Below are 144,179 nucleotides of genomic sequence, written 5' to 3'. Positions count from 1 at the left end.
TGGGTGGCGTTCCCTGTTCTGTCAACCCTCCCGGATACTCAGGTTGTCGTTCACTATGTTTACTATGTACAGATATCGCGTCTTACTTCTCTGTCACCTTGCATCCCTCTGATTCCCTGTCTTACCTGTTGTACTTTATATCTGTGTCTGTGTACATATATTTCTATGTGTGTAATGATATCTATCTCCATATCTGTGTATGCACATATGTACATATGTATACACCTTGCGCTGAACGTGGCAGCATACGGCAACGCCGTCTGCTGTAGGACCCGCGTACGGTTAAGGTGTTGGCGTTCCATGCTCCGCTGGCTGTTGGGTGTGCAGTGTTTGGGTGCTACCTATGTTGGAGTCACACATGGGACCACCAATACGGTACACATTACGGGCGGCCATGTTTGTGTGCCGTCCATTTCACTGTGTGTGCAGGTAGGGAGGTGTCAGTCCATGGGTCCTACGCTGTCAGAGTATGTGCTATACGTTCTCTCTTTGCCAGGGCATAGGCATATTGGGTATGCCTCCGTCTGCCTACTGGGGTTGGCACAGTGTGTTCATGGTGCTGAACCCTCTGTGCCTGTGCTTGCCTTGGCAGTTGTGGTGGGCTTTGTGGCCCTTCACCATTATGTCCCTGCAGCAGCTGTTTTCGCAGGATCATATTATGTAGCATGGCACATACTATGAATATGTGGGCACATGTGCCTGGAGAGTACTGCTTGGCTCCACCGGATGTATCCAAGCACCAGAACTGTGATTTCAGCATCCCAAACACACGCTCTATGATTATTCTGGTTTGTGCGTGTGCCTCATTATGGCGTTCTAGCATGTGTGTGAGTGGATTTCTGATGGGAGTCATCATCCACGGCTCCAGTGCATAGCCAGCATCCCCACAAGGTGGCCTTGTGTGATGTCCCCTGTAATACCTGATACAGCTGTGAGGCATGCCAGATATGGGAGTCGTGGGTAGCTTCCAGGGCTGCCAGCACACACATCCATGATAATGCCCTGCGCATTGCAATACAACCTGGCAATTGATGGAGGGGAATCCCTTGTGGTTTATGTAGCGCCTGCCCTCCTCCCCAGGTGGTGACTTGATTTGCATGTGCGCACAGTCTATCGCACCCAGTACCTCCGGTATTGTGCCACACGGTGGAAGTGGCGCATATTGCTAGCCAACTCCTCCTGAGATCTGGGGAAGTATATATACTCATGGGCATAAATGTAACATGGCATCCAGAAACTGGTGTAGTACCCTGGATGCTGATGCCTGTGAGATGCCCATTATATCCCCGGTTGGCCTTTGAAAGGTACCTGTAGCCAGTATTCGCATGCTTACACATACCTTTGTGTCCACTGGGATGGACTCCCCTCTGTTGTTTCTTGTTCTCAGGCATGGCCGCACAGCTCCGCTATTTGCTGTAACGCGGTCCCTGTCCACCCTGTAACGCTCTACTATCTCCAGGTCTTGTAGCCCCTGGTAGGTTACCCTTGGTCTGAACACTCTCCTTCTCCTCTGAGGCCTACGTAGTTGTCGGCACCCTCCTCCGTAACTCCGTCTGTCTCTGACACATGCTGATGTATCACGGCCACGGCGGCACCCAACATATACATTTTAAAAGTTCCCCGTGTGTTTACACCTAAAGCGCGGCGTTTGGGAATACGTGACTGTGTGTTGTGTGCATTCACACTTTATACTGTTGTGCTGTACACCGGTGATGTCATTGGGTGTGTCTGTGCGGCCGTATCTGTGGATTATCTTCCGTGTTTTACCGTTGGCACTGCAACACTGTTGCCTTTGGTGTTACATTACACCTGCCTGCATTAGTTTAGCTTTAGGCCTTACCTTACTGTTTCTGCACGTTGCGCATACTATTTCCTGGATTGCATCCTGCAGAGCCCTGTCATGTGTCGTTTCTGGGACATGGCATATCATGCATTTTGTCTGCCGCCGCCGTTATGCTACCTCTCTACTTGGCTGTGCTGTATCGGTTCTTCACTCTTTGCAATTCTGCTACATCACCTACTTTCTTTGCATTCATATGCCTCCCCTTTACCGTTTTGCAGGTTTCTGCATGCAGAGTTGTCAGCTGCCGCCAATTGCCCTTCGTGGGTTGATTGGTGTTGATTGCTCATTACGACTCCAATTACACTGCTTCGAGATTTCCTCATATTCTCCGCATCAGCTTCCTGTGTCCGTTGTTGTTGACGGGCGGCCGACATGACTGTTAGGGGAACGTAGTCATCCTCGCGCACATGCATCTCTGCGCGTTGTACTCTCAGCGCAACTATTACCCCACACGCCGTCCTGCTGCTGTGATGTGCATTGTACAGCCCATGTTTGCTGGGCTCCAATGTGCTTCCTCCTACAGTGGCACACCCCTCTGCGTTGACATGTATTCCTCTGGACCACTCGGTGTATTACAAAGCCATTTGGTGCAGCCTCACGCCAGCGGGGGTTTTGCGATTCAGTATTATCTGCCTCATTTGCATGGCATTGACTACTAATACATAGTTACGGCGCCAACACTGCCGCCTCTCCTTGGCAACCCTTGCGCTGTGGTTGTGGCTTTCCATGCATACTATGGTGTATTGTGGCTGTGAAGCTGATGTGTATTATACTGCTCTTTTATGACATTGTCATATTATTTCATTGTTTCACACCTTCCGCGGACATGTCCTGGGGTTCTGCTGTGGTTTCTGTGGACATACCATTTATGTCATTATTTACATTTTGTGCATGTTTCTTTTGACATTCTCGGTGTCTTTCGCCATTGGCATATTGCAACAGTATGATACCTGACACTGACAGCCTTCCGTTACTCCTATGTCATGTTTGGATATATGTAAACCGTTTTTTTTTGGTTTACATTGCCGTGCCCTTATGCTACGCCTGCGCCACTTCATGGATCGCTATATGCCTTCATTTGCATGGTGCAACACCGCACATGGGGTGTTTAACATACCTACGCCGGAGGCGGCGCAACTCAGGCGCACGCCGGTAGTGCACGTGGAATTGGATTGTACCTGAATCGCTCGGCGGCCATATCTGGCATTGTGGCACCTACGCTATGCGTGCGCCTGGCGCAAGGTTCATGAATCCCGGGGGGTGAATTACCCAACTTCTCCAACATGTCTGGTTCCATCATGAAGATGCTAACCTCAATTGCTTTGACTTACAAACAAAATGAGGTGACAAAACTACTTGAAATCTTTCTAGTGGCTACACCTACTGTTTGTGAACAATCATGATTTATATTAGTGGTTACTTCCAAATTCACATCCTCTTCTGATGTGACTGACCTAATAGTAAGTCTCTCCTTTTGTTTACGACTTCATTTGCTAAATCAAGGACCAATGTGTCTGGGTAACCTCTCTTTAGAAACATAACTTTAAGTGTCTCACATTCAAGGAAAGTCACTTCATCAGTCACAATCCTTGCTGCACGGACAAGTTGTCCGTTAAGCACAGATCTTTTCTGATGGCAACTTGTGTAGTGAAGCATGGTGTTAGAATATGTGGGTTTACGGTAGATCCTAGCTACATAGCGCTGTTCTTCTATGTTCTTTTTTAACTCAATGTCTAAATACGTGATGTAATTCTCATGATATGTGTGGGTGAACTTGAAAAAACTGGTGCTGCTGTTAAGATGTTGCACAAAACTCTGGGCCTCGGATACAGTACCCTTAAACAGCATAAAAATGTCATCCAAAAATCTTGTATACATCTTTATTCTGTCAGACCACTCATTATCCGAAATAATGTTTTTATGTTCCCAGCTAGCCAGCACCAAGTTAGCATACCACCCACCCCCACATGGTGAACCCATAGCCACACCAATTTGTTGTTTGTAAATTGTATTGTCGAACATTAAATAGTTGTTAGAATAACCTCCATGATTTCTTGAAATAACCTCATCTTACATCTGAGCTTGCTTCACCCTTGCTGGTGATTTGTGAAAGCATTACAGTTGAGTCGATCAACACTGGTTAAAGTTAAAATTGCAGTCTCTTATTTTATATTATTTAATTTAATTTTATTTTCAGTGCAGCATACTTTGTCCACTTGGAGCACTCTTGTAACTCATAACAATGTGTATATAAATATTTACATTTATATATATATATATATATATATATATATATATATATTTTTTTTTTTTTTTATATATTCCATAGTTTTTCACCATTTTTATCACATATTTTAAGAGTTACACTCTGCCCACCTAAATGCAGTGATTTAATGTGTCTTTATCTGTCTTTATTTGTGTACAAAAGCTGCTATACATTTTTGTCTTTACAGGTTTTCACAGCTGCTGTTTTTGTATGTGACTTGTTGCTGATGTCATGTGTCCTAGCTTAATTACTTAATTACTTATGCAATACTACTGGTTAATGTTTTCTGAAACTACCATGTGGTCTGTATTAAAGTGAGCACTTGTGCTACTGTTGTAGGTCTGAAGAAGTCTTCTAAATTAAGACGAAAAGTGCTTAACCGTTTATTTTTGTATCATACTGTTTAGTTGCAAAGTAATAAATCTGTTTTTACTTTTTTTTCCGCTTTGGAGACTTTGTGCCCTTGAGCCTTCGTTTGTTTCCTGAGTTGCAGTTTGGATTTGTTTGTTTGGATTACACAGTAAGTACACACACAGCAAAGTGCATTTTCCTTTAAGAACACACAGAGACCACAGTCAGTTAGAGGCTGGTTTATCCCTCTTTCTTCAGATCCCCAGTAAGACTCCCCACTGTCAAAACTATAGCATTGAGATCTCATCTGAGTAGCCAAGCCAAGATCTCCAGCACCTTCTCTGTCCAACCATTGCTTCCTATCCCTGCCCAAGTAGCTGACACATACACACACACACTTTGAGGTTTGATTTATACAGATATACACCTGGGAAAGGCTGGCACAGGTTCACTAGCCATGCTCAATTCTGCCCAGACAATAAGGTAGTTTGGACTTCCACCAGCCACTCAGTATCAACTTTTTAAAGGTCCTTAGCAAACGGTGTCCAATCTTTCTGTGTAATGCTACTGTTAATCCAAATGGTAGTTTAACCTAGAGCAAGGCTATTAGGAGTGGCCTGCACAGTGTCACCAAATAGATATGGAAGTAATCTAAGAGCTTAAATATCTCTAGACAGAACAGCCACAACTGAAAGATTTAAATATATTTAATAATAAATAATAAAAGAACAAGAAAATACTCAGTAAACAATCACAGTTACATCAGAGTTCAAAATCACAGGAAATATTTAAAACAACATTGCAAGACAGTCTCAAATAAATAAATAAAACATCTAAGCTATAGTTCACTGTATTCCTAATTATATCTTAGAGAAATTATTGTACTCTAGTTAACTTACTTACAGAGCAAAGCAAGACAGATGTGGTGAGTGGGTTTTCCAGTAGATGCTGTAAGGTCAAAGATGAAATACAAAATGCAAAATACACCACCTCTCTCTCAGAGAGTTCTTAAATAAATATCCCAAATATTACTGCTGGGATACTTGCAGAATGGCATCACCTCTTGTCACCTGACTATCCCAAGTGAAAACCATTGACACAGCTGTAGCATTTAGCATCTCCTGCGAAAACACGTAGACCTTATATATTTTGGCAAATGGCAGAAGTCGTAGAACAGTTTACATTCCTCCACACTTAAAGACAATACAAAAAACTTCTAGTTCTAGACATTATGTCTGCTACTGCACTGAAACTGAACATCTCTTTTGTCTATGGCCCAGCCATAAAGTAACTCAACCTCAACCATTCTTTTGAAGTTTCAGTTCCCCTGTTAAAATACATACATTTAAACAGTTACGATAGTGTATAAAAATATCTCCTAACCACACGTATATATAATATGACATACAGTTCTAATACATTTGTAACACAGGCATATGCATCATGTTGCTATTCTTAAATGACACACAACCACTTACAATATTTCAGATAGCTGGGCTGGCTGTAGCTCCTTTTGTTACACATGTAACAGTGCCTATTGTGACTGCCATAACAAATGAATTGATGCATTACAAATTAAAGACTTCCTACAGCATGTTGTGTGGATGAATTTGCATAATATTTGTGATATCCTAGACCTAATTTCCATGATCCAAAGTCCACAGTATTGCAGTATAAAAGTGTTATAAGGCTACTAACTGTAATCACTCTAAACTGCACTCCAGTTCTGAATCCTCTGCAGTATACAGATACAACTTTCAGCTTTAGTGATATTCAACACAACAAAGTCTGTAATAATTCATAAGTTCATTATTAGTTACTATGTATGTGCATGAATTTTCCAGTTGTCACAGAGCACTGCTTTGTTAAGTGATGTCTTAAAGAGTCAGTTGGTAAATGGATGTTGAAATAATCAAGCCCTGGACCATATGAAGCAGCTCAGTAATAGCTCATAGCCTGCTCAAGGCAGTTTTTGCACTGTATTATAGCTGTACAAATGTGCAGTAGTGAAGGTGATGCATTATGATAATACCTCACCAACATACTCCTCAGCTATATAGAATTTCGCAGAATGTCAAGATTTTTGCCTCATATTTGTGGTCAGTTTCTCATTAAATTGTGGTTTTCTGGTAAATCATTGGTAAATCATTGAGGGTTAAGGTCAGTAAATAATGACAGACATTTGAGTTTCAGACTCCATACCCTTCAAAAAATTCATGCTAATGAAAAACTTGTTATTCTATCAATTTTCAAATTTTGTTAGAGCAATATTTTAAAAGTGTGCCTCGCTGTGGTCCGTTGTTCTCCATTATTGACGGCTTCATCCGGAGTTCTTGCTCTAAGAGGTTGAGAGATATATTCACAAACATGTTATCCTAGTTTCATAGGTTCATAGTTATATACTAGGCTAATGACCACCAGGGTCTTTATAAGCCTAACTGTGCAATCCAACTCAGTTGTGTCCACATGTATCATGGTATTTATTGGGAGGGGGTATGTTAGTTGGGAAATTTCTAGACATTATGTGGGGAGTATGTTATTTTGGGCATTACTATCTGCATCTCTCTATCAGAGACATGGGGGTCATGACCAGGGGTAAATTTTTCATTTCCCATCCATTGGTCAAGGTTACACTTAAATAGGGTTAGGGAAAGACTGTGCTCCACATGGATGGGGAGCCTGTTGGAGTATAGGGATCCTCTGAGACACATATCTGTCACATCACCAGGTCTTATTAATGTCAGAAATAAACTTGAAATCCTTGTAGCTCATGGCTCTGATGCTGTTTGTTTTGCAGCCGTGCAGAAGGTCCATCAGAGCTGGCTCTGAGGATGCCTTGTATGCAAGGCATAAATCGCCACTCAGTAACTTGTAGGACACAAGAGTATAGAGAAAGGGCTTTACCTCATTACAACTGAGTGCAATTCCTGGCATTTCTGAGGTTACCTACCAGGTGTCAAATATTGCTTGTTTATATTTGCTTTAACAGTTCCAAAAACATGCTACATATAAGGTATCAAAACATTTTATTTTAAAGTATATATGATTGCAAACACGATTGTATTGATATTTGACCTCTGTCTAATGCAGCTAAAAATATATTGAATATTATTTTTATACTGTTTATTTGTATTGTAATAATTTTCATATTCCTCTAAATATCTCAACATTCAGGTAACACAGACATAAATGTATAGCCTCATATGAAAGCTCACAGCTGTATGAAGAAAATCCTGTTGGCAGTATGTGTCTTGCTTGAATGGTTGCCAATATATCATAAGCTGTTTATACAACATTACAAGATTAATATTCACTGTTTTTATTTTGGCTTATAAAATCCATTTTAAAGCATCAAATTGAATGAATGCCACTAATGTAAAGATTAATTTATCCTGAATAGTTTAGCATTTAGAGTTTTCTAGTAACACTTATGGTTTCAGAGATATGAATATTTGTTTGAATTGTAAGGTGAGGTTACCTATTAGAATATTGAAGTTACAGAACTTTGGATACCATATGGTCGACACTATATGATCGAAGTTCAGTAACTTTGAAATTAAAAAAAGAAAAAAAAAAAAAATCAAAGACAACGTACCCTTATGGGTTAAAGCAGAGGGGCAAGTTCCCTGAACCCCCAACACCCCCCACTACTTAAATATACCAACTACGAGATTGCATTTTAATGCACTATGGTGTGGAAAGGGAAGATTTCCCTTTCCTACACTGTAGCGCAATCTCAGAGTTGGCATATTTAAGTAGTGGGGGGTGCAGGGGGGCTTGCCCCCCTGCCTACATCCTTTACTTTTTCTTTTTTTATGTTCATCTTGAACAGTTCAAATTTTCAATTGTTCGATCATTAAAGGTTGACCTTTAGTGATTCGAACAATTGAAAATTCGATGTTGCAATAGAAACCCTTAAGGTGATTACTTCATTTTTAAAGGTTCAAGCCACACCCACTGGATGTTAACAGTACACACTCAAAATAGTTGTAGTGGAGAGAATGAGTTAAAGACGATCCTTTTAGTACAATGTTTTTTTTTTTTCAAATATATTTTTATTGAATTTTTCAAACTTTTCAAACATACAAAGGAAAAACTGTAAGTCATTGTGGGAAGCAGTAAAGTATAGGTATATATGTAACAGTTAGTGCAAAAACTATGCATTTAGAACACAGCAGTTATCTTACAGGGAAGCTTACATCTTAGAGACCAATATAAGCAGTAAAGACCCCCAATAACCTATTACAGTCAAAGTCTAGGGATACAAATGGAAAGTAGCTTGGAAGGAAGAATATATGACTGTCTTAAGAAGAAAGAAAAGCGGTAAGGAGGGTATAACCATAAAAAACAACTATTTACATCATGTACTTCTATTTATACCATATTTACAACATATTTACACCATGGATGCCAGAGGATAACAAAATGATATAACAAAATATTTTGTAAAATCAAAAGTTACCGTGTGATGGTAATAATGTCTAATGGTTATAGGGCCAGAAATTATACTGATGGATGTTTTCCTGGAATGTAGTGTTACAGACCCACATTTTGGAAGATTATTTAGTTTGGATTAGGTCAAAAAGTCTACACCAGTAATTCTGAAAATATTCTTTTTTCTTTTTGTTATTATTGCATAACTTATGTGCAGATATATATTTGATTGCCATTGATGTAAAGATTTCCCAAGCTATTGTTGAGGGATTGACCCAGTTCTTGGCTATAAAATATTTGAGAAGGGCACAGGCTGTAACACAGATGTCCCAAAACAGTTCCAAGGCAAAGGCCAGCCAAATGAAACCAGCAAAAAAGGCAGTTGCAAATCAATCAACCAGGTCTTCTTTATTATAAATGTGTACAAGACAAAATAAAATCCACTTAGTGGTTTCACCTAAGAACAGGCATCATCAGAGTGGTAAAACCCAGTACTAAGCCAGCTATTATAAATAAATTTCAAAAAATTCCCGCCCTGAAAAACTAACCTATCAGAAAAATTGTTGGATAACAAAGGTAAATTGAACAGCACAAAAAACAAAAGCAAACCCTTCGTGACATAGACATATTCTCATTAATACCTGGGGGTTTAGAGGCATCTAATCTTAGTTGCCACATAGTTTCTCTAACCTCTAACAAAATCTTGAAATCACCCCCTCTATCATTGCCAGGTATTCTGTCAATAATAAAAAATAAAAACTTCTTAAAATTGACACAGTTCAAACTATGCATGTATAAAGCGTTGGTCGTCCTTTTGTTCTTAATGTCTCTCGCGTGTTCAAGAATTCTTAATCTTAATTTTCTAATAGTCTTCCCTACGTAAAAATTTAACAACGTTTGTCTATACAATTTTACTGACCTGGTATTGACTGACAATTATCTATCTTTGTTTGGAAAAGGATTTACTTTTGTACCTAGGTTTAAGAATGAAGTTGCTAAACTTTTGGTTAACCTTAGGTTGTATACTAGGCAGTTGAATTTGCAAATGTATTTTTCTAAGAATTACAATTTGTTGAATGAACATGCAATAGGGCCAAAAAGAAAAAGTACCTTTATTCCCCCAGCTCACCCATGTATAACATATTTTTGAATCCATCTGTGAATCTCAGATTAGAAGGTTGGGTAAAGTAAGAGGTCACGAATATGATAACTTGACTACTGGTGAACGCTTCTGTTTACGTGAATTGACATATTTCAATCAATTCAGGGTTATGAAACCGGACAAAGGTGGGGGAGTCGTGATTATGCTGTCCACCGACTATTCCAACAGAATGTCCAGTTTACTAAATGACACCAACACTTACATTAGAGTATCTCGGAATGAGATGTATATGGCTTACTCTAAAATTGATTGGCTATTGTATGAATGGCTTATGGACGGTGTGATAGATAGTGATGAATACCATTTTTTACAAGTTGATGCTCCAATTACTCCCTCCATCTTTGGTATACCTAAGATTCACAAGAGCACAAATGACCCCCCTTTCCATCCTATTGTTTCGGCTAGAGGCTCTAAAACTGAAGCCACGGCTTATTTTGTGGATTTTTATTGCAAAAACATTGTCAACCATTTTCCACACATTTTATGGGACTCATGGCATTGTTTAGAAGTTATTAGACAACAACACTTCTCTGAGCCCTTTACTATGGTTACCATAGATGTTATCAACCTTTTTTCTGTGATACCACAGTCAGGTCTTGATTTATTTAGAACTTGTCTTGAGAGTAGCGGAGTTTTGCACACTGTTAAGCGAGCACTTCTTGTTGACCTTATGGAACTCACCCTATCTAACAATTTTTTGTCATTTGAAGCAGAACTTTACAAACAAGTTACAGGTGTTGCTATGGGGGCAAAATGTGCACCAATTTATGCTAATTTAATGTTGGCACAATGGAAAGTAGAGAAAGTTTTTCCTTCTGTATTTATGAAAAATGTGGTATTATACCTCAGATACCTTGATGATATGTTGATTTTTTGGACAGGGTCAACTGAAATGATACACACCTTTGTTGACTATCTTAACAACACCACTAGTTTTTTGAAATTTACTTCCAAGGTACATGGGAACATTTGTAATTACTTGGATATCCTTCTGTACATTAAAGAAGGTGGTTGTGAACTCAGGATTGAGTCAAACATTTTCCGTAAGGAGACATATTCAAATAATTTTCTGCACTTTCAGAGTTGCCATCCCCTTTTCCAAAAGAGGAATGTTGTTAAGGGCCACATGGGTAGACTGTCTAGATTAATTAGCGAGGATGCCAATTATGTTGTGGAGATAAAAGTTTAGTTGACATGTTTCTTGAAAGGGGCTACCCAGCCGCTTTTTTGAACAAGATTAGAGATGAGGTGGACCGCAAAAGATCTTTAACATCCAAACCAATATTACAAGGTGGGGTACAAAAGGAGACTTATGATCAGAAGAATAAAAGTAATACCAGTTGTTCTTTGGCCTACGATAATTTTAAAAGAGCAATGGTATTACCATTCAATGGTCAAGCTGACACTGTAGTCAATATTTTAAGAGAAACATGGTATTACACTATGGATCAAGAGACCAAACGGATTATAGGGAACTCGCCCGTAGTTACTTATAGCAGGGGGTTGAATTTAAAGGAGTTGTTGGAAAGGGATTATTCCAACAAAGGAACCTACAAGAGTTCCAGTATGAGTAAGTGTGGTTCCTGTAGTGTATGTAAATATATCAACAATGGCCCTTATGTGACAGTCCATAATTTTTACAAAACCATCAAAAGCCCTGGTCATTGTAATTGTAATACCAGGAGGGTAGTTTACATTGCTACATGCTTGAGCTGCATAAGTTTTTACATAGGAAAGACTATTAGAAAATTAAGATTAAGAATTTTTGAACACGTGAGAGACATTAAGAACAAAAGGACGACCAACGCTTTATACTTGCATAGTTTGAACTGTGTCAATTTTAAGAAGTTTTTATTTTTTTATTATTGACAGAATACCTGACAATGATAGAGGGGGTGATTTCAAGATTTTGTTAGAGGTTAGAGAAACTATGTGGCAACTAAGATTAGATGCCTCTAGACCCCCAGGTATTAATGAGAATATTTCTATGTCTAGTATTCTAAAATATAGATCTCTTTTTATTTGACCAACGATTGAACTATGTTTTAAGTATTTTAATGATTTTTAGAGTTTGAACATGTTGACAGATGTCTTTAATGTATTCTTTGGTAAAATTATTAGTTTTTTTGTTTTTTATTCATTACTTTTATTATTTTATTTATTAATTTTTGTTTTTTGTGTTTTTTGACTTTGGTTGTATGATATAGGTGGTGTGGATTTTTAAGCTGTTTTTGATACTATTCCACAATTTCAACAAAAAAGTTCACGAAGGGTTTGCTTTTGTTTTTTGTGCTGTTCAATTTACCTTTGTTATCCAACAATTTTTCTGATAGGTTAGTTTTTCAGGGCAGGAATTTTTTGAAATTTATTTATAGTAGCTGGCTTAGTACTGGGTTTTACCACTCTGATGATGCCTGTTTTTAGGTGAAAGCGCTAAGTGGATTTTATTTTGTCTTGTACACATTTATAATAAAGAAGACCTGGTTGATTGATTTGCAACTGCCTTTTTCGCTGGTTTCATTTGGCTGGCCTTTGCCTTGGAACTGTTTTGGGACACTTTACTTATTTTTTTTGAGTGCCGTATATTCTTGTAAGACAGATGTGGTGATGGATACCCTTAAAAGATTTAGGAATAATATTTAAAATCATAGTTTGCCAAGAGAATGTGTTTTTTTTGTATCCCATTTTTTCCACCTAAGTTCTGAGAGAACACCATAGTTTGCAAATATTCTTACAGCTCCAAAAGATGTGAAGTATATCTATGTGTGCGAAGGAACAGAACGGACAGGTTAGGTTTTTATTGTATTAGAATTTCAGTAAGACTGCTGGGGTATAGTAGGAATTGTTGTTTATCATAAGCTGAGTGTAAATTAGGTTTTTGAAGGTGGTTAGATTCAGGGTATTATTGATTGCTTCACACTTAGACTCCATAGAAATTTCTCCTTGTATACCGTCCCAATATTTGGAAAATAGAAGTGAATGATTATACTTAATGCTTGACACAAGTTTATAGGTGTTCAAAATCATTTTGTTCCGTAGGGAAAGTGATTTAATGATAGATTGTGATACTATAATGTCTTGCTCCTTCACTCTATAGTTAGAGAATTTTTGTTTAATAAGTGAGCTAATTTGCCTTAAGATAGGATCATATTTGTTAGGAGCACCAATTAAAGCTTTGACCTCGGCAACATTTTTAGAGTTATAGAAGTGCCAAACTATGGCTTTCTTAACAATAGGGAAGTTTGTTAGATTGATCATTTTATTACTGATTTTTAAGTTAGGGTTTAGGTGAATAGATTGGAGAATGGGAACAGTATTGTATAAATTTAAGGAGGTCATCAGAGTTTGAAAGATGCAAATTTTGTTCTTTAGTGTAGGCAAGATCTTGAACTTGTAGTCACCATCAGTTGCAAGAAAAGGGACAGCATATGGATTGAGTTTTAACGAATATATATATAGTTGCACCAGATTTTGATCCAGGTTGGGTACCAAGTTTAAGCAGAGGGGTCATAGTAGGCTATTTGAATTAGATGGCTAGCATTAATGATGTCATAATATAAATTAAAATCCAGGAGACTTAAACCGCCTTTGTTCTTTGGGGTAATTAGATTCCTGTATGATATTCTAGTTGATTTAGGGAACCATAAAAACTTTGAGATTGTGGTTTCCATTTTTCTGAAGAAAATTTTTTGAACGTTTAAGAAGATGGAGTTAAGATGAAAAAGGATTCTAGGCAAAATATTCATTTTAATGATAGCAGATTTTGATAGCAAAGAAAGATTGATGTTTTTCCATCTAGTTAGATCGTTATTTATCTGATCCCGGACTCTATATAGGTTTGCTTTTATTAGTTCTTGGTGAGGGTGTGTGAAATTTATTCCTAGGTATTTAATTGTATATTTGAGAGAATGTCAGAGAGGGGGAAGTAATATTCTAAATGGTTTGCAGGGTTTAATGGAAAAATAGATGATTTAGCAGGGTTTAATTTATAATTAGCAGCCTCAGCAAAAAGATTAATAGAATTTCGAATTTTATGAAGATCGGTGTTGGGATGCTCAAAGTAGATGTTTAGGTCATCAGGAACCTCACATGGCCTTCCTGAATAAATGTATCACCAAACACCAAAATAAAAAGACCACGACTAGTGGGTCTCCTTTAAGCAGAACTAGGCAAAAACACAGCATCCAGTCACCAAAGCCATTGATGAGGGAAAGGCAGTCCTCATCGCTTAAATGTTAACCCATACATAAGATGGGTTGCAAACTGGATTCTCATCTACTCATCAGACCAATGATTGAGTACAATGCCCCATTATCTGACCCGACACTTGCAGCAGCTGGAGAGGCCACAAAAGTTCCTCACCAAAAGGATAAAGGGTCTCAAACATCTGTCCTATGCCAGAGGTGACCTTTGCCTAACATACCAACCCAGATTTGATGAATATGCTTCACCTCAAAAAATCTAGATCCTATTAATAGGATGTGCTGGAGGATAGATTCATCACCCAAAGACTCCCTATGCTGTGGAATAAAACCCGGTATATGTGAGGCAGAGCTTGTTCAAGAGAAATCTTGACCAATGGATGATATACCCCAGGATTACCTCAGTGTCACTGCTAAATAATGGGTATAAAACTATGGGCTAGGCTTGTAAATGCCCTCGGGCAGATAGCCTAGTATGAACCTATGAACCTATGAACCTATGAATCTGCAAATGCAGAATAATTTATATCAATGTTGAAGACTTTTGGGATATGGTGATAAGTCTTTTGTTTAACCCAGAGAAAGAAAGGTTCCAGATATAAATTAAAAAGATAAGGTGAGAGTGGGCAACCCTGCCTAGTGCCATTGGTAATTTTAATAGGGCGTGATAAAGTTTTTTTATATACAGGGAAGTAGAGGCATTGTTATAAAGCATCTTAATAGTGTTGATAATCAGATCAGGAAAGTTAAAGAATTTCATGGTTAGGTAAAGGAAGTTTAGATCAACGTTATCAAAGGCTTTGTTAGCATCAAGGGTGAGTGCATAACGCGGGTGGTTATCGCTTTTTAGAAACAACATTAATGTGTTTAAGGTAAGAGTATTGTCACACAGCTGCCTCTGTTTCATAAATCCCAACTGTTCAGGAGAAATGACTGTAGCTATAACTTTCTGAATTCTATTAGCAAAAATGGCAGATAAGATTTTGATGTCAACGTTAATAAGGGCAATGGGCCTATAGCAGAGAGGGTTGGACTTGTCAGAGTTTGGTTTTGGGATGAATATTGTTTTCGAATTGTTCATATACTTATCAGTAATCCCTTTTGAGATGATATAATTATACATAGCAAGGAAAGTTTTAGAAAGGTGACGACTAAAAGTTTTATAAAATTCTCCTGTAAAGCCATCAGGACCTGGTGCCTTATTTGGTTTAAGCTTTTAAATAGCTAGCATTATTTCATTCAGTGTTATGGGGCTGTTTAGAAGGGTGTTTTGTGCAAAGAATAATTTTGGAACAGATAGCTCATTTAGGAATTTTTTGTGCATTTCATTTGGGGTCTGGTTTTGGGGATTATAGAATTCAGTGAAGATATTTACAAAAGAGTTAACAATATCTTCATTACTGTATAAGTTTTTCCCTTTGTATTTTATTTCATTAATATAGTTTGGTCCCTCTTTGATGTTTATGAGTCCAGCTAGTGTTCTGGAGGGGGTTTGGGCCCATTCTGAATATCTGTGAAGGAGTTTGAGTTCTACCAAGGATTGATTTTGTAAGTGAAATGAATAAATTTGTTTTTGTATCACATGTAATTTATTTTCCAGTTCAGGAGAAAAATCCTTTTGTAGTTGTGCATCAGTCATCTTTTGCTCATTGTTGAGGTTATTGATGTACAATTTCTCTTTTTTTTTATAATAAGATGATTTTTGTATGAGTATTCCTCTGATGACCGCTTTGGCTGTAGCCCATTGGATATCTAAGGGGATGGTGGATAAACAAGATTCTGCATCAAATTGTTTCAGATAATCATTAATTTCCTGCAGAACATCTTCTTTTTTAAGAATGTTACTGTTTAGTGACCAAGTGGGACTACTACCATTGCGATTCAGGTGGTGAGTGGGATTAATACAAAGTGAGACATTCGAGTGGTCGGATATACATCTAGCCTCAAGGGCAAAGTTTGTAATTTTGTTTGAAAAGATATCAGAGACCAAAAAATAATAAATTCTGGACCAGACTTTATGCGAAGCCGAATAAAAGTGAACTTATTTAGCTCTCTGTCATGGTCAAATATTAAAAAAGGGTCAACTAAGTTGAAGTTATTTATCAAATCCTGAATAGATGCAGTTACTTGTGAGGGCTGTTTCCTGTTTTTATTTGAACTATCAATCAAGGGGTCCATGAGTGCACTCCAGTCACCACCAATAATGAAAAGATGATTAGGAAATTGAAGTAGTAGATTATGTATTTCATAGAAGAATAAGTGCTGGTTTGTACAAGGGCTACATAGGTTTAAGAAAAAGTAAAGGGGATTTTACCTGAGGGTATGAGCAGGAAAATAAACACCATCTACCATTCGGGTCAAATTTAATATTTAGCACTTCACCAGGAAAGGATTTTTTAATTATTATTACAGTGCCCTTTGATGCAAGACTATTCCCTGCTGATATCACAAGTTTAATCCAATTTCTTTTTTTAATATTATCCCATTGAATATTTGTCATATGAGTCTCCTGTAAAAAGACGATGTTGGATTTATCCTGAAAAATCAGGTGCATAACTAGTTTCTTTTTATTGATTTTTTGAAGCCTATTTACATTCCAGGAATTCACACTAATCATCATAATTAGATTCAAAACGTAGATATATGATAGGATATACTAAGAAAAAAGCCCTACCAGGGACGATGCCATTAATAAACACATTTTTTATATATGACAGAAAGTGTAGTGTGGTAGTAAATCATATTCTGGCATCCATGCTCCTTACCATAAACCCAGTGCCTACCCATCTGTCTCCCTGAGTCATTCTTGAAAAAGTTTTAGATAGATACAGGTGATCTGTTTTTAAATATTTTCCCTTATGAAGAATAATACAAGAACAGAGCAGGGAGACATATAAACTAACATCAATAGTCCAAGCGCCAACAAACATTGAACAACTACATCATCATGCCACTCCCAAAAATGTTAAGGAATATTGAAAAACATATGTACATAGAATGGACAGTTAAAGGCAAAGTGACGTTCGAGTTAGGAGTTAAAGAAGATAGAACAATACCACCATAAGAACATAATATATACAGCATTTTTTTAGATTATTGAGCTTGAAAATTTTCATGCAAATAGGCAAGTGAGGTTGGAGTAATATAGACAATAAAAGTTACTAAGCAATTGAAATCAACACAATTTATAACCAGAGCTATTAATAACCATTACAGCAGATAGTAACACAGGTTCTATTTATAACTGGCATAGCAGTAAGTACCATCATAACCTAATACTATGTTTTGGTCTCCTGTCTGGAGAAGGGACAGTCAACTTAGATAAGCTCTAACTGAGCATACTGCTCTAAAGGGAGGTTAATGAAGGGGTAATTATAACAAGAAGAAATTACAGGTTAAATATATACGTCAACAAAGAGAATAGCTCTGAGTAATGTAAATACATTTTTTACCTATCTAGACATCTAGCTGGGTTTACTAAATATGCATTACACACAGAATTACATAACAATAGGATTAAAGAAGGAAAGACAGAAACAAGAGCATTAATTGACAACCTAAGCAGATAATTGGATTTTCACTAAATGCAGTTCACAATAAACTACATAACTCACATGTCATCACTAATCAATAAAAACACAGTTTAGCCAGCCTTTTTAGCAAGCAAGCACATTTTAGCAAGCCGGATAATTAAACCAAGCACAAGCATAGAGCATATCAAGCTCACTAGCTCTGTAGATCCACTTTCATTGAGAGAAAGAACAATCCATCCATATCCTGCACTTTCAGTATAGAATTAAAACATCATGATTCATGAATCGTGATTGAATCATGGTGAAAGTAGTCAAAATGCTAATTTGTGTTACCATGCAACAACAGATAAATTTCAAACTTGAAGACATATTTTCAGTAAAGGTAGCACAGCTGTGAAGCAGACTAATGGATTACTAAACAGGCAATTGTCTTTAGCTGTCTTTAAATAACTTTTGACAATTGCATAGGCTTTTTATTTTACTCACAGAGTCTGAGTTTGTATCACAAACACTTTCACAATGAGCACTTAAACACACACCTAAATACTAAATAGAAAACTAAATGTGAACACATAAAATATTGTTTTTGAAAAACTGAAAGGCACAGAAAAGCATGTCTGAAGTATGGCATTGTAGTTTTGCAACATGACCAGCAGATGGCAGCTACTATACAGTTTGATATGAAAGACTTCTGACAAAGTGATGTATTTGTGTTGCTAGAAAAAACCTATATTGTAATAAATTCATTACTTAAACATAAGATTAGGCTGATGAATTACCCTGACCAGAGTCCTTTATAGTCCATTTAAATTACCCCCACCCTGAAGTGTCCAGAAAGTGTTGTTTTAGATCCATTTATTCTTCCCTAAGCTCTAATTCATTATATTAGCATTCCCAGAAATGCACTGCTTCTTCTTCTTCTGTTGCAACCTCCGACCTCGTGATGTCATCGGCTGATGTTCCTGTTGCATTATGGGTAATGAAATGTTGAAACGGTCCTGGGAGCTTAGGGAACCCTTGTGGAGCTCTAAATAAAGGCCTAAACAGGCCACAGGGAGCCTTGTGCACTGATACAAATGGGCCAACATATTGCTGAAGAGCTAGAAAGGAAAATAAAAACAAAAAAAGAAAGCCAGGACATCCAGATGATGGTAAAAATAAGCTGAGAAGATGACAGGGTAAGTTAGAATCAGTTAGCAGTGTTATAAAGCCAGCAGAGATAGGTTTTTGTAGGTGTAATCATCTTGGTTATACTGTTTGTTAGTCTTAACAGTAATTCATAGCTTTTAAGCATATACGGTATTATCTTGATTATATTATTTTACTAGCTTTAACAGTGTAGCTAGTTAAGCAGGTAGTTTCTTGAAAGCTTGCATAAAAAACTTTTTTTGCTTCATCTGCAGAGTGTATTAGGAACTTCTGATCCCCATAGCTGAAGGAGAGGATGGCTGGGTATTTCATCTGGAAGCGTAATTTTTTTTTGATTAACAAATCACAAAAAGGAGCAAGAGCTTGTCTTTGAGCCTTAATGGGTTGAGGTAAATCCTGTGCTATTGTAATCCTGTGACCTCTCCATGAAGTGTTACTTTTCTTTTTTGCAGCCATGAGGAGTGTGGTAACATGTGCAGCATTTAGTAGCCTTGCATAAATCTGCCTAGGAACACCCTCATCTTGTGATCTTCGTAATGCTCTATGAGCTCTTTCAATAATGATTTATTTATCTAAGATTTTATTTTCAGTAATGTGTTCCAAAATCTCAGTTAGTATGACTAGTAGTTGTACTTGGTCAAACTTTTCTGGAATGCCACATATTAGAATGTTGTTTCTCCTACTGCGTGCTTCTAAGTCTATTATTTTTTGCTGTAAGTCACTAATAATTTTGTCATTTGTATTTACCTTGGTTTGTAAATCTTGTATTTGCTTTGAATTCTCCTCAGTTTTCTTGTCAATAAGATTAATTCTGGATGTAATTTGGTCTAGATTAGAACCAAATTAATTTAATTTGTCTGGGAATAATTTGAAATCTTCATGCAAGGGCTGTAATGCTGTTTTAAGGTCATCTAGTGAGAGAACAGACTCACCTTTAGATTTAGCAGCTCCTTTATTTGAATCCTGTGTTGATTTATTTATTATCTGCCTCTTAGCTGTTACATCCTTTTCAGGTGACATTAGAGAAGATAGTTTGGTTTTAGAAGTTATAGCATCCAATGATTCTTGTTGATTAGCCATCACTGGGTGAATTAAAGTGTAGGTTTAGGCCACAAGGGAGTGAATTAAAGAATTCTTCTTTAACTTTTCTTGTTTAGAACGCAGTCCTTCAGAGAAAATGATGCCACCATGCGGTTGCGGCCTTCAGCCAGTCACTAGAGGTAAGCCCTTGCAGAAAAATGACAAAATGTTACTTTTTAGACCAAAATGTTGCTATAGGTCTTTTCCATGAAGTGTAGTTTAGAAGAAATACTCCTTTCCTTTTCAATTCGGTGCCAGATGCAGGTGTTTTTTGAGCGGATAGATGTGGTTGATACAGGAGCAGCAGAAAGTGTGTGTTCAGTGCTCAGCGGCCATCTTGAACCCCTAGTACAATGTTTTTATACCCTGGATTCTCCTAGCAGGGAAAGTTTGATTCCGTTCCAACTGTTGCATATGTTTAGTCAGGTACATGCTGAAGGGGGCATTGCACTCGATGGGTCTGATAAGGGCCAGATAAAGTTGTACCATTTATTTATTTTATTTAGTTAGTTATTTGTTTATTTAGTTATTTGCATTTGTTTACTGGGAAGGTCCACTGGGCCTAAGTGAGCCCATTTTCAGTGGAGGACTGGGGAGAAAAGCTTCACGTATAACAACTACGTACAATAGAAGATACAACATTGTATACATAAGTTGAGGGCTAAGCAAAAGTAAGATGTTTGCAGTGATAAATTGCATTATTTACAATATCATTTGGTGAGATAAAGTTGAATACATAGGTCAGACATAAACATACGTTGAATGCAATTAATGTATGAACATTAGTAAAATGCTAGACATACACAACTAGAGTAATTAAATGAAGTACTGTATATTGAAAGAAATGCAAGATAACACAAAGGTGAGATGTCACAGTTAATGATAGTAAAATAGGATGTAAGCAACACAGCTTCTAGTTGCAAAGTAAGGATGTTAAGCTTCTAAAGGTAGGATTAGAAGGAGAGCCTGTAATTATTTTATCACAAAGTGAAAAACTAGGGTGTCTGTAATTTTTATTTATTTTATTTGTTTAACATTTATTAACCGGGAAAGTCCGACTTGGAACAAAGCCAATTTTCAGTGCAGGCTCAGGAAGAAACACTCCAGATGCATGTCTTTGTAATGTGTGAGGGAAGTGGAGAACCTGGAGGAAACCCACATGAACGCAGGGACGACATGTAGATTCCACACAGAAGGCATCCCAACCGAGAATCAAACCAGAGAACCTCTTGTGACAACACTACCTCTGCACCAATGCAGAAAGGATTTGATGTGGCTTACAGTTAGGAGGCTCTCGAAGAATTTATACTAGTAGTAGTAAACTACAGAATCAGGTTTTTTGAGATGTGTAGTTGGAACATATGCAGTGCCAACTATGACTTCCTTGGACCTGGATAACATGCCCTTACATGCCCTTACTTATTAGCTGGGTGACATAGATTTATTATCTTACTACCTTGGCCACATTTTGGTCAAAGGCCGGATTACTGTTTACATATGTTCCGAGATCCTGACTACTGGGATAATTCTGAGGATTATCTTATCAATGGAGTAATTAGTTTGGGTGTCAATTTTCCCCAAAAGCACTATAAGGTATTTCTTAGCAATGGGTTTTAGTCCATGGCTTTGGCACCAGTCATTTGTCTATTTTAGACCCTCTTATAAGATGTTTGTGCCATAGAGGGAATCTATGATACCTGCCAAGAAAAACAAAGCACCTGGAGCCACAATAATCAAATACCTCCCAATTTGCAGTCATCTGTGAACTTGGTCAGCCAAAGGCCCTTGACATTGGCATTTACCTCCATGAAACAGAAACCAAATAGGATTGGTCCCAGCATAGAACCCCAAGGTACTACATGGTGACTGGTCTCTTAGTCGAGGTGCTATCCTTAATCCTGACTTCCTGGGTACTGTCTGTGAGCCAGCTGGCACTCTAGTAAATTATGTAGGGGTTGATGCCCAGTTCGGTTAGTTTGTTAAGTGTATTTGAATGGTGTATTGAATCAAACTCCTTAGCTAGGTGCAAATAGGCAGTATGTACCATTTCCCCTCATCTATTGCATTGCTGACGTTCTAAAAAAAGTCCACCAGGTTAGTAGGCATGATCTTCCCTTAACAAAGTCAGACTGGGTTGAGTCCAGTGTCTGAAGGTTGCCTATGTCTTTGATGATCATGTCCATGATAATTCATTCCATGGATTTCCATATTAGATTAGTCAGACTAATACATTTGTAGTTTTTGGGATTGGTTGATGGTCCATCTTTTTGAAGTAGGGTAAATGTTACAGTCCTCAATTCTCATGGTACAAAGCATGTTTTAAGGCTATAGTTGAAAAGTGACTCAAGTGGTCCTGATAAGTAACATTTCCAGCTATTTAGGAGGCATCCTGGGATATTGTTGGGGCCCATTGAGGCTGGGTTTTTGGCCTTAGCAAGCACCACCAGGACCTGCCCCTTATTAGTAGTTGAGGGGATTACGCCAGTAGATTTTTATGGAGGGAGGCAGGGGAAGTGGGAGATGAACTTTGAGATGCATTTGTCAGCCACCAAATTTTCTGTGTTGCTGTTCTCAGTAAAGGTGATAGTATAGACTACCGGTTTGGTACACTGATTTGTGCTGCCTTTGAGGCTTCCAACATAGCTGTAGAATGCCTTGCAGTTGTTTTTAGCCTGTGAGAATATCTTGACTTCATGACTGGCCTTGTTGGACTTAATTAGTCCTCCTAGTTTACTGCTTAGCTTAATTTGAGAGCTCCTATCATTATTAGAGATGCTCTTCCTAATGTTAGCCTTAACATTTCTCCTTTTGTTATATAGCCTGTTAAAGTTAGGATTCCACCAGTTTGGTTTGATTTTTGAGTCTGTTCTGCACTTGCTTCTAGTAAGTCCAGCAGCCTCTATATAGCCATTTACATGGTTGAGTATGGTCTCTGTGAACAATTCTGCATAGGTTGTTGTGAAATTGGAGTTGGGAGGGGCACTGCCTTTTGATAAAGCATTGCATAATAAGATGTGGTTTGCTTTGAATAGCTCCTAATTGTTACAGGGTTTGCCGGGATTACCAATGAATTTTATTTTGAAGGAGATAGCTTTGTGGTCTAACTCCACCAGTGAGGATGGGACATGAGGGGGGCTGCAGCACTCTCCCATATTGTTGAGTACCAGGTCCAGTGTGTTTGAACCTCTTGTGGTTGTACACTTTATCTGGCAAGGGTATTTGTGTTAAGAAAGTCCAGGAATCATTGTACCTGCAAGTATGAGACAGTGTATGTTTCCCAGTCTACACAGGGGTAGTTAAAGTCTCCCATGAATATGGTACATGGCTTAATGGTAACTGTCTCCTGGATGTCTAGGTACAAGCTATGGGATTCTAGGGAGATTGAGGGTGACCTATAGCTTGTGAAGATATGGTATGAGACTTTGCGTATGGTGATTTGCACGTGGATAAATTCCAGAACATCATGTTTAACCAATGTAGAGTTACACTTGATGTTAATATAGAATGAAAGTCTCCACCATTTGTCCCTGTCTGTGCAGCTGATGGTCTAAATGTGTGGAAGGCATTGAAGCCTTGCACTGCTCGAGTACTTTCTGTGGATTTAAACCATGTCTTGATAACCACACAGATGTCTATATTCTGTAGAGTGAGTTGAGCTTGTAAGGTATACAATATCTTATTTAATCCCCTAGCAATGAGCACTAACACCTTTAGGATTCTTTAGGTTTTATTTGCTGGGTTGGTATGTTTGTCAATTTAGCATTGCCTAAAAAAGGTTCTTCGGGTCTGGATAAAGTTTTAGACAACATTCTTAAAACTAGGGAGATATGTGCAGACCATCCTTTGCAAAAAAAGCAACATGGTCTGTTAACCATGTCCCCCCATGCTGACAAAAATTGAATCTCCCTGGAAGGACACCTGAAACTAAGACATGTATTGAAGTCTGTCATCTTTTGTTCATACTGTGATTGCTCAATGCAAGACATATACTTGCCTGAGGCACATGTTCAGAGAGAGTTCAACAGTGCCTTTCTTCACATAGTCCAGGGAAGTATTTCTCAGTTCATTAGCACACACACACGGACTATGATGGAATCATACTGGTACCTGTGATGCAGTGACTTGAGTGCATGGGTAACTTGGTGGATCCTGGCTCCAGATTAGCAAGTAACCATTATCTTCTCTTTGTTAAGTCTGGTGAGTAGGGCATCCTTGTGTAGTACAATGGAATCCCTATGACAAGAGTCCTGGGTAATGTGTTCGCTTGCCTTATGGGCTTTGCTCTTGGGGCTTCGCTGGGTGTAGGAGGGTCCATGGTGTTTGGTGCTGGTTTGCTGTGTGCTTTAGAGATTGCTGAAGATAAGCATTACCATTTATAGTCTTAGGAGGTCTTTAAGGCTTGGGAAGATTACTTTTTAGTGTTTCATATTAGGACGGTGTGTGTGTGTGTGTGTGTGTGTGCGTGCGTGCGTGCGTGCATGCGTGCGTGCATGCGTGTGTGTGTGTGTGTGTGTGTGTGTGTGTGTGATGCACACTATGTATGGTGGATGCATTGTGTGTGTTCTTGACACCCTTGTTTATATGTGAGATTGTTGCCTCTAGTGAAATTATGTATGTGCATATCCTGCATATTGTAATAGTACAAAGTACCAGCTCGAGCAGATGGCATGTTCTGCAATAACCTCCTCAGAGACTTTCATGACTCTGGCCTCATATCTAATGAACAATCATGTTCTCCTAAGCCAGGGATAGTAATAACATGGCAGACTCTCCTGTTTCTCAACTGAAGTGATGTTGAGTGAAGAGACTAAGAAAAATATTAACAAATGTCCAAATAATGTTCATAACAAATAGGCTTCTAAGCACACCAATCTTTCTTTTTCCAAGAAGGATTTAATATCCTACTGGATAGGAATAATCCTTAAACTTACAGAGTTCTAATAAATTAATAATGTTGGCCTTCTTGCTCCTCATGTGCTGAATCATATTTTATTGTTTTATTTTGTTTTGTTTTATATATGTATATATATATATATATATATATATATATATATATATATATATATATATACATATATATATATAAAACTAGATTGATATTGGGTACTCACTATTAGTATGGCAAAAGATGATAGCTACTGAATCAGACCAGCTCTTGGAAAATAATTAGGTAACATAGTCAATATAGTACATATGGAAGAAAATATCATTGTGCTATTGTACTGCATGTATTTTTTGGGTATCAGTAGCTCTATCTACTACATTTAATATTAAATTGATACGATATTGAACCACTTCAAAATAATAATGTCAGTCATCAACATCATTTTTAGGTTGATATGCTCATATTTTTTGTGGCAGCCTTGAGTAAATGTATCCAGTTTTATAAATCCTGTGCTAGAAGAGAAAATACATACATCAACATCATCATCAACCCCTTTTTTCCCATTTTCTACATAGGGTCGGATCAGGGTGTTGTGTCAACTGCCTCCATCTCCTTCTTTTCAATGCCACTCTCCTACCTCCTTCAATACTCATGCCTGACTGTTGCAGGTTTTCTCACATGTAGTCCATCCACCTCTTTTCTGGATGCCCTCATTTCCTCTTGCCTTCTTCCTGTCTGTCCCAAATCTTCTTCACCAGATTGTTTTCTGTTTTTCTGCACATGTGCCCAAACCACAGTAATCTGTTCTCTTTGACTTTCTCTGCAATTGGAGCTACTTTGGCTTCTGCTCTTATGTCCTCATTTCATCATTTGTCCCACAGTGTGCATCCTACCACCTGTCTCAGGCATTTCATCTCCATGACCTCTATTTTCCTCAACTGCTCTGCCTTTACTGCCCCAGTTTCCATATCACACAGTAGTACTGGTCATACTATGGTTTGTACACCTTAATTTTCAGTTTCTTTGGAATTTGTCTTTCATATACTACCCCTGATACTCTGTGCCAGTTGGCTTCAGCCTGTCTGATTTTAGCTTTGACCTTCTCAGTCAGACTATCATTCTCTTCAACCACCTCCCATATACCTGAAACTATTAACTATTCCACCATTTTCCCTTCTATCTCAGTTCTCATCTTTTTCTGATTAGCCCCATTTGATACCATCACAATTGCCTTATCTGTACACAGTTTCATCCTATGTGCCCAAAGTTTAGCATTCCATTCCTCTATCATTTCCTGAGGTTTTTGCTCAGTCTGCCTGGATTGCCACATCATCTGCACACAGCAACTTTGTTGATCTGTCCCCTCCGACCTATTTGACCTCCTCATACCTATACCACATAATTATGTTATCACTTAAAGAATAATGGTTTTCAAGGACTAGCTTATAATATCCAGACTGAGACCTCTGTCAGATCTTTGTATGACATACAAGGACAGCATTCTGGGTATTATAGGCATTGCAAGAAAGCAAATAATTTGTTCTGAATAACAGACATTATGCTGAATGTTATTGTTGTAATGAGACAGGCTTCCATCCAGCATTTCCTTATTATACATTTCTCATCTTCTTAGGTTCATAGGTTCATAGGTTCATACTAGGCTATCTGCCCTAGGGCATTTATAAGCCTAGCCAGAATGTGTTTGGCTATCGCCACCCATTTTAAATTAATTTTGCTATGCCCTTTTTTGAGGTTAGTGTACTGTGCCTCTGTCTAACAGTGACACAGAAGTCATACCCGGGGTAAACCTACGATCTCCCATCCACTCATCAAGATTCCTCTTGAAGAGAGTCAATGAGGGACTCTGCCTAACCTGGACTGGAATTTTATTCCAGAGTGAAGGGAGCCTCTGGGTTATGAATCTGTCCCTCCAGCATGTCCTATTTATTTCGGTGCTGAGGTTCAAGTCTCGGCGTAGCTCGATGGGATTTGGATTTTCTGAGGTGCAGCATGTCAATTAATTCCGGGTTGGACATGGCTTTATACGTCAGGCACAGATCGCCTCTGAACAGGCAGTATGCCACTGAGTAGAGCTGGAGTTTCTTTAACCGGGCAGCATATGGCATCTGTTTGAGCCCTTTGATCCTCTTGGTGAGGTACTTTTGGGGTCTTTCCAGTTGCTGCAGGTGTCTGGTAAGGTACATCCCAAAAGGGGCATTGTACTCAATTATGGGCCTGATGAGGGATGAGTAAAGAGGCACAATGACCTCCCTGATCTAGATGTGAATCCCTTCATGATTAGGTGGGCTATATAAAATGTTTTTCTAACCACTTTGGCCACGTGGTTGTCAAATGAGAGATTGCTATCAACTTGGGTCCCCAGGTCCCTAATTACTTCTTCTGTACTTAATGGATTACCACCTATGTGGTAATTTGTGGGCACTTTGTTTTTGCCAAAGGGGATGACTATACACTTTTTGGCGTTTAGCTTGAGGCCATGGCTCTGGCACCAGTTGTCTGTTTCTATGAGGCCCTTTTGGAGGATGCTTGTGTCAGCTGGAGAGTCAATTATGGCGCCCAGTTTGCAGTCATCTGCTAACTTGGTCAGCCACAGTCCTTCCATGTTGGCCTGTACCTCCGAGAAATATATACCGAACAAGAGAGGTCCCACGACTGAGCCTTGTGGGATGCCACTTGTAACTGGTTTGGAGTCTGACATGGCTCCAGCAATTCTAACCATATGGGTTCTGTCCTTGAGCCAGTTTGCAACCCATCTAGTGACATAGGGGTTTATATTTAAGCTGGTGAGCTTATCTATAATGCCCGAGTGGAGTATTGTATCAAAGGCTTTTGCGAGGTCTAGGTAGGCTGTGTGGACCACCTTCCCCTCGTCAATGGCCTTGGTGACTGTTTCAAAGAAATCAACCAGGTTTAAGAGGCAGGATCTGCCCTTAACAAAGCCGAACTGGGTAGGATCCAGTGTCTGTAGGTCCCCAATATCTTTATTTATGAGGTCCATGATGATCCTTTCCATAGCTTTGCAGACCAAGCTAGTCAGGCTTATGGGGCGATAGTTTCCAGGATCCGTTGAGGCACCACCTTTGTGGAGAGGGACCACATTCTTAACATTTGCCTACCATTTATTTCACCAGAAAAAGTATTATTAATTCCTGGATCCTTGGAGAACTTCTACATCCTCTGTTCACACTAGTACCTGTCAGCATAAAGGCCCTGTATAATCACTTACATTACATTGTTAAATTGTGGTCCATTCACCCACAACCCCTTTTTCCTATTTTGGCAGATGTGATCAGGGAGTCACTTCAACAGTGATAATCATCTAGAGCCGATGTTCATACCACTGGATGGCTAGCCCTTCCACTGTTATTTTTCCATACCACATATACAAGTGTGCACTCACAGGTATCAACAATTTAGTGTCCAATCCACCTACTGTGTGTCTTTGACGTGAGAGAAACCATAGCAACCAGAGAAAACCTACATAAACACAGAGAGGACATGCAGACTACACAGAAGGGGCCAAATCCAAGAATCAAACCAGAGCACCTGTTGCTGTGAGGTAACAATGCCACCTGCTGCTCTACTGTGTTTGGAATCATGGATATCCCCCCTCAAAAAAATCACATTGGGGGATTTCTTGGATAAAATTCTTAAGAGCACTAACATAAATCAGCAAATTATATCAAACCATCAAACTAAGTGTAAAACCTTTTATGTTTCCACTCTATAAATCAGTCATTGTAGTTTGTTAAACTTCTTCTACATTGCATTTATGTAATTGTAAATATTGCCCCGGCATGAATATGTTTAACTGCCCATAAAGCATTTAGGTTCATAGGTTCATATGTGTGTTCTAGGCTAATGGCCCTGGAGCCTTTACAAGTCTAGCCCAAAAACTTGCCCAGGCACCGTGGCACCTGATGTTAGTTCACAGTGCCCCTATCCAGTAGGGCAACTGGAATGATCCCTGGAGTGAACTTTCTGTTACCCATCCACTCATCAAGATTTCTCTTGAAGAGGGCCAGTGAGGTGCTCTGCTTGACATGAATGAGAAGCTTATTCCAGAGTATGGGCAATCTTTGGGAAATGAACCTGTCCCTCCAGCATGTTCTGTTAATTGTCGTAGTGAGGTTGTGATCTTTGGAGCGTGTGGCATGGGGTGATTGGGATTTCTTTAGGTACAGCATTTCAAGTAGGGCTGGGTTGGACATGGCTTTGTAAGTCAAGCAGAGATCACCTCTAATCAGACGATAAGAGACTGAGAACAGCTAAAGTTTCTTGAGTCTATCCATGTAGGACGTGTTTAAGGCCTAGGACCTTTTTTGTGAGGTACTTTTGTGGCCTCTCCAGCTGTTGTAGGTGTCTGGTCAGGTACATGCCAAACGGGGCATTATATTTGATGATTGGTCCAATGAGGGATGAGTAGAGGGATGATGACCTTTTCTTTCTGGATGTGAAACCTTTGGTTATAAGATGTGTCATGTAGAAGGACTTTCTGACCACAGTGGCAATGTGGTGGCTGAAGGTGAGGTGGCTGTCAACCTGGGTGCCCAGGTCTCTTATGACCCCTTCAGTGTTCAGTGGGCTCCCATTAATATGGTAATTCATGGGAACTGAGTTTTTTCCAAAGGGGATGATAACGCATTTTTTGGCATTAAGCTTCAGGCCATGGTTCCGACACCAGTCATTGGTCTCAGAGAGGTCCTTTTGTAGGATGTCTGCATCACTTGGAGAGTTGATAATGACTCCTAGCTTGCAGTCATCAGTGAACTTGGTCAGCCAGAGTCCTCCTGTGTTGGCCTGGACTTCTGAGAAGTATATGCCAAACAGAAGAGGGCCCAGGACCGAGCCCTGTGGAACTCCACTCATGACTGGTCGACAGTCTGACTTAGAATCCACAACTTTCACTCTGTGGGTCCTGTCTGAGAGCCAATTTGCAACCCACCTAGTGATGTAAGGGACGATATCTAGTTTGCTGAGTTTATCAATGAGTGGGGAATGGTAACAAAGACCTTGGCCTGGTCGAGGTAGACTGTATGCACTGCCTTATCCTTATCCACAGCCTTGGTGACTGGCTCGAAGAAGTCAACCAGGTTCAGCAGACAGGATCTACCCTTGGCAAAGCCAAACTGTGTGGGGTCAAAAGTTTGAAGACTGCTTATATCTTTGTTAAGCAGGTAGATGATGATGCATGCCACAGCTTTGCATACCAGACTGGTCAGGCTAATGGGGCAATAGTTAACAGGATCTGTAGTTGCTCCCCTTTTATGGAGCGGGATGACTGTAGCAGTACACCATTCATTAGGGACATAGCCTGACATAAGGCTGTGATTGAACAGGGCACACAGATGTGGTGCCAGTTCAGTTTGTAGCTCATGTAGGATGCAGCCGGGGATATTATCAGGTCTCATGGATGCTGTATTCTTGGCTTTGAACAATGCAGCTTTTACCTGGGCTGCAGGAATGGTGTGTACCAGGCTTTCTTCTGGTATTGTGATCGAGCCCTTGGCGGGGGGGGGGTGTAGGGGTAAAGTTGACACTGAATCTGTTGGCCAGTATGTTGGCTATATCTGTTGGCTCAGTACAGGAGGTGCCATTGTGCAATAACTCAGAGCAAATCTGGGTATTACTTTGGAGGTTTTTGATATAGCTATAAAAGGCTTTGTGGTTGTTTTTGGTGTCAGGTGCAATTCTGTCTTCATAGCTGGCTTTAGAAGATTTGATAAGGGATATCAGCTTTTTGTTGAGACAGATAAGGGAGGTTTTCCAGTCTTGTGACTTTATTTTTTTCTGAAACAGTATCTTCCTCCTGTTGTAGAGTTTATTGATGGCTGGGGACCACCAGATTGGCTTCCTTTTTTTGGAGGAGAGCATCATCATTCTGTTTGGTATGTCAAGGTCCATGCATTTGTGTACGTGCTCATACAGTGCATTGGTGTATGATTCTGCAGTTGTGCAGATACTTTCCATTGGCATGGGTGCCGAGAAGTTAGCCACCTCTGTTTTTAGGAGCCCAAAGTTGGCTTTAGAGAAGTTTTTCAGGGTGATCACCTTAGCAGGGGTTGTATGTGAGATGGAAATGTCCATGGTGATCAGTTTGTGGTCAGATTTAACCAGAGAGGAATTGACTATAGGTGTGGAGCAACAGTCTCCCATGTTGGTGATAACCAGGTCGAGGATGTTGCTTCCTCTCATGGGGGTCAGAATGATCTGGTCCATGGCATTGAAACTGATAAATTCCAGAAAGCGTTGGGCGTATACATCAGTACTTGAATAGTTTTCCCAGTTGATGGAAGGGTAGTTGAAGTCACCCAGTATGAGAGTATTGGTTGGACCTTGATAGACTCCAGGGTGCTTAGGAACTTGGAGTGAGAGTCTAGGGACATCTTTGGGGTTCTGTAGCAGACTATGACTTGTATCGCCATCTTACCCAGTGTTAGTTGTACCTGAAGTATCTCAAATGTTTTATGCTGGGCTACCAGTCTAGAGGTGTGCGTATCCTTTAAGAATATGGGGACACCACCACCTTTGGAGCTTCCAGCCATATTCTGGAGTTATACATAATTACTGACAAACATATTCTCTCTCTTTTCAACAATGAAGCTCTTGCAAACTATTACTTTCTTATAATTTCCAATGGCTTGTCTTCCATTCAACATCAGCACTCAAAAATTAAGTTTAAATTGGTCATATATGTAGTAATAGTATGAGATTATTGGTCACCTTGAGTAGTGCATTCCCTACACAGCACAGACTTTATTAGGTTACCACTAAAGTTAGAGATTTATTTTCTTTTAATTTTATGGTAGAGTAAACTAGCAGTCTGTGTACCTTGTCCAGTGTTGATAGCAAGTCTTTTTTTGCCATTTGTCATCCCTTTCTTATTTCCTTAATTACAATTCATGGTAAGGCCTCCTAAAACTGGCAGCAGAATGTGTATCTAACAGGCATTCCAGAAATGCATTTCATGAGTGGTCCCATTAACGAAATGTCCACTTATATGTACAGAAAATTTTAAAATGGCTCTCTGCCATGTATATCCTTGACTACCAATTAACATTCTTGTTGAGAAGAATTCATTTTCACTTTTCTGACATTGTCTTATGTATCTTTTATCTTCTCTGTTTGTTTCCATTGTGAGAGCAATCCTGGTTCCACTGACTACTGCTTGCACTAATTTACCATTAACTTTTTTTCAACATTCTCTGTACCCTCTCAAATAATGCGACATCTGTTTCTTTGACTGTTCAACAGAACTGTAGACAATAGTTAAAACAGACTTACTCCAATGCCTGCTTCAAGGCCAGGCTTTCCCATTTCTTCAATGAAATAACATTAGAACAGTTCCTAACACCTTATTTGGTGGTAACAGCTACATTTTACATGCAATAAAAACCTCAAACCATTTAACTGTTTTTTTTTTTTTTTATTCTTTCTTTACAGCCCACATGCCCATTCATACTGGACTTACTTTAAACAAATGCAAATCCAATTGCTACCACATGGAGTATCTCTGACCTCATCCAAATGCTGTCTTAAGTGACACAACATTTAATGTATTAAATCTGAGCAACATCTGCATATGCAAAAACATTAGCATTTTGTTTATTTGCCCCTGTTGCAAGAAGAGCCTGCAAGAAGAAACAGCAGTCATTATTTTGCATGTTGTTGTTGTATGCACTACAAATGTAATAATGAGTAGAAAATAAAGACAAACACAGAAAAAAAGAAAATCCAGGTTCCATTTTTAATAGTATCATGTAATGCAACACCATGTTACAATCAATTTTGATTTGTATTGTACATACTTCCATGTTGCTGTTCAGCACTGAGATTTAAGAAGTGAAACATAATCTAGACTGTATACACTATACCCACTTTTAACTATGCTGTACGTTCCTTGATGGTTTGCCATGTGCTTTTTCTATAACCGAGCATGTAAATAGGTAGATCATAAATTCATGTCATGTGGTTAAAATCAGCCAGTCAGAATTCTGTTTAGGATATATGTGAATTGCTGAGAGACCCCTCACTCTTCCTGGCTCGTGCTACATTTGTTGCCTTGTTTCTTCTTATATCAAATGTATAAATCTGTTTTCATTTATTTTAAATTAATATACATGATACACAAAATAACATTTGCATATGAACATACACCAGCAGTAATCACTGGGTTCCTGACAGAAGATCACCACAGGAGACATTGATTGCTGCTGCAGCACACCAAAATGTATATGTAGCAGAGTACAAAGGAGTAGTCCATATAAAATCAGTTTAGCTAACAGATGTAAGAGAACCTCTCTCTGATGGCCTCACTCCAGCAGGAATAAAGATGCCTTGAAGTTTCAAGTAGTTTATTTAGTTAAGTGAATGGACAAGTGTTCTTGTTCTAATAGACACCTAGCATTAAGAAACAACTTCTGCACTGGCAGAAAATTGACCAGTAATTAAACACCCACACAAATAAATCACACTTTTTACAACTGAGCATGTGCAACATACACATTGTACAGAGCTATGGACAGTAGATGGACAATGAGTGGGCATCAGTTTAATAATGAGACAACCGATGAATGGTCAAAAGTAAGGACTAAAATGTAGTTTAATTAATAAGGCTGTATTCAGTCAACACACAATGAGTATGAAACAGTATGAGTACCAAATGTCATAGATTCCTGCAAAATACTAAACTGGGGTGTATCTAAAAAAGCAGAAAAAATATATATATAAATCTAGTTCAATGACTAAGACAAGAGTCATCATCCTCATCATCAGCCCCACTTTTTCCCATTTTTCTACATGGAGTCAGGGTATCGTGTTAACTGTCACCAACTCTCTCGATTCAGTGCCACACTCCTGCCTTCTTCAACACTCATGCCTGACTGTCACAGATCTTCTTTCACACAATCCATCCACATCTTTGCTGAACATCCTTGCTTCATCTTATCTTCTTCCTGTCTGTCCCAAATCTAATCTTCCTCACCAGATTGTCTTCTGCTTTTCTACGCATGTGCCCAAACCACCATAATCTGTTCTCTTTGATCTTTTCTGCAATTGCAGCTACTTTGGCTTCTGCTCTTTTGTCCTCATTTCTTTGTCTGTCCCACAGTGTGAATCCTGCCACCTTTTTCAGGCACTTCATTTCCATCACCTCTAGCTTCTACAAATGTTCTGCCTTTACTGCCCAGGTTTCGCTACCATACAGTAGTTCTGGTCACACCACTGTCTTGTACACATTACCTTCCAGCTTCTTTGGCATTCTTCTGTCATAGACTACACCTGATACTCTATGCCATTTGGCTGAAGCCCTTCTGATTCTACCTTTGACCTCTTCATTCAGACTACCCTTCTCCTCAACTACACCTCCCAGATACTTCAAACTGTCTACCTGTTCAACTATCTTCTCTTCTCTTCTCTCCTATCTCTGTTCTCAGCTTCTTCTGATTTCCCCAATTTTCTGCCATTACCTCTGTTTTATCTGTGATTAGTTTCATCCCATGTGCCTTCAGATTTGCATTCCATTCACCTATCCTTTGCTGAACTTCTAGCTCAGAGTCTGCCTGTACTGCCACATTGTCTGCATACAGCAGCTTTGTTGATCTGTCCCCTTCAACCTGATGTAGTCCATTATCAGTAAGAACAGCAGTGGGCTTAAAGCTGAACCCTGATGTACACCCACTCCCACTGGGAACCCCTCTGTGAGGCCAAACACTGTTCATACTTGAGTCTTTGGGTCCTTGTACACAGCCTGCACTAATTCTACCAATGTTGCTGGGACTTCAAACTACTGCAGTACTGCCCAGATCAGCTTTCTTGGGATCTTGTCATATGCTTTCTCCAAGTTGAGGAATGCCCAGTTGGATTCTCTCCTCACCTCAAGCTTCTTCTCTGTCTCAGTGCAAACATAAGGTCAATTATGCTGCATCCTGATCTGAATCCAGACTGTTCATCTCCCATCTTATATTCTACTACTCTGTGTAGCCATTTATCAATCACCCTCTCCAGAGCTTTCATGCAATGTGATACGAGTTTGTACTGCCCACAGTTGTGGATGTCCCCTTTGTTCTTGTACAGTGGCATGAGTATCAGTCATCTGGGATACACTGTTCTCTCCACACTGGTATTCGTACCCTCAGGAGCCATTTTTACCTCATTTGAGCATGCTGCTTTCCCTTATTTCTCTAGGCTGGGCTCCTCTTCTTCTCTCATCGTAGTGGGGCAGTGCAGCTGGGTTTTCTTCATTCAGAAGCTGCTGGAAATACAAAATACTCCTTCCATCTGCCTTTGATATCCTCTGGACTGGTAGTGAGCAGGTTGTTGCTGGCAGCCCTTATGAAGGGTGTCTGACTATTTTCTTTATCTTTCTGTCATTGCCTTCCAACCTGATATAGTTTCTTTTCCAGAAGTTGGTACAGTGCCTCTGATGCCCTATTTTCTGCTATTGCAACTTTCTTTCTTAGCAATTTGTTAGCCAACTTGTACTTCCTAGCCTTTGCTATCTATTTCCTCCTCTTCTTGGGGTACCCCTGAGTGGCAACTATGCTAGGGGCCACTGGGAATGACTTTGTAATCATGGATTCCTTGTATGTGATCTTGTGGCTACTATTATCAGACAGAAGTCTTGCTGAGATTATGTTACATTGGAGTCTGATGATGATATCCCTTACTGCCTCCTGAAGCCTCTCTCTCACCACAATTTCATTTCTAGCCTGCCTTCCCCCTGAGTAGAAGACTCTGAATTCCACCTACTTTCATGTTTGGCAGGTACTTTTCACTCAACTGAGCTATCCCAAGTAACCCAAGCTGGGCAGCTAGACACCTGCCATAGGGCGCCATGTAAAGTTTGCATTCATTGCTGAGTTTGAGATGGAAACACTCCACATGTTTTTTGGACATGGGAGAAACCCCACAGAGACACAGGGAGAACATACAAACTTCAAACAGGCATTGATTGGAGGTCAGGATCGAACCTTGTACCTTATGCATGGGAGGCGAAAACCTTAACCACTAAGTCATCTGGTCTCTGTCAAGAGTCTGAAGGCTAATAATTAAGGACTGATTTCAGGATCAACAACATAATCAGTCGCAGTAGTATAACTAAACTGTAGCCAGTGACACAGAGAAAAGGAAGTGAAATTGATATAATCCACAGTAAAAATGTATTGTCATCTAGGCTCTTGTGCTGGATACCGAATAACATTTACATGGAGTCATCTCAGTCTACCAAACAAATTTCACTTGGATGCCATTCTGTGGAAAAAAAAAGATGAAAATTACTTTCTACAATCACAAAAGTAATATTTTGTTGCAACTTGATTGAATGCTGTTTAATTTAAAGATGCTCTTTAAAATGACACATCCCTGATTTATACTGTTAAATGACATTGTAGATAATCCAGCAAAGTATAGTGTTGAGCAAACTTGCATTTTGAGTCTGTAAGTCACTATCCATGAGAATACAGCTAATCAAAATCAAGTGCACACTTCCATAGCAGATGGACAACCAAAATCAGGTACTCTGATCCTTCAGTGGAAACCAGGGCCAGGTATCTGGCATATGGAAGCCTTTACTCACAGCAAATGCTGGTACACTGCAGACATCCTAAAAAAGCCAATAATATCATTGTATTGTGCGCAGTCTGTTAGAGTACAGATAAAAAGGGCTTTGTGGCCTGCCTCTCTTTCTGTGTTCCCTCAAGTTGTTTCTCTGGATGTCATATTAGAGCTCTGTCAGCAGTTCAGCAATAAAAAGTTAAAAACTTAAGCAAACTTCTCATAGGTTCATAGGTTCATAAGTTGGTACTAGGCTATCAGCCCTAGGGCCTATACAAGCCTAGCCATAACGATTCCCTGGCTATTTCTTCCCACAATATTTACTTCCCTGGACCCCTGTCTAGCAGGGCGACTGACGTGATCTCCGGGGTGAATTTCCTTTCTCCCATCCAATCGTCAAGGTTCCTTTTGAAGAGGGCCAAAGAGGCACTCTGCTTGACATGCATGGGCAGTCTATTCCAGAGTCTGGGGAGTTTCTGGGTCAGGAACCTATCCCTCCAGCATGTTTTGTTTATTGTGATGACAAGGTTTAGATCCCTGGAGCATGTAGCATGTCCAACAGCTCTGGGTTTGACATGGCCTTGTATGTTAAGCAGAGATCGCCTTTGAGTAGACGATATGTGACAGAGTATAGCTGGAGTTTTTTAAGGCAGTCAGCGTAGGGCATCTGCTTTAGGCCTGTGATTCTTTTAGTGAGGTAGTTCTGCGGCCTTTCCAGTTGTTGCAGATGTCTTGAGAGGTACATACCAAAAGGTGCATTGTATTCTATAATGGGTCTAATGAGAGATGACTACAGTGGGACAATAACCTCCTTTTTTCTGTACGTAAAGCCCTTGTGATGAGGTGTGCCACATAGAAGGATTTCCTGACTGCTGTGGCGATATGGTTATCGAAGATGAGACCACTATCCACCTGTGTCCCTATGTCTCTTATCACACTTTCGGTGTTTTGTGTACTGCCACCTATGTGGTAATTCACGGGTACATGTTTTTTCCCAAAGGGGATAACTATACATTTCTTGGCATTGAGCTTGAGCCCATGGCTCTGGCACCAAGCATCTGTTTCTGTAAGGCCCTTTTGTAGAGTATCCACATCATTTGGGGATTCAATAATGGCTCCCAGTTTGCAGTCATCTGCGAACTTTGTTAGCCAGAGTCCCTTACTGTTGGCCTGTACTTCAGAGAAGTAGATGCCAAACAAGAGCGGTCCCAGGACTGAACCCTGAGGTACTCCACTTGTCACTTGTCTGGAGCTGGATTTGGAGTCGGCTACTTTTACAGTGTGGGTTCTGTCAGTAAGACAGTTGGCAACCCATTGGGGTGTCCTTAAGGCACTATCCTCACAGATATCAAAAAAACTCATTAAATGCCGAGCAATAAAAATAGGACACGCCAATCCATTAATGGGAACAAAGTTCAGGAATCTAGCATGTGGATGCCTCTATTCGAACCAGAAGGTTGTTCTGCAGACCCAGACACAAGAAGCCAATAATCATTGCAGTGCATAGAATCAGTCAGTGCATGCAACCCGGCACCTCTTGAGGAATGTCCTTCCCATGATTTACTAGCTAAAGACAGATAGTACAGTGCCATGGTAATGTCATGTTTTACTAGTTGCACACACACATACAACATGGCATCTGCCTTACTCTTACTGACATTCACCAGAGTTTGTTGTTGTTGTTAAGCTACTTTACCAGACAGTATTCCTTCCTTAGCTATGAGAAGCTCTTTACCTACAGATACATTACTGAAATTCCTCTATTTTAAGTTGTACTGTTGCCAGGAGTGTTGTATACAATAGTGCAAACTCTTTATATCACGCAAACAAAATCCATTTGGCATTATGGTTATACTAATAAATCCAGTTAGTGCCACTGTCTGTAACTTGCTACCAGACTGCACTGCATTATTCACATACGTAGACAGAAGCTTTGCATGTCACAGTGAATGTAAAGCATATACCTGTTATGTCGTTATGAAGTGCTATGCTCATGTCTTAGTGCACAGACCACAGACTAACAACAGAAGGGTGGAAGAGATATTTGTCCCAGGAGCAATTTATTAGGAGATACAACTAACAATTGCTGAGGAGGTGTGAGTGCAGTACCAGCATTCTTGCATTGATTTAAGAAGCCAGGTGATAACTGTGCTTGTTAAACAAGTGCTGATTCTACATTTTCTGTAGTTACAGTTGACAGTGGAATTTACCTTTGTTTTAGTATGCAAATTTTGAAAGGCCTTTTTTGGTCTTCATCTTTTGACTAATGGGAAGCCAGTCTGGCTAACTGCCCAGGGCATCAGATAACCTGGCCATGGATCATCCTAGTGCTGTGATGCAGTCGCTGAATGCGTGACATGTCATTCAGAAATATATATTCATGTGCAAGGGGCTAACATTTTGCTTCTTCGGTAGAGTTCACTGAGAGTCCATGGTCATCTCAGGAAGTGGGAAATACAGAGTTCCAGTTTGTTGTGTCAGGGAGAAAAGGATTACAATATCCCTTTCTTTCCTGTATAAGAACTTCAGGGAGCACCTGCTGGACAGTACAAGGGTGCATTACGGGAATTAGGTGTCTAGCACAATCTGAAATGCAAGCTGACTGAAGTCACTGGCATCTCTCATTCTGGACAACAATGTCAGCATTGCCGCAGTGACCAGAAGTAGTGCCACTCTGGTCTACTTCACCAGTGCGGGGCAGAGGTTCAGGGGTGAGAGGCTGAAATGTATTGTAAGAAATGATTATACTCTTCTCCTGTTCTGTCTTTTGTATATATGTACTTAACTGTATGGATGATGATCCTAGCCAAGGTACATTGTTATCTGAACACCCATCTTATAAACATCTAGTTGGCCAGGCTGGTTAAGCTGCATGACAATCAGGCCCTAACCATCAATCCTATGGAGGAGCAATAGGCCCATAACATCAATTCCTGGTGAGTGATGTCTAGGTTTATTGCATTCTGAGTCAGCCTGACAGCCAACTAGATCAGGACCCTACCTTACCCTCATCATGATTTGTTTCTTCCCTTATGTTTCTTTCCACATTCTCTGTTCATTGTCTAACCCTCCAAATCATTACTTGTCCACTCTTCTATGTTTGTATTCAGTCTTCCCCACCTTTTGTATGTATCGCACCCCTGTATGTCTGTGTCTGTGTTTTGTTTGTTGTTTTGCCTTGCTACCTACCATCTCCATCTATGTCTTCTATTAACATCCCTCAGTACCTTCATCACTTATCCTTCTTTTGTTAAAGCATACAAAAGGGGACCTTTCCCACACAAAATGTGCCCTTCATCCATCTGCCATACATTATGGTTACCTGTCCTTGTTTGTTTATGCTTCTCACTCCCCCCCGCTTTCTTATTTGCCCCATTTCCTCCCTATGTTTATGCTGAGCTAGTTTGCCATTCTGCTACACACAACCACAGCGATCTCCCTGTTGGAGACTTTGATCAGCTGTGATGACCTTCTTGTGGTAGATGGGTACTAGCTGCAGCTACACATTTCTATAATGTGCATGAGTGAGTACACATTGACTAGACTGTGCCAGCTTTCCTGAGTTGTGACACCTGTTATATTGGCCATGTGCACTACTGCAGATTAGCACTGTCTGTCAGATTGCCACTGTACATCACTTCTTTATGCAGATCCGTTCTTTGTATGCAGCTGCTATTGTCTAATAATTCTGATTAACTCTGAGGGGTCTCATGCAGTGACCTCTTTAAATGTCAGTAATGCAGAGGTATACATTGCATGTCTAGGAATCCTAACCAAAAGTTTCTTGCATAATCCCAGTGGTCTCAGCTTCTACTTCTTTACTGATTCTCTTCAGTACTTTAATTATAACTTTATTTACCCCTTCTTTACGTGATTAGCTTGTCTCACCCATCTAATTGCTTCCATTTTACTAATTTACTTACAATAACTTCTCTTTATAACTAATAACCAATGCTTTTAAAGTCCCATAACCAAAATATTGAAAACGGTTTCTCATCTTTACCTCTGCCATTAATAACACAGTTGCCTATTACCTGCTTGCTAATAGAGTTCTAATGATGAAGTTCCTTACACCAGCTACACTAGTTAAGCACATATCCTAATTCCTATTGTTCCTACATTAGTATTAAAACAACAGGTTAAAGTTTTGTTAATTAATACATTAGTTAAAATGCACTACTATTCACCTCTGAGTTATATAATCCTACTGTATTCTCCAGACAAATGCAGATTCCCATAAAACTTTTCTTTTCCCTTTCTTTCCTTTGCATCCAATGCTCTTATGTCTTTCTGCTAAATTCACATCTTAATTCTCAGATGATTCAGGTATTTTGTGCAGTGGGGCACTTAACCATAATCTTCATTCTTCTATCTGCATCTAAATGACAGACTACTTCAATGCTTTTAGAGTGAAAACTGACCAAGACAGTACTTTTTTCAGTTCTTTTTTCCTGCTTTACATTTATTCTTCTTGCTAATACAGATTGCTGTCTCACCCTGAGATTCATGCCCACGTCTTATCTACTGCTGCCTACCTTGAGCTGAAATGTTTGAGTGTAATGAGACTATCCTGCATTTATATAAGAGGTTGAGTCATTTATCTTGTTACTTTCCCTAACTTCTCCCCAAAGATCATGTATAAAAGGCTCGGCCTTCTCGCACTTCAAAAGTATATGTTTACTCCTCTAAAATTTGGAAAAATGAGAATTAAGAGGCTTGATTATGATAAAAGTGGAAAACTGAATGTTCTAATGATTGTGGCACTGATTTTCTTTTTCCCTGGAAAAATTTTGGTACATCCTAAATTCAGACATGGGATTGAAAAAAGACACTTTCATGAAATTTTGCATTTCAGGCCAAGCAGTCATTCACCAAAACTCGCATCTTTTTCTCAAATTTGCTGCTTATAGTACTGATAACGTGATATACTGAGCATTCTTTACCTGGAATCTGATTTAATTTTGTGTGTGTGTGTGTGTGTGTGTGTGTGTGTGTGTGTGTGCGCGTGCGTGTGTGTGTGTGCGTGTGTGTGTGTGCGTGTGTGTGTGTGTGTGTGTGTGTGTGTGTGTGTGTGTGTCTATGCGTTAGAAAATTATAATGAAATCAGGGTAGAGACTTGAAACACACAAATCCTTGTTTTAATTGCTGGATTTCATATTTTATGTAGCCAAATTTACTTTCTTTATTCAACAAAGAAATTATGATGGGAATCTTTGCATGTGAGTTACATTCAACAATAACAAATGGACAGCAGAAGTATTAAAGTAACTCTTTCTGAGTTGTTCCAAGTGGTAAAACGTGTAAAAGGTACTCATTTATTTTAAAGCTTCCTGTCTGTCTATCAGTCCAGCTAGTTAGCTAACTATATAACTATAGTTACTTACCTAGATATCTACTGTGTCTGTTTTGCTGCCTTTGGGAGAAGGAGCTGAGTGGCATTATTTTCTAGCATTCCTGAGATTCCCAATCACTGGAAAGCCTGAAATTGCTTTTCAGAAGCCACTGTGGTATTAATGTTGCTGCTTTTTACCTGGTGAGTGAAAGAGTAGAGGGACTCTGATTCCTTATGGTGTCTGATAGGACAGTGTGTATGAGACTTCACTAAGTGGTCTGGTTGCAGTTTTGGTGAAAACATCAAGTCTTTGTGCAGTTTGGCTGTCTGTTGCATCCAGTTGCTGTAGGTTCTATTCAGCATATCTACCAAGAGAAGACAATAAAGTACTGAACCCATAAACATCTGGGTTAATACTACTTCTCAGGAAGCCACTTGGGAACCAGTGCTTGTCTTTTACGTCAGGTGTGAGAAGGAGCAAAGTGTCACCGATTCCATGCTGTATGCAGCTGTATTATGACTAACACTATATACACTACCAGACAGCACCTCCATTCTTACTCCGAAACTTGTAACTACCAATAAACGTCCACAAACAAAAGAAACAAAAAACCTCAGCTCCGGAGTAGGACCTGGAACACCACGTTTAAAAATGTTGTTTAGTTGCTCTGTTCAGCAATAGAGAGTACACCAGTACCCTAAGCAAGTACACATTTAGCCCAACGAGCGAAAAAGTAAGTTAATACTGGAATCCAGAGCAGTTTAAATGCACAATGACTTTTTTAATAAAATTTCAAAGACAAACCCACGTAAATGTTAAGCGCTTTTCGTTCGGGTAATACCCGAACTTCTTCAGAATATATACTGAGGCTCTTAAAAGTAAAATAACATTGACAATAAAGCAACTTGTAAAAGGTATTTAACCCATGCACTCGCATCTTCTCTCTCTTTTTTTTTAAACTTTCTAGTCCCACATTACATATCATCTCAAGCTGTATACCCACACTAATTGTGCATTACCTCCCTATCAAGCACCAAACATCCCTTTTCTAATTGAATGGGCCTAGCTGCATGTACACTCCGTGGTAGCCCGATGGGCAATGGGATAAATGAACAACACAAAAAAACACAAAAAACACATAGCAGCAGTGATTTTCCTCCCCCAGAAAAGATTTATATGGAAAAGACTTTGTATATACATACGTATGTGCATTGTGTGTGTGTGTGTGTGTGTGTGTGTGTGTGTGTGTGTGTGTGTGTGTGTGTGTGTGTGTGTGTGTGTATATATATATATATATATATATATATATATATATATAGCACACACACACACACACACACACACACACACACACACCCAAACACAAACACACACACTTATTTATTTATTTATTGCTTCTCTGCTTAAATTTGAGGGAGGGCATCAGATTGGGGAATGGCACCAGGTGCCAGAACAGCTAGCTGCATCTCTGTCCTTGAGAGTTCAGAGATCATACTGGCATTAAATAGATTGCTGAGAAGATTGTACAAGCTAGTGGACAACAGAAATTAAGAATTAATACTATCAAGATAAATGACCATTATGAAAGAATAGCCATAGACATTATGATCAATGCTCCTAAATGACACAGAACAGTGCAGCAAAATTAAGAGAAAACTGAATGTAACCTATGAACCTATGAACCTATAAGATGATGTGACCTCTTTTATTCAATGTACCTACAGGCTGGGTATATAAAATCTAGAGGTATGAGATATATGGTAATGTGCTGTTACTATGGATGAATGTCTCCTTTCCCCATGGTAGGACTTGAGTTTAGTGATTATGGCATTATAATAGTGTAATCAGCACTATTTGTTTACTTATTTATTCTTCCAAATGCCAAAATGTCTGAAGGTAGTGACCCTACTGAAATGTCTAACACTGGAGGATATAATTTGCCATTTTTAGGAGAATTGTGTTTGGTCTATGGATACTTACAAGAAAAGAAAATAATATTTGATTAACTGGATATACTGATATGGTCTGAAATTAAGGCAATGGTTTTCAAAACCTGAGACTGGTTATTGTCACTCATGCCATATGTACAAGTCATTACATGAGAGAAATCCTGGAGAAATCAAAGGTTAGGGATTCTGTATGCATGGAAGAGAAGAACGAGAGAAGGAAGAGGTTACCATAGACAGCTTAAATGAGTATTTCTAAAAAATGGTTATTTAAGCTGGCCCCAAAATATATATTTTTTCAAATCTTTATTTTATTTTAATTTCATTAAACATATTGTGATATACAATGACAGAAGATGTTGAACTGAAAATGATCAGTATTCATAGACAGATAAACCCATTAGCCTTACAAGTAATCGGCAAGTACACTTAATATTTGTTTTCTTAATATGAAGAGAGAGAAAAAAAAGAAAAAAGATAAACATTCATAGAAGAAACATGACAATGTTAACACTATTAATACAAAATATTGTTACTTGGACAGAGTCAAAATTCTGTAGTTAACTATAATATGGAATAGAATAAAGAATAAACACCACATATATAAAAACATTTACAAATAGTACTACATTATTACATTAAGATTTTAATTACATTTATTAAAGTTTAGTATTTCTTAATTTTGTATCTGTGACACACATATAGGTAACCATCAGAGAACACAATGGATTGAATCTCTTTTGAGGAGGAATTGTTGATAATACTTATGTAGGACAATAGGTACAAAAAACATTTATGTTATTTTAGGATAAAATCTAGAGTAATACTCCAGAAGCTAAGGTATTTCAGGCTTTTGTTAACATTGTTAGTAGTTAGTTTATGAGATAAAATACACTTGGATGCCATGTTCTTAAAGTTATCCCAGTCTAATTTAGAGCAATCTCACCAGTTCTGTGTAATATAGAGTTTAATTAACATAAAAAGAGCAATCTGAATCCTTAATTCGGTAGTGGGTATGTCAGTATGGCCTACATGTAGTATAGCAAACTCCCAGGAAAGAGTGGATTTGCAGTATCCCATTTTTGTAAGTTTAATCCTTAGGGAGTTCCATAGATTTTGTACATATTTACAGTACCACAAGATGTGTAACAGGTCGGCTGTCACTGTGGGGCCAAAGGGACAGAAAGGTGAAGTGTTAGGGAAGAAACTGTTTAAATGTTCTGGGGTGTAGTATGCATTATTATTTATCATTAACTAGGTATATAAAAGTTTCTTAAAAGGGTCAGATCTGTTCATATTGTTGATCACTTGAGAGAGAGGGACATCAGTCAGATTGGGCTTTTGTCAAACGCATTCATTCTCATGCAGTCCATTCACTTAAACCCAAACGTAAAACTGGGTAATAAAATAATAAACCTGGACCAATTCCCTCAAATTAAAATCTTAACTGTATGGGATTTCTTTCAACTCAAGTATAACTCCCTTAATGATATCAAAGTAAAATTTAAACTTAGTAACAAATATACAATAATTTTGAGACAAATCAAAGAGATAATCTCTACTTTGGGGAGCTTCCCAAATAAGGTACAGGAAGAAATAAACATTGCTACATCACTTCTGAAATGTCTAAAAATTAAAAAGAAGATGCTATCAATTACTTACAACCTAATCTCTATCACTAAATGCCAGTCTTCTATTACATTTGCACAATATTGGAGAAACAAAACACCCGAACTGGCCCCAAAATATTTGTTGGTAAAGTGCTTAAGTCATTGTAAATAAGAACACTGTTGAATAATAAAAATCACTCTGGTTTATTCATAACTTGAAGATGGTCGGTAAAATTACTATGTGAATTATGATGAATTCCTAAATATCATATCAGTCTACATTGTCAAGTCTCATATCAGGATACTTACAAAAGTACAGCATAAATATCAGACAGCAAGCTCTACAAATGCATCATAATTAGTGGAACAACGAGGTGCCCAGGAGTGGAATAAATCTGAAATTCTAGACATTGCTACTGTACTTATGCTTTTTCTGTGTGTTTGTTTTGGTTTCTGTCTTATGTAGTTGAGATGTGTATATGTATGCAACCTAGAAACACATAACACTGTCATTTTAATAGTAAAAGTACATCTTGGCATAATACTGCAAGAGAAAAAAAAGATGTCAATCTGCAGAAAAATACTGATCTAGAAATATCACACCTCTGATTTGTTAAATCATAACATGCTTGACATTATACTGTGAATTTTGTTAAGTAAATTGTACATTGCAAAATATTTCACTGCTGCTTCTTGCCAGCTTTTTTTGTTCTGCTGGAATGACAGTTTTCCTTGAAACTGTTTCTTGTACAAGAGATCATTATTGTTTTATAAAAGCAAACTGCATGACCTTTGGTTTGCCTTTTCTGATTTATTTGAAAGTATTGCCAACCGTCAATAGAAGAAAGCACTGCCTGTTGCTTTTCCAGGAAGAAAATGCTATGGGGGTCACAAAGTGGCTTACAGTAGACTGGACCTGATATTACTGAGCAATTGGAGAAGAGTTGTTTTGACAACATAGAGCCAATGTGTTGACACAAGGTGCACTGGTTAGACATGAATAAAAAGCATGTTGTGACAAAATCATTGACAGCTTTTAAGGTGACACAAGCTATACTGAACAAATGTGAATAAAATAGCATTTTGTGGCAAAAAATGAGGATGTGTTTGAGTCTGAAAAAAATATGGCATGAGAAACCCAGTAATAATAGAACTTTGTTCTGTCCTTATGGACTTTGCATTCATATGCAAGTAACAGAAGAGATATGAACAATAAAAGCCAACAATCACATCACTATTTTTATTTTAGTTTTTTTATTATTTATAACCAAGTTAGTAAAAATGGTCCTCAGACAATTTCTAGCACTGACCCAGACCCAAAGGTACAAAGAATGAACTATTTTAAATTCTGTCTTGTGAGACATAAGAAACACTATAATGTATTATTATCAAATATGTTATTTGTATTGATTGACTAGAGTAGAACACTGATCCTAGTGTGTCAGTTCATGCTAGCCAAGGCAAAGCATATGCACATACATATCAAAACTTTAAAACACTTCACTACAGAAAAAATTGAAATAGGAAGCATTCAAATATCTACATCTTATACTCAATGCACTATTTCATTGTATTTTAAAGTACAAAGGCAGCTAAGGCCAGACAGAATCTCTGTAAGAGTAATACTTAAAGCAATCATTCAGACAACTTTTTAACATTTTTAAGTGGGTAAACAGATTTTTTTTAATTTCTGATATAAACAGGATGGCTATCCATCTAGCTAGAATAAACTTTCTAAATACTCCACGCCCAACCCCGATGTCAGGGCAAATGCCACTCTCTTCTGTTAAAGGATTTCATGATCAGTGGGTCTCAGGCAATAAATGATGCTGGGAATATAGTGTAGAAAATCAATTATACCATGACCCCCCATTAATATTCCAAAACGTGCATGCTAATTGGTCAACGTGCACATTGTAAATCGACTTATACTAATGGAAAAAGGTCCGGTCGCCCGGACCTTTTCCATTAGTATAAGTCTTTTTTTAAAACACTGTCTCGCTATGTTAAAGGAGTTTAACATAGCGAGACAGCTTAGAAAAAAGCAACGGAGATCTCCGTTGCTTTTTTTAAAGCTGTCTCGCTATGTTAAACTCCTTTAACAATGTAAAAAGCAACAGAGATCTTGCTTTCTCCGTTGCTTTTTTTCGTAAACCTGTCTCGCTATGTTAAATGGGTTTAACATAGCGAGACAGCTTTAAAATAAGCAACGAAGATCTCCGTTGCTTATTTTAAAGCTGTCTCGCTATGTTAAACCCATTTAATATAGCGAAACAGTTTGTAAAAAGCAACGGAGATCTTGCTTTCTCCGTTGCTTTTTTCAAAACTGTCTCACTATGTTAAACCCATTTAACATAGCGAAACAGTAAAAAGCAACAGAGATCTTGCTTTCTCTGTTGCTTTTGCCCACAGCTCTGATGTACTGCATAGGCATAGGCATGCGCAGTACATCAGAACTGTCGTGGAATACCAGACAGCTGTGGAAGGGCAGCAAGGAGGCATTATACAATGCCATTATTTAAGAAAATTAATTATTTTTTTTCTTAAATAATGTCATTGTATAATAGCAATAACCCACTTCTGGGTGTGGGTAATGCTGGATTTACCCACGGTTGGCTTTGTTTGGTCCCTCAGGTTTCGCCCTCGTGACCAAACCATGCCAACCATGGGTAAATCCAGCATTACCCACACCCAGGCGTGGGTTATTGCTATAATATTGCCTGGAACTGCAACTGTCAGATTTTATGGTTTCCTCAGACTTAATGTCACATAATAGGTTTATAGATTCATGAGTGTTTACTAATGACCACAAAAACCTTTTTAAGCCTAGCCATGCATCCCAAATCTCTGACAAGGTACATCAGAAGAGTTTATTAAAAAAAAAATGGACTTACCACTAGGTGTCTACAGTTGAGAAATACAGCAGTGCCATAATTTTAAATGCTCTTCAAATAAATAATTACTTTAGTTGAGAAGTGATAAATAATGTGCAGGAATTTGCCATCTGTGATATCACATTCTCGCGAACATGAAATAAGTCAGTTTAGTACAAGACTAATGGGCAGAGCTACCTTATAACTATATAAATGGAAGCATACACTCTGCATTTCCAGAACAAAATAAAATAAAGCTTTATGTACTTAATTGTATCCCTTAACACAATTCAAACACCATTTACTATACAAGACTTGAAAAAAAAAACACACTACTGGCAAAAGTGTAGTCAACTTAAAATATGCCTACCCATTTTCTACAAATGTGACTCAACCTCATTATCCATTAATATGCACAGCCATTCTACCTGTAACACTTATATTTTTAAAATACTTCTTTATAGTTTATTTACCTCACTGATGCTATCGAACAAAAAATAATATTACCATTATAATTAAAAATGTCAGTACTTTCAAAATAGGAAATACTTTTCTTTTTCTTTTTACACTTTGTCACATGAAGAATATATACAGATAAATAAAAAGACTGAGACAGATAAAAGGGAACAAAATGGAATGTGTTGAGGGGTCTGATGTGGAATAAATATCTTGTACTGTAGATTTAGGAAAACATGTTGAAATAAATGTGATGAAGCCATGAGTCCTGAAATCAGTTCAATTATCTTATAGTACAACAAATTTCCATAATGACAGAAATCTGATCCTCCACTCATTCCAGCAGACAAGGGTGGTGCAATTGTTGTGATGGACAGTTTATGGTATGAACAAGAAATGCTCGCATTATTGAGTGATGTCAACACTTATAAGCCTATACAAAGTTATGCGCTGGATAAACTAATAGTGGAGGTGAATCATAGTCTATATGACCTTATGATTACACACTTGATTAGTTTAGATTTATATGAATATTTCTTGGTGAAAGAACCAACAGTTCCAGTAATAAGGGGTATGCTGAAGATTCATAAACCATTGAACAACCCCCTATGTGCCCCATAGTGTCTGGGGCTGGATGGGTCATGGAGCATCTCTCCATTTATACAGAACACCGATTAAAGGGTGTACTGGCGAAAGCAACAACAGTATTAAGAAATACAGAAGATTTTTTGAGAACTTTATCAATACACTGCCAAAACAATTCTCTCCATACTGAAACATTGTTGATAACTATGGATGTAAAGAGTCTCTTTACAGTCATACCTAACAACTATGGTATTGAATCCATCAGAAGATTTTTGCAAATGACTAATGAGTATACCACAGCTGATATTATGCAATTATGCTCCTTGTTGGACATTATACTAGAGAACAATATCCTTATGTTTGGAAACCAATACTATATACAAAAATGGGGGAGGGGTGCCATGGGCACCTCATGTGCCAACTCTTACTCAAATATAGTCATGGCACTGTAGGAGTTGGACTTTGTACTCCATTCCAACAATATATGGAGAGAAAGGCTCCTATATTATAAGCAATTTGTGGATGAAATTGGGATGGTGGGGTGAGTGAATTGAATCAATTTGTGAACTTTTTAAGGACCATCACAGAATTCCTGGATTTTGAGGACAACAGCTCAAAAACCCATATTTATTTCCTGGATGTTACTATATTGAGGAATGAAGATGGCACCATAGAAACTCGATCCTTCAGGAAAGGATGCTGAAGAAATAACACACTGCACCATACCAGTATGCACCCAAGACATATATTTCCACAAGTTGTTAAAAATAAACTATTACAACATTCCAGACTGAATACTGAGAATGACATATATGAAGAAAAAGTATTGAATACCAAGGAAGAATTGTTACAGAGAGGGTATAAGGGTAAAGAAATTAATGATAATGCAGAGAATATACAACAATTAAGAATAATTAATGGTAAACCATATTTTCATAGACATAATGACAATGATAATTATATAACCAGGATAAAGACAGAATCACACACTGTAAGATGCACATTAACTTACAGTGAGGATGCAACGATCCTTCAGGAAAGGATGCTGAAGAAATAACACACTGCACCATACCAGTATGCACCCAAGACATATATTTCCACAAGTTGTTAAAAATAAACTATTACAACATTCCAGACTGAATACTGAGAATGACATATATGAAGAAAAAGTATTGAATACCAAGGAAGAATTGTTACAGAGAGGGTATAAGGGTAAAGAAATTAATGATAATGCAGAGAATATACAACAATTAAGAATAATTAATGGTAAACCATATTTTCATAGACATAATGACAATGATAATTATATAACCAGGATAAAGACAGAATCACACACTGTAAGATGCACATTAACTTACAGTGAGGATGCAAAGCAAGTTTGTGATATAATTAGAAGAAATTGGCGAATATTAACAATTGATGAATCCATAAGATGCATAGTAGGAGATACCCTAAATTTTTATTATAGAAATAGGAAGAACTTGAAACAACTGCTATGCAAAGACAAGCAGAAGAAAGTGAACCATCTATATACACAGAGACATGGCACCTTTAAATGCGGCCAATGCATGGCATGCCAGTATATAACACAAGATCAATGTTTTCAGCACCCTATTACAGGTAAAATATGTAGAACTCCTGCGTATGTGAACTGTGCAACTAAGAATATTGTATATGTTGCAATATGCACAAAATGTGCTAGTTTCTACATAGGCAAGACAAACTGTCCCTTTAGGATTAGGATACAGTCCCATATGATGGACATTAAGAAAAAAACTTCATGAATGCTCTGTATAAACATATAAATGTAAACTCTGAAGATTCCTTTTGTTTTATGACTTTGCAAGTAGTAAAACCCAGTATGAGAAGAGGGGATTTGAAAGGATTAACAGAATATGAAGAGATGAAATGGATCACTGATTTGAGGGCAGAAAAAGAACCTGGGCTCAATCAAGTTTTTCCTATGAAACCTATCCTAAGGAGGCATCATCTGAGATGATGATACTGATTGGGCACTCCCCCTTCTTTTTATGATTGGTGGACTAAAATTGAGAACCTTGTGAATGAGAACAGAATTACTGCAACTTACATTAATCACAACAGTGCAATCTAAATCTATTGGATAGTTTTAGTATTTAATTGAGCTTCTGATTGGATTATGATAGATCTGAAGAAGGCGAAAGCTGAAAGCGCCCATCTTATGTGTTTTTAATATAGTCTTACGTGTCAATTTAATAAATATATTTCGCTGAGGCAACACTTCTCATTTTCAGTACTTGTAGACAAAATATAATTAGTATCTAATAGTAAGCTACCAGGAGTCACCACTGATGAGCAAATAAAATGCGACTATCATATAAAATTAATCTGACAAAACTTTAGCTTGTAGAACTACAAAAGATTCTTTCTGAGAAAAATTTTTAGCTTTGGCCATCGCCGTTTGGCTCTTTTGATCTTTTCCTGCTTTCTATTCTCCTCTATGCCACAACAGTACTAATTAATCTATAGGCTACACAGTCCAACCACTTTGTGCAGTGTTATAATAAAACTGCAAAGAACTAGATCACTGTGTATCCTTTTTAGCTAATAACCACACACAAACTCATCTACAAAACATGACCAATGGCCAGTTCTTGAACGTTGCTCACCAAAGAGCTTTGCTCTAATAACAAACTACTTTTCTACATCCATCCAACTTAACTGGAGACTTTATGTACTCATACATTGTATTTAGTCAATGAAACTCCTTACTCCTGTTACTTACACAAAATAGCAATAACTGACTGAAAAATAAAGTTAAACAGTGCTTACCAGATAAATGTCTCTGCTCTTGCTCACACCACGCTAGCCCTAAACTGTGTTTACCTTTGTAGACAGCTTTTCCTCCCTCTTCTCTACTCTCTTGTATGATATTTTATAAAACTATCAAATTTAACCTATGGCAGACATTCCTCGATTTTATTTCTTCTTTCCCTTTTTCTACTCTTACTGATACTCTACTCTTAAAATCCTTGCTGCTTACTTTGACTCTTCATTTTCTCCTCCCCAGCTCCTCTATCTGTCTGTTCTTTCCCTAACCATTCTCACTCTTCTTCCCTCTTTTCTCTTTCTCAAACACATTTAATGTTACTCCTCTAGAGCTATAGTCTTCGAGAACTCATCTCCACTCTTCATAGGTCTGCTCTGTCTTGCATTGCAACTACTATTCCTGTTATGTTCTGATACTGCTGTGGAATTAATTAATTTATTTATTTATATTTGTTTATCGAGATAGTGCACCTGGTTCAGTAAAAGCAAACCTCTTTTCACTGGAGGCTCGGCAAGAAAAACTCCTTAAATCAATATGAAAAGAAATGAATGTTATTGAGTTTTAGACTTGATCTACTGTGTATCTGTTTTGTGTTGTGTGTGTGTAAATTTGAAAAATTAATCAATTGTAAATTTGTAAGATTTTCTCCTACCTTTATTACTTTTGGTTAATATGTTTACTCTGGATTGTGTTACCCTATTAGGAAAATTATTGTAACTTTTTCTCTCTTTGTGTTCTTTTCTTTTCTTTTCATATTGATTTATGGAGTTTTTCTTGCCGAGCCTCCAGTGAAAAGAGGTTTGCTTTTACTGAACCAGGTGCACTATCTCGATAAACAAATATAAATAAATAAATTAATTAATTGCACACAATGTATATAATATCACCCACATAACTGGAAATGAGAGAAACAATCAAAAAATCTTCTATCACACATTCTACCCCCACAATATGTATTTTAACTTGACAACTAATTTAAACGAAATCAGAATAAAGCAACATCCTGCAGATCCCTATTTTATTCCCTAATCTGTTTTCCCAACCATTAATTCAGAAATTGAAAAAAAATATCTAGCTATAAAACCTTGGTTTATAGGTTAATAGGTTCATAGGTAGGTACTAGGCTATTGTCCCTAGGGTCTATATAAGCCTAGCCAAAAGGTACCCTGGCTTTCGCCACACAAGAAAATTATTTTCCTGTGCCCCTGTCGAGTAGAGCCGCAGAAGTGATCTCCAGGGTGAATTTCTTATCTAACATCCAAACATCAAGATTTTTCTTGAAGTGTGCTAATGAGAAGCTTTGTTTGATATAGATAGGTAGTTTGTTCCAGAGTATGGGAAGTCTCTGGGACAGGAATCTATCCCTCCGACATGTTCTGTTTATTGGGGTGACAAAGTTTAGGTCCCTAGAGAGTGTAGCTCAGAGGGATTTGGATTTCTTTAAGTGGAGCATGTCCAACAGCTCTGGGTTTGACATAGCTTTGTATGTTGGGCAGGGATCACCTCTGAGTAGGCGATATGCGACAGAGTAAAGCTGGAGTTTTTTGAGACGGTCTGTGTAGGGCATCTGTTTGAGGCCGGTAATCCTCTTTGTGAGGAATTTCTGTGGTCTTTCCAGTTGTTGTAGATGTCTTGTGAGGTACACACTAAAAGGGGTATTGTGCTCTATAATGGGTCTAATGAGTGATGAGTAAAGGGGGACAATGACCTCTTTTTTCCTGGATGACAAACCTTTTGTGATGAGGTGTGCCACATAGAAGGATTTCCTGACTACTGTGGCAATGTGAATATCAAAGGAGAGACTACTGTCCACCTGTGTCCCAAGGTCTCTTATCACACTTTCAGTGTTAAGTAGACTACTGCCTATGTAGTAGTTCATGGGTACAGAGTTTTTACTAAAATGGATGACAATGCACTTTTTGGCATTGAGCTTGAGGCCATGGCTTTGACACCAGGCATCTGTCTCAGTGGGGCCCTTTTGTAGGATGTCCACATTGTTAAGAGTTTTGATTATGGCCCCTAGTTTGCAGTCATCTGCGAACTTCATTAACCAAAGACCTTCTGTGTTAGCCTGCACTTCAGAGAAGTAGATACCAAACAGGAGAGGACCCATGACTGAACCCTGTGATACTCCACTTGTCACTGGTCTGAAGTTGAATTTGGAGTCTGCTCCTTTCACAGTGTGGGTTCTGTCAGCGAGCCAGTTGGCAACCCATATTGTGACATAGGGATTTATACTTAGTTTAGTGAGTTTATCTATAATTCCAGACTGGGGGATTGTGTCAAAAGCCTTGGTGAAATCTAGATAGGCTGTGTGAACCACCTTACCCACATCTACTGCTTTGGAGACGGTTTCAAAGAAGTTTGTTAGGTTTAGGAGACATGACCTGCCTTTTGCAAACCTGAACTGGGTGGGGTCCAGAGTTTGGAGATTACCAGTGTCATTGTTTATAAGTTCCAAGATGATACATTCCATAGCCTTGCAGACCAGGCTCATCAGGCTAATGGGGCTGTAGTTCCCGGGGTCCGTGATGGCTCCCCTCTTTGTGGAGTGTGATAGCCATTGTTGTGCGCCATTCAGTGGGCACAAAGTCTGAGGTGAGACTATGATTGAACATGGTAATTAGGTGAGGTGCCAGTTTGTTCTGTAGTTCATGTAGAATGCAGCCTGGGATGTTGTCAGGTCCCATGGATGCTTTATTTTTGGCTTTGGAGAATGTGTTTTTTACCTGTGCAGCCGTGGTTACAGGAACTTTGCATACTTCCAGTATAGAGATGAGCTCTTTAGGGGATGAGAGGGGGGGAAAGTTAGCACTGAACCTATCTGCCAGGATGCTGGCAATATCAGTTGGTTCTGTACTTTTAGTGCCATTATGCTGTAACTCAGAGCAGATCTGAGTGTTACATTGAGATTCTTGACATAGCTATAGAATGCTTTGTGGTTGTCTTTAGAATCAATGGCAATTTTGTTTTCGTAACTAGCTTTGGAGGATGTTATGAGGGATCTCAGCTTCTTCCTGAGGCTGACTAGGGAGTTCCTCCAATCATGGGATTTTACTCTTTTTTGCAACAGTTTCTTTCTTCTGTTGTAGAGTTAGTTTATGGCAGAGGACCACCAGATTGGCTTCTTTTTTTTGGAGGATATTGCCCATCACCATGGGTATCATGAGGTTTGCCACTTCTGTCTTAAGAAGCGTGAATTTGGCTTTAGAGAAATTTTTTACGGTGGTTTCCCTAATGGGGGGTGGGGGCAGGATGTGGATGTCTAGGGTGATTAGCTTGTGGTTGGATCTGACCAATGAAAAATTGACCTCTGATGTGGAACACCGGTTGCCCATGTTGGCAATAACCAGGTCTAGGATATTGCTGCCACTGGTGGGAGTGTGGATAAGTTGATCCAAGGCATTGGAATTTATGAATTCCAGAAAACGTTGAGCACAAGAGTTGGTACATGAGTAGTTTTACCAGTTAATGGTGGGGTAGTTGAAATCACCCATTATTAGGGTGTTAGGTTATACCCTAATATTTTCCAGTGTATCAAGAAATGAGGAGTGGGAATCCTGAGGCATGGTGGGGGATCTGTAGCAAGCTACAATTTGGATTGCAGTCTTTCCCAGAGTTAGTTGCACTTGAATAATCTCGGATGCATTATGCTGAGCAACTAGCTTGGAGGTGTGGATATCCTTAATGAATATGGACACGTCTCCGCCTTTATTGTTTCTGTCCAGGTTAGGCGGCCGAAAGGTGTGGTATGAATTATAGCCTGGTAATGCAGGGGTGCTCTCTGGAGCCTTGAAACAGGTCTCTGTCACTGCACAGATGTTGATGTTCTCCATATTAAGGAGTGCCTCGAGTGAGTGCATTTTGAGGTTTAGACGTCTAGCATTGAGTAGCATTACCCTCAGACTTTACTTGCTTGTACCTGTTATGGTGGTGAATTTGTCATTTGAACCTTGCCTAAAAAAGGCACTATAGGGGTGGCAAGAGCCTTAGCCAGTATCTGGAACAAAAGGGTGACAGGTGCAGGCCATCTCTGGCAAAGCATCGGGGTTTGTCGATCATGTCACCCCAGGCAGACAGATACTGGATCCACTTAGAATGACACCAGAAGCTTAGCCAATTGTTGAAGTCAATCATTTTGTCCTTGTACTGTGCTATTCTGGGTAATGGCAGGATGCTACTTAGAGCTTAGGTCATACCTGCCTGGGCTACAAGATTGGGCAGCTCCTCCATATCTCTTTTCATGTAGTCCAGGGAGGTACATCTCAGGTTATTCACACCAACATGGACAATGACAGAGTCATATTTGTACTTGTGAAGTGACCTGAGTGCGTGCATTATTTGGTGGATCCTGGCACCCAACAGGCAGCTGAGAGTAACTTTCTCCTTGTTTAGCTTGGTGAGTGGAACATCAGTGTGACTATAGAATCACCTATGACTAGAGTGTTGGGTACGTTGTTATGAATTATGGGCTGTGGTTGAGTGGCACACTGAGTTTGTGGGGCATGTGTCATTTGGGTTGTGTTTGGAGGTGGAGGTTTCTTGCGTTTATGCTTTGGAAGCCCCTGTTACTTGTGCAGATCTTTATTGAGAGCCTCCATGAATGTAGGTGTGTGGTTTTGTTTTTCTATGTGTGTGCTGTGGTGGTGTAGGTTTTGAGGGACTATGTGATAAGTGTGTTGTGGGCAAGTTTTTACCTTCTCCTCTTGACTGTCTAGTCCAGTCTTGGGTGAAGAGAGCTTTGCTTCCAGTTTGGCTTTATAAGTGCATCTCTCACAGGTTGTAGTATTGGGTGGTAAGAGGAGAGGGTTGTCTGTGTACACGAGGCAATTGCTGCATTACTCCTAGATGCCCAGATTCATCAGGTAGACAGGAGAAAACACCGGGAGCTGACCCTTAGACATGCCTGGGTATGTGCTTATTTATTAAGTACTAAAAACTGTTTTCCTCTAGACAAGTGAGGAAAGTTGAGTGCTGCAGCAATTTGTAGCTTATTTAGTGCTTGCAAAGATTTCTGAACAAGTGCTGAGCTCAAAGAAACAGATTTGAGTGCTGAAACTAAAAAAATGGCTAGTTCTAAGAAACAAAATTAAGCTAAAAGGCTTCCATCCAACACAGAAAGGCTTGGGCTCAGAAGCTTACAAACAGTCCTGGATACAGTAAATTTGTATCTGGACTAGACTACTTAGAGGAAACGAGCTTAGTATTTTCTTTTTTTTGTAAAGTGGAAATGGGAAATGGGAGCAGAAACTAAGTGGGTTGGCCTTTCCCAAATGTTCTCCCTGGATTAGGCAGAATGAGGTAATGACACTAGACTGGGAGGAGTGTCCCATATCAAATTTACAGTAGAGGCGGGTAACTGCAAAGCCACCAAGTATAAGAACACGATACCAATAGGAAAGGAGGGTGGGAAACAATTTGATACACTCCTTGGCAGGAAATCAGAACAAAAAACCCAAACAGATGCTTAATAAATGTAGACAATTTCCAGTTAATACCTCACACGCAGGGAAACTAGCTAGAAAAGTATGCAGCAGACAATAAATGTGCTATAAATAACTCATAAAAATAAGCAAAAAACAGGATACTTAATGTTATGTATTACAGATCTGAGTTTGTTCAGTGCCCTTCCTCCAATCAGCTCAGTGTGAAATGGCAGAAACACTCACAAGTTAAATTCTTAGGTAACAGAAAGTTGAAACCTGAAACAAGCTGTAGTCCAGGTAACCCCAATCAGCCAATGACCATAAACAATCCCCTCTCACTACAATGCAGTATGGCTTTGGCTAAACTAAGATGACCTTGAACATGTGCTCAGACACACAGCCTCCACAAACAACTAGGCCCAAAACACAAGCTTGAATATAGACAATGCTACAAATACCCACACTACTGAGGTAGAAAGAAACTGCAGAAATGTGTATCACAGCAGAAAAGCAGCAGTGAGCCTTTAAATGAAAGTTTTAAACAGAAAGGAGCAAGAAGACTCTAGAGAAAGCTTTTAACTGCAAACAAGTTATATGATACATTCTGTATTTGACAGTGACAGAAGTCTTTAAGTCAGAATATTTTCAAATGAACTGAATCGTATTATCATAACAAATATCTCTTTGGCAATTATACTTTAACCATTTTTCTGACATTGTTATAAACACTGCCAATCTACCATCAGCAAAAACCTTACCATCACCACTTGGAGCAATGTCTACCAGAACAGTATGAGAGTCTCATCACAATTCAACTGACTTAATCCCCTCAATAAAACAGGTAAAAATGACAAAAATATACTATATAACAACACAACAAAAATATCAAAATAACCCCCAAAAATTCTGGACAAGTATAAATCAACTAGTACTGCCAGGCCAATCTGTAACCCTAGCTCCCTCTACCAGAAATAGACAGGATAGTATAGCAAATCAATTCAATAACTGCTTCACCAGCTCCATCCTAGCCCTTACCAAAACAAATAGCACTACTCCACTAAAAATCCCTACTGATCTTAATAATTCAACCAATAAAGTTTCTTTTAAATCTCAATATTAATTAATCATTCCATAAATTAAATCCTTGTACCCAAAATCTGGAACACTTCCTATATAATGCCACAACAAAGGGGGGAACTAGTACTGACCTTTCTAATTATAGACCTATCGCAATTCTATCACTCCTATCCAAAATCTTGAAAAAATGCATTCACTCAGAATTCATGACTCACCTACTCTCAAACAATCTCCTAACACCCAACATGGTTTTTTATCCAACTATAGCACCACCATAGCATTACTAAGCTTTACAGACACCACTAACATCCTTAGAAACAATGGTCAGCTAGTCTACATACTTTTTCTAGACAGGTCCAAAGTGTTTGATACAGTTTCCCACCAAAACTTTCTACAAGAACTCCTGTCTCTTAAACTAAGCTGTGATGTCCCTGCATTGACCCAATAATCAAGGAGCCGCAATCCTCACCAGTAGCAACAGTGAGGGATGTACACAATGGGAGGATGACAAGTACAAACACAGTAAAGTACAATTTCCCTTAAGAACACACATAGATCACAGTCAGTCTGGGGCTGGTTTCTCTCTCTTTCTCCAGATCCCCAGTAAGACTCCCCACTGGCACAGCTATAGTGTTAAGACCTCAGATGAGGGGACAAGCCAAGACCTCCAGCACCCTCTCTGTCCAACCAGTGCTTTGTGCTCCTGCCCAAGTAGCTGACACACACACACTTTTGAGATTTGATTTATATGCAAACACACACACACACACACACACACACACACACACACACACACACACACACACACACACACACACACACGCACACACACACACACACACAAACACGCACACACCTGACGAAGTCTGTTACAGGTCAGACTATAAGGTAGTTATCCCTGCCACCAACCCCTACTTATCAGCTACTTAAAGGCCCTTACAAAGGTAGACCAATCCTACTGTGTAAGTATGACCAAGACCAAGGCTATTTAGGAGTAGCATGTACAGTGTCACCAAATACATATGCAAGTAGTCTCAGAGCTTAAATAAATCTAAACAAACTAGCCAGAAAGATAGGTTTAAATATATTTAATAATAAATAAAAAAAAAAGAATAGGACAATACTCAATAATTCAACACAGTGACTACAGAGTTCAGAATCACAGGAAATATTTTAAAACAACATTGCAGGACAGTTTCAAATAAATACAGAAAACATCTGAACATGTTGTGCCTTTCAGCTTTTCCTGGTTAGGGGTCGCCACAGCGGAACTCCGGTCCACTAATGATTGGCAGTAGATTTTTACGTACCGAGTTGCCGGCCCTGACACACAACCTTCAATGAAGGTACGCCCATTCACGCATGTCTCCACACAGAAGACGCTCTAGCTGAGAATCGAACAGGACAACATCTTACTGTGAGGCGACAATGCTACCGCAGCACCACCATAATCTTTACAATATTCCTAGCTATATCTAAGAGAGATTATTGTACCCTAGACTTACTTACAGACAACACGCAGGCAGAAGTGCTGAATAGATGTTTCTAGGTCCAAGACAAGATACAAAATGCACAGACTTTCACTGAGAGAGTTCATAAATTACTATCAAACATTACTGCTTGGATGACATCACTCTTTGTTACCTGCCTTCAGCTTCCAGGCTAAAAGATGTTAACATCTCTGTGTCAAAAATACATATCTCTCAGATGTTTGTTCAGAACTGTAAATCGTAAAACAATTAAACACTTTTACATTTTAAACCTAGTAATTATTTCTATTTCAAGACAATAGAAAAACCTCTAGCTCTAGACATTGTGTCTGTTTCACTGAAACTGAGGGATAACACAATCGTAAAACAATTTCCACTTATTTTCTTCAGGTTTTGCAAGCTAACTCTGTATGTTCCAGTTTCTACTATTAAAACATACATTTGCACAGGTATATACTTTATATACATCTGTTCTTTTCCAGTAGGGTACACTGTGATAACATTCTTGAAACTCAATACATACCACACAGCTCTGTATAAATTATAGCAATATTCACAAATGAAATAGAATTATTTACAAAATTGCAGCTAGCTGGGCTGGCACCTTCACAATCCCAAGTCACACCCAAAGAGAGCTAGCAAGTACGGCAGGTGCAAACTGCCAATATAACACTATGAACATTCAAAAAAAGCCAGCACCACAAGAGACACTAACTTCAAATAATTTATTAATAATTTATGTATCAGACCAGTTTCAGCATATAGCCTTTATCATTGATAAACCATACTAACAAATGATATCTTTATATACAAAAAAGACACATAACTTCCTGTGATCTCATTTCCCCTTAACAACAATATAGCTACATTTTATCATTGAGACCCAGTGCAAATAATCTTCCTAGTTTTACAATCCATTTTCTTTCCTTATAATTCAAAATGGAATGCCATCCCATCTTAAAGGATCTATCCCCCACAAGTTTATCAATCACAACAAAAGAAAATCTAGCAGTAGGATGAGACTGGGTATGTCTATACAGGACATTAGTTATCTGTTTATTACGAATGTCACTAAAATGCTCAGACATCCGGTGCCGTAAAGGCCTGGACGTTTGCCTAACATAGAACACAGAGCATGTACAACTAGCCAAATATACAACCCAGTCTGACCCACAATTTGCATAGATGTGAATGTCAAAAATATTACCAGTGTTTTTGCTGGTGAACTGCTTAGTTTTATACATATATTTACAAAATGTGCAATGTGCACATGCATAAGATCCTGCCAGTTTATCCCTGTTTTGAATTTTTCCAAGTCTTTTGGGTTTCCTAATACCATGACGGGAATGGACCGCATTCCTAAGCCAAAGTATGATTAAAGTTCATGAAATTAGTATTGTTTCACTCTTTGATGTTAGCCAAAAGTGCTCTTCACAACACCCACAATGTGCCCAGTAATGACTCCGTCTGCAATTCGTATGGTGTTACACGAATTGGTAACATATCTAAATACGATTGTAAATTCTTTTTTATAAGACCAGTTGCTCCTACTACTATTGGAACTGTCTGGGTATCTTTCTTCCACACGGCTCTTGTTTCTGCCTGCAGATCAAGGTATTTTATGACTTTGTGTCTCTCTGTATGCAGGACAATGTAGTCACTGGGTGTGATGATTTCAATGATCAATGCTACTTTTGTCTTCATTTCTTGGACCACTATATCTGGTTTTCTAGCATCTATCTTTTGGACTGTTGGTACTGGGTTGGGCGATCCCATGTGATGTAAACTTCATCATTTTCTATGATTCTCTGTGGCTCATGTTTCCAGTGTTTTTCAGCCACTTCGATACCATAATGTTTGCACAATCTCCAGTGTAACAATCTTGCCACATTATTATGCCTTTCAGTATACAGTCCCTCTGCCATTAGAGAGTCACAACCAGCAATAAGGTGTGTGACTGTTTCCAATTCAGTTCCACAAAACCTACATGTCTATTTTTCCCACATGTTCAATGGACTTAGTAAACCAGCGTGTATGTAGCCCACTATCTTGGGCTACCAATATTAACCTTTCATTTCTTGATGTAAATTCACCTCTTCTTAACCATTCCTGCATTTGTTCTTGATCAACATGAGTCTCTTCCAGAAGTTTTCTATACTTGCAACTATATTTATGCTTTTTCCACATTTCTTGCCTTCTCATCTGGTCCTTCACCTTGTATACTTTCTTTTGTTTTTAGCACATTCAGTTGCTGCCTGATTTTTGTCCACTTCTGGTTTGATTTCCATTCCTGCTTGACATCGATATGCTTCTGCTAAATTAAGCAGAGATTTCATCTTAGATTCATTTTCCTCATGTTTCAAAACTTTCACCACATTTGGATCTTTGGAGGTCAGTAGATATGTGTGGAGTCCCATGATTGCAGATCTATACATGAAATCAATTTCAAGGAGGCCCATCCCTCCTTCAGAATGGGGAATATACAATCTTGGTATACACCGATTTTTATAAATCATTTGGTGAGCATGAAGCATCCTTCTTGTTTTAATATCCAATCTATACAACACTTTTTGGGGCCAGTCAGTCACTCCAAAACTATAAGTTAGGACAGGAAGAGCAAATTGAGTTATAGCTTGGATCTTGTGCCTAGGTGTCAATGCTGTTTTCAGGATTAATTTAAGTCTTATAAAGTACTCCTTACTAAGCTTTATTCGCATTTGTTCATGTTTTATTGCTGATCCTTCATCAATTCCCAAGTATTTCTACACCCCCTCTTACTCAGGTTATTTTATATCACATTCTTGCCCCAAAATGATGTTTTCCTGGTGCTGCAATTTTCGTTTTTTAAAGGTTGCTTTTGCACATTTCTCAAGACCAAATGACTTTCCAGTATCATCTGAAAAAGTTTTGACAACCTGTAGCTGTGCTATCAATTCCTCATCTGATGAGCTATACAATTTTAAATCATCAACAAAGAGAACATGAGAGGTTATTATACTTTGTTGTTTTCTAGAAGCCAAATTATAGCCATGACCTAAGCTGTTAAGTAAACAGCTTAATGGATTAATGGCAAGGCAAAATAGCAACAATGACAGGGATTCACCCTGGGATATCCCCCTTTGGATTTTTATTTCTGGGATAATAATCTGTCCTTTATCATGGCTTAATTGCAAAGTGGTCTGACACTGTTTCATGGTTACTGTAATGTAATCAATCAGTCTAGGGTGTACCTTATACATTTTTAAGCACTCTTTTATCCATGAATGTGGGTTACTACAAAATGCTTTTTTATAGTCATCCATGCCATACTTAGATTTTTCCCTTTCTTACAGTCCTCCACTATAACATTATTTAACAACAAATCATCCTTTGCTCCATATGACTTTATTTTATTTCCCTTTTGTTCTACTGCCATAACTGAGTTTTTTTCTAAATGACTATAAACTCTGTCAGTGTCAATCCCCGTGTATAGTTTATACGTTGTCGGAAGACAAGTTATTGGTCTATAATTTTTAGGGTATCTTGCAGGCTCACTCTTAAGTAAAAGCATTGTCTTTCCTGTTGTTAACCAGTGTGGTGTCTGTTCAGGGTGTGCATATAAATAGTTCTTACTCATGGCTAGATCCTCATGTAAAGAAATTAATACTTTAAGCCAAAAGTTAGGTACTGCATCTGGGCCTGGGGTTTTCCAATTAGAGGCTTTTCTCAACTTTGCTTCAATCTCTCTGGCTGTTATTTCATCCCATTTTATATCCTGTATCTTTAAATGTCTTATTCTTTCTTTTACTTCTTCTATTCATTTATCATCTTTGTTATGTTCCACAGGATCTTCATAGATAGTTTTCCAAAATGTATCTACTTCCTCTTTTTTCAGCAGCCTATCAATTCATTTTACCTTATTTCCCAATTCTCTATAAAACTTTTTTGGGTCATCAGTAAATTGCTTATTTTTTGCTTTTCCATTATATTTATCTTTGTATCTTCGGAGTCTTTCCCCCTGTTTTGAAAATTTTAGTTTGTTATCTTCGATAGTGCATAATAGATCCTGGTCTGTTCTAATACTGCACATTGCTTTTATCACCTTTCTTAATATTTTTGTTGATCTGTTCCCTCTTCTATAATCTTCTAACAATGACTTAGCTGCTTTATAGTTTTCTCTATTCGATATTTCCATGATGGTATTCACCCCCCCCTTTGTTCCTGTGGTAGAATTTTATCAATTATTAATTTAGCAGCAGAGTAATATATTCTGTTTACTTCTGTTGTATCACATGGATCTCTATGAACAGTCCTAATTACTGTGTTTGTTTGTTTTATCAAGCTTCTGACTTTTGGGGTTTTATTAACCTTCTTCAATCTATTTCTCTCATTGATCTTGATATATCTGTCTTTGTCTATTAAATCAAGCAACTCTTCTCTTAACTCCTTTTCTTCCATACTGAGGGCACATCCCTTGTTTTCCATTTCCTGCGGGGATTCTATAGAAAGTTCTATAATATCTTCTTGTGGCATATTCTCTTCAATTTCATTCTGTGTCATCTGTTGTTTTGTCATATGGAAACTCACTGGCCTATCACTCCTCAACATTGACTGCATCAGAGTTTCCACAGTTTCCTGTTCCTTTCCTTCCTGTCTAGCTTCAAGTGGACTTTTATACTGGTTTCCTGTGGAAGGCTTCAAAATATCTTGATATGGCACCTGACCTGTTGCTTCCTGGTCTACTGGTTTCCCCTTAAGTTGGATATCCATTGCTCTGTCCTGTTGTGGTGCTTTCTGCATTTGATTTTCTACACTGAATCCTTCTCTTTCCAGCTGTTCTATTACCTCAATTTCTATTTCTTTGACTTCTCCATTACTAATCTCTTTTTCTACTTTTCCTCTTAGTCTTCTTATTTTTTGTATTGTAAAGTTTTCCATAACCGGATTCCTTTGCCTATATTTTTCTTCAAATATCTTTGGTACTCTCTTTTTGTATTAGTTAGTTTTGCTTTCTCTTTTGTATAAATATTACATCATATTAAATCTCTTTTCCTTTCCCCTGTCCATATTTCTTCTTCACATGTCTCCTCATCTTCTTGCTTTTCCTTATTCTGGGGACTCACTCCATCATGCTGTGATGTAATCTGTTTTAGACCTTCTACATTAAATCCTTCACTTCACAGGCATTCCATAACTTCAATATCTATTCCTTTAACTTTTACTTTACTAATCGTCTTTTCTACATTAAATCTTTGTGCTTTTAGTCTTTTAATTGTGAAATTTTCCATATCTGGATGCCTTTGCCTGTATTTTTCTTCGAATATCTTTGAAACTGCCTTCTGTATATTAGTTAACTTGGCTTTCTACTTTGCATAAATACTGCACCATATCAAATCTCTCTTTCTTTCCCATGTCCATATTTCTTTTTTATATTTTTCAAATATCTCTAGGTTTTGTTGTTTATATTTTCTCACTTTCTCAGAGGCTTCTTTTTCCAAAGAGATCAAATGTTCTTGATCTACATACTGTTTTTCAAACATCTGTTGTATTAATGAACGCAAATTCTTATTTGAAGCTTGTGACAGTTTTTCCTGTGGAAGTATTTTTCTTTCCTCTAATTTCTATCTTAATCATTTTGTATATCTTGTGTCTAGAAATTCTGGGCTTTTTACATAATAGTAACAATACATAATTTCTTTCTTATCCTCAATAGTCCACTCTGTTGTCTTTATGGCTCTTCTTTGGCCAATCAATGTTTGCTGTTTTTGTGGACTACTACTTCCTTCTACAACAGGGGGGCCATTTTCTCCATGAGCCTGGCCTGGTCCTATTGTAGGATTATTTCCGTATTTTGAGGATTCTACACTGTCATTTTTTCCAGTCCTGGTACCAATGCACCTACCAGAATTGGGAGCTTTTTATCCTGGGTCTTCTGCACTCAGGTATCTTTTTTATTTTTGATTTACTTCTGTCCATGATATATGCTATATAAATACAGTCTATATATCAGTGTTGCCTTGGTGAGATTTTGTGATAAACAGGGTCCACCTTGTGAAGGTACTCACCAAGACGTCAATGAATTCAATTTCAGCACTGCTACGTTCCTTTGCTTGCTGAATTTTCATCTCTCCATCAGGACCACCTATCTCGTGTAAGAGTTGCCTGATGGCCAACCTGATCCTCCTTGTATACCTTTTTATAATGAAAAATATATGAACCTAATATTCTCCCCCCTACGGTAAGAAAGTTGGCATCTTTCTGACAAAAATTGATTCATTTACCATAAGAATATTCCAGTGTTTCTGAATCACTTCCCTCAATAAATTTATATTCCTGCCATAGGTAGTTACTAATCTGATGGCATCAGACATCCCTGGTTTGGTTTTCTTTTATACTGTAATAATTCTGATCTAGGTTTAGCAGATGCCCATTCACTTGCACTGTGCACGTCCCTCTGTTTATATCCCCATCCAGAAATCTACATGTGAGGTCCTGTTTAAATATGTTATAATCTTCCTCAGAAGAACAAATTCTTCTTATCCTCAAAAATTGCAATTTCTGAATATTTCTGACCATGTGGTTGGTGTGCAAAGTGGATGCATATAGTAAATTATTATATTGAGGATATTTCCTGAATACCAGAGTATGCAAAGTATGATCCTCTTGATGTAAAACTTTAACATCCAGATAATTAATTTCCTCCCTACTATAAGTGAGGGTAAATTCTATCCCCCACTTGTTCTCATTGAGATATTGTATGTGTTCTAATAAATAATCAAGCTCCTCTCTCCACACAAGCCAGATGTCATCAAGGTATCTCCTCCATATATCAATTTCTGGTAGGTAAATGTTATGGGAATCACTATAAACCATCTGTTCCTCTATATACCCCATAAATAAATTGGCATAAATGGGGGCAAAAGAAGCCCCCATTGCCGTACCTTGGGTTTGCCAATAACAATCTCCTCTAAAACAGAGGACATTCTTAGTCAAGACGTGCTCTGCCAAGCAAATGAGTAGAGTGTTGAAACCTGGAAGATAGAGATTGGCCTTATTCAACCAATATTCCAGGGCTTGTAAACCAGCCCAATGTGGTATGTTGGTATATAAAGATTTGATGTTCAAAATGCACATCAACCAATTTGGTTCAAGTTGTGATTCAGACACTATCTGCAAAAATTCAGTCGTATCCTTAATTCTTGCATGAATATATGGTAACAAGGACTGTAAATATTGGGTCAATAAACATGATAGTGGCTCTGTAAGAGACCAAATTCCAGACACAATAGGTCTTCCAGGGGGTTGGTTCAAACATTTATGTATTTTGGGCAAAAGATATAAATATTGCTTGCGAGGTTCTTTAACCGTGAGATGTTGTTTGGCATTTTCACTGATTATACCTTCCTCAACTGCTTGTGACAAAAATACATCAATATCTTTCTTAAAATTGGGGGTGGGGTCAATTGGCATACGCATATAATGCTGAGTGTTAGTCAGCTGCCTATTTCTCTCAGCACAGTAATAACTGGAATCCATAACAACGATGGACCCACCCTTATCTGCAGGTAACATTGTAATATCAGTGTTATCCTGAAGCTCTCTAAGAGCCTTCTGTTCATCTCTAGAGAAATTGTGTCCCAACACCTGAGAAGAACATAACTTGAAATGTAAGTCCTTAAGAACCGCCTGTTGAAAAATAGCCACATGTTTGTTCATGGGGGGATTAAAACTAGATTTGTGAGAATGAAATTCCATAGGTCTCTGAGAATTATCTTGAGAACCAAAAAATAACCTAAGATTAAGTCTTCTACAAGATATAACATCAGAAACAAGAACATTTTCATCCACAAAAAACTGGGTATATAATCCAAACCTTTACTGAGCAATCGTTTATGGTCAGAGGATAAAATATATCCAGATATGTTGTGCACATTGTCACATCCTTTGTCTATTTCACCATTGATTGCAGTAAGCTCTCTATTGTATTTCCCCCTATGTTTCCACCCACCCCTATGTGTTCTACCTCTAAAGGGTGGTCCTGACTTTGTATCTTTTTAGGATCTGGGGAATCCATGACATGTGTATTTTCAGTATCAATTGCCGAGGATTCCTCCCCGAAGTACTATATCCCAGGATTGATTTCTTAACAACAGACCAAGGTGTCTTTTTTCAAGGGGTAACCCCATACTTATGACCCTCAGAAAACCTGACACTCCTCTGGGACTCAAAATGCCTGCCCCTCTCATAATCTTCTATGTCCCTAGTGTATTTGCACAGCTTTTTCTCCTTTATTTGATTTTCAAAAACAAAAGTTCTCTGGAAAGCTTGCTCAGGCTGCTGACATATTGTGGCTGCCCTTCAAAACCTTTAACCTCCTCACATATCCGTTTAACATCATGAATGTTCTCTTCAATAATATGTTCATAATAAGATGTCAAAATGTTGACAAAAGACATTAAAGCTTTTTGTTGTGCCATACCCCATTCCTGAATTAGAGTGTCATCTAGTTTGCCAACCAAAGGTTGGACTTTAACTCTAAGACCTCTGGGTGTAACATTTTTGCTCTGATAAGCCTTAAACAACTTCAAATGCCATATGTTAGTTTGCAATATTCTCACATTTTTGCCCAGTTTGTTGAATAACAAGTTGCAGCCATCAACTGGATCAACATGGCCCTCCTCAACCATGCTATCAGTAGATGCTTTCAATCCAAATACCTGTATATCATTATGATCGGCATAAAGGCTCTGAAGAATATTATTTAGATCCACGACAATAAGCTGCCCACTTGATATTTCTCAAAAAACAGAAAATCCACTCCCAAAACTGATGTGGGTATGGCAAACTTCAGGCAGACCACACAGGTCAGCCTCCCACAGCCAACTCCAGAGAACTAACCCTAATACAAAGTCCAAAAAAACTGCCAAATCCAGAGGGACTCAATATTGGGCAAGACCAACCAGTTCCAGAGTGAATCAATGGCTCTGCAAACAGTTCACCCAAATTCCCAATACCAATATCATATAATAATATGTACTGGAATGTTACAAACAAGAATCTATATATCTATAATTGTGTCCCATTATGATGAATAAAGACTGTGCAAACCCAAAATAGGTGCAACTGATCAAATAAATCCTAGTCTTCACTAAGTATGGATCACATTACTTCAAATCCAAATAATATTTTGGGGGCCCAACACTAGTCAAGGTTTACCCAAAATATTGTACTAACCACAAGACTCTCAAATGTTGACTTCCTAAAATATTTGAGATTCTAATATATAATGATCCTGCCCAAAAGGGCATACATTCACCATATGAAAGAGTGGAGGCAAAAAAAACTTAATGTCCTTTTTCAATAACATTCCTGTTTACAAAAAAAACACATTAACAATAATCCTTATGGTAAAGTTGACATGCCAAAATGCAAAAGGATATGATCATACCATCCTCATTGTGTGATTGATACATATACAAAGTATTTTCTTACACAGAAATAGGGGAAATATAATGAAAAACGTTTGTATAGTCAGGAAACCCCTCATAGCAGAATAATAAAATAAATAGGGGTAACATAAACTATTCAGACCATAAGAAAGCAGAAAATACAAAGGGCTATGTGTTAAACCCTATGTGCAATACTAGCAAAGAAATGCTTTCTCTATCCAAGAATAACAATATTAATAACTTTCATTAATAAAACACATACATCCAGGGCTAATGGTATCCTGACATCAACTAAGATGTATAAAACGTAAAATGTTCCATTCCACAATGTACAACATTTAGCCACAAAAAGGTCCCAGATTCAAAACATAAATACACTGTCCTTAATTTTGAAGAGTCAAAAAACATTTGTCACTTCAACAAGCAAATTAACGGGCTAAAAGACAAACATTCCCCTCAATAAGGCAAAACATGCAGAAGAGGCTATAGCACTGAGCCATATGTGAGGTACTAACAAGAATGGCTGCTAATATCAAACAATTGCGATTACATTGCAATCATCCCCCCAAGTAAATACACCAGAAAAGTTGTCGCCTCGAGTGTAAACAATGTAGATTACAAATCCGTTTCATATAGCCTACAAAATAGTCCCCAAGTCTCAAAAAAAATACTGTTCTTTCAGACGAAAAATAGAGGAACTGTTCATCAATTTAACAGATGAAGTATCAGGCCCAAATAATCAAAATTTACCCAAAAACATTCCTTGGATAGGATACAAGTTTGGTCATCGTTGATTCCATGTCAAAGAATGATAACATCCCCCTCAAATGGCATGAATCATCACACAAGACTCAGAAATCAGACTGCTTGTGGGCTCTGTGTTAACCAGACAAAACGCTAACCTCTTCACACATCCAAGTCTATTTTTGAAAGCAAAAAAAGCAGGTCATTGTTAATTCCATAGCAAATGGTAATGCTCTTCTTCAGAAATCTCAATATGTCCCCCAGAACTCCATCAGACCATAAGTAGGTTCCAGATGTCAGAATCCAAACAAACTCCCAATCGCACAGCCTTACGTCTTGCTCCCAACCAAAAAGAACACTTATTCCACCACTCTGAGTCGACCAAGTGATCCAAAAGTTGAGGAACCTGCACCAGGAACTCCAAATGAGCAATAAAATAATAAACCTGATAAAGGCAAACTTCCACAATCCAAAATAGAAATCAACCGGAAAGTAGTATGAAACAAATCCAAGCTCAGCAACTGATACTGAAGCAGTGTGTCACACCCAAAGAGCGCTAGCAAGTACAATCCCCCCCGAAAACTCAAGCTAGTTTTTCAAGTGTCCCTTGAGAAACATTGCTTGAGAGGGTAAAGCCTATCTGAGAATACCTTACCCCATTCCCTGTCTTGACAGCCCATCTGTGTTGGTATTGCTAACCCCACTGTGGTGCTGCACTTTCATATCATATGCCTGCAACCCTAGGCTCCACCTTAACAACTTGGTATTTTGCTGGCTGGCTCGATTTAGCCATGTTAAGGGATTGTGGTCTGTAACTAGAATGAATTTACTTCCATACAGGTAAGGCTGAAGTTTCTGCAGTGCCCACACTATGGATAGGCACTTCTTTTCTACAGCTGCATAGCACTCCTCCCTGGGTTGTAGCCTACAACTGAGATATACCATTGGGTGCTCTTCTTCCTCTGAGGAAACCTATGTACATCCCCCACCCCATGGTTTGAAGCATCCATCTGCACAACAATTTCTTTGCTGTAATCTGGACTGGCTAACACAGGGGTCCTCCCAAAACTCCTTTAAGCTTCTGGCATGCCTGCTCACATGCTGGGATCCACAATACCTTATCTAGCCTGTTTTTCCATCTTAGGTCTGTGAATGGAGCAAATATGGTATTATAACTGGGGATAAACTTTCTCTAGTGCACTGCTGTCTCTAACAATGCCCTCACCTGCTTTTTTGGTAACAGGTGCAGGACATGCCTGAATGCCTTCCACTTTGGCAGGTACTGGTATGATCTTACAATTTCCCACTTTATGTCCCAGGTAGGGGACCTCTGCCATATCCACCTGACATTTGCTGGGATTAATGGTCAACCCTGCCCTGTGTAGTCTGCCCAGCACCTCTTTGACATGCTGATGGTGCTCTTGCAAGGAATGGCTATAGATGTCAATATCATGTAGGCAAGCAAGAGCAAAATCTCCTGCTCCTGCTAGGATACAGTTTACAAGCCTCTGGAAAGTCACTGGGGCATTTTTCATCCCAAAGAACATCTTCGTGAACTCATACAAGCCAAAAGAAGTCACAAAGGCTGACTTCTGTCTAGCACTGATAGTCAAGGGTACCTGCCAGTAACCCTTGGTAAGATCAGTAGTGGTAAGATACTTAGCCACACCCAGCTGCTCTAGGGTGTCGTCTGTCCTAGGCATGGGGTAAGCATCTGACTCTGTGTGACTATTTAATTTCCTGTAGTCCACACAGCACCTGGTGCTGCCATCCTTCTTTGGTAACAGCATCACTGGGGAGGCACAGGGACTGCTGAACTCCTGAATAACACCTAGTTCCAACATTTCCTGTATCTCCTCCCTCAGAGACTGTTTGACCCTCTCAGGCATCCTATAAGGGGCCTGATTAATACTCCTTTGGGGTCCTGTATCCACATGATGCTGCACCAGGTGGGTGCACCCTGGTTTCCCAGTGAACATGTCCCCAAACTCCTGTAATCCTGTAATACTGCTCGGATTTTTCAAACCTAGGTAGGGGATAGCTGCTGGGACATTGCTACCCCTTCCACTGAGGTGTCAGTCTGACAACTCACTGAGGGGATCAGTCACGAGACCCCCCTCAGACTCCTCCTGCAATCCACTGCAAAGACTCAGCAGAAGGGCCTCCCTATCATGGAAAGGTTTCATCCTGTTAACAAGGTAAAATGTGTGCCCCTGCCTCCAGCCTAGCAGTTCCCCCATGTAGTTGACATCACTGACCTTCCTTACCAACTTGCAGGGTCCCCTCCCAATCTGCCTGCAGCTTGTTGTGTCTGACAGGAATGAGAGCCATTGCCTGCTGCCCTAGAGCATACTCTCTAGCTCGAGCATTCCTGTCATACCAGACCTTTATTTGGTGTTGGGCTTCTACCAGGTTCTCCTGGGCTAAGCCCATGGGTTCCCTGAGACTTGTCCTGAGGTTTAAGATATATGCCACAATAGACTCCTTGTGGGATTCACACTCACCCTCCCACTCATCTCAAATCAAATCTAGAGGTCCCCTCACCCTATGCCCATACAACAACTCAAAAGGTGAAAACCTGTGGATTCCTGGGGCATTTCTCTGTAAGCAAACAAAAGATGGGGCAGATATTTGTCCCACTCCCTCTTAAACTGATCTGCAAATGCCTGTAGCATCATCTTGAGTGTAGAGTTTAACCTCTCAACAAGACCATTATTCTGGGGGTGGTAGGAGGTGGTATTTAGGTGCTTCACACTACAGTGCTTCCACAGACAAGCCAGTAGGTCTGACATGAAATTGGCACCTCTATCAGTCTATATTTCTTTTGGAAAACTGACCCTGCTGAAAATTTCTAACAAAGCATTTGCCACCTTTTCTGCATCAATGGAGAATAGAGCCACAGCCTCAGGGTATCTGGTAGCTTAATCTACTACCACTAGGATATACTTTTTCCCTGTGGAACGGGGTACTCAGAGGCCTCACAATATCCATAGCTACACTCTGAATTGGCTCCCCAATGACAGGCAAAGGCATCAAAGGAGCTTTCACCTTGTCTCCTGCCTAGCCTACCTTTTGGCACTGCTCACAGGTCTTGCAGTACCCTGATACATCTCTGGAAATCCCAGGACAATAGATGTTTTGCATAATACAGCTCTTTGTATGTTTTATGCCCATATGACCTACAAAGGCAATATCATGGGCTAAGGCTAGAAGTGCCAGACAGTAGGCCCTGGGCACTACCAACTGCTGTATTCTCTCATCCTCTAGCCCTTCCTCAGGGGTCCACACTCTATACAGTAACCCTTTATCCCCGTATACAGATTCCCCCTTGCCTTGAGAATCAGGATCCTCACTAGCTACCTCCCTCTGGCATTGTAATGTAGGCTCTGAGAGCTGAGCCTGTCTCAACTCTCTCTTAGTAACCATTTCCAGCTCTCCTTCCACAGGAAGTCTGGTATCCTCTGACAGTGGTGCCTCACTGTCAGCCTGCATACTACTACTCACCTCTGCCTCGTAGTCACTATGTCCAAGGGAACATCAGTACCCACAAGCAGTGAGTAGCTGCCTCCCTGAAGTAACCACCTCACCAATCCTGGCTGCAAGTATGCAGTCTGTCTGGGTCTCCCCCAGGCTACAAGACCCACATGCTTGTCTCCAAGCCTGACTGCGTGTAACTGCACAAACACATGGTACTGCATTATCATAATCTTTCCCTATCAGGACTTCTGTAGGGATATCCTCAAACACACCTACTTGCTGGTTTCCTTTTCCACCCTCCCAGTCAAGGTGAACCCTAGCCAAAGGTATTTGGAATGGGGTACCTCCTAAAACTCTGAGTGGAGTAGACTGCCCAGGCAAGTAGTGCTTCTCTGTAACCATTGCAGGCTTCACAATGGTTAGATCAGAGGCTGTCTCGCTCTTAGCCATGGCCTCTTTCCCATTCACTAAGATTGGATATAACCTCTTGTGGTAGTTTTGTACCCTTTTTGTCTCAAGACATCCCACTGTTGGCATTTTGTCATTCCCACTTACTGGCTCTCCCACCTTTTGTTCTCCATCTTGCTTCTGTGGACATCTACATGCTACATGGCCCCACTGGTTGCATTTATAACATTTAACCCTTGGTCCTGGATGTGTACCTGGACTAGTGGCTTCCCCTGCTACTGGCGGACTCTGTTGGGGCAGCCTGGGCTGCCTACCATGGGTTCCCTTAGACCCATGACCAGCACTGGGTGTGCTTTCCTGTACAGTGATGCCCTGCTTGCTAGGTATACATCTCCCTTCTTCCCCAACTCATCTGCAGTATTGCATTGTGTATCATCTAAGCAGATTTTCATGTCCTGAGGTAAAGTGCTAAAGGTTGTTCCCTCATCAAAAGGTCTGCCAGCCCTTCAAAAGTGGTGACCTGACATCCACTCACCCACCTATGAAAATAAGTGCTTAGTTCAGCAATATATTCACACACACTTTCATCTGCCATGCATCTATGCTCACAAAACTTTTCCCTATAAGCTTCTGGTGTTAATGTAAAACATTCTAGCAAACACTTTTTGACTCTATTATATTAAACAATTGGGATCAGATAGTTTAGAAATTCTAGTTACAACTTTACCATGGAGTAAGGGGGTCAGGAACCGTACCCAGAGCTCTTGGTCAACATTATACTGTTTACATACCCTCTCAGATATGTCATTGAAACTATCAAAATTATCCCCCTCTGAAAATTGTGGAAGAAATGTACTGCCCTTTGTTGCTTCTGGGGTTCAGTTACTCCCATCACCATTACTTCCATGACTATGGCATCTCCTTTTCATGTTGCTCTGCCTCTGATTCTCCTTAACCGGCAGACGTTGCAGTTTCTCATTTTCCTCAGGCTCAAGATGTCTCAGTCTCTCTGCTGCTTCTATTTCCAAATGCTTGGCCTCCAACTCAAGTATCTTTAACTCCAGGTGGATTTTTAAGTCCTCTGTGGAAAGGATGAGCTGTCCATTTTCTGAGAGTTGTACATCTCCACGGCCAGTCTGATTGTCCTCCTGGTTACTATTCTGTGATGCAGCTGTGATTACAGCTACAATCATGTCTGCTTTAGTCAGGTTGGCATGCACCAATTTTTTAGCCTGGCACATCTCAGCCAACTGGCTCCTTGTCAGCTTGCCATACTCCTCTGCTGACATGCTTGCCTGCTCTCCCTGACTAACTAAGCTAACAAAAAAATAAAACAATTGTGATATGAACTCTGAATGTTCACTGCATGGCTGATTGAGAGTACAAACACTTTCAGTGACCACTGTACACAGGCTACAGGAATTCAATGCCCACACCACTACAAATCAATTAATGTGTGATGTGGCTAACTCACCACTGCTAACCAATTAATATGTGATGACCCTGCATTGGCCCAGTAATCAAGGAGCCTCAATCCTCACCACTGGCAACAGTGAAGGATGTACACAATGGGAGGATGACAAGTACACATACAGTAAAGTACAATTTCCCTTAAGAACACACAGAGATCACAGTCAGTCTGGGGCTGGTTTCTCTAGATACCCAATAAGACTCCCCACTGACACAGCTCTAGGGTTAAGATCTCAGCTGAGGGGTCAAGCCTAGACCTCCAGTACCATCCCTTTCCAACCAGTGCTTCATGTCCATGTCCAGGTAGCTGACACACACACACTTTGAGATTTGATTTATATACAAACACGCACACACACCTGGGGAAGGCTGGCACAGGTTTACTAGCTATGCCTGTACATAACATTCAGTTTTGTATAAATCATAGCAATATTCACAAATGACATAGAATTATTTACAAAATTCCAGCTAGCTGGGCTGGCAGCATCTCATAAGCCACTCTGCCCTTCAATGGTTCCATGACTATTTATCAGGTTGACAACAAGCAGTTAAATGGCACAATAAATTCTCTCCTACATTACCTGTTACACTAGGTGTATCTTAGGCCCATTTCTATTTAACATTTTTACTAACAAACTCCATTTTGCTACTGACCGGGCTAAAATCATATAATATGCAGATGACTCTGCACTCATATATGCAGCTCCCTCCCTCTCCGAACTTCATGAAAAAAACGTCTTTCACTGCTGTAAAATCCTGGCTTTCTAGCTCACAATTAATCCTGAACCCAAATAAGACAAAGCTAAAACCTTCGGACCAACACACACCATTTCATATTGGCTAATCAAATGACACCAAGATTGAGCCAGTATCACACACCAGACTACTTGGTATCACAACTAATAACAATTTGAAAATTGATAAACATCTGGCAACTGCCATTAAAAAAGTCCACATAAAACTAGGCTCTCTCTATAGAGCCAAACCATATCTTACTGATTTCACCAGACAATCTGTTGCCAAGACTCATTTACTTTCTCCCCTCCTACTTGCCTCTGTACTATCTTCACTATCCTGAAGAAAACCAAACTAACTAAACTAGAAGTATGCTATAATAAAGTTGCCCAATTTGCTAACAACTCCACACATAGAGCACACCATTGTATTGCATTACAACAGCTTAACTGGCTGGAATTGCCCAATCTCCTGACATTTACCCAACTTACAATAGCCCACAACTTAGTATATCAACCTGAAAAATGTCTAGCTCTACAGAACCTACTTAAAATGCAATCCAATACAAGACAACTCAGATCTTCTGATAAGCTCCTGCTACAGGTATCTAAGACTAACAACTTCCATGGAGACTCTCTGTACTCCAATCAAATCTCCAGGATATGGAACTTGACCCCCCCAAGTTATACTAACCACTGCTAACCCCCCCCAAATTTAAAACACTGCTCAAGTCACACCTATCCAAATCATTGCTCTGCTCTTGTCTAAATCCCGGCTGAATAATGTCACGACTCATAATTTCTTCTAACTTCTACCTGATTAATCCCATAAACAGATACTGAACTACTAAGCTACCTTGCACCTCTTACTCCTACTTACTCCCATTATTTTTTTCTTTTATACACTAACACAGATTTATAGCTATGCTCTCTAAATAATAACAATTGTTTCTCCATAATAAAATACTATCTTTTTAACACATCCTTGGTTACTTTTAACCATATGATCCAGCCTTGATCATCTTAACATATGCGCATATAATTTTATATAATATATTGACTGAAATCAGATGCAATTCTTGGATGTATCTACATGTATTTGTATTGCTCTATACTATGTATTACGTGTGAATTTTTGTTTTTAGCAGTGCAACTTATTTTAGTATTTTACCTATGATTGCATTTTTCTATGTTTCTATCTTTTATTATTTATTATATTTGTAATTACAATTGTTTGTATTTCTTCATGTTATGTTTTCACTGTAACTTGGACCCCCCCCCCCCCCTTACAGGCCTCCACTAAAAATGGGTCAACCATCCATTTGGACTATCCCAGTAAACAAACATAAAATAAATAAATAAATTAATTATTGACCTTATGTCTTAACTCATTACTCAGATATGTAATATGACAGGAGACCTTCCCCTGTCCTGGTACATATTCTCCAAAAAAAAAAAAAAAAAAAACAGCATCTAGTTCCTCATACATCCCTCCCTCACGAGATAGCCCAAATATAAAACTTTTTCCTTATGTACTTGAAGAACAAATGTGGTTTTTAACTTCATTGTTTCTACCACTAACAAAAAAAAAAAACTTTGCTGACACAGCTAATATCTCATCCTTTGTTCATTCTAAATAAACTGTTTTCTTTCAAATAATATTCTCAGTCCCCATCACATACAGAAACATGTATGTTATTGACTGACCATTAGCCAAATTCTGCTCTTTTTACTTGCTTTTTCTTCAATAATCATATTTCCATCAAATCTTCTATTAAAACAATAACAGGCCAGCACCCTAAGTATCATACAAATTCCACAAATCCTATTCCAGTCCCCCTACCCAGATAAACTGAAGCAGACACAAATCAAATCAGCAAAAAAAAAAAAAAAAAAACACTGAGAGAACCCCAGCCCTTACTTTGTACTACTACCTGATTATGAAAAAACATAATCAGTCTTTGTAGTAAGATGCCGCATATAATTAATATCATGAATGAAGCTGAGTGACAACAACAGGACAAGTCTGATGCAGAGTACCAGATAAACTCTTGACACGACCACAGCCAATACAAGAATTATTGCCTTCCAAGTAATCAGTAAATAACCCACACAAATCACATCACTTGTAATTAGTAAATAAGACTGTACACTTTAAACATGCCAACCATGTGCTTATACTGCATAAAAGCATAAATTGGAACAAGCCTCACAAAGTACTTCTCATAAGAATAATCATGATCTAAAATCCAGCCTGAAGTAGTAATAGTAATTGCTGAAACCTGCAAACGACAAGAACAGAGTAACATAATAATAATAATAATAATAATTCCCACAGAGAACACAAAATTTCTTCCTGTCTATCTTAAGAAATGAATGCCATCTCCTGTGTCAGACAGACTTGTACCCCTGCTTGCTCAACCAATATGATACAGTATAGTATGCTCTCTAATATACTTCTTAAGACTATTCACTCTCAAGTTCAATAACGTTAATGCTAAATATATCTGTTTTTCTTAACATGTTTAGGAGAATCCAATGTCCTTCTCTTAATCCCTATATTGAGATAAGAAGTGACATCCCCAGAGTGCTGACTATCCTCTCCTGATTAGAATCTAATAAACCATATGCATTAGTAATGATAACCTCCTCTCCCAAAGCAGCTGCCTCAGGATCATCAACTGTATGAAGCTCTACTGCAGCATCCTGCTCAAGCAACACAACTTCTGGTTCACAAGACACAAGATGAGAGACAGAAAAACAAGAACAACAGCCTCACCCACTATGGAAGACCCAGCTGCAATAAAGAGCAACAAAAACAGAGGTCAGAACAGGAAATGAACCTCACAATTCAGACTGGAACTCTGGAGTAATACATCTACAAGTACCACTTATGTTGAAATTTCATACACGAGAATAATGTTTTCATAGTATTCCCCATTTTACCCATATAGTCACATCTGTGTATCAAGCAGAATTTATTAGGATGACCTACCTTTGCATAAAAATAACAGCTTTTTAGCTGATGAAAGTAAACAGTATCCCTTGCATGTTGAATCAAAATAACATTAGGAAAAAGTCACAAAATCATGTTCTATACCTAAATTAGTCACAGCAGTCCAAACCTCACTCCAAAGGCTTTCCCATTTACAAATCTTCATAACTGAAAGAAATTTCACAACATTCCAACAATTTCTCTTATAACAAAAATTCCATAACAGCAGAAGTGTGAAACTACACAATCATCTTACCTCTTAAAACACTCATATTCATATAGGACAAACAGTCCAAAGAACATAATTATACAGTTCAACAAGCCACCTGTACATGATAAATAAATTGCCTTCATTCTTCAAAGTCATTAAATGAAAATGTTCAAAGACTAACCTGATAACTTCCTGGATCTCCAAGGTCAGAATTTTCAAAGGTTATAATTAAGCAATCCAAACGAAATGTTGATCAGGAACCACCTTTTGCACAGAAAAAAATGAAACACTGTCCTCCATGAACCTAGAAACTCTTACTTCTGCTTAGGTTAATCTTAAACAGCCGACCATAACAAATGCCTTCCTGGACTCCTCTCTGCACCTTAAGAGCTATCCCAACAGTCAAAGGTAATAGCAGCACCTCAGTGACATTGTGAAAAATTGAAACCATGAGGACACCTCAGGTCATCAAGCTTCTGTACATCTGCACTGTGTTCCATAATGAAACCCATGATGTGTCAACACACTCCTCATCTGTCATCTTGTTCATCACTGTGGTATCAAGATCTCCAGATTGTAACTACATAACAGTTATGTCACAATATAGTGGATGAGAAACTACAAAAATTCCAAGTTGAAAACTGATGCAGCAACAGACACTGAATGAATACCACCTTCTATTGCCTCTATACCAGTGCATTCCCCTCCATTCATCATGACAAACCTTTCTCAAGCTAGTAGCAACCTTTTTGTGCCCTGTAATAAAAAGAGCAGTGGAATTTCCCTGATGTTTTGGTCAAACTTTCCCTAGTTAAGACTGATACCACTAGAGGTCTCCACTGAAAATAAGCCACTGGCCTACTGGGACGTACCTGGTCAACATAAATAAATTAATTAATTAAATAAATAAATAAATACAAGCATACAAACATGCATACATCCAGTGCCAGTACACAGACACATACATACTTCCAGTCATAGTAATAACTTCAAAAGCCATCTTTTCGGCAGATGTTAGTAAAGGAAAATGTATAGATTGATCATTTGTCCTATCTTTTGATTCTTCCTGCATCCAGTTTTACTATTTCCCACCTTTTACTTTGCAGATTTGCATTTGTTAAACACTTTATACAGTGATGATATTAATGTTTTTAACTTTTTGAGGCAGCATTGATTGTGCTTGTGATGATGTGAGGTATTGCCAGCTATGCCAGGAGAAGTAAGGCAGTGGAAGTGTAATATATGCCAGCATAGTTAACTGGAGTTTTGTAAAGAATTATATGTCATTTGTATATCAAACTGATTTGTACAGCTGTTTGTGTTAAAAATGTACCAACAGAGAGGCCTGCAGGACAGAAACAAAATACATCTGTATGTCAGACTGTATTGTAACTGTTGAAATGAATATATTGTAACAGAGGATACTGGAAGAGAAGAGATTACTCTCAGTACAGCTAACATTGAAAAATAGTCTGAAATTAAATTACTTGGATTAGGCCTTAAATACTGTATCTTACAGTTCTGAATGCAGCCAGAGACAAAATGTCTGTGAAAACTAGGACTAAGAATCCTACTGTATTGTCATTAGGGGTGAACTAATTGCTACCATGCAGGGTGGAAGTTTTGAAATGGTTTTATAGTTTCCAGATGCTATAACACATCTCAGCAAAGCTCTCTCTCTGTGTATGGTAACACATATGTGAGAGATTCTGATTCAGTTTCTAGTAAAGGGAGTAGTGTAGGAACCAGATTCAGATGGCCAGATGTATGTGATGTCATTCTGTAATCCAGCAGTGAAATGATGTTTAATACAAGATGAGACAGAAGTCTCAGGGCAGTCTGGTTTTGAAACCTGACCAATAAGGAAGACCATTCACCCACTTCATCTTGTCTTGCTCTAGTAAGTCATGAGGGAATAGTTCATAGGTTCATAGGTGTTTACTAAGCTAACAACTACAAGGGCCTTTTTATGCCTAACCATGCATACCAAATCTCTGGCAAGTTCTGATACCCTTGATTAGTGTAAGCATTGTCCTGGGAGATGAATTATTTACAGGTTACCTGTGCTCAGTAGAGACAAAGGTGCCAAACCAGGGATGAATTTCTGGTTTCCCATCCAATTGTCCAAGTTGCACTTGAATTGGGTTAGGGAGGAACTCTCCTTCATATGGATGGAGAGTCTGTTACTTAGATGGAGTAGTCTCTGGGATGCATACCTATCTCTACAGCAGGTCCTACTTATATCACAGGCAAGGTTTAAGTCTTTAGAATGGGTAATTCTGGTGCTGGTTGCTTTGTGGATATGCAGAAGGTCCATTAGAGTGGGGTCTGACAATGTCCTGTATGCCAGGCATATATCTCCCCTCGAAAGGCTGTAGGAGACAGAATACAGGGATAGGGCCTTGAGGCAGTCTGCATAGGACATTTTACTTATGCCCTGTATTCTTTTAGTGAGGAACCTCTGTGGATGTTCCAGCTGTTGGATATGCCTGGCTAGGTACATACCAAAGGGGCATTGTACTCATTGATAGGTCTGATGAATGCCAAATACAGTGGAATAATGACTGGACTTAGATTCCATACCTTTGTTTATAAGCTGTGCAACATAGAATGATTTCCTCAACACTGTAGATGCATGATGGTCAAAGGCTAGATTACTATCTGTGCATGCTCCTAAGTCCCTGACTACTGGGTCAACTCTAAGGGGTGTGTTGTTATATGATAGTTACTTAGGATGGATGACTTCCTAAAGGATATTATTATGCATTTCTTGGCATTTCATTTTAGTCAATGGCTCTAACACCAGCTGTTTGTCTGTGTCAGCCCCTCCTGGAGAACATTTGTGTCAGTGTGAGATTCAATGACAGTAATTCTTTATATAAGTCAGGAAAATATAATGAGATTAGTTAAGTACTGTTTTTTGGTATCTGTGTAAATCTATCCACCTGTGATTGAAACTGTACTGTTTATTTTAAATATATATTTAGTATTTTCATGTTCTTTTATTATTTATGATTAAATATATTTAAACTTTTCATTGTGGCTGTTTTTTCAGAGGATATTTTAACCTTTGAGAGTGCTTATATTTATTTGGCGACACTGGGACACTCCCGAAAGCCATGCTGCATTGATCAAACTCTACCATTTATATTAGTATTAATTCTACTCAGTATAATTGGGTACCCTTGTATGTGCCTTAGAGTAGCTGGCTTTAGAGTGGTCTGGTGGCAGTATATACCTTATGGTCTAAGCAAAAGGGGGCATAGCTTGTAAATCTGTGCCAGTCTTTTTCCAGGTGAATGTGTGTGTGTGTGTGTGTGTGTGTGTGTGTGTGTGTGTGTGTGTGTGTGTGTGTGTGTGTGTGTGTGTGTGTGTGTGTGTGTGTGTGTGTGTGTGTGTGTGTGTGGGCAAATCAAATCTCAAAGAGTGTGTGTGTCAGCTACTTGTAGCAGAGATACAGAGCACTGATTTCACAATGAGGGTGTTGGAGGACTTGGCTTGGGACACTCGGCTGAAGACTCAACTCTACAGCTGTGTCAGTGCAGAGTCTTATTTGGGAGTCTGAAGAGAGAGAGTGAAACCCAGTCCTAGGAATGAGTGTGTTCCCTGTATGATCTTAAGAGAAATTGTGCTTGGTGCAGAGCTGCATCTGGAAATTGTGTGTGTATCATTTTTGTTCCAAGTGAATGTTCCTTGCCGATGTCAGTGGTGAGGATTCAGACTGCTTGACTACTGGCCCAGAGCAGAAGTGTTACAGTGCTATGGATGTCCACAACTATGGCCATGCCTGACTCTTCCTTGTAATTACAAAGAATGCCTAGTTATCACTGAAGAGTATCTACAAACAAAATATGCCACTTCTAAATGTAGCATCACTGCCTGTCTGTTTGCAGTTGTGATTGGCTCCTAACAGTGAATACATTGTCATTACTAAAGTTGATAACCTATAAACTATTAGGCAAAGGGCAGTATCTCACCCTTAACTTGAGGTTGTCTGTCTGATCAATCATCTGCTTCATTTAGGCAACAAGTGAGCAGACTCTTACTTTACACAGACCTTGCTACAACAAGGAACCAAGCTCCCATGTTACAATACTGAAACTCAGCAATGTTATAGGAAAAAGGGTTTAGACTAAATTGGTATATTTTACCTCAAGTTCATTGACACATGATATTAGAATTGACAGTAGTTGTACAATCTTATGTACAAAAAAGGAAAAAAATTAACCTGCACCTTAGAGAGTGCGCATGCACTTGAAACAATGGATTAGATAAACACACTGATTTGGGCACCAACATGACTATCTTAAAAAAATGGTAAAAGCTTTAGTCAAATCAAACTTAAACTTGAACCTACTTTACTAAACTGAACACTTGAAAGAAATGCAAACAGTACTGTATGGCTCACTGTAGAGGTCTTATAAAAATGTCTTGTCAGTGCATTGCAAATAGCTTCCTGCTAACAAGTGTTGTCCCCCTCTAAATATGTGTGCTTCATATATAGTCAAATTAATTAGTAATAGCATTAGCATGGAAATCATCAGTGTAAATACTACCAATTTCGATATTCTGAGAAAACGTTTATTATAGTTATAAAAGCATAATGTGTGTGTACTTTAAGATCTTTATAACCATTGCTTGTGTAATCAACTATGACAGTCGCTGTCAAAGAATGTGGCTGAAAAGTATCCTTGAGCCTGCCCAATTTTATAGATAACAAAGAGAGATACATACATACATACATGTGAAAATCAATATGCATATAAAGAAATAATTATATAATATGTCACATTTCTGTTATCAGTGTTGCCAATAGGTAAAGCTAAGGTCCCATGTAAGACTGCTTCACCATATCTTTCTGTTCCTGAGGCTGTCAGAAAACTGATGTTCTGTGCCTTTTTCCTTTCTTTTTTAATATATTGTCATAGTAATTTGAGCATTCAAAATGCAACAAAAACAGACTACAGGCTAACAATTAGCACCTTGTAAAATACTGTGCAGTGTTGTCAGTTGAAATAAACAAGTGAGAAATGAGAGGTGTTGTATTTTAAAGAAATCATGAATCTTTCTCATACATTTGTGTGTGTGATCTTTAACTGGTTCACAGGGAAATAGCAAGTAAGCATTCATAGGCAATATATATCCAAACCTCTGAGAATTAAAAATATTTTATATTCGGAAATCTAAGAAAGGATGGCAAAATGCCTGTTGCTGGCTTTAGTTAGCTGGTTACTTAGTCAGTTGACTGGGATAGTCTCACTAAGCTCATGGCTTTTTTATGGGAAAGCCAAAGTGGTATTTATGCAGACTATGGGAATGTTGTCCAGGGAACTATGTGAATTCTCTTTCTCATCCCGATTAGTGCCTTAAAACCTTTAAAGTCCCTCAAAAATGCAACATACTCAGGCAGACTAGAGCTTAACTGAGCATCCTAACAGAAGGATGGATTGTCCTTGACTAACAAACATGTTTATGTATTCAAATGCACAAATGGAGGAGTCAATCTACTTTGCCATGCAAGTAATCTATAATGCAGTTTCATCAAGTTTAAGAAGATTTAAACAGTAGTCATAAAACCGCAGACTCTGGCAAAATATACCATTTAATGCATTCTGATTTAGCAAAGAATTTATTGTTTAAATGAAATATGATAACTGACCTACGCTTAACATTTTTGACATTTTTATTAACTATTAAGCATAGCTAATCCCTTCTTTTACTCAGTAATCATGTTAATGGCTTCAGGATGTATGACACTTTAATATGACATGAGGGACAAATAGCTCATTAATTAACTAAAATGAAGCCAACATAGTAGTGGCAAGAGGCATATCAGTAAAATAACAATGCAAACAAAGTGTACATATTGCTTTGCTTTTAAATCTGCCTTGTACATGCTTGATACAAATCAGATGACAGCACACTTGATTATACCGTGGCTCTCATATAGGAGTTCTGCAGCTTTATTTATGCTGTGCAAATAATAAGAATTTAGGTCTGTTATATCTGCATATTTTATCAATTAATTGCAGATGATCTAATAAGTCACACAAATCATTGCACATCCTGATATGCATTTTTTACATCCACTTTCTTTTTCTAAATTGGAATGCTAGAACACAATGTAAAAATGCCCCTCAGAGGGAACAAAAGCAAGAAATATATATTAGAAGTATGTCCTCAGAGTGCACATAAATTATAACAAATAAGATTTTACCTCCTTGCCAAGGAGAGAGCGTAAAAGAGTCCTCATTACTGTGACAAACTAGGAGGGTAATGATGACCTTAAGGAATACTTTTGCGACATTCCTGTCAATTATGGTAAGACAAAGAAGGTGATAGAACATAAAGTATTATACAAGCGCAGTAAGAAAAGTAAACATGTTTGACCATTTGCAGGTCATTTACATAACCCTTGTGATTTAATTATTTTCCAGTACTGTAAGCCTTATTTTGAAAAAAGCAATACACATTTTTCCACTTAAAGGAGCCAAACATGAGAGAATTTATGTGTTAATGTGCAGTCACTAAAGATAAATAAATTGTGAAAATCCAAGTCAAATCTTATTTCTAACAAGTCACACTAGATAAATATGCTATAATGTATTTATATAAAGCTGTGGAATAGAAAGTACTAGACTGTTAGCAAAGTTCACTAGAAGCCTAATTAGCAGTCACATTTAGACTGATGAAATGCAGTATCAGTATATGGTTGATGCTATTCTGGCTCCAGTCTTCTGAAATCGCATGCTACCATCCTGGCATGCTTTGTATGAATTTTATGGAATTGCCACTCATGCCATAATCAATATGAATACTGCATACACTACTGCTGAGTGGTAAATGTTCTTTTTTGACAATTTACAACACATATTTATAGGTTTTTATGAGGCAGATGGTATCTGACTGTTTTATTCTCGATCATTGCCGTTTAATGTTTTTTAGTCTAATTTTTTTTACATATTTTACTAGCTATGGAACATTAATACTCTTCAGCTACTCTTCAGTAAAACTAAAAGTTTATCTGGAAGAAGCCACTGTATGTAGTACTTTGCCAGCTTGTAGTAGTGCCAGGATTTTTTTTTTTAGAGATTTGGTTTGTTAACCATTCACTGCTGTACTTCTTTGCTTGGTTTATTTACTTGTGCTGAAAATGGAATCTTTTATGTGTTCAGGCACTGGAACTGAATTCTTGGATCTTAAAAGTGCTTTGTTATTATTTTTAAAATAAAAGATCATCACTTTGATAATATACTGCCCTGCAGAAAAGTAACAGGGTCTACTCAACACACAGAAGACTTTTACTGAAGTGAATAATTCCTGTAAAACCACGACTTATGCATTATGAAAAATTATAATCCAAAAAAACAAAGCATCTTGTCAGGCAAAACAATAAAGCCCTGAGCAGTGCAAGCTTGTAAAGAATACCAGGGACAACTCAATACAATTCAGCTCACTTTATTCCATCAAAAACACAGCACATTAACACTCCACTATACGTTTTCATTTATAAAGCACTTAATCAGTATAGTGGAGCATTAATGTGTTGTGTTTTTGCTTCATTTTTTGGATTATAAGTTATATGTTGAAGCTGTTGTGAATTTGGTTTTCTTCATTATGAAAAATTACATGAAGTTGTCAGACAATGAAAATGGTTTGCATGCTTAAATTGTTTCCTGGTTTTAGAAACCAAATGTAGAACAAAAACAAAGTAACACTGACTTGGTTAATTCTGACACTTTACTTTTCTCTAGTTACCCAGCAACCCAACTATCACTGCCCAGTAACATGACATTATATCACCTTCTTCTCGCCAGAGTAAAGTAGAATTAGATATTGTCATGCTATATCAGCATTTCCTGTATGACCATGTCTTCACTAAGTCTAATAATTACTGACAGCCCAACAAATTTATTTATATACTCACTCTACGACCACTCTAGGATGCTCTGAAATCTTTAGTCTTCTGTTTCCTTGGTACCATATTTAGACTTCAAGAGGTACACCTTCCCTTATTCCTACCATCCTGGTACTAATAAGTTCAGTGGCACAGCACAAAAGGTACTTCTTCCCTTATTCCTTCCATCCTGGTACTAATAAGTTCAGTGGCACAGCACAAAAGGTACAGCTTCCCTTACTTCTACCATCCTGGTATTAATAAGTTCGGTTTCACAGCACAAAAGGTATAGCTTCCCTTATTCCTACCATCCTGGTATTAATATGTTCAGTGACACAGCACAAAAGGTATAGCTTCCCTTATTCCTACCATCCTGGTACTAATAAGTTCAGTGGCACAGCACAAAAGGTACAGCATCCCTTATTCCTAGCATCCTGGTACTAATAAGTTCAGTGACACAGCACAAAAGGTACAGCTTCCCTTACTTCTACCATCCTGGTACTAAAAAGTTCAGTGGCACAGCACAAAAGGTACAGCTTCCCTTATTCCTACCATCCTGGTACTAATAAGTTTGGTGGCACAGCACTTATGGTCCTTTCTTTGACATTTACCAGCCTGAATTCTTGATGAGTAGCAACTTACACATTTGGCCACATGCTGAGTAATATAAAGAATCAGCCTTCCACATATCACCACACCTTAATAATACCCAAGCCAGTAAGTGAGGATCTTCTGTTAGTATTGTGCACATACCATCTGATTGGGTAGAATGCCTTGTAACTCAGCATCCTTAAAATGATAGAGCTTGTGAAGATTGGATGAAGATAGGTGAAGGCTGCCAGCCTAGCAAGATAGAATTTTGGAGATAATTCTGTCATATGTAAATATTAATGTATATCACGGGTTTGTTGTCTTAAATGGTAAAAATAGTGTTACATGTGAAACTGGAGAAAAAATGTAACAACAGAGCACTCTACTGACCAAGTAAACCATGTTGTGACCCTTTAATGTTAGGACTCATAGCCAGTGAGCCTAGAGTGTGGCATTCTGCCTATTGTTTTAAGGCCAGAGTTAATGGCCACAGTTTGCATGCATAAATGTCCTTTATTGCTCTGGTTTCTGCCTAGAGGTGAAGAATGTAAATGTAGTTTCTTTTACCCTGGGAACCCAGGGAAGTGTGAATAATGATGTAATGTAAGTCAAGAAAGTGTGAAAAATGATGTAATGTGAACCAGGAATGTGATTTTAAACACAGAGAGAATCAGAGAGCATTAAGCATTTTTGTCTTGACCATCCAACTCTCCAGCACTGTCTTGCTCTATATGTAAGTTAAACTTAGACTTGTGTTTTCTCTTAGAAATAGCTAGAAACTATGAAGATTAGACTAAGTCTTTTTTTCTGTAACGTCAGAACTGTACTACTGAATTATTTTAAGTATTTCTCTGTGATCTCTAAACTCTTGACTAGCACTGTGTAGTAAAAAGTATTGTCTTGTGTTTTGACTATTTGTTATTAAATATTTTTAAACCCATTCAACTGTGTCTGTTTTTGTAGAGATAATTTAATCTCTTTAGAGTGCTTGCATGCCTTTGGTAAAATTGTACAAAGCCACTTCAATAGCTTTAGCTCTGGGCTATACTACCAATTGGATGATAATAATATTGCACAGTAATAATTGGACACCATTTTAAGGGCCTTTGAGTAACTGATAAATATTAGTGGGTGGTGGCAGCTGGTACTACTGTATAGTCTGGGAAAAAAGGGCACAGCTGGAGAACCTATGCCAGCCTTTGCCAGGAGTGTCTGTGTGGTTGTATAAGCTCTTCTCAAAGTGTGTGTGTGTGTGTGTGTGTGTGTGTGTGTGTGTGTGTGTGTGTGTGTGTGTGTGTGTGTGTGTGTGTGTGTGTGTGTGTGTATCTGTGTGTGTTTGTCAGCTACTTGGACAGGGAAATGAAGCACTGGTTGGACAGAGAGGGTGCTGGAGGTTTTAGCTTGCCCTCTAGGCTGAGATCTGGACCCTATAGCTGTGGCAGTGGGAAGTCTTATTGGGGACCTGGATAGCAAGGGAGCGACCAGCTCCAGACTGACTGTGATCTCTGTGTGTTCTTAAAGGAAATTGCACTTTACTGTGTGTATTTGTTGTCCTTTCCTCTTATATGAGACACCCCTTACTGGTGTTAGTGGTGAGGATTGAGGCTCCTTGATTGCTGGGCCAGGGCACGGGTGTCACATATTAATTGTTTGGCAGTGGTGGGATATCCACACCACATACTAAATGGTTGGCAAATACTAATTGGCTTGTAGTGGTGTGGGTAGGGTGAATTCCTGTAGTTTGTGTACAGTGAGCTCTGAAGGTGTTTTGTACTCTAAACCAGATCATAATTGTTGTATTTATTTTGTTAGTTTAGTTAGTCAGGGTGAGCAGGCAGCATGTCAGCAGAGGAGTATGGAAAGCTGACAAGGAGCCAGCTGGCTGAGATGTGCCAGGCTAGAGGACTGGTGCATGGAAACCTGACTAAGGCAGACCTGATTGCAGCCTTGGTTACAGCTGCATCAGAAAACAGCAACCAGGAGGACAATCAGACTGGCAGTGGAGATATAATACCCTCAGAGAATGGACAGCTCAACCTTTCTGCAGATGACTTAAAAATCCATCTGGAGCTAAAGAGACTTATGTTGGAGGCCAGGCATTTGTAGATAGAAGCAGCTGAGAGACTGAGGAGTCTACAGGCTGAGGAGAATGAGAAACTGCTATGCCTGGAAGCTGAGGAAAAGGAGCAGCAGAGGAAGCATGAGAGGGAAATGCTGACTCTTCGCCAGCGTCATGGAGGTTATGGAGAAGGAAGCAACTGGACCCCAGAAGCACAAAAAGTCAGTAAATTACTTCCGCAGTTTAAAGAGGGGGATAATTTTGATAGTTTCATTCATATGTTTGAGAGGGTATGCAAACAGTATGGTGTTGACCAAAGGCTCTGGGTATGATTCCTGACCCCCTTACTCCATGGTAAAGCTGTAACTGTTTTGTCAAAAATGACTGATGTTGCATGTTTTGATTATACTGCTGTTAAAAATCACTTGTTAGAGTTGTTTAAGCTAACACCTGAAATGTATAGGAAAAAGTTTTGTGAGCCTAGACGCAAAGCAGATGAAAGTGTGTGTGAATATGTTGCTGAACTGAGCAATTATTTCCATAGGTGGGTGAGTGAATGTCGGGACACCACTTTTGAAGGGCTGGCAGACCTTTTGGTGAGGGAACAAGCCCTTAGCACTTTGCCTGAGGACATGCGGATCTAGTTAGCTTATAGACAATGTGCCACTTCAGATGAGTTGGGGAAGAAGGGAGATCTACACCTGGCAAGCAGGGCAGCCCTGTACAGGAAAGGGAACCCCAGTACTGTGCATGGGTACAAAATAACCCATGGTGGACAGCACAGACTGCCCAGCAGAATCTGCATGTAGCAGGGAAGCCACTAGTCCAGGTACATGTCCAGGAACTAGGGTTAAATGTTTTGAATGCAACCAGTGGGGCCATGTGGCATACAGGTGTCCACAGATGCAAGGTGTGGAACAAAAGTGAGGGAGCCAGTAAGTGGGAAAGACAAAATGCCAATAGTAGGTTGTCTTGAGACAACAAGGGTACCAAACTACCATCCTGCAGATGTCCTGATAGGGAAGTATTTGGATGAGGCAGTACCATGTGTTTGTGCAGTTACATGCAGTCAGGCTTGGAGACAAGCAGGTAAGTCTGGTAGCCTGGGGAGACCCAGACAGATGACATACTTGCAGCCAGGACTGGTGAAGTGGTTACTTCAGGGAGAGAGCTACCCTGTAGGAGTGAGACTGAAGGTGAGCCACAGCTGCTTGTGGGTACTGATGTTCCCTGAGACAGAGTGACTGCAAAGGTACAGGTGAGTAGTAGTACCCAGGCTGACAGTGAGGCACCACTGTCAGAGAATTCCAGACTTCTTGTGGAAGGGGAGCTGGGAAGGGTTACAAGGAGAGAGTTGAGACAGGCTCAGCTCTCAGACCCTGCATTGCAAGGCCTGAGGCAGGTAGTTAGGGAGGCACCTGATTCTCAAGGAAAGGGGGAATCTGTATACTGGGACAAAGGGTTACTATACAGAGAGTGGACCCCTGAGGGAGGGCTAGAAGGTGAAAGAGTACAGCAGTTGTTAGTGCCTAGAGCCTACCATCTGGCGCTTCTAACCATAGTGCATAATATTCCCTTTGCAGGTCATATGGGCATAAAACATACAAAGAGGCATATTATGCAGAACTTGTATTGGCTTGGAATTTCCAGGGATGTAACAGGGTACTGCAGAACCTGTGAGCAGTGCCAAAAGGTAGGCAAGGCAGGAGACAAGGTGAGAGCTCCTTTGATGCCTTTGCCTGTGATTGAGGAGCCCTTTCAGAGGGTAGCTATGGATATTGTGGGCCCTCTGAGTACCCCAATTTCCACTGGGAAGAAGTATATCCTAGTGGTAGTGGATTATGCTACACGTTTCCCTGAGGCAGTGGCTTTGTCCTCCATTGAGGCAGAGAAGCTGGCAAATGCGTTGTTAGAGATTTTCAGCAGGGTAGGTTTCACAAAAGAAATACTGACTGACAGAGGTGCCAATTTCATGTCAGACATGCTGGCTTGTATGTGGACATCCTGTGGGGTGAAGCACATGAAGAAAACCCCCTACCATCCCCCGACTAATGGTCTTGTTGAGAGGTTGAACTCTACAATCAAGTGAATCCTGTGGGCATTTGCAGATCAGTTTAAGAGGGAGTGGGACAAATATTTGCCCCATCTGTTGTTTGCTTACAGAGAGGCTCCCCATGAATCCACAGGTTTTTCACCCTTTGAGTTACTGTATGGGCATAGGGTGAGGGGACCTCTAGATTTAATTCGAGATGAGTGGGAAAGTGAGTGCAAGTCTCACAAGGAGTCTATTGTGGCATACATCCTGAACCTCAGGACAAGGCTCAGGGAACTCATTGGCTTGGCCCAGGAGAACCTGGCAGAAGCCCAACAACAGAAAAAGGTGTGGTATGACAGGAATGCGCGAGCTAGAGAGTATGCTGTGGGGCAGCAGGTGTATGTTCTTATTCCTGTCAGACACAACAAGCTGCAAGCAGCTTGGGAGGGACCCTACAAGGTGGTAAGAAAGGTAAGTGATGTTAACTACATGGTGGAACTTCTAGGCAGATGGCAGGGGCACAAATTGTACCATGTTAACATGATGAAACCTTACCATGATAGGGTGGCCCTTGTGCTGAGCATTTGCAGTGGATTCCAGGTGGAGTCTCAGGGAGATCTGGTGGCTAATCTCCTCAGTGAGGCTCGGGCTGACACCTCAGTGGAAGGGATAGCAATGTCCCAGCAGCTATCTCCTACCCAGGTTCGAGAAACCAGACCAGTGTTGCAGGAATTTGGGGACATGTTCACTGGGAAACCAGGGTGCACCCACCTGGGGCAGCACCAGGTGGATACAGGGTGCCAAACACCTATTAGGCAGGCCCCTTATAGAGTGACTGAGAAAGTCAAACAGATTCTGAGGGAGGAGGTACAGGAGATGTTGGAACTGGGATGATTCAAGAGTCCAACAGTCCTTGGGCCACCCCAGTGGTGATGGCGCCAAAGAAGGATGGCAGAACCAGGTTCTGTGTGGACTACACAAAATTAAATAGTCACACAGAGTCAGATGCTTACCCCATGCCTAGGACAGATGAGGCCCTAGAGCAGCTGGGTGGGGCTAAATATCTTACAACCATTGATCTTACCAAAGGGTTACTGGCAGGTGCCCTTGACTCCCAGTGCTAGAGAGAAGTCAGCCTTTGTGACCCCTTTTGGCTTGTATGAGTTCACAAAGATGCCCTTTGAGATGAAGAATGCCCCAGCAACTTTCCAGAGGCTGGTAGATCATATCCTAGCAGGAGCAGGAGGGTTTGCTTTTGCTTACCTAGATGATATTGCCATCTACAGCCATTCCTGGCAAGAGCACCATCAGCATGTCAGGGAGGTGCTGGGCAGACTACAGAGGGCAGGGTTGACCATTAAACCCAGCAAATGTCAGGTGGGTATGGCAGAGGTCTCCTACCTAGGACATAGAGTAGAGAGTGGTAAGATAAGGCCAGGACCTGCCAAAGTGGAAGTTATTCATACATGGCCTTCACCTGTTACTAAAAAGCAGGTGATGGCATTTTTAGGGACAGCAGGGTACTACAGAAAGTTTGTCCCCAGTTATAGTACCATAGCTGCTCCCCTCACAGACCTGACAAGGACGAACAGGCCAGATAAGCTAGTGTGGACCCCAGCATGTGAGCAGGCATTCCAGAAGCTTAAAGAAGCTTTGGGAGGACCCCCTGTGTTAGCCAGTCCAGATTACAGCAAAAATATTGTTGTGCAGGTGGATGCTTTGAACCATGGGGTGGAGGCTGTATTTTGCCAGATTTCTTGAGAGGGGGAAAAGCACCCAGTGGTTTATCTCAGTCATAGGCTCCAACCCAGGGAGGAATTTTATGCAGCTGTAGAAAAGGAATGTCTAGCCATAGTATGGATACTGCAAAAACTTCAGCCTTATCTGTATGGAAGGAAATTCACTGTTATGACAGATCCCAACCCCCTAACATGGTTAAACAGAGCAAGCCAGCAAAATGCCAAGTTGCTAAGATGGAGCCTGGGGTTGCAAGCATATGATATGTCCATGCAATACCACAGTGGGATTAGCAATGCCAATGCAGATGGGCTCTCAAGACAGGGAATGGGGTAAGGTACACTCAGATAGACCTAACTCCCTCAAGCAGCATTTCTCAAGGGCACTTGAAAAACTAGCTTGACTTTTCCAAGGGGGGAGATATGTGAAGATAGGTGAAGGCTGCCAGCCCAGCCAGATAGAATTTTGGAGATAATTCTGTCATCTGTAAATATTAATGTAAACCACAGGCTTATTGCCTTAAATGGTAAAAATAGTGTTACATGTGGAACTGGAAAATAATGCAACAACAGTCCACTCTACTGACCATGTAAAGCATGTTGTGACCCCCTAATGTTAGGACTCAGATCCAGTGAGTCTAGAGTGGGGCATCCTGCCTATTGTTTTAAGGTCAGAGTTAATGGCCAGAATTTACATGCATAAATGTCCTTTATTGGCCTGATTTCTGCCCAGAGGTGAAGAATGTAAATGTAGTTTCTGTTAGCCTCGAAACCCAGGGGAGTGTGAAGAATGATGTAATGTAACCCAGGGGAGTGTGAAGAATGATGTAATGTGAACAAGGAATGTGACTTTAAAAACAGAGGGAATCAGAGAGCATTAAGCATTTTGTCTTGACCATCCAACTCTCCAGCACTGTCTTGCTCTATATTAAGTTTATCTTAGACTTGTGTTTTATCTTAGCAATAGCTAGAAACTAGAAAGATTAGACTAAGTGTTTTTCTGTGATATCAGAACCGTACTACTGCATTATTTTAAGTATTTCTCTGTGATCTCTGAACTCTTGACTAGCACTGTGTAGTAAAAGATAGTGTCTTGTGTTTTGACTATTTGTTATTAAATATTTTTAAACCCTTTCAACTGTGGCTGTTTTTGTAGAGATAATTTAAGCTCTTTAGAGTACTTGCATGCCTTTGGTAAAATTGTATAAAGCCACTTCTATAGCTTTAGCCCTGGGCTATACTACCAATTGGATAATAATATTGCACAGTAATAATTGGACACCATTTTAAGGGCCTTTGAGTAGCTGATAAATATTAGTGGGCGGTGGCAGCAAGTACTGCTGTTTAGTCTGGGAAAAAGGGGCACAGCTGTAGATCCTGTGCCAGCCTTCCCCAGGAATGTCTGTGTGGTTGTATAAACTATTCTCAAAGTATTTGTATCAGCTACTTGGACAGGGACACAAAGCACTGTTTGGACAGAGAGGGTGCTGAAAGTTTTAGCTTGCCCACTAGGCTGAGATCTGGACCGTATAGCTGTGCCAGTGGGGAATCTTATTGGGACCTAGAGAGCAAGAGAGCGACCAGTCCCAAACTGACTGTGATCTCTGTGTGCTCTTAAGTGAAATTGCACTTTACTGTGTGTATTTGTTATCCTTTATTCCTACATGAGTCGCTCCTCACTGGTGTTAGTGGTGAGGATTGAGGCTAATTGTTTGCTGTGCCAGGGTACGGGCATCACAGAGCTCACTTTTTTTCTCATTTCATGTGAGCCTCACAAAAGTTCAGAGTCTAAATGTGATTAGAATAATTCATTGAAGGGCTTTGTGTATGAACAAATACCAGTTGTCTTAATGAGAGTTTAGTTAGGGGCAGAATATAGAAATGAATGCATTGTCATTTTATCATCTGCAGTAAGCAGTCACAAAGGAGAATCCTCAAGGTTTGCAAGGACTCCCCTAGTCACTAATGAATTTCATTTCTATAACTGTGGCTTAAAACGGCAACCTTTGAGGGTGGTCATCTATCAAGGCTGTTATTACTTATACAGGACCAGAGATCATGGAGTGGAGGCATGAAGTAGGTTACCTTGACTTGAGACAACATCAGGAATTTCTGTTTTATTCTACAACAAAAATATATCTCTGCCAGTTAAGGTAATGTATCAAATCATTATCCCCCCTTGAAAAAAAAAATCCAAGAAAAGGTAACATTTTTTTCGAGAATAAGGTGTCCTTTGATTAAATGCAATGCTATAAATTAAAATGCCCCAGATCAACTAAAACATAGTCCTACCAGGGGCTCCAATATCCTGGACATGGTCATTACCAACATGGGAAATCGATACTCCACACCAGTGGTCACCCCCTCGTTGGTTAGGTCTGACCATAAGCTAATCACCTTTGACATCCACATCCCCCCCCCCCAATAAGGAAACATCCATAAAAAACTTCCCCAAGGCAACTTCATGCTACTCAAGTCAGAAGTTACAAACTTCATGACACCCATACAGATGGGAACTGAATGTTTGACTGTCGAATCCTACACTAAAGCACTGTATGAGCATATCCACTCGTGCATGAATTGTGCCATCCCAAATAGAACCAAGACACTCTCCTCCAAACAAAGGAAGCCAATTTGGTGGTCTCCTGTCATAAATAAGCTATACAACAGAAGGAAGAAACTGTTGCAGAAAAGAGGAAAATCCCAGGATGCAAAAATACTTCCTTACCAGCCTCAGTAAGAAGCTGAGATGCCTCATAAAATCCTCCAAAGCTAGTTACAAAAATAAAATTGCCAAAAATTCCAAAGACAACCACAAGGCATTCTATAGGGCAATGCTCAGATCTGCTCTGAGATACAACAGAATGGCATTAAATATACTGATCCCAAGGATATTGCCAATATCCTGGCAGATCAATTCAGTGCCAACTTCACCCCCCTCTCATCCCCTAAATAGTCCGTCTCAATACTGAAAGATTGCCAAATTCCGGTAATCACGGCCACACAAAGCTAAGAATACATGGGACCAGATGACATCCTGGACTGTGTAATACATGAACTATAGGAAGATATGCTGAAAAGGGGAAGCAGCCATGCATCCATCTGTTTCCATTTGTGTTTAAAATAGATGCATTTAATAGAAATAAGCATTAAAGGAAGGTCAGAAGTTTGAAATAAGTCAAGAATGCATGCAGTAAGTCTTTACATACTAGTAGCTTTACCAAATAGGAATGCTATAAATAGCAAATGCCTGCTAGGATCCTCTACAAGGTATCAGCTCACAACACAATGAATTAAATTTGGTCCATTCAAAAAGGTCAGAAAAGGCTCACTGAATCTGAAGAGCAGAACACATCTGTGGCTGTTTTTCTTTTTTTTATTTTTTTTTAGAAGGATAAACCTCATTGTAATCCCAACATAACAAGCATGGGGAAAAGAGACATACCCAGCAAAAGTTGGGAGCAATAATTCAGAGGAATAAATAGTATGAAATTAAACTATTTGTGCCATAACTAATAATATCAATCAGTTAGATAACATACCCATAAAACATTTTGTAACTGTGTGGAATAACAATACAGAAACAACCACTGAAACCATAACAGAGTCAGTACCATTGGGATGGATGCAGGAAGCCTGTGCTGCAGCAGTGATCCTGAGACTTGAACATCACCTGCTCTGATGATGGTTTTATTCAGACAACTGTACTGTGTTTATTAAAAGGCCCATTGCTGCAGAAATCCATAACTAGGTGGGAAAATATCAAGCTATGTATCGTTAGCTTCCATTTATTGGTAAATGTACAAAGGCATCCCCAACTGGATACCTGAAGCAAATTCAACACTACATTGAGAATTATCAGCCGTGGTACAAGTGTTTCACATCTGTGTTTGTGGTTAATAATGCCACATAAATGGCATTGGGAGTCCTAATCTCCCCATCAAAGTCTTGTTTTTGCCATACCAAAGTCTACTTTCTTATGATTGCATAGCCACTTTGGTAAGCAAATCAGGTTGAATAGTTATGGGGAAGTATTTCAGCTATCCATTCTATTTTGTCCTGACCCTGAAAGGGCTAAGTTGGCTGGTTGTCACAATAAATATGAAAAACAAAGAAGCTAGCTGGAATCTCAGTGGGACATGTTCTCAACCATCCCACACACACATATACAAGTTTATAAGGAGTATGAGATCATTTTACAGAGAGAGTGAGTTAACATACCACTCAACTGTACAGAGTTTTCAGAATGTCCAGATTCTGCCTCATATTTTTGGCCTGTGTATCACAGAATTGTGGTTTTCAGTCACTACCAAATCATTGGGGATTGAAGTCAGAAAATAATAACAAACATTTAAAATTCAGACTTCATATCTTTCAGAATATTCGTGCTAATGCAAATCCTGTTATTCTATCAACTTTCTAAGTTTATAAGAGCAATATTTAAAAAATGTCCCTATTTTTGTACCTTTGTCCCCCATTAGTTATGGCTTTGTCCACATTGCTTGCTCTAGGAGGTTGAGAGGTATGCTTTAGAAGTAGAAAAGGATCCCTACTAAAGCTAGAGTGTTCTTTTTCTAGAAAGTTCAGTGTATTGAACTTACAGAGAGAAAAAGCCCCACCTAAAAAGAATGAGTTTCTGCCTTAATGGAACTTGGAAATTATAATAATATGTTTCTTCTTAGTGAATTGTGGAAAGTAGTAAAGTTTCTGTTTATCAATTTAACATTTTATCAGTGAACAGCTAGAAAAACAAGAAATCATATTCTGTAACCAATCAAATTTGATGTGGCATGTCTAGTCACTACAGCTTGATTGTTTGCCTCTTTATACCATTGATCTGGACCCCCTGTTGAATACAATACTGCATTTTGTAGCCTTCACACAAGCTATCTGAAGCAACTTATAATTTCTTATTAGTAAAATGGTACAGCTGGAAAAGCTGCACTGTTCAGAAAGGCTTTAGGAACTGTAATTATATTCTATTTCTTGTGTATAGACACGACCTCTGCCTCATCTACACAACAGTGTCTGATGAACATTTAACATCTCTGCCTAAAATGTACTGCTTTGTGAGTTAACAGCGGATTGGGGGACACAACTTAAAAAATATTAGTAGTGCAAAAAATGTAACAGCGGTATTATAGAATGCCTTCTAAGATTTTTCTTAGTTTCAAGAGAGGTCAGCCATTAAGTTCATTCAGACGTAATCCTGATCTGTATCGGAATTAGAAAATATTGATAATGGGGTGACAGCCTTCAAGCTTGAAAGTTCAATATGTGACCCTTTGAATGATCTACCAGCAGTCAAAGAAACTTGTGATGTGTAAATAGTGAAACCAAAGAATAAGCATATTGTTACTGTACATAAGCACACATACAGAAAAGCAGCCTCAGTGGAGTACCAACTAGACTTCTGCTTTTCCATTCTTCATCTATCACTATTGTCTGTTTGAGTTCCAGTAATATTAAGTGCTCCACCCATTTCTGTCTCTTTTTCTTACACAATCGCACATACACACAGATACACTCCCTAGCGTTGTAACTCACCCCCCACCCACCTACACACACACACACACACACACACACACACACACACACACACACACACACACACACACACACACACACACACAATATGTTCTATTTTACTACACTGGACTTTCTCATGCTCATTATTTTTCCATCCTCACACTTATTCCCTATTTTTGTCATTATCAAACTGCTTGTATTTCTTACAGTAAGTATTGCACTGTACCTCACTGTATAAACCTTCTACTTTTCTATCCTGCTTCCTAAATAATTCTTTCACACCTTCTACATTAATCTTTGACTAACAGATGTCTAAGTCTTGCTGCCACATTCTCCTGCTCTCTTTTCTTATTGTTCTGATATGTTCCTGCTTCTTTCTCTCTCTTACCCATTTCCATCCCATTAACTGTGCTTTCTATTAAGTCAACTCAGTGTTAAGTTAGTCGACTGAAGGTTATTCTGCTTTCTTTTTGATGCATAAGAAACACTTCAGCAAATGGATGCTCAATGTGTACCACTGCTGTCTGATACTCCATTAGATATTCAGCTATGCTGGTTTCAATAAAGCCTACACAGTGCGCTAAGTTCATGTGCACTGTTTCATATTTAGTAAGTGGCTCTACACACTGTGCAGAGCTGCACAAACACAGTAAACATCATGGCATGCTAATTACTGTATGAGCAGCTGAGTTGTGTGCTAAATCACCAATCCAAGATGAAAGATCTATTCAGCAAGCTATAAAGCAATTGTGCACACTCAGTGCAGGTTTTAGCCTCAAATTCCAAAACCTATTGGAATACAGACACAGAAAACATTCTACATGGAAACATTGTTAGGGTCCACTGTTGCTCTTATACATGGATATGTGCAACAGACCCAAATCTCTGCTGGTATGCTGCTGCAGCTACTAATAGGTCTTGGGTAGGAAGAAGAAGAAGCAGGGTGTTTAGACCCCATTTAACTTTTGAAGGTCTGCATGAGGTAGAAACTGTAGAGTGCTACAGGGTGGATAGAGACACACTGCAGGAACTCTGCAACCTCTGTTGTTCTTAACTGAGAGCAAGGGCAATCCTGGAAAAAAAAAAAACAATACCTGTGGAGATTAAGGTATGTGTAGCACTCAGAATATTAGCTACAGGAACCTTCCAGAGACCAAAAGTGCATATGATGGGTGTCACAAGCATCAGCATCCAGGATCCTACATCAGCATCCTATGTCAGTTCCTGAATGCCATGCCACAACATCACAGTGATTACATACATTTCCCCTGTACATTTGAAGACAGTTACAACTATGCAGGATTTCTACCTTGTAACACACTTCCCTGAAGTGTTGGGTGCCATAGACTGCACACACATTGAAATCAAAGCACCACCCAGGGAACAGCGAAGGTTGTACATAAACAGAAAGGGTTTCCACTAAGTTAAGTGTTAGATCATATGTAATGCTAAGAGAATCATCTTGAATGTCTGTACTGGCAACCCAGGCAGTTACCATGACTCTCATATCTGTCACAACTCTCAACTGTATCAGAGGTTTTCTAGGTGGGGTGGTATCCCACCATTTACTTGGGGTAGTGCAGGGTATGCACTCAAGCCGTAGTTGATGACATCAATCTGAAATGCACACCCCCATCCACCAAAGAATGCTATAATGAGGCACATGCTCAATCAAGAAATATCATAGATCATGTGTTTGGGCTGCTGAAGTCATGGCTCTGGTGCCTAGATACATTAGGAGGAGCCCTGCAGTAAAATCCTTTGTACTGAAATTTTCACTGTCTATGTTGCCCTTCACAATAGTATCAAAGGGAAAACAGTTTCAGAAGGATCACCGAGGGGAAGGGGCACACATCCCACCACCACTAACAAGGTCACCAGAGTCACATGCAGGTGAGGAGTTAGAGGGGGAACCACCAGCCTCTGTTGGTAGATGCACAATATGCCCTTGCTCTGGCCAAGATGCAACAGATAGCACGCATGCTCACAACATATGCACATGCATCCAGTAAAATGGATGCCAAGCAACACTCACAGCCTTTACTGACCCATGTAATGGCTGTGTACTGCTTTTTTCTCCCCCAAACACCTTTATTGAATTATCACTTGTGCGTTGAACCTGGAATAGTAAAATAAATGTCTAATAATACAAATGAATGCAAGGTCCCTGCATATTGTTACTTGATAATGTAACCAAGCCAAATGTGGGTGATTTTTACAGTAATGGTGTGGAGATGTGTGAAGGCTGCCAGACTTGCTAGCTAGAATTTTTTAGATAATTCTATTTCATTGTAAATATGAATATAATCCACAGGCTTGTCCTCTTAAATGTAAGAAAACTGTTAAATGTTGAACTTCAAAAATGTAAAAACAGTGCACTCTGCTGGAAGAAAGCTGATAAGTCAAGCATTGTATGACTGATCTCAAAGCTCGGAGACATAATGTCTGGACTAAAGGATTCCTTCTATTGTTTTGAGACCAGAGGTAAATGCTAGATTTTACATAGGTTCATAGGTAGGTATTAGGCTATTGGCCCTAGGGCCTATATAAGCCTAGCCAACAAAGGTACCCTGGCTTTCACCACCCAAGAAAATTATTTTCCTGTGCCCCTGTCGAGCAGAGCCACAGAGGTGATCCCCAGGGTGAATTTCCTATTTCCCATCTAATCATCAAGATTTTTCTTGAAGAGTGCTAATGAGGAGCTATGTTTGATATAGATGGGTAGTTTGTTCCAGAGTATGGGAACTCTCTGGGACAGGAATCTATCCCTTGGGCATGTCCGGTTTATTGTAGTGACAAGGTTTAGGTCCCTACAGTGTGTAGCTCAGAGGTATTGGGATTTCTTTAAGTGGGGCATGTCCAACAGCTCGGGGTTTGACATAGCTTTGTATGTCAGGCAGAGATCGCCTCTGACTAGGTGATATGCGATGGAGTAAAGCTGGAGTTTTTTGAGATGGTCTGCATAGGGCATCTGCTCGAGGCCAGTAATCCTCTTTATGAGGTATTTCTTTGGCCTTTCCAGTTGTTGTAGATGTCTTGTGAGGTACATACCAAAAGGGGAGTTGTACTCTATAATGGATCTAATGAGTGATGTGTAGAGGGGAACAATGACCTCTTTTTTCCTGGATGAGAAACCTTTTGTGATGAGGTATGCCACACAGAAGGATTTCCTGACTACTGTGGCAATCAAAGAAGAGACTACTGTCCACCTGTGTCCCAAGGTCTCTTATCACACTTTTGGTGTTAAGTAGACTACCACCTATGTGGTAGCTCATGGGTACAGAGTTTTTACCAAAGGGGATGACAATGTACTTTTTGGCATTGAGCTTGAGGCCATTGCTTTGACACTAGGCATCTGTCTCGATGAGGCCATTTTGTAAGATGTCCACATCATTAGGAGTTTTGATTATTCCTCCTAGTTTGAAGTCATTTGTGAACTTTGTTAGCCAAAGACCTTCTGTGTTAGCCTATATGTCAGAAAAGTAGATACCAAACAGGAGAGGACCCAGGACTGAACCCTGTGGTACTCCACTTGTCACTGGTTTGAAGTCAGATTTGGAGTCTGCTACTTTCACAGTATGGATTCTGTCAGTGAGCCAGTTGGCAACCCATCTTGTGACATACAGATTTAAACCTAGTTTAGTGAGTTTATCTATAATTCCAGAGTGGGGGATGGTGTCAAAAGCCTTGTCAAGATCTATATATACTGTGTTAACCACCGTACCCTTGTCTACAGCTTTGGTGACTGCTTCAAAGAAGTCTATCAGGTTTAGGAGACATGATCTGCCTTTTACAAACCCAAACTGTGTTGGGTCCAGAGTTTGGAGATTACCAATGTCTTTGTTTATAAGTTCCATGATGATACGTTCTATGGCCTTGCAGACCAGGCTCGTTAGGCTAATGGAGCGGTAGTTCCCAAGGTCCGTAATGGCTCCCCCTTTGTGGAGTGGGATAATTGTCACTGTGCGCCATTCAGTCAGCACAAAACCTGAGGTGTGGCTATGATTGTACATGGTGCTTATAATGTATAATATATTATATATAATAATATATAATAATATAATGTGTTTTATTGCTGTAGTTTCCTGGCCAGGTGCAAGATCAAAGAAATGTTAAAACTCTGAGTTTCTGTTAGCCTGGGAACCAGAGAAGAATGATGTAATCTAAAACGAGTCAGCTGTGATGTATTATTTTTAAGACTTTCTCAGAAAGAAGGAATGAGAGCATTTTGGATTTTGTCTGAAGAGCATCACTGACCAGTACTCTGCCTTTTCTCTATATGTAAGTTTATTTAGAACTGTGATTGCTCTTAGTTAGATAGAAATTTAGTCAGATTTAGTCTAGCTGTTTTCTATATTCATGTCAGACTTTTATACAGTATTATTTAAGCATTTTCATGTGATTTCTGAACTCTTGAGTAGCACTGTGTTGAATTGAGAAGATTTGTCTTGTCTTTTTATTATTTATTATTAAATATTTTTAAACCTTTCAACTGTGGCTGTTTTGTGTAGAGATAATTTAAGCTCTAGAGTACATTGCATGTATATAGTGATACTCTGCAAAGCCACTCCAAGTAAGCCTTGCTGTTTGTCACACTTACTAATTGGATGATACTATTGCACAGTACTAACTGGACACCCTTTGGTAAGGGCCTTTTTAGTAGCTGATAAGAGTAGCTGATGGCAGTGATTTCTACCTTATACCCTGGCAGGAGGGGGCATAGCTGGATAACCTGTGCCAGCCTTCCCCAGGAGTGTCTGTGTGTTTGTATATAACCAAATCTCAAACTGTATGTGTGTCAGCTACTTGGGCAGGGTCACAAAGTATTGGTTGGCAGAGAAGGCACTGGAGGTTTTGCCTTGACTACTCAGCTGTGATGTGTACCCTATAGCTGTGCAAGTGGTGAGTCTTATTGGGGATCTGGAGAGAAAGAGAGAAACCATCCCCAGACTGACTGTGATCTCTGTGTGCTCTTAAGAGAAATTGTACTTTACTGTGTGTACTTGTTATCCCTCCCAATGTGGATGCCCCTCACTGGTGCTACTGGTGAGGATTGAGGCTTTTTGATTACTGGGTCAATGCACGGGCATCACAAATGGCATCAGTATGTGACAGCAATGACATGTTGATAGATGTGTTCACAATCAACTAATAGACCTCATGCATCAAAGATCCGCACATTACAAAGACGTAAGAAAACAGTACAACTTTAAAAAGTGTTCCGTCAGCCATGCACCCTGTGCATCAGATAAAAAAACGTATGTATCCCTTAATTCAAAATATAGTGGCACAGTTATCATCATTTGCCCAGGGTGTTATTTCAGCAGGTAGGAAGCCAAGGCTGACACAAAAGGTAGTGAGTGCATGTGAGCAAGACAGATAGGCAGGCTGCAATTTGGATAAAGTATCAAATGGCTACTGAGGGAGAATGAGCTGTAAGTCTCACAAACGGTCCTTATAACTGTTATGTGTGTGTGTGTTTGGCAGACGAAAGTGCTAATATCATATTAAACCATTGTGTGGATTGAGTGGATTGCCGACCTGTTCTTTTTGTTTGTTTTAAGTTTATTTGCTTTTTATACATCATTCGTCATTTGCAGAGTTACTGAAAGGAGGGTTATGTGGATTTGTGTGCTTGGTGCCATAATCCTATGTGACATAAAACAGAGAAGGATACAACACATAACTATCACATAATTAAATTCCTGCTCATATAAACATATATATTTTCAATATTCAGCACTGGAGTCACACATTTCAGTTATTAAAATTCAAGGTTATGTGGATGAACCAGGTCACACTCACACAGACCAATGTTTGGTCCAAAAAAGGGAGTACCACTGTAGTAATGTACTGTTTCCCATGGAAATAACAGGATGACTACACAATTTCAAGAACAAACCTCTTGAAACACAACTTTTGTTGTGGCAACACACAAATGGTTCTTGGCTCCCCACTCCCAAAAAACAAATGAAAATGAAATGTTTGTATAAACCAAGGAATACCACATAATTCAATTGTTATGTATGATTTCAACACAATGCTCACAAAACATGTACACATTTACAGCAGGAAAGTTAAGTGTATGTGATTGCCAGTCACCTCTCACTGTGCTCAGCAATCCCTTGGAGGTGTCTATGGTCCATCTTAGAAGCATAATACCTCAGTGGCATTGGCAAAATAATACATTAAATATCCCTGAAATAACATAAGAAAATTGTAAAATAACCAGTTTTAACAATAACACTTGTGATGAAAGTTAATAGGCTGTCTATCTGAGAAAGAAAATGCCAGCTAAAAATGACTGTGCCAACAGTGAATTATAAGAAGTGCATACAAATAAAATTTCCATTTTCTAATCCAGGTATATAAACATTTTCTTTGTAAACATGTTAACAAATCTAGAATATGCTTAAAAATACTATACCTGAGCAAGATCACAAGCTTTCTCTGCAGATAAATCAAAAGGAATAGCAATCTTTTATGTTCTCCAAAAAATGCACATTTTCTCACCTCCACGTTCCCTAGCTACATGGTTAGCTTTTTATAGTATAGATTCAGGCCTCTGAGCATGGTGAAGACACAAATGAGATGTGAGTTCATCAGAATTGCTGAATCCCAAACTTTTTACTTTGTGTAGCAGGTGTAAACATGGTGTAGGCACTATCTCAGTGTTAGTTGCTGATGGATTGCAACTGTGAATGATTAGTGTGAGGGAGAAGGAAGACGCAATAGCAATTCTGACTGCCTTACCTGCATTGGGTGTGTCACCCATTATACACTTATAAAGTGTAGAAGTCACTGTAGCAAGCTTATGAATGGAAGCGAACAGCACGCATTTCACATTTTTGTTCACTAATAGCCAAACTCTCCTGTCTTTGCTGAAAAATCTTTTTCACTATCATGTCATTTTGTCATATATTTAACTCATTACATCTGAGTGATGCCTCCAGGTGTGTCTGCAGTTGACTCCTACTGACACCTCTGGGTGCCAAATATTGCTTGTTCATATTTGTATCAATAATTTCAAAACCGTGCTATATACAAGATTTAAAAAAAATTCATCTTAAAGCCTACACAGTGGCAAACTCAAATGCATTAATATTTGACCTCTGTCTATTGCAGGTAAAGTGATATTAGCTTTTTTATGATATTAATTTTCACATTTTTCTAAATATTTCAACAACCAAGTAACACAGACAAAACTCCTTATCCTCATATAAAAGCTGCCTGCTAGATGAATAAAATGTTGCTAACAGTATGTGTGTAATTTGCATGGTTGCTAAGATATTGTAAGTTGTTTACAAATTATTACACCCTTAATAGTTGCTGTGTTTACTGTGACTTATAAAGTTCATTTTAAGACCTAGAACCCAAAGAACACTACCACTATAAAAATAGTTTGTGCTGAATGGTTTGCCATTTGTACTTCTTTCATAAACCCTATTGTTCCAAAAATATGAACATTTGTTTAAAATGTGAGGACATAATTTGATTCTCTCAAAAGGCTTAGGCTCTGCCCACTGAAAGTTACAGTGCAAACTGCCTGAGCTCCATTGGAGCGAATGAGTTAAAATACAATGATACAAAATGCCTTACAAACTGCATGTCTGAGATTACAGTACAGATAAGAGAAGAATGAACACAATACAAAGAAAAAACAGAGCTGCACTGGTGCAAACAGTACTAATAAGTAGTTGTTTGATCACTCATTGCAATAAATCTGTAAGCAACACATACATACAACTGAGAGTATACAAATGTATATGCCTTGTTAATACAGTGGAGGAAATGAGACTGGCCTGTATGAACAATAATGTGCATTCCTGCTGCAAAAGTTGTTTCTGTGACAAAGAGAGATATGACACCCTGAAGGTTCATTACTATGACAGTTCAAATCCAGTGTTGTGTAAAAATCTGTAAGATGTGTTAAAATGTATTCTGTAATGTTATGTTTCTTTTTTTAATATGTGTGTGACACACAGCTTAGCACAAATATGGTGAAGCTGATAAATAAATGAAATCAATGGAAGTTGCTCCTATGATAAAGAAAGCATAAATTACAGCTCTAAATCAGTTGAGTGTGTGTGTGTGTGTGTGTGTGTGTGTGTGTGTGTGTGTGTGTGTGTGTGTGTGTGTATGTGTGTGTAGTACACCTGGTAGACATAATGAAGCACATAGGATATGTAGATCATGGTTCAACTCCCAAATTTATCTTCTAATGATGAAAATTAATAAACTTTTTTTACTAGAATAATACGTGTTGAAATTTCCTATCTCATTTGCATGTTATCCACCTCTGCAGAAGCATGCCATAATGCCTGAGACAACAAGCAAACATTGCTGATTACAAAAAAGATACATTGTTACATATTTTAACTTACATTGCATAAACATGCTAAGCAGTGTTGTGCAGCTGATGGCAAGCTTCCACAACACCTGCAGTTCCACCCCACTTGTAGACAATAAGTAGACATTGTCAATTTCAAAACAAATATGTTGTTACATGTTTTGCCTCTCATCATGCAAACAAGCTAAGCAACATTTTCTGGTGATTAGCATGCTCCCAGAACACCTACAAATTTGTGAGTTTATATAAAGATACACTGTAAGATGTTTAGTCTTCCTTCATAGGTGCATAGGTTAATAGGTAGGTACTAGGCTATCAGCCCAAGGGCCTAAGTAAGCCTAGCCAACAAGGTTCCCTGGCTTATGCCACCCAAGAAAATTATTTTCCTGTGCCTCTGTTGAGCAGAGCCACAGAAGTTATCCCTGAGGTGTATTTCCTATTTCCCATCCACTCATCAAGATTTTTCTTGAAAAGTGCTAATGAGGAACTTTGCTTGACATAAATGGGTAGCTTGTTCCAGCGTATGGGAAGTCTCTGGGACAGGAAACTATCCCTCTAGCATGTCCTGTTTATTGTTATGACAAGGTTTAGGTCCCTAGAGCATGTAGCTCAGAGTGATTGGGATTTCTTTAGGTGTAGCATGTCCAACAGCTCTGGATTTGACATAGCTTTATATGTTAGGCAAAAATCACCTCTGAGTAGACGATATGCTATGGAGTAAAGCTGGAGTTTTTTGAGACAGTCAGTGTAGGGCATTTGTTTGAGGCCAGTAATCCTCTTTGTCAGGTACTTCTGTGGCCTTTCCAGCTACTGCAGATGTCTTGTGAGGTACATTCCAAAAGGGCCGTTGTAATTTATAATGGGTCAAATGAGTGTCGAGTAGAAGGGAACAATGACCTCTTTTTTCCTGGATGAGAACCCTTTTGTGATGAGGTGTGCCATGTAGAAGGATTTCCTGACTACTGTGGTGTTGTGATTATCAAAGGAGAGACTACTGTCCACCTGGGTCCCAAGGTCATGAAAACATGCTAGGCAACACTGAGAAGTAGTCAGCAAACATACACAGTAATGAGTGGGAAAAATATGTTTGCTGCCTAGCTCTTCCTGTGGCTGCAAGTGTAGTTTAAGGGCCATAATACAGGTGAGCCAGGGTTCTAGTCCAACAAACTCCAAGTTTTATTAATGCTGTTACACTATTTATATTAAAATTAACAATATAAAAATAATTATACATAAAATAACTATGTATAGCAGGTAGATTGATCATATCGATGATATCATATATATTATATGTCTAAATGTGGTTATCAGAACAATTATGGTTTAAAATTAAACATTTATGAACTTTCATGTCACACACATACATGATTAATCACTCAATACTTTAATGTGTATATATAACTGATGAGAATGTGTGACAAACAAGTCCACAGTTGCAATGAGCAGTCTGCACAGTAATAACTGTAAAAAATCTACCTGTTGCTTAGCCTTCCCTTAGGCAACTGGTATAAGTTCATGCCATCATACAGGTCAGACAGATTTCTTCTCTAGCACAATCTCAGTTTTATTAATAATGTTCCACTCAATTTTTTTTAAAATAAAGAACGGTACAAAGATAACTAGTCATAACAACTATGTAAAGCAATGGATACCATTTGATTTGCATGCGTAACTGAGGGTATACTGACAATTATGCTTCTGTACTTGTGTCTTTTCTGCCCTGGGATGCACTTCGTACTTCAGTGATAGTCATATATACTTGAATGTATAAACCAAGACCTTGTCAGATCACATACATACATAGTTAACCACTCACTCTTAAATGTGTCTGTATAATTAATGAGCATTGCAGACAAACATTTCCTTTGTGGCAAGGAGATGAAAACACTGATGTGTAAGATTATGTGTTGTCTGTTTTACACAAGTTTGAATCCCGCATTGTACAAATTTCTTTTGTCAGTGTGTAAAGCCACAAAAAAGTCTTATGTCATAAAATCTATACACCCAGATACATGTCTGAAAAGTAACATCAAACAGGTATGGCAACACCCAAGCCATAAACTAATACCAACTGTCACATTACCATCCAAATCATAAACTGTCTTCCTTTCCATTTGGCAATGTTGGCCTCTGCTTAACATTGTGCAAAATATGTTGGCATGATTATGCACATTTGCGCATTGACCATTAAATGCAAATAAAAAAAAAAAAAAATTGTGCAAAAGATGTTGGCATGATTATGCACATTTGCGCATTGACCATTAAATGCAATATCATGAATTGGGGAGAAAACACTTTAACTATTGCTATATGACCTGTGCAGACATGGCAGGAGCTAGAAAGGAAGGTACCAAATTTAGGGCTCAAAGATGGGGTGTAGAGGAGTCCAGAATATTAATTAGACTACTTGTAAAATGCCACAGCTGTAGGCTATCGGGGCCTGTATATCAGAACATCGAAGTATTAAAGCTTTGAATGTTCTGATTTTGAACACTATTCAGCAAACACTTAGAATAGCAAAGCTGCAGAACAGCAAATTCTTTCCTGGGGAAAGAATTTGGTTGTCCGTTTCTGTGGCTTCGCTATTCTTAGCACTGTGGTGGAAAGTTACGGGTTGGGTTCAGGTAAGTGTGCGATTGTTTGTACGTTAGGGTTAGGGGCAAGTTAAATGAGTTAGGGTTAGGGCGCGGGTTAGGCATGTGTGCGATAGTGACAGACTTTAGGGTTAGGGACGGTTTAAGTGAGTTAGGGTTAGGGCGCGGGTTAGGTGAGTGCGTGATAGTGATGGACCTTAGGGTTAGGGTTTGGGTTAAGGTAAGTGGGTAGATAGTAGTGTATGTTTAGTTTAGTGTAGCATTAGCTGTAGGAATTTAAGTGTATGTGTGTGGTTGCTGTTTGTTTGATGTGCTTGTGTTGTGTGTATGTGTTTCAGAGCAGCAAATTTTTTCCATGGGAAAAAATTTGCTGTTCTGAATGTTCGATATTTTCATGTTTAGATGTTTTGGGGCTGATGAAATAGTGTTCGCTATTTTCATCTTTCGATAACGTGATATAAACGTGGCTATCACAGGGGGAATATACCAGGTCTCAATATAAATCAGAGGCTTGGAATAGCCTTCCCAAAGCTATCTCCAGTACGACTGGCATTCCATCCACTGAAAAGGAATGCAGGCCCCATTTAAATGACCTGAAAAGGTACAAGCAGGCAAAACTCAACCAGTGAATGGATAAGTTTAGGACTACTGACATCCCACAGTTGTGTAAGTAAACAGATAGAGATACTTTAAATCATAGTCAAACCTGGAGAAAGGCAGGACTGGTATGCATAATACATTCTCTTTTTCTCTCCAGCTGCCCAGGAGATTGCAGCAAACAAACAAGCCCATACTGAACATTTATAAAGACTAAGAGAACAAGGGGTATTTATGCAACACAACATAATTATTATTGTGTTAAATGTACTGGTCTTCTATACATTAGTATCAAATTAAGCATGCATATCTTAACTGTAAAATCAAGCATGCATGCTTCATTCTGTAGCTCAAGGGAAGGGAACTGTAGGAGTCAGTTGTAATAGTGTATTCAGATGTGGATACAAATCACACAAATACAGACTAGCATAATAAAATATATTAAATATTAATTTCAACAAAATTGGCATAAATGTCACTTTATCAAATTAATCTGTATTATTTGAAAAAGCATATGCTTAATATATACATATTGCAAGGATTACTTGGAACAATTCTCTGTCCTATTTTATACTTTTTAAAAGTATAGTTAACATAAAAGTAGAATTATATTTATATCATAGTAATGTATTGTATGTGATATATGATGATTCTAATTATCTTTTTCTTCTTTTTTTTTGTCTTTTACCCCATCTCTTAGCTCTCGTTTTTATTTATATGTGTGTGGTCACAACATTCTGATGTCAGCAATTTCTAACAACTGACAAAATGATTTTCACTACAGGGTGGTATGTCATCCAGTGCAGTTTAGCCTGCCACACCTCCAATGGTTGTCTTGCCAATCCTGAACACATCTGGGGTGCAAGCAGGTGGTACTGCCTCTGCAGTCCCTGGTTTATCTGGGCCCTCAACATCAGGTAGCATTGCTCTGATAGCTGGTGCATGGTACTTTCTGGGATTATTGGTGGAAGTGATGATTTTGTCTCCAACATGGAGCTTCCAGACATGGTGCATAAGGTCATAGAAGGTACTGTTGAGGCATGCCTCAACCACATTGACAAGATGGTCACTGGAATACTACAATGAAAATTCGTCAAACATCCCAACAGCAAGTTGAAGAAGGGGCCACTGATGTCAGTTCTGAAGGTGAGGACTAGATTCTTACTATCCCCTTGCTTGATGGGAATGGGCCTCTGATGTCCCAATCCCCATCTTCAATCCTGGTGTCCCCCAATCTTTTGTGTCCCTTACCATCCCTGGCTCTGTCTTGTTTGTCCTTCTTGTCTGCAACTGCTTCCTCACATACCCAACTTACCTGACCCTGACATACCTATTTCTCTTTATCCAGCATTCCTCTCTCACTGGAATAAAATCAAAAAATGGGCAACTATCCCACAAAACTGATATCATCCCATACATAGCTCTCCACATTGCACATGTGTCTTCTCGACACACTTGATTCAGTCCAATTGGATATACAACAGGATTACATTGTTGTCACCCATCTTTGTTGAGGTGACAGAACAAATTCATCCAGTATTCTATCCATGGTCATTTTACACTGTTGAAGAAGCAGATAGCTATTTATTTTCCTAATTCCCTCTTTCACATTTCTATTTTGCTTTAGCTTTGTTTTTCCAACTGCTTGCCACTCATGTTTTCTCTTTTCTATCTACCCCATTTTCACACCTTTTGTCTGGTCAAAAAATATAGAATTACATGCCCCAAACATAAATAATAAATACCTAATGAAGCCCTTCACTTCTTGTCCTCTGAGTTTGTGTGTAGTTTGGCATCACCCACCAATGCTGGGCAACAGTTACTGGCTCATAGTGCAGTTACTTCAGTGCAATGCTGCTTAAACTTGCTGTGCTAAAGGAACACACAGTAAAGGCACTCAAATTGCATATGTACTGTAACATTGATTTGCACTGATGAATCTGTAACACTGAAAATCCATGCGTACTGTTGAAATAAATCAATTGACTGATGTTGGTTTATTTGCACTGATGAATGTGTAATGCTGAAAATCAATTTGTATATTGGTGACATAAATCAATTGACTGATGTTCATTGTTATACACTACTTCACTGTAATCATTGCCTCTCATATTTGCAAAAATTATCATATTTAATTATTTAATGCCATCCTGAAAAAAATATTACAAAAATGAGATTGAGCCAGATTTGAACCCTGTCTCATTCCCATTAAAAATTTAAACTCAATGCTATTACACCTGCTGCCACAGAGAAAGCAAGGCAGTAGGTGTTTATTACAGTCAGTACTGTTCAAAGTGCTGACTGACATTTCTCTTGGCATAATGTGTTTGCACAGAGGAAGCCACAACAATGGAAAAAACATTTTTTTCCAAATTATGCAGAGACCTTTGTTTGCTTGTCACTTAACTCTGCACAAATGAGGACAGCAATAGAGACAGTACTTCATGTTTTAAAAATTATACCACTGCATTTTTCAATATAAAATACAGTATGAACACTTTAGTGCCTGTCAGCTATTTCTAACATAGCTTATATGCATAAATACTTCTCAAGTCCAAGTTGTAGTCATTCAATGTCAATCTTGCATGTGGAAACACTGAGTCATCAATCACACAAACCAGTTGTTGGAGGTGCACTATGGAAAGAGCTCATTGACATGTATTAGTATGTTTAATGCACAGCTAGTCTTATAAGCCATGTAAAAACACACCCAAATGGAAAGCACTTGTTACTGACTGAACGCATATTTACTCAGACTCATGTGTGCCCTGCACCCATGCACTTAAAATGGACAGTAGTAGTCCACAAATGTAAACTACACTAAAGAAATAACTGCATAATTACATCATTTAAAGCATTATATTGACAATACACATTCAGATTGTGTTATACATTTATTAATATGGACATCAATTTATCAAAAATATAAACACACATACATGCACAGTTGCATCCAAGCTGATCACAAAATATGTGCTTGTCTTTGTGTGACTGTAAGTGTGCAATGTGCACAACATATTCAGAAAAAGTTGCACACGTATCACTTCTGCAACATGCATTCCTGACTCCTTTTTGCATCTAATTTGAGAACCTGTCTTTGAAAGCATACATGCACATTAGAAACACAACAGAAATTTCAAATACCACACTTTGTACACCACTCTGATAACAGGATATGATACCCACATCATATAATGATGATGACATCATCTATGAAGACCAGTATGACAATGCAAAAGCATACTTTCGGGATGGTGCAATTATTAAATACTGTGCTCTGTCGATGGGGAAAACAATACTTATGTGTGGGTTAACTCAACACAACAGCCACTTTATGTGTGTGTCCATGTTTGTGTAAGTGTGTGTGCACAGTCAGAAGGACATGACTCTGTATCCTAGTTTCAGCAATCCAGTCACATGCTGAACAAATATTTTGACAGTTGTGCATGTCCATGCAGACAGTTAATACAGGCCTCGCAACATCTTCTCCCAAACATATAATGATGATGTAATCCTCTATAAATTGTCCAGCAGTGGTGTAAAAATCAGACTTATGCTGTGACGATTTTGTTAATTACTGATTTCTGACTGGGGTTGCCTGGACTATGCCTTAGAGTAAGCACCTCGTTGGTTCTTTCAAGTTTTTTTAAAATTGTTTCAGGTTTCAACTTTGTTATTTAAGAAGTTAACTTGTGAGTGTTTCTGCCGTTTCACACTGAGCTAATCGGAGGAAGTCGGGGGAAGGGCTCTGAGCTAACTAATCTGTGATATATAACATTAAGTATCCCGTTTTTTGCTTATTTCTGAGTTATTTATAGCACTTTTATTGTCTGCATATACTTTGCTAGCTAGTCTTACTGTGTGTGAGGTATTAACTAGAAATTTTCTACAATTGTTAAGCATCTGGTTGGGTTTGTTTATTCTGATTTCCTGCTAGGAGTGTATCATATCATTGCTTTGCATTTAAAAGCATTCTCTAGAGTCTCCTTGATCATTTATTGGTTTAAACATTTCTGCTGTTTTTCTTTCTATCTAAGTAGTGTTGGCAGTGTAGCATTGTCCATATTCAGGCTTGTGTTTTGGGCCTAGTTGTTTTTTAGTAGAGGCTGTGTGTCTGAGCACATGTTCCAGGCCATCATAGCTTAGCCAAAGCCAGTATAGCATTTCAGTGAGAGTGAATTGTTTGTGATCATTGGCTATCTGAGATTGCCTGGGCTATGTCTTGGACTAAGCACCTCATTGGTTCTTTCAAGCTTTTTTTAAAGTGGTTTCAGGTTTCAACTTTGTTACTTAAGAAGTTAACTTGTGAGTGTTTCTGCCATTTCACACTGAGATAATCAGAAGAAGTCAGAAGAGGGGCTCTGAGTTAACTAATCTGTGATATATAACATTAAGTATCCTGTTTTTTGCTTATTTCTGAGTTATTTATAGCACTTTTATTGTCTTCATATACTTCACTAGCTAGTCTCACTCTGTGTGAGGTATTAACTAGAAATTTTCTACAATTGTTAAGCACCTGGTTGGGTTTGTTTATTCTGATTTCTTGCTAGGAGTGTATCATATAATTTATTTGCATTTAAAAGCATTCTCTAGAGTCTCCTTGATCCTTTATTTGTTTAAACATTTCTGCATTTGTTTCTACCTAAGTAGTGTTGGTAGTGTAACATTGTCCATATTCAGGCTTGTGTTTTGGGCTTAGTTGTTTTTAGTAGAGGCTGTGTGTCTGAGCACATGTTCCAGGCCATCATAGCTTAGCCTAAGCCAGTATAGCATTTCAGTGAGAGTGAATTGTTTGTGGTCATTTTCTGACTGGGGTTGCCTGGACTACATCTTGGAGTAAGCAACTCATTGGTTCTTTCAAGCTTTTTTTAAAGTTGTTTCAGGTTTCAGCTTTGTTACTTAAGATCATGCTTTTTAACAAACCCCACCCCTGAGAGTCACTGACTTTTGACTACCAACCCCCTTTTTACCTGCTCTTTGTCCTGCCTTGTCTCTACTTTATGTTTTCTTTTTCTTTTTCTTTTTTTCTTTTTCTTTTCTTTTCTTTCCCTTACTTTGTGATTTGGGATTTTTGTCTCTCAAATGAATGTTGATGCTTAATTATGTTAACTGTTGCATGATTGTATTTGCAACCCCTCTGTAGAATTAAAATATGATTATGCTATATCTACTCTAATGTCTCTGTACAGTGTTCACAATACTAACTTCTGTACTTGTTATGCTGTATAATTGTAGCTAGTCTTTTTTTGCTAAGTTTTTAATTCCTTAATGAATTTGTACATGGAGCTTTTCTCCCCGGGCCTCTGCTGAAAATGGATATGTATCCAGCTAGACTAGCCCGGTCAACAAAAATAAATAAATAAATAAATAAATAGATAAATAAATAAGTTAACTTGCGAGTGTTTCTGCCATTTCACACTGAGTTAATCGGAGGAAGTCGGAAAAAGGGCTCTGAGCTAACTAATCTGTGATATATAACATTAATTATCCTATTTTTGCTTATTTCTGAATTATTTATAGCACTTTTATTGTCTGCATATAATTTGCTAGCTAATTTTACTGTTTGTGAGGTATTAACTAGAAATTTTCTACAATTGTTAAGCATCTAGTTGGGTTTGTTTGTTCTGATTTCCTGATAGGAGTGTATTATATAACTTGTTTGCATTTTTCTACCTAAGTAGTGTTGGTAGTGTAACATTGTCCATATTCAGGGCTGTGTTTTGGGTCTAGTTGTTTGTTAGTAGAGGCTGTGTGTCTGATCACATGTTCCAGGCCATCATAGCTTAGCCAAAGCCAGTATAGCATTTCAGTGAGAGTGAATTGTTTGTGGTCATTGGCTGACTGGGGTTGCCTAGACTACGCCTTGGAGTAAGCACCTCATTGGTTCTTTCAAGCTTCTCTTAAACTTGTTTCAGGTTTCAACTTTGTTACTTAAGAAATTAACTTGTGAGTGTTTCTGCCATTTCACACAGAGCTAACCGGAGGAAGACGGAGGAAGGGCACTGAGCTAACTAATCTGTGATATATAACATTAAGTATCCTGTTTTTTTGCTTATTTCTGAGTTATTTATAGCACTTTTATTGTCTGCATATACTTTGCTAGCTAGTTTCACTGTGTGTGAGGTTTTAACTAGACATGTTCTTCAATTGTTAAGCATCTGGTTGGGTTTGTTTGTTCTGATTTCCTGCTATGAGTGTAGCATATAACTTGTCTGCATATAAAAACATTTTCTAGAGTCTCCTTGATCCTTTATCTGTTTAAACATTTCTGCATTTTTTTTCTACCTAAGTAGTGTTGGTAGTATAGCATTGTCCATATTCAGGCTTGTGTTTTGGGCCTAGTTGTTTTTTAGTAGAGGCTGTGTGTCTGAGCACATGTTCCAGGCCATCAAAGCTTAGCCAAAGCCAGTATAGCATTTCAGTGAGAATGAATTTTTTTGTGGTCATTGGCTGACTGGGGGTGCCTAGACTACGCCTTGGAGTAAGCACCTCATTGGTTCTTTCAAGCTTTTTTTACACTTGTTTCAGGTTTCGTCTTTGTTACTTAAGAAGTTAACTTGTCAGTGTTTCTGCCATTTCACACTGAGCTAATCGGAGGAAGTCGGAGGAAGGGCTCTGAGCTAACTAATCTGCGATATATAACATTAAGAATCCTGTTTTTTGCTTATTTCTGAGTTATATATAGCACTTTTATTGTCTGTATATACTTTGCTAGCTAGTTTTACTCTGTGTGAGGTATTAACTAAAATTTTCTACAATTGTGAATCATCTGGTTGGGTTTGTTTGCTCTGGTTTTTGTTTCCCACCCTCCCTATTTGTATCCTGTTTTTTTATGCTTGGTGGCTTTGCAGTTGCCCGCCCCTACTGTAAATTTGATCTGGGACAGTCCTCACAGTCTAGTCTCATTACCTCATTCTACCTAATCCAGGGAGATATTTTGAGAAGTCCAACCCAGTTAGTTTCTGCTCCTCCTTTCCCCTTTCCACTTAAAAAAAAAATTGTAAGCCTGTTTCCTGCCTTTCCTGTAAGTCGTCTAGTCCAGATACAGATTTGTTGTATCCAGGACTGTTTGTAAGCTTCTGAACCCCCAAGCCTTTCTGTGCTGGAGAGAAGCCTTCTAGCTTAACTTTGTTTCTTAGAACTAGACAGTTTTCTAGTTTCAGCACTCAAATCTGTTTCTTTGAGCTCAGCGCTTGTTCAGAACTCATTGTAAGCACTAAATAAGCTACAAAGTACTACAGCACTCAACTTTCCTCACTTGTCTAGAGGAAAACAGTTTTTAGTACTTAATAAATAAGCACCTATACAGGCATGTCTAAGGGTCAGCTCCCGGTGTTTTCTCCTGTCTACCTGATGAATCTGGGCATCTTGGGGCAATGCAGCAATTGCCTCATGTACACAAGCAACCCTCTCCTCCTACCACCCAACACTACAACCTGTGAGAGATGCACTTATATAGCCAAACTAGAAGCAAAGCTCTCTTAACCCAAGACTGGACTAGACTGTCAAGAGGAGAAGGTAAACACTTGTACCACACCACACTTATCACATAGCTCCTCAAAACCTACACCACCAAAACACACACATAGAAACACAAAACACACATCTGCATTCACGGAGGCTATCAAAAAAAATCTACCCAAGCAACAGGGACCTCCAAAGCAGAAACGCAAGCAACCTCCACCCCCCAACACAATCCAAATGACACATAGCCCACAAACTCAGTGTGCCACTCAACCACAGCCAATAAGACATAACAACATAACCAACACTCAAGTCATAGGTACTCTATAGTCAGGCACACTGATGTTCCACTCACCAGGTTAAACAAGGAGAACGTTACTGTCAGATGCCTGTCAGGGGCCAGGATTCACCACATAACGCATGCACTCAGGTCACTCCATAAGTACAAATATGACTCTGTCATTGTCCATGTTGTTGAGATGTACCTCCCTGGACTACATGAAAAGAGAAATGGAGGAGCTGTCTGATCTTGTAGCTCAGGCAGGTACGACCCTAGCCCTGAGTAGCATCCTGCCATCACCCAGAATGATACCACAGTACAAGGACAAAATGATTGACTTCAACAATTGGCTAAGCTTCTGGTGTCATTCTAAGGGCATCCAGTATCTGTCTGCCTGGGATGACATGATCGACAAACCACAATGCTTTGCCAGAGATGGCCTGCACCTGTCGCCCTTGGGATTCCGGATACTGTCTAAGGCTCTTGCCACCCCTATAGTGCTTTTTTTAGGCAAAAGTCAAATGACAAATTCACCACTGTAACAGGTACAAGCAAGCAAAATCTGAGGGTAATGCTACTTAATGCTACAAGTCTAAACCTCAAAATGCACTCACTCGAGGCACTCCTTAAAATGGAGAATGTCAACATCTGTGCAGTGACAGAGACCATGTTCAAGGCTCCAGAGAGCACCCCTGCATTACCAGGCTATAATTCTTACCACACCTTTCGTCCACCTTACCTGGACCAAAGCACTAAAGGTGGAGGCATGTCCATATTTGTTAAGGATATCCACTACTCCAGGCTGGTTGCTCAGCATAATGCATCCAAGATTATCCAAGTGCAACTAACTCTGGGCAATCCAAATTGTAACTTGCTACAGATTGCCCACCATGCCCCAGGATTCCCACTCCTCATTTCTTGATACACTGGAAAATATTAGGATACAACCTAACACCCTAATAATGGCCGATTTTAAACTACCCCACTGTTAACTGGGAAAACCACTCATGTACCAACTCTTGTTCTCAACATTTTCTGGAATTCATAAATTCCAAAGCCTTGGATCAACTTATCCACACCCCCACCAGGGGCAGCAGTATCCTAGACCTGGTCATTACCAACATGGCAACCGGTGTTCCATGCTAGAGGCGAATTCCTTGTTGGTCAGATCCGACCACAAGCAAATCACCCTAGACATCCACATCCCACCCCCACCCCCTATTAGGGGAAACCACTGTAAAAAATTAAGACAGAAGTGGCAATCTTCACGACACCCATGCTGTTGGACAATAGAGGTATGACTGCTGAATCCTATACAATTGCACATTATAAGCACGTACATGAGTGCAAGGATCATGCAGCACCTAACAGAACCAAGATGCTATCCTCCAAAAAAAGGAAGTCAATCTGGTGGTCCCCTGCCATAAACAAACTCTACAACAGAAGAATGAAACTGTTGCAAAAAAGAGTAAAATCCCATGATTGGAGGAACTCCATGATCAGCCTCAGTAAGTAGCTGAGATCCCTCATAAAATCCTCCAAAGCTAGTTATGAAAACAAAATTGCCACTGATTCTGAAGACAACCACAAAGCATTCTATAGCTATGTCAAGAATCTCAATGGCAACACTCAGATCTGCTCTGAGTTACAGCACAATGGCACTAAATATACAGAACCAACTGATATTGTTGACATCCTGGCAGATAGGTTCAGTGCTAATTTTACCCATCTCTCATCCCCTAAAGGGCCCATCTCTATACTAGAAAAATGCAAAGTTCCTGTAATCACAGCTGCACAGATAAAAAACACACTCTCCAAAGCCAAGAAAACAGCATCCATGAGACCTGACAACATCCCAGGCTGCATTCTACATGAACTACAGAATGGACTGGCACCCCACCTAAGTATCATGTTCAATCATAGCCTCACCTCAGGCTTTGTACCCACTGAATGGTGCACAGCAATGGTTATCCCACTCCACAAAGGGGGAGCCACCACGGACAATGGGAACTACTGCCCCATTAGCCTGACGAGCCTGGTATGCAAGGCTATGGAATGTATCATCATGGAACTTATAAACAATGACATTGGTAATCTCCAAACTCTGGAACCCACCCAGTTGGGCTTTAAAAGGCAGATCATGTCTCCTAAACTTGATAGACTTCTTTGAAGAGGTCACCAAAGCCGTAGATGAGAGTAAGGTGGTTCCCACAGCCTCTCTAGATCTCGCCAAGGCTTTTGACACCATCTCCCACTCTGGAATTATAGATAAACTCATTAAACTAGGTATAAATCCCTATGTCAGAAGATGGGTTGCCAACTGGCTCACTGACAGAACCCATACTGTGAAAGTAGCAGACTCTAAATCCAACTTCACACCAGTGAAAAGTGGAGTACTACAGGGTTAAGTCCTAAGTCCTCTCTTGTTTGGTATCTACTTCTCTGAAGTACAGGCTATCACAGAAAGTCTTTGGCTAACAGAGTTCGCAGGTGACTGCAAACTAGGAGCCATAATGAAAACTCATAACAATGTGGCCATCGTACAAATAGGCCTCACTGAGACATATGCCTGGTGTCAAAGTCATGGCCTCAAGCTCAATGCCAAAAAGTGAATCATCATCCCTTTTGGTAAAAACTCTGTACCCATGAACTACCACATAGGCGGTAGTCTACTTAACACCAAAAGTGTGATAAGAGAGCTTGGTACACAGGTGGACAGTAGTCTCTCCTTTGATAATCACATCGCCACAGTAGTCAGGAAATCCTTCTACATAGCACACCTCATCACAAAAGGTTTCTCAAACAGGAAAAAAAAGGTCATTGTTCCCCTCTACTCATCACTCATTAGATCCATTATAGAGTACAATGCCCCTTTTGGTATGTACCTCACAAGACATCTATAACAACTGGAAAGGCCACAGAAATACCTCACAAAGAGGATTACTGGCCTCAAACAGATGCCCTACGCAGACCATCTCAAAAAACTCCAGCTTTACTCTGTCGCACATCGCCTACTCAGAGGTGATCTCTGCCTAACATACAAAGATATGTCAAACCCAGAGCTGTTGGACATGTTCCACTTAAATAAATTTCAATTTCTCTAAGCTACACACTCTAGGGACCTAAACCTTGTCACCACAATAAACAGAACATGCTGGAGGGATAGATTCCTGTCCCAGAGACTTCCCATACTCTGGAACACACTACCTATCTATATCAAACAAAGCTCCTCATTAGCAAGAACAATTTTGATGATTGGATGGGAGATAGGAAATTCACCCCGGGGATCACTTCTGTGGCTCTGCTTGACAGGGGAACAGGAAAATAATTTTCTTATGCAGCAAAAACCAGGGTACCATTTGGCTAGGCTTATATAGGCCCTAGGGCCAATAGCCTAGTACCTACCTATGAACCTATGTAACTATCACATAGGGGCTCAAATCTTACTGCAGTCAATTGGTGTGTAGTCAGAAGACCATAAGTGTGTTATCCCAATGTCAGCAATCTGGTCCCATGTAGGATAAATGTATTGACAGTCTTACATGTCTACACAGCCAGCTCATATAGGCCTACCAACATATTTTCCCAAACAGGTAATGATGATGTCATCCACTTTAAATTGTGCATTAGCAATGCAAAAGTTAGTCTTGTACCCTGGCTCTTGCATTAAGTATTGACTTTTCTAGTGTGTCTAACTAGTTAGGTTGGGGTTCTAATCTCACTATAGTCAACTGATGTGCTTATCTGGAAGACCATGAGTGTGTATCCTGCTATAAATAATCCAGTCCCATGCAGGATACTCTTTTTGGATAGTCATACATGCCTACACATACAGTTCATGCAGGCCTTCCAACATCTTCTCCCAAACTTACTATGATGATGTCATCAACTCTAAATTGTCCAACAGCAGTGTAAATGTCAGGCTTGTGTTGTAGTGCATACATTAAATACTGTATTCTTCAGCTTTAATAACTAGTTAGTTAGTGTTTCTAATCTCACTGCAGTTAACTTGTGTGTGAGCTGTCAAAAATGTAAATATGTATCCTATTGTCTGCAATCAAGTCTCATAGTGAACAACTTTTTTGACATTTATTCCTATACAGCCATTTTATATTGGTCTCCCAACATCTCAGAAACATACACTGCTTATATCATTACATAAAATTATTGTCTGACAGTGTGAAAGCCAGACTTGTGCTGTGATACTTGTATTAAGAACTGTGATATGTTGATATTTAAGTAGGGGTTCTAGTCACACTGCAATCAACTTGTGTGTGCTCATGTTCGGTTAGGTCATATTCTGTAGACAATATTACAACAGCTTTTGAGACACTCCTTTACTTCTGTATTTCTCAACATATACTGCTGATGCCATCATCAATAAAGTGTTGTCTGACACTATGAAAACAGACTTTTGCTGTGCCACTTGCGTAGAGTACTGCATTCTGTACATAGGTAGTTAGGGGTTCTAGTCTCACTGCAGTCAACTGGTGTGTGTGTTTGTATTCAGTTAGTTCACATTCTACAGACCATTTTAGAACAGTATGTAAGACATTCCGACTAGCATCTTCTTTTCCCCTAGATGCTGCTGATGTAATCAGCTATAAAATGCTCTCTGACAGGCATGCAAGCCAGACGTTTGCTGTGGTGCTTGCTTTAAGTACTGTGTTCTGTAGGTAGTAAGGTAGGAGTTCTAGTCTCACTGCAGTCAACCGGTGCGTATGTGTGTGTGTTTGTTTTCATTTAGTTCACATTCTAGAAAGAATTATAAAACAGCATGTGAGAGACTCCAACTAGCATCATCTTCTCACCACACATTGCTGATGTCATCAGCTATAAAGTGTTGTCTGACACTATGAAAGTAAGACTTGTGTTGTGGTGCTTGCGTTAAGTACTGTGTTCTGTAGATAGTAGGGTAGGGGTTTTATTCTTACTATGGTCAAGTGACATGTGTGTGTGTGTGTGTTTAGTTAGTTCACATTCTAGAGACCATTTTAGAACAGCATGTGAGGCACTCTGACTAGCATCTTCTTCTCGCACACACTGCTGATGTCATCATTTATAATGTGTTGTCTGACGTTATGAAAGCCAGACTTGTGCTATGGTGCTTGTGTTAAGTGCTGTGTCATGTAGATAGTTAGGCAGGGGTTCTAGTCCCACTACTGGTGTATGTGTGTGTGTGTGTGTGTGTGTGTGTGTGTGTGTGTGTGTATGCACGTGTGTGTGTGTGTGTGTGTGTGTGTGTGTGTGTGTGTGTGTGTGTGTGTGTGTGTGTGTGTGTGTGTGTGTGTGTGTGTGTGTATGAGTGTGTGTGTCCATTCAACAATCAGTATGGTGGCAAATTTTAGAATGGCATGTGAGCTCACAGCTATGTCAGACACTCCTCCGAACATCTTCTTGTAACAAGCACTTATAATGTCATCCTGTATAAAGTGCAGTCTGACAGTGTTCAAATCAAACATGTGCTATGGAAGCAATGTTAAGTATTGTATTCTACAGCTTCTGTAACTAGATTTTTTGGGGTTGGAATCTGGCACCAGACACCTTGAGTGTGTACACATTCAAATAATAATTTTGAGACAATTTTACACAGAAATGTGACTCCACATTCCTGTCAGATCCTCCTCCCAATGTGTTCATCTCAGCATGCAGTGATATTATCATACTCTATAAAGTCAATACTAAAACCAAAATAGGATGGAGACTGTAAAATGCCAGTAACCACAAATGAAAAAAAACAGTCTAGGCACACTGCGAAAGGCTGTAAATTAATTTATTGTAATGAAACTTAATACACAAGTGCTTTCACCCTGCCAAAATGCAAGGCTTTATCAAGTGAATGAAACTAGCTAAAATTCATCTGTTTAAATACCCTTGGCCTCCTAAAAGGCGCCAAATATTATTAAAGACACATACTCTCTCCTTATTTAAAACATCAACAGCAGCAATTTAATACATTTCATTATACGTAGTACATATTTTATACTCTATAAAGTGCAATGTGACAGTGTTAAGTCAGACATATGTGGTGGTGCTAGTGTTACACTGTATGTAATTCATCTTCTATACCCACACAGGTATAATGTTCAAATCAGAACCAGTCGACTGCTTTTAGTGTAGTTGGTGGTACATCAGATTGAAAAACCTGATGCTGATTGGTTATAGCTGCTTGAGTGACAGGTTGTGCAACTTGTCTAGCCTCAACATTGTTGGCTGCTAATGGCAACAATCTTTTCACTTGCTCCATTTGGACAGTGTCCACTTCTACATCTGATTGCTTTTCAGTTGCCAAACTGGGGGTATTAGATAGAGTTATTTCATCTAGTTCATACATTGATCCATTTTTATTTCCTTTATTAGCAAATGCATTAGTTTTTGGCCATGAAAACATCTGGCCATTTCTGAAGTCATTAAGGTCATGGATAAGTTTGCATTTTTTAGTGATTTAGCATGATCTGATAAGCATATATATGCTCATTAAACATAGGCTGAACTATCAGTTCACTTTCAGGTCTGGTTATTTCCTGTTGCATGTCAGATTCTATTTTATGGAAAAATTGTTCAGAAGCAACATATATTCATGTCCAAGCTTCAAATTCATTTCTTGCCACTTTAAGAAAAGCTCCAGCTAGGTATTAGAATAGCCAGGCACTTTAAGAATCCTAAGAACATGCAGGACAATGTTAAGCTCCAAATAAGCATTAAAGCTCAGCCTCTGCCATTGGAGCTTCTTAAATGCCTGCACTTTACATTCTAATACAACATTATTCAAAACGTTGTCATTAGGTTGGGCAGCGGCTCTCATTAGTGACAAGTTCCTCTTTACATACAATTAGAAGTGGATTATTATGAACCAATAATAAGTCCTGAACAGAATTTTTCTGGAATTTAAGTGCTGAAGATGCCAAAGAGATAGTTTGTTGAGTAGTCAGCTGTGTCTTTGCCATTAGCAACCAACAATGTCGAGGCTGGACAAGTTGCACAACCTGTCACTCAAGCAGCTATGACCAGTCAGCATCAGGTTTTTCAAAGTTCTTCTATGCATGTCCAGCCAATTCTACAAGAAAAGGTCATTATACAACAGCGGAATGTGTCGAGAGGCAGATCCATAGGATGAGGGGAAGGACACCAAGCGAAAGGAAATATAGCAGTCGACAAATGACGAACAAAATAAGTTGCTCCAAGTAGTGGAAAATGGTATAATTAACCTGTCCACATTGCTATTGGAACCTGATGATATTTCCATTCTTAGAAAGGGACTGAAGTTTATACTATCCAATACTGATAGTGTCGTGGATGCAGTAACTGACTTAAAGTTATTTACAAGGGGTATGAACTTAAAATGTATATTTAATGACTCTAATGAATAAACTATTATTAATAATTATAAGAAATTGTGTACTTTCATGCCTAATAGTTTTCCAGCCATTGCAGTATTTGAAGCTCTATGTGAGAAAAAATTACACGAGTTATATGAAAGTAAACCTAGGAAGTATTATAATTTAACTTCTAATGAGTCCCATGTTTTAATTAAGTTACAGGAAAATAAGGATATATTAATAAAACAAGCTGATAAGGGTGGAGCAATTGTGTTGATGAATTTAATTGATTATAATAGAATGAATGAGTTTTGTCTGTTGTGGATACATTTTTAAAGTTGTATTTGATAGATGTAAAAAAATATATAGCAACAGTTAATATGGTAATATATGAACTCCAAGTCAATGGGGATATTCCTATTGAACTATTTCATTATTTAAATGTGCCTTCACCTGTAATATCTATGCTGTATGGCTTGCCTAAAGTCCGTAAAAGTCTGAAAGAACCCCCCATGATACATATTATCTCAGGAAGGAGATGGGTAACAGAGCCATTTCCCTCTATTTACAATTTGTTTTGGGTGGATTTATGAGTAAAATACAAAGTTATATAAGGGATACTGCAGATTACTTACAAAAGCTTTACAACTGGTATGAAAAATATAATAATGAAGAATTTTATATGGTGATACTTGACATCACTTCTCTATTTGCTGTTATACCAAATGAATATGAACTAGAAGCCATAAGAAGTTTTTTTGTGTTCTAAGACTGATTTATCTAGTAGGAATATAGGAAATATTTGTTTGCTATTAGATACAGTTTTAACTAATAATTTGTTTCTATTTAACAACCAATTGTATTTGCAAAAATCTGGTGTGAGGATGGGGACATCAGTAGCTAATTGCTATGCTAATTTAGTGTTTAATTCTTGGGAAAATGAATTTATATTTAACAACGCAACTTCACATTATGACAATGTTTCATTTCATGTTCATTTTTTTAGATGATGTGTTCCTGATTTGGTGAGGCTCTGGTGTATGTTTAAACAGTCTGTAGATTTTTTTTAATACTACAACTGATTTTCTGAAATTTAGAGTGAACTACTCTATGCAGTCAATAGAGTTTCTTGATGTGAAAATTGATAAACATGAGCAAGTTTTTTCTGCATCCATCTAAACGAAAAGTGTTCATGCCAATTGATATGTTCATAAAACAGCATGCATGCACCTCATGTTTTCAATGGAGTTGTTAAAAGCCAAATGTTAAGTGTAAGTAGGCTGGATACAAATGAAGAAAAGTTTTTACATCAGATGGATGAAATGGTTCAAGAGTTTAAAGCTAAAGGTTTTGATCAAGGCCTACAAGAAAGAAACATGCAAAATGTAATACCATGCAGATCAGATGCATCGACACCTTATTTTGGGAAGAATACTAATGATATAGGAAGTCAAAATCTAATAATTAGTAGACAAGAGGGTCCTAGGTATATAACAATGTATAAGAGAACACAAGAGGTGAGGAAAATAATAACAAAAAACTGGCACATATTAAAAGTGATGCCAGGTCTGGTGAAGATTATAGGTAATGAAACAAAATTTGCATATAGAAATAGCAGGAATATGAAGCAAAGATTATGTTATAAAAAATGAGATATAAAGGTAACGCAATAAGTAAGAAAAAGGGCAAATTCCCCTGTCATAATTGTGTATGTTGCCCATATATTGTTACTGAGAATACCTTCATTCATCCAAGTTCACAGAATTTTATTTTTAATAATTTTGCAACTTGCAGTACTGAGAATATAGTGTAGCTTGCCACCTGCACAGAATGTACTGCCTTCTATGTAGGAAAATCAATGAGAAGGCTAAAAGATAGAATCATAGAACACCATTCAGATATATGTAGATATGTTTCCATGAATGCATTGGCCAAGCATTCTTTAGACTTTGGTACAGCTCATGATTTCAAATACAGAGTAATTGATGTGATTAATAAAAACATAAGAGGGGGTAATACTAATAATTTAGTTGAAACAAAAGAATATGAGTGGATAGTTAAATTAAAATCTAAACCCCAGTTAAATTCAAGACCATTGGCCAGAAAATAAAGTTGTATAATTAGGCATAACAGTGATACACACTGTAGTATATGTATTTTGAAATATATACTTTTAATACAATGTTTTTAACTGATAGGGATGTATATTATGTTCTTAAACTGTTCGTTTCTAGTAATGATGTATTTTTCAAGGAAGGTGTGTTCAAGTTAATAGTTGCTAACTGATGATTGGTTGTCTTTTAATCAATATGGATATATAAGAGTTGGATGTTTCATTAGTAATAGGTCTGATGAAGTGGTGTATCTATGCCACGAAAGTGCTCACCAAATAACTTTGTTGCAGATTTTCTTTACTGAGTGGATCATTGAATGTTCCTGTGGAAATTTACTGCAAACTATATATCTACAAATATAGCCATTGAGGGGTCTATTGGATGTTCCTGTGGAAATTAGGCTAGCTGCAGCTAAATTTCCAGGAATCAATGTTGCTGTAAGCCTGAAACCAATACTGGTAAAAAAGCAAATGCAATATAAATTAATGCATTTTAATATTTTATGGTAAAGATAATTCTTTTTAAAAAAATAATTTTATAAGTATTATGATAGTAAGGATATCATGTGATTTGATTGTGGTCATGTGACTTAATTTTATTATTTAAATGTCAGTAAAACTGCTATTTTTGTATGTTGCAATGAAGAAGGGCTAAGCCTGAAAGTTTTGCTTGTCTTCTTTGTTTTATTAAACCGAGTTCTGACGTTCATTGACTTGAGTTTGTACTTTTTACCTAATTTGTTAAAACCTACACTGATATTACATTCATATTCAAATATCTGGTTTGGCACATCTTCACAATATGCACATACCTCTTTTTGCATATACCGTCATTGCTAAATGTTCTCGCCAGTGATCATGTGAGGTTGCTTATATCACAACCAATCATCTACACTATGTGACCTTATCTGAGAATCACATAATATACAATTAACTGTGTAATGACATGAATATACCCATACAGAAGGTGAAATCACCAGTATGTACGTTTATTATATACATATGTGATTACTGTTCTTGCCATAACTGTCTTGATCTTTGGGGTGCATGTCCACTGACATGCCCTTATCTTTCTGTTACTTAAGAAGTTAATTTATGAGTGTTTCTGCCATTTCACACAGAGTTAATTGGATAAAGGGTACTGAGCAAACTGACCTGTGATATATAACATTAAGTATTCTGTTTTTTGCTTATTTTACGACTTATTTATAGCACTTTTATTTTCTGTTGCATTCTTTTCTAGATAGTTTCACTGTGTGTGAGGTATTAACTGAAAATTTTCTACATTTGTTAAGCATCTGTTTGGGTTTGTTTGTTCTCTCCCTATTGGTATCCTATTCTGATACTTGCTGGTTTGGCAGTTGCCCACCCCTACTGTAAATTTGATCTGTGACACTCCTCCCAGTCTAGTGTCATTACCTCATTCTACCTAATATAGGGAGAACATTTGAAAAAGCCAACCCACTTAGTTTCTTAACCTTGAATTATCATCTGCTCCTCCTTTCTCCCTTTCCACTTTACAAAAACAAATTCTAAGCTTGTTTCCTGCCTTTCCTGTAAGTAGTCTAGTTCAGATACAGATTTTCTGTATCCAGGACTGTTTGTAAGTTTCTGAGCCCCCAAGCCTTTCTGTGTTGGAAGGAAGTCATCTAGCTTATCAGTGGGAGTAGTAAGCACTAGGTTGCTTATCTAAAAAAAAAAAAAAAAAAAAAAAAAACTTTATGCATTATGAATCGCTACTTAGCTAGGGTTAAACTATTCCCGGCGCCATAAAGTCTGCTCTTCAAATTTTCCCTTAGAACTAGCCATTTTTTTTTTTAGTTTTAGCAATCAAATCTGTTTCTTTGAGTTCTGCACTTGTTCAGAACTCGTTGTAAGCACTAAATAAGCTATAAATTACTACAGCACTCAACTTTCCTCACTTGTCTAGAGGAAAACGCTTTTTAATACTTAATAAATAAGCACCTAGCAAGGCATGTCTAAGGGTCAGCTCCCAGTGTTTTATCCTGTCTACCTGATGAATCTGGGCATCTTGGGGCAATGCAGCAATTGTCTCATGTACACAGACAACCGACTCCTCCTACTACCCAACACTACAACCTGGGAGAGATGCACTTATATAGCCAAACTGGAAGCAAAGCTGTCTTAACTCAAGACAGGACTAGACAGTCAAGAGGAGTAGCTAAACACTTGCACCACACCACACTCATCACATAGTCCCTCAAAAACTACACCACCAAAAACACATAGAAATACAAAACAACCACCTACATTTGCGGAGGCTCTCAATATAAATCTGCCCAAGCAACAGGGACCTCCACAGCAGAAATGCAAGCAACCTCCACTCCGCAACACAACCCAAATGACACATAGCCTACAAACTCAGTGTGCCACTCAACCACAGAACATAAGGCATAACAATGTACCCAACACTCTAGTCATAGGTGACTCTATAGTCAGGCACACTTATGTTCCACTCACCAGGCTAAGCAATGAGAAAGTTACTGTCAGCTGCTTGTCAGATGCCAGGATCTGCCACATAACGCACACACTCAGGTCACTCCACAACAAGCACAAATATGACTCTGTCATTGTCCATGTTGGTTTGAATGACCTGAGACATACCTCCTTGGACTACATGAAAAGAGACATGGAGGAGCTGTCCGATCTTGTAGCCTGGGCAGGTATGACCCTAGCCCTGAGTAGCATCCTGCCATCACCCAGAATGAAACCACAGTACAAGGACAAAATGATTGACTTCAACAATTGGCTAAGCTTCTGGTGTCATTCTAAGGGGATCCAGTATCTGCCTGGGATGACATGATCGACAGACCACGATGCTTTGCCAGAGATGGCCTGCACCTGTCGCCCATGGGATTCTGGATACTGGCTAAGGCTCCTGCCACCCCTATAGTGCCTTTTTAGGCAAGGTTCAAATGACAAATTCACCACAGTAACAGGTACAAGCAAGCAAAATCTGAAGGTAATGTTACTCAATGCTAGAAGTCTAAACTTCAAAATGCACTCACTCAAGGAACTCCTTAAAATGGAGAACATAGACATCTGTGCAGTGACAGAGACCTGGTTCAAGGCTCCAGAGAGCATCCATGCATTACCAGTCTATAATTCATACCTCACCTTTCGGCCACTTAACCTAGACTGAAACACTAAATTAAGGATATCCACACCTCCAGGCTAGTTGCTCAGCATAATGCATCCAAGATTATCCAAGTGCAACTAACTCTGGGCAAGACCGCAATCCAAATTGCAGCTTGCTATATATACCCCACCATCCCCTACTCCTCATTTCTTGATACACTGGAAAATATCAGGGTACAACCTGACACCCTAATAATGGGCAATTTCAACTACCCCACCATTAACTGGGAAAACTACTCATGTACCAACTCTTTTGCTCAACGTTTTCTAGAATTCATAAATTCCAATGCCTTGGATCAGCTTATCCACACCCCCACCAGGGGCAGCAAAATCCTAGACATGGTCATTACCAACATGGGCAACCGGTGTTCCACACCAGAGGTCAATTCCTCGTTGGTCAGATCTGACCACAAGGTAATCACCCTAGACATCCACATCCCACCCCCACCCCCCATTAGGGAAACCACCGTAAAAAATGTCTCCAAAGCCAACTTCATGCTTCTTAAGACAGAAGTGGTAAACTTCACGACACCCATGCAGACGGACAATAGAGGTACAACTGTTGAATCCTACACAAATGCACTTTATCATGCAATCCTTAGCAGAACCAAGATGCTATCCTCCAAAAAAATGAAGCCAATCTGGTGGTCTCCTACCATTAACAATCTCTACAACAGAAGAAAGAAACTGTTGCAAAAAAGAGTAAAATCCCATAATTGAAGGAACTCCCTGGTCAGCATCAGTAAGAAGCTGAGATCCCTCATAAAATCCTCCAAAGCTAGTTACAAAAACAGAATTGTCACTGATTCTAAAGACAACCGCAAAGCATTCTATAGCTATGTCAAGAATCTCACTGGCAACACTCATATCTGCTCTAAGTTACAGCACAATGGCACTAAATATACAAAACCAACTGAGATTGCCAACATCCTGGCACATAGGTTAAGTGCTAACTTTACCCCCCTCCCACCCCCCTAAAGGGCCCATCTCTCTACCAGATGAATTCAAAGTTCCTGTAATCATGGCTGCACAGGTAAAAACCACACTATCCAAAGCCAAAAACACAGCATCCATGGGACCTGACAACATACCAGGCAGTGTTCTACATGAACTACAGAATAAACTGGCACCCCACCTAAATACCATGTTCAATCATAGCCTTACCTCAGGCTTTGTGCCCACTGAATGGCACACAGTTATGGTTATCCCACTCCACAAAGGATGAGCCACCACAGACTCCGGGAACTAATGCCCCATTAATCTGACGAACCTGGTCTGCAAGGCTATGGAACGCATCATCATGGAACTTATAAAGAATGACATTGGTAATCTCCAAGCTCTGGACCCCACTGAGTTTGGGTTTGTAAAAGGCAGATCATGTCTCCTAAACCTGGTAGATCTCTTTGACGTGGTCACCAAAGCTGTAGATGAGGGTAAGGTGGTTCACACAGGCTATCTAGATCTCACCAAGGCTTTCAATACCATCCCCCACTCTGGAATTATAGATAAACTCACTAAACTATGTATAAATCCCTATGTCACAAGATGGGTTGCCAACTGGTTCACTGACAGAACCCACACTGTGAAAGTAGCAGACTCCAAATCTGACTTCAGACCAGTGACAAGTGGAGTACAACAGGGTTCATTCCTGGGTCCTCTCCTGTTGGGTATCTACATCTCTAAAGTACAAACTAACACAGAAGGTGTTTGGCTAACAAAGTTCACAGATGACTTCAAACTAGGAACCATAATCGGAACTCCTAATGATGTGGACATCATACAAAAGGGCCTCACTGAGCCAGATGCCTGGTGTCAAAGCCATGGCGTCAAGCTCAATGCCAAAAAGTGCATTGTCATGCCTTTTGGTAAAAACTCTGTTCCCATGAACTCCCACATAGGCTGTAGTCTACTTAACACCAAAAGTCTGATAAGAGACCTTGGGACAGAGGTGGACAGTAGTATCTCCTTTGATAATCACATTGCCACAGTAGTCAGGAAATCCTTCTATGTGGTACACCTCATCACAAAAGGATTCTCATCCAGGAAAAAAGAGGTCATTGTTCCCCTCTACTCATCACTCATTAGACCCATTATAGAATACACCACCCCTTTTGGTATGTACCTCACAAGACATCTACAACAACTGGAAAGGCCACAGAAATACCTCACAAAGAGGATTACTAGCCTCAAACAGATGCCCTATGCAGACCTTTTCAAAAAAACTCCAGCTTTACTCCATCGCATATCGCCTACTCAGAGGCGATCTCTGCCTAACATACAAAGCTATGTCAAACCCAGAGCTATTGGACATGCTCCACTTAAAGAAATCCCAATCCCTCTGAGCTACAAGCTCTAGGGACTTAAACCTTGTCACCACAATAAACAGAACACGCTGGAGGGATAGATTCCTGTCCCAGAGACTTCCCCCTTTCTGGAACAAAATACCTATCTATAGCAAACAAAGCTCCTTATTAGCACTTTTCAAGAAAAATCTTGATGATTGGATGGGAGATAGGAAATTCACTCCGGGGATCACCTCTGTGGCTTTGCTCAACAAGGGCATAGAAAAATAGTTTTCTTGGGTGGTAAAAGCTAGGGTACCTTTTTGGCTAGGCTTATATAGGCCCTAGGGCCAATAGCCTAGTACCTACCTATGAACCTATGAACCTTATGCTGCACATTACCATGTTTCATTTGTCCAGCAACACATTCTTCATTCCTACTATGCTTGTCTGTGGCCCTTCTTGTTACACACACTTCTGCAAACTAACTGTCTTTATAATGTTTATGTACCCTTGATGATCATCACCCCAAACTTTTATGTCAGTATGGTAAAACATGTTTGTACTGAACTGTACTTTGCACTGAGTATACATTCCTATTTTGTGCTAGTAATGTATTCATTGCCTTAAGTAAAACCCTGGTAGATTTGTGGCTGTTCATGCAATCCTGCAGACCAAGTTTGCCTATAGGTAAAATGTCTACTTGTCTGAATGTGTTTATGTTGCTTTACATGGTTTCCTGGCCAGAATCACTGTTGCTGGCCACAAACCTTCCCTTGTATCCATGTAAGCACAATGTGTGCCATGCATATACAATTAGCACAGCTGCTCATTACCCAAACATATGAACTCCATGAAGGCTTTACACTAAGCCTACACAGAGTTTATTGAATCCCCATGACACTCTTCTTCTGCTGATAGTAGACTGATATTGTATGTGTGGACTTCTCCTACATTTTTCAACCAAAACATCTTCGGTTAGTAGCTATTGCACTTATAATTGTTTTATTCTTCAGTGGCATGAACTTGCATCTACTTTCTTGTTTTGTTAATATCATGACATTCTCAATTTGCCAAGGAACATAAGGCAGTTGTTACTTTCTAAATGTAGCTTAAATTAATCTCCTCAACTGCTACTTACTTACTGCTGGCATGTATATCTGTTGTCTTCATTTCTGTAATATCTCTTAATTTGACCCATGCATATACATTTGTCTGTATATCTAGAAATTATATTTATGCTGTGGAGCGTCTGCTAGTAAATTTTGTATGTGTGGACATTTTCTTACCAGCACTCTGTTGTAAAAGACTTTTTCCACTGGACTTTGTTGTCACTAAACACAAATGAGCAAATAAACAAATACATCATTGCTGACACAACATTTTGTTATGCACTAGAAAACTTACTGGAGAAGCTACAGAATATGGGACAGAGAATGAAACAAGGCAGGCTAGACCAGCCTGGAGCTATGAGGATTAAATCTGTTATTTCACTTTTTAGCTTTAGTAACACTCTTTGGATCAGAAGAGTTTGTTACTACTGCTTCTGCTTAAGGAAGTCTTAGACTTAACCATGGAAGATGGTGCAAAAATGAGCAGAAAATGGTCCACTTAAAGGTAACTCCATATATCTGTCCACAATTAAAAGTGATCTTCAATGGCTACTAATTGCGATAGACTGAGATTTGTCTGCACAGAGTATGTGAGAGGCTATGGCCTTGTGTTAGAATGCCAACCACCTAGCCACAATAACTATCTGAATAGTTTGACCTCATATGGGATCAAAATGTCTGCCAAGGTGATAACAATTAACTATTTCTTCTTTTAGAGTCATCATATGACTGTTGTGCTGTTTTACACTATTTGCAGAGTCATTGAACTGAGAGTAAATTAAAAACCTCTCAGAGCTAGGTAGGCCACAGGACATGAACATTTCTATCAATCATAATCTAAAGTATCTCCTGTCAAGGCTTGGCATGTTTTTATTGACATATGACAATATGGTGCCACTAACATTATATAGTGTCTTAATAGCTATTTTGCTAATGGATCTTTAGTTACAGCCTGTCAGTCTTTCCTGGCTTCCAGCTATACTTTGAAACTTGGAGTGCATTGGGAATAAATCTAGGGACCTCTACTTTTTTCATCATATTGTAATGATATGCACAACCACTCAAGTGAAATCCAAGACAGATATGCTGACAGAGCTACACTTACATCTCCAACAAAGCCAAAACACTACTCAGCAGCTTGTAAAAAAGGTTATGTTCTTGTAAAGCAGCAGCTTAGCTACAGTGGGGTAAAGGGGGAGCTGCTCAGGTGTATAGAACTAGAGGGCTAGCAGATGTATATCACCCTTCATTGCAGTCCTGAATGGCAGTGTTGCATTTGTGGCCAGACCTGAAGGGCTTAGCACTCCATGTGTGATATAACCTGTAGCTAGGCTTGCTACAAATGAAGAAAAAACATAATGTGAATGAAAGAATCATGGACATTATGATGGAGATTACAAGATGAAAGAAGCTTTAAGGGAGAAGTTCTTAAGAATAGTATAATGGTTGGTGATTAAGCAAGAATATAAAGCAAATACATTACGAAAGGAAAAATGATGCAGATGGGCAAGATACTCCAGTAGATATCCCACACATTTCTGCTCTCTGTCTTCCCATCAGATCTTTCCAGAGCACTGCTGGATTGCTCAAATCTCCTTTCTCTAAACCTTCTGGTTAATAATGATTGTGAAGTGATAATTAACCTTGTGTAGGGTGATTTTACATCTAAGACTCCATATTTGTTGTCCCAATGAATCAAAAATGAGGTGGTGATATCTTAACAAATATTGATATTCCCCTGTAGTTGCCAATAGGTCTGAGGATATGATAGGTGCTAAATTTAGAACCAGAATGAGGTCTTTTATTGTTTTGAAATATTTTTTTTTTTACTTTGTCTGGGAGGTATCCCATGAAAGAGTCTAAAGTGAAGAAGTAAGCCTGTGAATTCCAGATCTTTTCAGTTATGATACAGCTTGTTTTTTAACTCAAACCGATATTCAGTATGAGTAACTTCAGAACAGAGCATAGTTTTGTCACACAGGAAGAAAGAAAGGAAAGTGAAATGTGCAATGGAATGAATGGGATTCTTCTGGTTCAGAAGACAGGGGAAAGTATGGGTAATAAGGTTTAAGATGCTGCAACTCAAAATAGCCATTCACATACATGCATACAACAATTTCAGGCATGGTCAGTAATGCCCTTCCAACCTGCCAATATACCATCTGCATGGCATCTGGCAGAATCCTTCTTTTAATACTGACAACTCTCCCATTTTGTTTTAACCAGTGAATCAGTATAAGTGTGTTCTTTTAACTAGATGTATACCGCAGTTGTCATTAATGACACCATCTCTTGCTGTCCTGAAAGCGTGGCCTTGTTGCGTGGACAGTCAATGTGTTGATGGCAATATCTTCAGCTGTAGGATTTAGGTCATTTTCTTGGTTCTACTCAAAGCTTGATATTGGAACAGACAAATACATTTATTATAACCAAACCCATGAGACTGCAGACTTTATAACTTGATTTATAAAGAGAACAAGGAACTGAACAAACAGCTTTGTAAAAAAAAATGTTAAAAGAGAGAATATGATATAATCCAACATCCACTCAGATAAGAGGGAGTAAGGCTCCATCACATAGATGGCATGCCACTTTATGTCATCCTTGAAATATTTTAAGACACTACACCAGTGGCACCTCTCACAATTGAGCTTACGGATTAAAGAAATGGGCATGCAGCATGGATGAGATGTAATAAAGGAGAAGCACATTATTTCTGCAAGTTGTGGAGATGCCTAAAATACACTTGGCAACTGTAGCTACAATATTCAGTCTCTGGGATAAGAATAAACTCTGAATGGTGGAGACTTCTAACTTTAGCTACAAAATGAATGAAGAATTAGTATGTTGTGTTATTCAGGCCTATCTTCTATTTTGTTCCATAATTTTATGATGTTATAAACAGTTACCTGTGGGCATCTCATTATCACCCATTGATATATGGTACTGCTGAAAGGTAAATAGGAAGCCACAGTCTCAGGTGAAAAAGCTTGATGAGAAATTATGTAGCACTTTTTTATTTACTGGGTTAGTCATCTGTAAATTGTTGACTGGGACAATCATTTACATGTATCTGCATCCACAGTCAAAAATGCATACTATAAAATGGATTTTTATACATAGATAGGTTTTGTTTGTGTTTATGTATTCACATTACTTTGTCTATTCAAGCTGTTATAAGGATTTGTTAAAGAAAATGAACAGACTGTCTCATGTTTGGTATTGTACTCTGTTTTTGAAATGATTTCTACTATATTTTACGGTGTCAGAGAAGTTGCTGGAATTCATGTAGTAGTGTAGTGAAGGTTATGTTTGGATTAGACAGTTTTACAGTTTATGCCTTTCACTTGTCATTGTTGTAGATAATGGGTGCTTCCAAAACAGGCAACAGCATTTTCCCTCCCTGTTTTTTATGAAAAGGTAACTTTCAAAGCTCATTAAGCTACAGCATTAAAGATATATGGCCTTTATACTTGAGTTTCAAAACAGAGGATCTTGTTTTGTAAGTCAGTAGAATGGCAAAAATATATAATAAAGTTCTAAGTTAGAAGAGTCATTTGTGTGGTAATTTGACACCTTAATTTATTTTATCCTATTTTTACATGTCAGGAAAATAAAATTAAAATGAAAAAATTGCATTAAAGCTATAGAGGCCGTACAGTTTTACAGTTGTTTATGGTCTCTATAGTTTGAATTTCAAAAGAGAGGATCTTTTTTTGCAAATGAACAGAAATGGCAAAAATATATAATAAAGCAAGTTAATAAAGTAATCTGTGTGGTAATTTGAAACCCTAATTTATTTTATATTATTTATGTTATTTCTTCACCTGCTTTTGAAAGGCCAACTTGCTAATGAACAGTGATTCAGAACAAGCAGATCCTTTTTTTCCTTTGGGGTCACTAGACAGTAAAATGCGTTAATTTCCCCATGTCTAAACTAGACTCACCAGAATTTCTATTATCATCTGTTATACATACAACTTTCTGAGCAGTATACCAATGAAATTTTGAAGGCAATATTTTAGCAAAATTGTCAGTTAAATGCATGTGTATTTGAAGCATGGCTGCTGTATGTGCCTTCAACCAAGTGACAGCTGCATCTGTTTGTTTCCAAATCACATGTGCATATTTTTTCCTTTATTTAAAATAAATTACAACACAATATTAAACAAATAAAAATTTTGCTGCTGGCATACAATCAAAATGTTCTCTAAGGAATATTTGACAGTAAATCCTTATTAGAAATTAATGAAAGAGTTTCTCTGTTGTAATATACAGTAATAGTATCTGCAATTCTGCAACATTTACCTGGAAAGCAGCAGCCTTACTTAGTGATTGCTTTTTGTGCTAATCTAAGCTAAGGTCTGGTGCCTTGTTCTGTTTACTCCTTGCAACACTCAAGCTTCATTCTGCTCCCCTACCCTATCCCCAATTCCCCTACCACCCCCACTAAAGCTACACTTATACTCCCCAATCCACACCCATCCTCTTCTACCAGCTAACTAATATATCCAATGTTCCTGCCATTAATTAGCATGCTTCTATCATGTCTCTTATAACCTAAATCAAACCTTCTGCTTTCTAACACAAACCTCTCAATTTTCTTCTCCTAAACAATATTCTGTTTTCTCAATCTCACTATTATAAATAAACATCCACTACTTTCACATACTACAGCAGCCTTAACTACCTACATCTCCATTATACATTGTCAAAATATCACATTATCTCAACACTACTTGTCCTCTCCCTTATACATATCACTAGCTTCCATAACCAAGGTGTGACACATAACTCTTCAACTACAAACTCACAAACCTACCAATCCTTCACCATATCCAAATACCATGCCATCTCTCCTGAGCTGCAATAATACACAATAGTAAACTTATATGTATATAAACATGCCAAAGCTAACAATTCAGTTCATACCTTTGCTCTAAAAGTGATCTTAAAACCTAAAAATGTACCTTAAGACTCAAACCTAGTGGTGATATACGTTCCAACTCACATCCCATCTCAAATTCACAATATACTCCACTCATCCTACCACACTCATCCTACCATCTCTCTCTCTCTTTAACCCACCAATAAAAGGACCCAACTTTTCTGCTAAATATTAACTTTCAGACATCTGTAACAAAGTTCAAGATGCCCTTGCATGCATTGCACACTACTCTCTAGACATTTTAGTGTCAATATGGTTAAAACCAGAAACAAAAGATAATGTAATGCCTCCACCAAGTATTAATATTCACAAATTAGATAAAAAACAAAATCAGGAAAGTGAAATAGTAGATTTTTTCAAAGACACCCTTAACATAACTCTACATCCTCACCATCTCCCAATATTTCAAAATGCAGAAATCCTAATAACACAGCTAAATACTGGCAGCATAAAAAAGGTATACATCACTATTCTAGCATAAGTACATCCACTGTGGAAGAAGCTCTGCAATGGCTAAACAATAACATCAGCCAAGAAGCAATAATTATGTGAGATGTTAACCTGGACTGGAAGCATACATACTTAAATCTAAGTGGTTTCACGCAACTAATAAATGCCACAATGGAAGTCCATAATAAAAGAAATAAGGAATCCACATTTGAATGGATACATTAGAAATAGTCCTACTATCATAAATTCAGTAGGAACCGTACAAGATCTTAGTGACCAACTACCACATTTTGCAATCAGACATAAAAAAAACTATCCTCAAACATGCACACTCAGTAAATTTGGTTCCAATTTCAATCTAGGTTTTCAAGCATATTAAACAAACATGTACCACTTTGAATAAGAGGGTCAGATTAAACCCAGCTCCATGGCTAATGAGACCAATCAGACAACAACCTAGACAGAAGGATCACTTTTGGAAAGTATGGTCCACAAACAAGAGTCAGCCTACCCATCAAGCCTTTAGACAACTAAGAAATCTTATAAAATATCAGATTAACAACAACAAAAATTGCATTTGCATAATCTTAAACCAACCAGCCATTGATAATGACCATTACAAACACCTAAAAATTGAGCTGAAAGTATAACATATCTTGTATTCAAGCTCATTAACAGATCCTTAACAGAAACTAGGTCCCCAACATCTGGAAAAATCTTTCATCATACCTCTCCACAAAGGTGGCAACTCAACAGAGTTAATTAACTGCAAGCCAATTGCAGTACTCTCACCTCTGTCAAAAATTCTTGAAAAATATGTTCACTACCAACTAGTCCAATACATTACCAATTATAATCTACTGTTCAACACTTAATATGGCCTCTACCTTGGCCATTGTACCAGCCTCCTTAAATTTTCCAGTACAATCAATCATCATAAGAACAATGGTAATCTAGTATCCACCGTATTCCTCAATCTGGCCAAACTCTTTGAAAGAGTATCTCACCAAAAATAATCTGAACTTCCCTTGGAGTCAGTAGCCAAGCCTTTACTTGGTTTCTCAGTTACCTTACAAATAGAAAGCAAACAGTAAAAATGGCAACAGGAATTCTTATCTTTCCTTTAGGATATAATTGGAGTACCCTGATGATGAATTCTTGGACCACTCCCTTTTAACATCTTTATCAATAAACTTCACACTGCCTCCAAAGAAGCTACCTTAGTCCATCATGCAGATGATGCTATACTCATCTGCTCAGAATCTACTTTAGAGGACCTGCAAGCCATTGTACAGCAGGTTTTTCTTTCCACAAAATCCCGGCAGACAAACTCAGACCTATTTCTAAATGCTAAAAAAAACTGATGCTCTTTACCTCTAAATGATACTCAGAGAAAAAAAAAAAAAAAAAAAGTTCCATATTTTATCATCAAACACAAAAATTGAAACTGTGTCTCAAACCAAACTCGAAGGACTGTTACTCAATGACAACCTCAAATATGAATCATACCTACTCCAAGCTATTAAGAAAACTCATAGAAAGCTAGCAACCCCAAGAGCCTCAAAATTATTCACAGATGATATTAGAAAATCAATAGCAAAAACCTATGACTACTCTCCCACTTGTATGCTGCAATTATTTTTACAAATCTAAATATCACCCATAGAACAACACTGGACTCGTTATCACAAAATAGCAAAATTTGTAATCAATATCATCCAGTCAACACCCTATTTTAAAGCACTAAATGACCTTAACTGACTGGAACTGTCACAATATCTGTCTTACTCTTAACTTTTAATGGCCCAAACGCAAATATACTATTCAGAGAAATGCCCATCCCTAGGAAATTTATTGCAATCATACACAAGTTGCAAAGCATTATGGGTCAGTAATAGATCGCTCCTGGTCATAACCAATTCTAACAACTCTGGTGGTGACTCTCACACTCCTACCATGTTACCAAGCAGTGTAACTCCATGCCACTTTACGTAAACCTGATAGACAAGAAAAACATTTTTAAATCAACATTAGACAACACCAAAATGACAACTGGCTATGCTCTTGCAATAGTCCTGCCCTGGTATCCAATGAAGAATTTTTTTCTGTGCCAGAATAGTTCAGCAGCTTTTGCACAGAATATGGTCGCCAAATGATTCAGTAAACAAGACTGGGGGTGTGCATGAGCCTGCCAGCACTATTATGGCACATACACTACTGAATAATGCTAATTACCTAATTTACTGGTGAAAACAATGCAAATGAGGTGAATTAGCAATTCAGTAAGCAGGCAGGCATCCATGCCAGAACAGTGTCCATTGCAGAAATGTATTCGGTTACTGATCGTGTACATTTCTGCAAAAATCAAAATGGGGGCATGGCAGCTCAATGTAAAGCATGTATTATAATCATTAGACATATAAACTCAAAAAAAGTAGGCAATTCTCCAAACCAAGAAACCAAACAGGAATGCCAAAGACCACGAACTAAACTCCTTCCAAAATGTTGCAAACCAGTTAGTTCACAGATAACCCAGTTTTTTGATTAACGCTTTTATTCACCACATATAACACATGCGTTTTCGTCCTAACCAAAGGACTTCATCAGATAAACTACATAAATTCCTACCAACTTAAATAGTTTACACAGCTAATGATTTAATTCAAAATCCAATAAAATCCTTATTTTAAAATTCAAACAGACAAATCACGTTACTCAGTCCATGCATACTAATGCCTTCCTTTTTAAAGTGCCTTGTGCTTTGATTAAATATTACCCTATTTACGGGTGTCAATTCTTCTACTAACTATTTAAATATACAGCATGTAAATAAATAAATATATAAATAAATAGTTATTTAAAACTTCATGTTAAAATAAATATTTAAAAAATCATATTATATTCTATGAAGCAATAGGACAAGTGTATTCACATATTCATTTATCAAGTGTCTTTCTTCTCTATTTTGTGTATGTGTTTACACCCTCTAGTGTCCATTTATTAAAATTACATTGAATTTAATTAGATATTATTAGCTCTTAATTTAAGAAGTGGGGAGATGGTTATAAACTCATTCATTCCAGGTTTTGTACTTGCATCGAGGTTGACCTGCTTTCCAAAGACCTACTGGGAACATCATGGGGGTCTCACAGGCATCTGCATTCAGGGTACTCCACCAGTTCCTAGATGACATGCTACCACATGCCAGTGAGCACATTTACTTCCCCAGCACCCGTGAAGAGAGGACCAGCAACATGCGCCTGTTCAACCATGTAGTAGACTACCTGGAGGTACTGGGTGGCATAAACTGCACGCACATCCACATCAAAGGACGACCCGGTGAACAGGGTATGGTCTATGGAAACTGCAAGGGCTTTCACTCCAGTTGCCAGGTCGTGTGCAATGCCCAGGGAATTATCATTAGTGTGTGTGCTGGCAGCCCTGGAAGCTATCACTACTACCACAGCTTGGATTCCTCACAGCTGTACCAGGGATTGGCCAGTGGGGACATCCCATATTGCCATTTGGTGGGGGATGCTGGCTATGCACTGGAGCTGTGGATGATGACACCCATCAGAAATGCACACACACACCAACTCAAGAATACCATAATGAGGCACATGCACAAACCAGAATCATTATAGAACATGTGTTTGGGATGCTCAGGTCACGGTTCCACTGCCTAGACATATCTGATGGAGCCCTGCAGCACTCTCCAGTCACATGTGACACATGTTCATAGTATGCGCCATGCTACACAATATGTTCCTGCAGAAACAGCTGCAGTAGGAACAGCATGGGGAAGGGCCACACAGCCCTCCACCATTGCCATGGTCCCCACAGGCACAGAGGGACTCAGAGGAGGAACCCCCTGAGCCAGCTCCTGTAGGCAGATGGAGGCATGCCTAGTATGCCCTGGCCTTGGCAAAGAGGCAACACATAGCACACACACTGACACTGTAGGGACCCAGGGACTGACACCTTTCTTCAACTCACACACACAGTAAAATGGATGCCACACATATCACACTACCTGCACCTCACCATGAATAGGGAGTGTACTGCATGCATCTGACATAGGCAGCCCTCAAGAACCATCTTCAAAACTGCTGC

The sequence above is a fragment of the Protopterus annectens genome, chromosome 3.part1 (assembly GCF_019279795.1).
Source record: "Protopterus annectens isolate FY-2018-M chromosome 3.part1, PAN1.0, whole genome shotgun sequence".
Lineage (NCBI taxonomy): Eukaryota > Metazoa > Chordata > Ceratodontiformes > Protopteridae > Protopterus > Protopterus annectens.
Note: the sequence above shows the minus strand (reverse complement) of the source record.